Source organism: Equus caballus, chromosome 10 (assembly GCF_041296265.1).
Source record: "Equus caballus isolate H_3958 breed thoroughbred chromosome 10, TB-T2T, whole genome shotgun sequence".
NCBI lineage: Eukaryota > Metazoa > Chordata > Mammalia > Perissodactyla > Equidae > Equus > Equus caballus.
The window spans coordinates 18,468,489-18,611,006 of NC_091693.1; the positions used below are offsets into that span (position 1 = coordinate 18,468,489).

The following is a 142,518-nucleotide window of genomic DNA, read 5'->3' on the forward strand; positions in this document are numbered from 1 at the left end:
GTCATGGTCTGAATGTTTGTGTTTCTCCAAATTCTTATATTGAAACCTAATGCCCAAGGGGATGGTATTAGGAGATCGGGGCTTTTTTGAGAGGTGGTCAGGTCATGAGAGCGAAGCAAAGCCCTCATTAACGGGATTAGTGTCCTGATCAAAGAAATCTCAGAGAGCTAGCACCTCCCTTCCACCCTGTACAGATGTTAGCAGAAGTCTGCCACCCAGAAGACGGACTTCACCTGACCACGCTGACACCTGATCTCAGGCTTCCAGCCTCCAGAACTGTGAGAAACTTATAAACTTGTAAACTTCTGTGGTTTATAAGCCACTCCATCTATGGTGTTTTGTTATAGTATCCTGGACCGACTGAGACACGAGCAGTGCAAAAGAGGTTCATCTGCTTCCAGCCCTGCCAGCACTAGGTCATGTGAGTAACTTTCTTTTAGCCATTCTGATAAGTATGCACTGGTGTCGTATTGTGGCTTTAATTTTTTTATTTTCCTAAGAGCTAATGATGCTAAACATCTTCTCATATGCTTATTTGCCATCTTTATATTCTCTTAGACAAAGTGTTCAGATTAAAAAAAAATGGTTCCTTAAACAATTTCCTTAAAAAAATTGGTTGCTTTCTTACTGCAGAGTTTTGAGAGTCCTGTATGTATTCTAATATATTCTGGAACAATTGCTTTGCCACATATATTATTTTCAAATATTTTCCCCATCTGTAGTTTGTCTTTTCATTCTCATAACAGGGTCTCCACAGAGCAAAACTTTAAACATCTTTTATTGTCTGTCTCCTCAGTTTTCTTTTATGGGTCATGATTTGATGTCATGTCTAAGAACCCCGTAGTCTAACCCTGGGCCATGAAGGTTTTCTTTCATATATTTTTAAAAAGTATAGTTTTATGATTTATGTTTAATTTATGATCCATTTTGAACTAATTTGTGTATAAGATGTGAAATTTAGGTCCAAGTTCATTTGTAATATCACCATTTATGGAAAGGAATATCCTTTCTCCATTTGACTGGTTTTGCACCTTTGTACCAAACTCAATGCGTTCACCTCTTGGTGAGTGTGGAGCCAAAAAGCACAACCAAGGCAGAAGTAGGTGAAGAAGCGGATTTGTTGCTTGCACAAGCAAAGAAGAGCACCTGGGATATTTCCCAAAAGCAGCATCTCCCCAAGCTCAGTGCTGCAAGCATGTGAATTTTTTCAAGATAGCAACATCTGCAAAATGGGGACATCAGTTTCTGCAAAACAGAACATATAGTTTCTTTTTGTTCTGAAAAAGATTTGACAGATCATGTTAGTTATGGATAAAATCCTCAGGAACCCTTTCTTTGCCTGGTTCCCTGCTCACACCTTTATTCAGAATCAATAGATCACATCTGCGTGTGTCTATTTCTGTATTCTCTATTCTGTTTCATTATCTTTGTGTCACGTTGTATTGATTAGTGTAACTTGATAGTAAGTCTTAAAATTGGGGAGCATAACTCCTTCCACATTGCTCTTCTTTCTCGAAATTATTTAAGCTATTTTAGTTCCTTTACCTTTCCATACGAATTTTACAGTCAGCTTGTCTGTATCTATAAAAAGCACTATAGGGATCTTCAAAAAGTCCTGTTGGGAATTTAATTGTGGTCGGGTTAAATCTTTAGCTGAGGAAGGAGCACAAAGGATGTAAAAGACGCAGGATCCACATGGATTTCCCAGTATAGTTGTGTTCAAGATGTCTTAACACTAAATACAGGGCCTGGATTTGCTAAAGACTCTTTTAGTCTTTTAGAATGGCTTCTAGACAATTATGATGAGGATTAATCAAGGAGAGTTTCAAGGAGAACTTGACAAAGATTGAAGGCATTGATTTCAAATCCTGGCTGTGCCATCAATTATACCATTTTCCATAACTAACATTTGAATAACACATAGAGTTTTATAACATCTTCCTATATATCATCTCAGTAAACGGTACTTGACAGATCATGCTGGGAGATTATCATAAGGAAATGGGTTTTAAAAACCAGAAAGACTTTGCTTTGAATCACTGACCATCCTACAGCTGTAATGCTGAAAATGTTTCTTTATCTCATGAGCTCTCATTATGGTCTAACCAGAAAACACAACTGTAGAAATTACTTCAGTAAATGTTTGTTTTGTGGCTTGAAAGCATAGTTACAGGAAGGTACGGGAGCATGTTCTTGAGGTAGCCTAACATGTTCCAAGTGTCTTCTTGGTGAAAATGAAATTCATGTGGAGGTCATAGAGGACTGGACAAAAGTAGCCAGAGGAAGACAATGGGAAGCGTATTTCTCGGAGGCAAAAGACCGTGTTTATGTTATTTTCTCTTTTATCCAGCGTATCACTAAGAGGGAATGCTCTTCTTCCAATGGTTTAATCACTCTTATTGGTTTTGAGCACCATCTGACATCTCTTCCTGCCCATCACTGTTCAGTCTAGCACTCAGCCTTTCAGAATAATTACCCAGGCTGATTTCATGACTACACTTTTCATCTATCAGTCTTGGAGTTCAGAAAATTGCACACACTTTTGGATCCTAAGCCATTTCTACCCAGTCCCAGCTTCTTCCTCAGTCCCCTCCCACCACTAGGTTATCAGCAGCAGCATGTGTCCTACCCCTAGAAATCTTAAACCATTGCCAGTGTGAGCAATAAGACATTGTCCTCTGTCTCAATGCATGAAAAAAGACCCTTAGATGTTGTAAGATGTAACATTAGATGTAGATGCAAGATGTAAGTCCAAACATAGTGGAAAATTAATTATAAACTGAGAATTCTACTTAATTAAACAATAATTCAAGAATGAGTATAAAATGAAGACATTTTCAGGCAAAATACTGAGAAAATTTACCACCTTTGTTATGAAAGAACTATTTCAAATTATACTTTATAAATAAATAAAATAAATCCACAGACAAGAACAGCCAATGAGTCAAAGAAGATATCAAAAGGTAAATTTAAAAATAATGAAACGAACAAATTCTAAGCAGAACATATCAAAACTTATGGGATGCAGCAAAATCAGTTCTAATAGGTAGTGTTCATATCTGTAAATGACTACATTAAGAAAAAGAAGGATCTCAAATAAAAAACTGGAAGTTACACCTCAAGGAACTAGAAGGAAAAGAACAAACAAAGCCCAAAGTTAGCAGAAGGAAGGAAGTAACAAAGATTAGAGAAGGAAAAAAAATGAAATGGAGAACAGGAAAAAATAGAAAAACAAAAATGAGATTTTTTTTTTTAAAAGAGATGAACAAAATTGACACACCTTTAGCTTTACTAAGAAAAAAACCAGAATGGATTCAAAAAGTAAAAGAAATGAAAGAGGAGCTGTTATAACAGAAAAGCTGTATTTCTCTCATGACAGAGAAATACAAAAGATCATAAAAGACTACTATGAACAATTATAAGTATAGATGCAAGAATTCCCAAGAAAATATTAGCATCTTGAATTCAAAAGAACATTAAAATGATCATACACCATGGGATGCAAGCATGGTTCAACACAAGCAAATCACTAAGGTGATGGACCGCGTTAACAGAACAAGTGATAAAAATCATATGATCATTTCAGTAGATGCAGGTAAAGCATTTAACAAAATTCAACATTCTCGCGATAAGAACTTTCAACAAATTAGATATAAAAGGAATGTTCGTCATCATAATAAAGGTCATATATGAGAAGCCTACAGCTAACGCTGTACTCAATGGTGAAAAGTTAAAAGCCTTTCCTTTAACATTAGGAAAAAGACAAGGTGTCCACTCTTGTCATTTTTTTCAACATAGTTCTAGAAGTCCAAGCCACAGCTATTAGCAAGAAAATAAAGGCATTCAAATCAGAAAAGAAGAAGTAAAATTATTTTTATGTGCAGAAGATATGATCTTATATAAAAAAAATACCTAAAGACTCTGCCAAAAACCTGGTAGAACTAATAATTGAATTTAATAAAGTTCTGGCATACAAAATCAACATACAGAAGACAGTTGTGTTTCTATACACTAACAATGACTATCTGAAAGAGAAATTAAGAAACAATCCTATTTACAATTGCATCCAAAATAATAAAATACTTAGAAATAAATTTAACCAAAGATATGAAGGACTCAAAACTATAAAACGTTGATGAAAGAGACTGGGAAAACACAAATAAATGGAAAGACATCCTGTGCTCTTGGGTTGGAAGTGTTAATATTGTGAAAATGTCTGTACTACCAAAAGCAATCTAAAGATTCAATGCAATTTTTATCAAAATTCCAAAGGCATCCTTTACAGAAGTAGAAAAAAAATCCTAAAATTTGTATGAAACCACAAAAGGTCCTGAATAGACAATCTTTTTTTTTTTTAAGTTGGCACCTGAGCTAACATCTGTTTCCAATCTTTTTTTCCTTCTTCTCCCCAAAGCTCCCCAGTACATAGTTCTATATTTTAGTTGTAGGTCCTTCTGGCTGTGCTATGTGGGACGCCGCCTCAGCATGGCTTGATGAGCGGTGCTAGGTCCACGCCCAGGATCTGAACCGCCAAAACCCTAGGCCACCGAAGTGGAGCATGCGAACTTAACCAATTGGCCACGGGGCTGGCCCCAACAAAGCAGTCTTGAGGAAAAAGAACAAAGCTTAAAGCATCACGCTCCCTGATTTGTGTTGTTACAAAGCTATGGTAATCAAAACAGTATGGGCATAAAAACAGTCACATAGACTAGTGGAACAGAATAGAGTCTAGACATAAACCTGCAAATATACAGTCAAGAAATTTTTGAGAAGGGCACTAAGAACACACAATGGGAAAAAGTCTCTTCAATAAATAGTGTTGGGTAAACTGGCTATCTAGATGAAAAAGAATGAAACTGGACCCGTATCTTACACCACTCACAAAAATTTACTCACAAAATAACAAAGACTTAAATGTAAGACCTGAAACCATAAAACTCCTAGAATAAAACATAGGGAAAATTTCCTTGATTGGATTAGTGATGATTTCTTGGATAAGACATAAAAGGTACAGGCAACAAAAGCTAAAACAAACCAGTGGGACTACATAAAACTAAAAAGCTTCTGCACAGCAATGGAAACAACCAACAATTTGAATTGGCAGCCTACAGAATGGGAAAAATATTTGAAAACCAAATATCTGATAAAGGATTCATATCCAAAATATAAAGAACTCAATAGCAAAATAGCAAGTAATCCAATTAAAAAATGGGCAAGGACCTGAATAGATATTTTCAAAGAAGGCACACAAATGACCAGTAGGTATATGAAAAGGTACTCAACATCAATAATCATCAAGAAAATGCAAATCAAAGCAACAATGAGCTATCACGTCACACTTGTTAGGATGGCTATTATCAAAAAGACAAGCAAAGGGGTTGACTTGCTGGCATAGTGGTTATGTTCGCATGCTCCATTTTGGTGGCCCAGGGTTCACTGGTTCAGATTCCAGATGCAGACTTGAATACTGCACATCGGGCCATGCTGTGGTGGCATCGCACATACAAAGTAGAGGAAGACTAGCATAGATGTTGGCTCAGCTGCAATCTTCCTCAAGTGAAAAGAGGAAGATTGGCAACAGATGTTAGCTCAGGGCCAATCTTCATCACCAAAAAGAAAAAAAAAAAAGACAAGTGATAACAAACATTGGTGGGAATGTGGGGAAAAGGGAATCCTTTCTACGCTGATGGTGGGGATGTAAATTGGTGCAGACATTATGAAAAACTGTGTGGAAGTTCTTCAAATATCTCAAAATAGAAATACTATATGATCCAGCAGTCCCACACCTGGGTATATGCCTGAAAGAATTGAAATCAGTACCTTCAGGAGCTATCTGCACACCCATGTTCATTTCAGCATTATTTACAATAGTCAAGACGTGGAAACAAGCTAAATGTCCTTCAATGGATGAATTGATAAAGAAAATAGGGTCTCTCTCACTCTCTTTCTCTCTCTCTATATGGAATATATATATATATATCATATACATACGGAATACTACTCAGCTATAAAAAGGAAGGAAATCTTGCTGATTGCGACAATATGGATGGAACTAGGGGGGATGGTGCTAAGTGAAATAAATCAGACAAATACAAATACTGTATGGTATCACTTAAATACTGAATACAAATAAAGCAGATTTCATAGAAACAGAGAATAGAAAGATGGTTGTCAGGGAATGTAAGGAGAAGGAAATGGGGAGACGTAGGCGCAAGGGTAAAAATTTTCAGTCGTAAGAAGAAGTAGTTCTGAGGATCCCATATGCAGCATGGTAACAATAGTTAATAATTCAGTATTATGTACTTGAAAGTTGATGAGAATAGATCTCAAACAGTCTCACCACACACACACACACACACACACACACACACACACACACACAAAGACCCAACTGTGTGAGGTGATGGATATATTAGTTATCTTGATCTCTGTAATCATTACAAAATGTATAGGTATATCAAATAATCATGTTTAAATATATACAGTTATACTTGTCAATTATTTCTCAATAAGGATAAAACAAAACATTTTCCAATAATTGCCTTTAAAATTAAGAACAAGGCAAGATTTACACCCATCATCACTTCTATTCAACATTGACCCAGAACCCTGGTCAGTGAGATGAGAAAAGAAAAAATAAAGACAACATACTTTTATGCTACATAGAAAACGAAAGAGAACATAAAAGGTAATGAGAATTAGAAGGAAGTTCATTCACATTGGTGAATACCTGATCAATATTCAAAGTCAGTTACATCCCCAAATCAGGCACAAACAACTGGAAAATGTAATTTTAAGATGTGGTTAATCTAGAAGAAATGACCTACATCTAAAAAAGATTTGCAAGCTTTTCATAGAAAAAATGATAAAAGATCATGTAAGGTATATTAAAAGCTTTAGATAAAAGGAGGGATAAACAATGTCTATAAATGAAGAGATAAACTAACTAAAATATGCCAATTCTCCATTAATTATTCTGTAAAATTACTGTAATGACAATTATAAAAATACTGACAATAACAAGTCACTGAGGATATGGAGTAACAGAGAACATAAATTGATAGATCCACTCTGGAAAATAGTTTGATATTATCTTTTAAAATCGAAAATTCATATTCACTACGCTTTAGCAGTTCTATACTCAGGTACATAAACCAGAAAGAAAGTCACGCACACGTGCACCAGAGAAGCATTATTCTGAATAGCCTTAAATTTGAAATGCCTCATTCAAATTTGTAACTTTGGACATACAGAGTTTTGGGAGAAGCATCAGATGAAAAAACTAATTGCTTCAGTGATGCGTGCAAATAACAATCAGGGTTTATTCCTTTTGATTCTCCCCTTGGCCAAACCTAACCTATGGTTGGCCTGAGTAGACGGGACTCACAGTAGAGGACCACACAGGCCATGAAGGCATGCTGGGTGTATTTTGCATAGGATATTCTAGGGGTCAAGACTCCCAGAGCATTGGTGATGTAAGGGTTGCAAGCTCCAGGAGTCCTGTAGATTCCTTACCTTGTTAAGGAGGAAATGTGTCCAGAGTTCCCTAAGGCTTTTTTTTTTTTTTTTTTTTTTTTTAAATCATATATGATCCAGAGCTCCGCTTTAAGATTTAGGGTCCAGAGAATGGATTCTTGTTTCCTGAGTCTAAGGACACTATTTCCTGGGACTTAAATTCCGAAGGTTTTTTCATCAGTATGGGGGAGTTTGGATAGAACTTCTACAGGGCTGCAGATAGCTCAGGATATTGATATTAGTTGATAGTGATAAAGATTTTGGTGTCGGTGGTTCTTGACTGTATAAGAAAGAGGTCTATGTGTGAGTTTTAAGGCACAGATAAGCAAGATATTGGAATAGTGTTGAGGTTTACAGGATATGTCTTCATCACCCACCTCTGTTGATGGGACTTTCCTGGATTCCTGATGACAACTGAAGCACAATTTAGACTATTTTAGACACCAACTGGCAAGATCAAGTATAACATCGATGAGGGAGGTGTTCTCTTCATGTGTGGGCTTCTACCGTAGGGTTTCACTCTTGTCTTTTTCTGAAAGAATAACCTAAAGGAAAGCAAGAGAGAAGATTGATGAGTTCAGCCAGGATTAACTCAATAAGAAATACAACTGCCAGGCTTTGAAGATTGGACTTTATGCTGAGGGCAAACAATTCAGGAAATGTGAATTGTTCAATATCTAACAGATGATTGCAACATAGCCCAGAAGGGCCAAAGAGCATGAGGTGAGGACACCAATAACGAGTCTGTTATGTGAATTTATGTTTAGATGTGGCTCTGGTTAATAAAGAACCAATGGAAAGGTTGGCAAATAAATACTCATTATTTAACAAAGGTTTATTAGCTACTGTGAGGCAATCACTACTCTAGGACCTGGGGTCAAGAATGAACAACTCAAAGAGTTTACATTTTAGTGGGAAGATACACATGCAATAAACACATAAATAAAATACACACTCATTGGTGATGAGTATAAAGGAAAAAAAAGATGAGACTACAGAGATGGTGAAAGAGCTAATCTATATCATACTGGAAAGGAAGACTTCCCTGAATACAGAGACATTTTAGCAGACACCAGAAGGAAAGTGTTAATCAAGGTCACGCAACTTGGATAATAAATAGATAAAAGAAAGTGGTGAGGGACATGGGGGAGTGGCTTGGGAAATAGACGACACGTGTGAGATTTCAGAGTCATGCTAACTTTGGGAGAAGGGTGGTTTTATTTATTGAATAAGATCAACCTGTAGTGGGAGCAGTCTGAGATATGGGGCAAAATGTCTTCAAATTTGAACATATTGAATTAGAGGTGAATCTCCAGTGAAGAGGTCCATGGACTGTTAGAGGATCAAGTCTGAATCTAGCAATACATACCATAGCCGAGTTTTCAAAAAAGAAAAATCAAACAGTTTTGAGAAAAATCACAAAATTTCAAGTATCTGAGACAGACAAGAAATTTTGCATAATTAAAAGCACAGAGAATGTAGGATAATGTCTGCATTTTTGAGACAGATAGGACAAGAGGATTAAGGGAGTTTTATAAAGACACATCTAAAACATGGTGGAAAGTCAGGATTTTGTTGTCTGGGAAGCCAATGAAAAGCTGACTTTGAGAAACCCACAAATGAGATTAGAGAAGATTCCAGTGCTCTCTGTTAGAATTAGAAAGGCCCTGGAGACTCAGAACGTAGCTAGGATGGTTTATGATGGGGCAAAATGACAGGCTGGCTGGGGTTCTTTTTCTATAGGAGAGAATGTGGACTTTGAAAAATTTTGTTCCAACGGTGATGGGGCCCTATACTCCCAGGATGGTGTAATATAGAGATCTCAGCTTGGGTGTAAGACGAGGTCTGACAAAGGCCTCTGACAATCCCCCAGCTTCCATGTTTTAAGTTCACTCACCGTTTCCTTGGGTGAACCATTCAAAATATTATTCCAGTGACTCTGGCTTCTTAATAAAATTGAATATGTTCCAGAAAAAAAATAACCAGAAACGAGAACATCTCTGGGATTTCTGATGAGATAAATCACCTTAAAGAGAAAAATGCTATAGTGAAAAATTGATACAGTCATCTCCTATCCTTCCTGATTTTCAGAAAAATGGAGACAATCCAGTTCCTAGGAAATGCCAATAAACATCAATGGATTCTTTCAAAAAATTAGTTAATGTGTTCATTAACCAAATACATATTTTTAGGTTCCTATGAACCATTCACTGGAGTAATGCTAAGAATATAATAATAGAAGAGGAAAGCATTGTCCTTTCTCTCTTAGATATCATAGTCTACTCAAAATAGGAAGCAACCAAAGGTTTTAAAAGGTGAGTGCTTCTGGGGCCAGCCTGGTGGCTCAGCTGTTAGGTTCACACGTTCCACTTCAGCTGCCCGGGGTTTGCTGGTTTGGATCCCAGGTGCCGACATGGCAAGCCATGCTGTGGTAGGCGTCCCACATATAAAGTAGAGGAAGATGGGCACGGATGTTAGCTCAGGGCCAGTCTTCCTCAGCAAAAAGAGGAGGATTGGCAGCAGATGTTAGCTCAGGGCTAATCTTCGTCAAAGAAAAAAAATCATCCCAGCCTGGAGATTTCTTTTTCAGAAGGTATTGAACTATGAGTCCAATGTCTTTGTTAATTACAGGACCATTTAGGTTATCTGTTTCATCTTGGGTGACTTTTGGTAGTTTGTGTTTTTTGAGGAATTGGTCCATTTAATATAAATTGTTGAGTTTATGTACATACTTGTTCATAGCACTCCATTATTATCTTTTAAATATCTGTGGGGTCTTGTCATATCTCCTCTTACATTCCTAATTGATAACTGTCTTCTCTCTTTCTCTCAATAAGTCTTGATAGAGTTTTATCAAGTTGATTAGTTTTCAAAGTACTAGCTTTTGTTTCATTGGTTTCTCTATAGTTTTCAATTTTATTGATTTTTTGCTCTTATCTTTATTATTTCTTTCCTTCTTGCATTGTGTTCATTTTGCCCCTCTTTTTTTTTTTTTTTTTTTTTAAGATTTTATTTTTTCCCCTTTTTCTCCCCAAAGCCCCCCGGTACATAGTTGTATATTCTTTGTTGTGGGTCCTTCTAGTTGTGGCATGTGGGACGCTGCCTCAGCGTGGTCTGATGAGCTGTGCCATGTCCGCGCCCAGGATTCGAACCAACGAAACACTGGGCCGCCTGCAGCGGAGCGCGCGAACTTAACCACTCGGCCACGGGGCCAGCCCCTTTGCCCCTCTTTTTTTAACCTTTTTGAGGTAGAAGTTTTAATCACTGATTTTACGTTTTTCTTTTTCATTCTTTTTTAAAAGGGGAAAATATCTACTTATTCTTAACTAGTTAATTAATTAATTTTCTACTGTGGTATGAACGCTTAATGTGAGATCTACCGGCTACAAAATTTTAAATGCACAATATAGAATTGTTAACTATAATAGGCACAATATTGTACAGCAAATCTCTAGAACTTAGTCATCTTGTATAACTAAAACTTTATAGCCATTAAATGGCAACTCGTCATGTCTCTCTCCCCCTGATACCTGGCAACTACCATTCTACTCTCTCTTTCTATGCTTATGACTACTTTAGATACCTCATATAAGTGGAATCATGCAGTATTTGTCCTTCTCTGGCCTATTTCACTTAGCATATAGTCCTGTAGGTTCCTTCACGTGGTTGCAAATGGCAGACTTTCCTTCTTCTGTAAGGCTCAGTAATATTCCATTCTATGCATAGACCACAATTTCTCTATCCACTCATTTCTCAATGGACATTTAGGTTGTCTCCATGTCTTGGCTATTGAGAATAATGCCACATTGAATGTGGGAGTGCGGACATCTCTTTGAGATTATGATTTGACTCTTTTGGATATATATCTAGGAATGGGATTGCTGGGTCATATAGTATCATATAACAGTATATCTATCTATCTATCTATATCTATATCTATCTATCTATCTATCTAAACTATATATCATATAGTATTTTTAATTTGGGGGTAACCTCCAAACTGTTTTCTGTAATTGCTGCACCAATTTACATTCCCACCAACAGTGTACAAAGGTCCTAATTTTTCCACATCCTCACAAACATTTGTTGTATTTTAAGGGTTTTTTTGGTAATAAGTACCCTAACAGGTTTGAGGTGATAGTTTCTTGTGGTTCTGATTTGCATTTCCCTGATGATTAGTAATGTTGAGTAACTTTGGATGTACCTGTTGGATATTTCTATATCTTCTTTGCAAAAATGTCTATCCAGATCCTCTACCCATTTTTTAATCAGATTGTTTGTCTTTTTTGTTCTTGAGTTGTATGAGTTCTTTATGTATTTTGAATATTAACCCCTTATCACGTATATGATTTTCGAATATTTTCTCCCATTCTATTGGTTGCCTTTTCATTTTTTGATGGTCTTGTTTGCTGTGCATAAGATTTTAGTTTGAAATAATCTCACTTGTATATTGTTGCTTTCATTGCCTTTGCTTTTGGTGTCAAATCCAGGCAATCCTTCCCAAAACCAATATCAAAGATCTTTTCCTCTATGTTCTCTTCTAGGATTTTTATGGTTTCAGGTCTTACAGTCAAGTTTTTAGTCCGTTTTGAATTAAATTTTGTGTGTGGTGTAAGATAGGGGTCCAGTTTCATTCTGTTGCACGTGGCTGTCTAGTTTTCCCAACATCATTTGTTGAAGAGACTGTTCTTCCTTATTGTATAGTCTCAGCTACTTTGTCATAAATTAATTAACCATGTATGTGTGGGTTTATTTCTGGAGTCTCTATTTTGTTCCATTGATCTATGTGTCTTTTTTTTTATGCCAGTACCATACTGTTGTGATTACTTTGGCTTTGTAATATAGTTTGAAATCACATAGTGTGATAACCTTAGCTTTGTTCTTCTTTCTCAAGATTGCTTTGGCTATTCAGGGTCTTTTGACATTCCATACCAATTTTAGAATTGTTTTTCCTATTTCTGTGAAAAATGCTGTTCAAATTTTGATAGGGATTGCATTGAATCTGTGGATGGCTTTGGTTAGTGTGGACATTTTAACAGTATTAATTCTTCCAATCCATGAGCATGGAATAACTTTCCATTTATTTCTGTCTTCTTCAAGTCCTTTCATCAAGGTTTTATAGCTTGCAGCGTACAGATCTTTCACCTTCTTTCTTCCTAGGTATTTACTCTTTTGTGCAAATGTAAATGGGATTGTTTTCTGAATTTCTCTGACAGTTCGTTGTTAGTGTATAGAAATGCCACTGATTTTGTATATTGATCTTGTATCCTGCAACTTTACTGAATTTGTTGATTTGTTCTAAAGTTTTTTGTGGACTCTTTAGGGTTTTCTACATATAATATCATGTCATCTGCTAATAGAGACAGTTTTACTTCTTCCTTTCCAGTTTGGATGCCTTTTATTTCTTTTTCTTGTGTGATTGCTGCCACTAGGACTTTTACTACGATGTTGAATAAAAGTGGTGAGAGTGGGAATCCTTGCCTTGTTCCTGATCTTAGAGGAAATGATTTCAGCTTTTCACTGTTGAATAATGTGATGTTGGCTGTGAGCTTGTCATATATGGCTTTTATGGTATTGAACTATGTTCAATCTATATCTAGTTTGCAGAGAATTTTTATCACGAATCAATGTTGAATTTTGTGAAATGCCTTCTCTGCATCTATTGACGATCATGTGATTTTTATCCTTCATTTTGTTAATGTGATGTATCACATTGATTAATTTGTGGATGTTGAACCATCCTTGTATTCCTGGAATAAGTCACACTTGATCATGGTGTATGATCTTTGTAATGCACTGTTGAACTTGGTTTGTTAATATTTTTTTGAGGATTTTTGCATCTATGTTCATCAGGGATATTGGCCTATCATTTTCTTTTCTTGAAGAGTCTTTGTCTGATTTTGGTATCAGCATAATGCTGGCTTCATCAAATGAGCTTGGGAGTGTTGGCTACTCTTCAATTTTTTTAGAAGGGTTTGGGTAGGATTCATATTATTTTTTGAAAGTTTGGTAGATCTTACCAGTGAAGCTGTCTGTTTCTGGACTTTTGTTTGTTGGGGGATTTTGATTACTGATTTAATATCCTTACTAGTAGTTAGTCTGTTCAAATTATCTATTTCTTCATCATTCATTCTTGGTTAGGTTCTATGTTTCTAGGAATTTCCCATTTCTTCTAGGTTGTCCTGGTGGTATTTCACGCTCATAGTAGTCTCTTTGATCCTTTGTGTTTCTTTGGTATCAGTTGTAATGTATCTTCTTTCATTTGTAATTTTATTGATTTGATTCCTCTGTTTTTTTTCTTGGTGAGTCTAACTAAAGTTTTGTCTATTGTGTTTATATTTCAAAAAACTAGCTTTCAGTTTCATTGATCTTTTGTATCGTCTTTTCAGTCTCTATTTCATTTATCCGCTCTGATCTTTGTTATTTCTTTCCTTCTATTAACTTCTGGCTCAGTTTGTTCTTCTCTTTCTAGTTCCTTGAGTTGTAGATCCAGGTTAGTTGAGATCTTTCCTGTATCCCCATGTGGGCATTTATAGCTATAAACTTCTTCTTAGAACTGCTTTTGCTTCATCCCTTTAAGTTTTGATATGTTGGATTTCCATTTTAACTTGTCTCTAGATATTATTTTATTTATCTTTCAATTTCTTCTTTGACCCACTGGTTGTTGAGTAGCATGTTGTTTAATCTCCACATGTTTGTAAATTTTCTAGTTTTCCTCACTTAATTGATTTCTAGTTTCATGTCACTGTGATTGGAAAAGATACTTGATGTGATTTAAATCTCCTTAAATTTATTAAGACCTGCTTCAAAATAAATGGAAATCAAAGCAGGAGGAGCTTTAATTATATCAAACGAAATAGACTTTAAGACACATTGTCGTGAGAGACAAAAGAAGGACATTATATAATGATTGAGTCAATCCAATATAACATTTGTAAATATTTATGCATCCAACATAGGATCACATAAATATATAAAGCAAATATTAACAGACGTGAAGGGAGAAATAGACAGCAATACAATAATAATAGGGGACCTCAATAGCCTACTTTCAATAACTGATTGATCAAACAGACAGAAAAATAACAAGCAAATGTTGACCTTACGCTACATATTAGACCAGATGGACTTAACAGATATTTACAGAATATTCCATCCCCCTACAGAATATTCCATCCAAAAGCAGCAGAATACACATTTTTCTCAAGTGTGCATAGAAATTCTCCAGGAAAGATCGTATGTTGGGCCAACTCAGCGATTTAAATAGGGAAAAACTGGTCGGGAAGAAACTCACAATCACTCACAGGAGAACTGATAACTAAGTTATAACTCTCAATACTAAATACTGGACTAGCTATATAATCAAGATGGATGAAACCCAAATACAAAATGCTGAGTGGAAATGTAAGTCAATGAATGCATTATGCAGTGTGTCATTTATCTAAGTTTTAAATGCCTCCAAAAATACCATATATCATTTATAGTAAAACACCATATAGTAAGAGAAAAATATTATGTTGGGAATTATATACCTGAAGGTCAGAGTAATAATAAATTGTGAGATATAGACAACGGAAAGAAAATGAGGCTTAACTGCTTGTTAATTTTATTTCTCATTTTTATTAAAAAATTCTGACAATTTCGGGTAAAAATTATATTATTTCTGTATCATTATGTGTGAAACATTACAAACATTTTCAAAACGCTGCAGTGCACCAAAGTGAATTAGGGGTCCCATGGTAATTTTTCACAATCAAGTCCTCAAAGATACAAAGATTGGATAATTCGAGGCTCCTGGGTGAAATACAGGTTTTACACAATTACCTCCAGTCATGCACAGGTACAAGGACAGGAAAACAAATATCAAGATTCATATAAGATCCAGAAGGTTTTGAACATTATTCCCATGGGAACAGTTCTCGAGGAAGATCTGCCATCTTCTCCTGGAATATCTTATCAAAGGCTTCAGCCTGGGCCACTGTGAAGTGGTTTTTCCAGTCTCCAGTAATGCCTGACAAACATGAAATAGAGACTCAGATCAGATCTAGGGGTAGGACTCAAGACACCAACATATTTCCTCCTGGATCTATCCCTTCTGTCTACTTGACATGGAAATTGTAGCTAATAGAACAGAATGACCAATGGCTCATTGGTGGGCCTTTATATTGCCTGGAGATCATACCCATTTACACTTCCAACTGCTTGGAAACAATTTCCTATATTCTCCTCTCTCCCAACAGATTCTGTATACAATTCACCAGCAAAACTGTAGTCATATCCTCTGATACCTCCAGAATCTGGCCACTTCTCACCACCTCTATTTCTACCACCTTGGCCCAAGCCAACAGCATCTTTCACCTGGATTATTGTAGTATACTTCTGACCAGTCTCTCTGTTTTTTATCCTTCTCCATTATAAGTTATTCTCAGTGTGGCAGCCAGCTTGACTCCTTGAGAAGTTAAGCCAGATCATGTCCCTTGTAGCTCAGATTCTCCAAGGACTTCTGGTTTTACTCAGTGAAAGGGCTTATGGCTTCAGGTGGTTTGGTCCCTGTCGTGTGACTCCACTCCTATGGCCATCCACTTGCTCGCTCTACCCCCTCACACCGAGTCTCCTTAGTCTGCCTCATACATTCCCCTCATCAGTCTATGTGCATTCCCTGCTCCTTCTTCCTGGAAAGCTGTCCTCTCGGATACATCCACGTTTTCCTGGTTTCCTTCTTTGACGTCTTAGCTCCACTGCATCTTCTCAGTGAGATTGTCTCCCACTACCCTGTTTAAAACTGTAAGTCTCACCCTTGCTGTATTTTACTTCATACACTTATCACATATGGTATGCTGTATGTATTTCTTTTGTATGTGTGTATCATACGTATCTCCAATATATATATAACTTCTACAAAGTCACATGCTTTTCTTTTTAAATAGCCAATGATTTAGTGTTTCAAGGAGTCATAGACACTACATACTCAAATATTTGTTGAAAGGATGACTAAAAGAATGAAGAATATACTATTATCATCTCCATTTTACAGATGAGAAAAAACAGGATTTGGAGAGGATAGATAGTCAGAAAGTGGTGGATGTGGATTTTAAGCCAAAGATTTTATCACTAGAAGCCATACCCTTAATGATACAATTATATAATTATTTCTTTATCATATAAATTAATACTTATGTATTATATTAATATAACTAAATTAATGCATTAGTAAAATGAATATATAGCAGAATAATTATAATTTTATATACATTAATATATAGAAATATATATTATATAGAGAGAGAGTATATAAGAATTTATATATAAGAGGATATATAAATTATACTCTTAAATTATATGCATAGAAGTAATATAACAGGATGTCTTACAAAATAACTGGTGCCCTAAAAACATCCACTCTTACTAGCATGCTCCTCATTTTCTTCATTATTAGAACAATTTTCCTCGTTGTTGATTTGATAGACTCCTGTAACACACGTGATATTTGGGAAGCCGGAAAGAGCTGTTGAAGCATGAGAGTCTCTGTAAATTCAATATGGCGGCCTCCTATTAAACACCAGTCCACGTGAGAGAATCCAACGTTTCTATGCAGGGTCCTCAAGATCTATATCCTACCCATTTTCAAAATACTACCAATCCTTCTGCTGTAATTTTCTATTTATGTCTGTCCCTAGTTTTTGTTGCTTAAAAGTCTCCCCAAAGTCTTGTGTGTTAGTTTTCTGGGGCTGCTGTAACCAGGTACCACACACTGGACAGCTTAACAACAGAAATGCATTTTCTCACGGTTCTGGAGGCCGGAAGTCAGAGATCAAGGTGTTGACAGAGTTGCTTCCTTCTGAGGCTGCGAAGGAGAGAGCTGTTCCAGGCTTCCCTCCTTGGCTTATAAATGGGTGTCCTCCTATGTCCTCACATCATCTTTGCTCTGTACATGTCCAAATTTCCTCTTCCTTTAAGAACATCATTATTATTGGATTACGGCCCACTCTAATGACCTCATTTTAACCTAATTACCTCTGTAAAGACCCGTTCTCCAAATACAGCTACGTTCCGAGGTACTGGATATTAGGGCTTCAATATGTGGATTTTTATGGGCCCATAACATCTTGGTTATGAAGACACCTTTTAAACATTCTGTCAAGCACTAAATTCTGTCAATACTAATAATAATGGCTGAATGATGCGAAGTTTTAAATAAAGTTGATTAGAACTTCAGGTCATACTTACGATATTTACTGATATTTACTGATCTAGTGTTAACAGCTATACTACAACAATTTTGATAGTCTGGTGTGTAATATATTTAGATATAGCATAATTGGGTGGGCAAACAGTTTGTTGATTTTTATACTTTATCAGCTTCATATGTAGTTTATAATAAAATATATTTGTATTATATTGTAATATAGTAGTTTATAGTTTGTCATAAAAATTAAATGATCAAACAGCTTGTTGATTGTTATGGTTTAAACCAAATTTCTTTCTTCTTTCCTTTTTTGAGGAAGAATAGCCCTGAGCTAACATATGCTGCCAATCCTCCTCTTTTCTGCTGAGGAAGACTGGCCCTGAGCTAATATCCGTGCCCATCTTCCTCTACTTTCTATGTGGGATGCCTACCACAGCATGGCTTGCCAATCAGTGCCACGTCCCAACCCGGGATCTAAACTGGCGAACCCCGGGCCACCGAAGCAGAACGTGTGCACTTAACCGCTGTGCCATTGGGCTGGCCCCAAATTTCTTTAAAAAATTAATATATTATGTTTTTATTCATTCTTCCTTCTGTTTAATCAACAAAAGTTGTAGAATGTCTACTCCACACCAGAAGCTATTTTCTGAAATAAAAATCATCAAGGACAATAACAACAACAATCAGTTAAAGAAAACTATTGCTTTGATCTGAAAATCAGATAGGTCATCAGTAATGGAGACTTCAACAGCCAAGGTTCTCCTAAATGCAGTCGGTATATGTAGACCCCAAGGGACAATCAAAAATATTTTTCTTGTGTCCTGAGTGGAAAAGAGCCCCAATTATCCTGAAAGTAGCCGAACAGAACAGTCCTTGACCTACATTTGATACAGCTTTTCAGTGAATCATGATCTATATAGCTATCTAATTATAATTGATATAATTAATTTTAAAATTAATCTTGGACCTGTATGTGCCTCCCAGATGAAAGAAAGGACACAAGTCAGACCTGAGATAGAGACACAGGAGATTAATCCTTTTCATTATTCCTTTCTTTCTCTCTTGCTTTCTTTGTCACCCACCTATCTATTCTTAGTCTACTCTGTGCTAGAATAGTGAAGTTGTAAAGCATGGTGGTTATAAGTTTAGTCTCTAGCATCAGAGATCCTGTTTTCAAAGGGACTTGTGTCTTACTGGCTGCATCAGTTATCACAATTTTCTGAGGAAAATAATACCCTATGGGATTCTTGTGATGATTCAGTTACAAATTACATGTGTAGTCAGATCACCAGGTTAGCAATAATAATCACATGACGATTGTCAATTGTTATCATCCTTACTATATCTACCCTCAACCTCCCATGAAAAATTGGAAAAGGTTGAAATCCAATGTGGTTGCCTCCTGAAGGAGTCATCCTAGACAAGAAGAAACAGTGGGTGTATTCATTGAATTATGCACCAAATTCGATTGCATCCACTCTATTTTGTCCCTGCCAAAAAACCTGGGTCATTCACCCCCGTTGCCTTTCTCTTTTAAGCAATTATCCTTTGTCCTTTTAGCCATTTCACACAAGCATTGTACATAAATATGACATTTTAAACCCTGCCAAACCCTGATGCATAAAATGAAATCTAAGAATGGACAATCTCTCTATGCTAGGTATTCCCTCTACTTCTGTTTTAGTAAAGTGTCAAAAGCTAGGATTGCTGGAGGTCTTTTTTTTATAACAACAGAAATTTGCTTTCCCGTGCTCTGTAGGCTTGAAGTCCAGGATCCAGGTGTCAGAGCAGCATTGGTTTCTTCTGGAGGTTTCTCCTTTTGGTATGTAGATAGCTGACTTCACATGATCTTCTCTTGGTGTGTGCATATTTCTGTTTCCAAATTTCCTCTTCTTTTAAGTACACCCATCATATGGATTAGGATTCACCCTAATTTTGGTTAATTAACTTTTTAAGAACTTATCTCCAAATACAGTTACCTTCTGAGGTACTGGGGGTGAGGAATTCAACATATGAATTTTGGAGAGATGCAATTCAGCTTATACTCCTCCTTCTGGCCTCCCCACCCACAATTCATGTCCTTCTTGCATGCAAAATACGTTTGCCACATCCCAGCTGCCCAGATGTCTAAACCCATTCCACCATCAACTCTGAGTCCCAAATTTCATTTAAATATCATGTAAATCAAGCATAAATGAGCCTTGAGGTAGGATTAACCCTAAGGTGAGATTCCTCTCCAGCTGTGACCTGTGAAACCAAACAAGTTATCTGCTTCCAAAATATAATGGTAGGAAAGGTTTATGCCTTTCCTATTCCAAAAGGGAGAACTTAGAAAGGAGAAAAGGATCCTGGGTCCCAAGCAAATCCAAAACCTAGCAGGACAACTTCACTGAGATTTATAGGATCGAGAATGAGCATCTTGGTCTTGATCCTCTGACCTCCTGGCCTACTGGGGTGGTGGCTCTCTCTTCCTCTGTCCTGGGAGGCAGCTGCCAATTGTTTGAGGTATTTTCAACTATTTAATTTCTTCCTTTTATGGATCACCATCCTGGATATATTTGAACTATGGAATTGTGAGCAAATTAGCTCATCTTGAGCCCAAGGGACATGATTAATCATTCATCATAGATTCCTTACAATGACTGATAGAAAGACAAGCTCTCAGCTAAGTGAAAAGTCTCTCCACTCTCCTTTCCTCAGTTGAGTCCATTTTTACACATTTCTTTGTTCAGGGTCGTTCTCTTTGTGAAATCACCAGTGTGAGAGCACCAACGTTACCATCCCCCCCCAGGGTTTCATCATTTTCTGGATCAATCCCAGCTGGAAAGTTGGTAGGAGTTGTGAACTAACCTGGTCATAGTTTGTAGAATGGATATGCACCATGTCAAATTCTGAGGAGAGAGAATCTGAATGACCTCACATAAGTCAGATGACCACTGCAGACCTAATCAGCTCCCCACAAGTGCCTGCAGCCCGCATCAGCACTATGAAAAGGGACTCCTTGATAAGGCTACCTGAGAAGTTCTCTGGGTGATGAGCAACTAGAGTTGAAAAATTCAAACACTCACTACTCCCAAGTGTTAGTGCCCTACTGTGAGCACCAGAATTCCCTCCACATATTCTGATCTATTTTGTAGGCATGGCATTTTCTTTTACCTTTTCTCATAAGTGATGCATTCTTCTCAACTAAAGAATAATCATGGAGGAGGGTAAAGTTAGACATCTTGTTTTCTTTCATGGCATGGAAGGAGCTATTCTTGAGGAGTGAGTTAAGTTCTTCGGGTTCCAATTTCTTGCCCAGGAATTGGCAGATTTTCTCTACAGTGCTTCTTGTGTCCTAGAAGAAGAAAAAATAAGAGAGAAGATATGAAACAGAAAGAAATAGAAAAGTAGGTGAGAAAGAAGAAACAACACTGTGAGGAGAAGAAGGAGAGGGAGGAGGAAGAGAGAACAATGTGAGAAGCTAGAAACAATTGGCTAGATGTGCCTAGGAGGAAGAAAAGGAAAAGGTAAAAAAGAAGGAGCATGCAGGATAGAAAGGTGCAGGATCCACATGGATTTCCCAGTATAGTTGAGTTCAGGACTCCTTAACACTAAATACAGGGCTGGGTTTTCTAAAGACACTTTTAGACAGGCTTCTAGACGGTTCTGATCAGGATTAAGCAAGGAGAGTTTCATGAATAACTTGACAAAGATTGGAGGGATTGATTTCAAATCCTGGATGTGCCCTCCATTAACACTCCTTTCCATAATTAGCATTTGAATAACACACAGTTTCATAATATCTTCTTATATATTGTCTCAATAACTAGTACTTGGCACAAAATTGATTTTATAATCAGAAAGACTGCTTTGAAACATACACCTTCCTCTTAGAGCTATAATGTTTTAAAATTTTTCTTTATCCCATGAGCCCTCATTATGGCCAGAAAACACTCAACTATAGAAATTACTACAATAAATGTTCATATTGCAGCTTGAAAGCATAATTACTAGAAGGTGTAGGAGCATGTACCTGAGGTAGGTACACTTGCTACAAAAGGCTTCTTGGTAAAAAAAAAAAAATGAAATTGACATGGAGGCCATAGAGAATTAGACAGAGGAAGATGATGGGAAGTAATGCTTCTTAGAAGCAAAAGCTTGTGTTTGTGTTATTTGCTCTTTTCTCCAGGATACCACTAATAAGGAAAGTTCTTCTTCCAATGGTTTAATCACTCATACTGGTTTGAGCATCATCTTATGGCTTTTCCTGCCCATCACTTTTCAGTCTGGTACTTGGCCTGTCAGAAAAACTACACAGACTGATTTCATGATTTTATCTTTCTTCTATCAGTCAATCTGGGATGTCAGGCAGTTGGACACATTTATGGAAGCAGACATGTTTCTACCCACTCCCATCTTCTTCCTCAGTCCCCTCTCCCCACTAGATTATCAGCAGTGTCATGTGTCCTACCCCTAGAAATTTTAGAACCACTGCGAGGGTGAGCATAAGTCATTCTACTGTGTCTCATTTCATGAAAAACGACCTTTACATGTTGTAGGATGAAACAAAGAAGAGAACATGAAGAAAGAGAGCATGGAGCTTGGTCAGTGTCAATCAGAAGTAGGGAAATGAAGACCAGGGAGCTATTCTCACTCCTAATGACCCTTCACAAGGCTCAACTTTGACTGAGAAGGTGGAATAGAGACACAGAGGAAGGGAGGGAAGTTAGAGGAGTGGAGATGGTGGTGAGAGGTGTGTGCTAACCATAAGGACCACAGTTACCCGTTTCAGCTCTTCATAACTCAGTATCAGGAAGTTCTCCTTCCCTCTCATGGACATCCAGCCACGAGTGTGGTCGAACCAGGATCCATATGGCACTGCATATTGGGGAGGCAGAAAGAGGAGGTAGGTTACAAACTCTATGAAAGCAAAAATCCATCTATTATGTTCACTTTTGTGGGCACAATTAACAGCAAAATGTCTGGCACATTTAGGCCTGTCCTAACTAGTTGGGAATGAATGACAATAAAGATGGAAAACTATTATCCAACATTATGCATTTACCCTGTAAGAAGCCTTGTTCATTTGGAGCAGGCTCTGTGCCAGTTTTCAAGGGTCTCTAAGGTGATCGTGTCCAGAGAGCCAGGTGGCTTGAAGAATAGTATTCTTGCTGCCAAAAATCAGTTGAGTGTTTAGGATTTTTAGTTGGTGGGTCTTTCCCATGGACCTTGAAGATATTTTTCCGTCTTCTTGCCTTCCTTGTTGCTATTGTAATTATTGTTCCTTTGGAAATTATCTGTCTTTGCTCTGGTTTAAGGTTTTCTTTCCTTCTTTCTACCACAGCTTTCCTAGAGACTAGGTGAAGATTTATTTGTAATAATTCTTTGTGAGGCTAGGGGTGGTTCTTCAAATTGAGATTTCATCAATGCAGGAAATTCTCAGGTATGTTTCCTTGAAAACCGCCTTTCTCTACATTTAATGTTACCTCCTAGGAAGGTAAGTCTTCTCACTCCATCCTCCATATCTTAACTATATTATACTTTTGAATGGCTGTCTACTATACCCAAGTCTTTCTTAACTCCAAATATAGTGGAAAATTAGTTATCAACTAAGAATTCTACTTAAACTATCATTGAAACGTGAGCACAAAATAAAGACAATTTCAGGTCAAACAATGAGAGAATTTACCACTTTTGTTATGACAGAGCTAATCTAAGTCATTCTTTATGAATATCTAAAGTGAATCCAGGAGAAAGGAAAAACCAATGCGTCAAAGAAGGATTCCAAAGAGAAACACAAAAATATCATGAAACAAACAAAAATAGTATCACAACATATCAAAACTTATGGGGTGCAGTAAAAGCAGTTTTATTAGGTATGTTCATAGCTATAAATGACTAAATTTTGAAAAAGAAGGATCTCAAATAAACAAGCAAACTTTACACCTAAGGAACTAGAAAGAGAAGAAGAAACTAAGCCCAAAGTTAGCAGAAGGAAGGAAATAACAAAGATCAGAGCAGGGAAGAGAATGAAACAGAGACCAGAAAACAATAGAATAGATTGACAAAAATAAGAGCTTCTTTTTAAAAAGATAAATAAAATTGACACATCTTTAGCTAGAGTAAGAAAATAACAGAGCAGACTGAAATAAATAAAAGATGAAAGAGGAGAGATTATAACTTATGCCACAGAAATACAAAGGATCATAAGAAACTACTATCAACAGTTATATGCTAACAAATTGGATAACCTAGAAGAAATGGGTAAATTCCTAGAAACATGCAACCTACAAGATTAAATTATGAAGAAATAGAAAGCGAATAGTCTAATAACAAGTAATGAGATAGAATGAATGGTCCAAAATCTCCAAACCAACAAAAGCCCAGGGCCAGATGGTTTCCTGGTAAATTCTAGCAAGTATTTAAGGAAGAATTAATACCAATTCCCTCAAACTTCAAAAAAATTGAAGAGGAGGGAATACTCCCAAACTCATTCTATGAGGCCAGCATTACTCTGATACCAAAGCCAGATAAGGACACTACAAGAAAAGTACAGACCAATATTTCTGATGAATATAGATGCAACTATCCTCAACAAAATGTTAGTAATCTGAATTCAAGAGCACACTAAAATGATCATACACCATGGCATGCAAGGATGGTTCAACATATGCAAATGATTAATGTGATACACCACACTGCAGAACGAAGGATAAAAATCGTATGATCATTTCAGAAGATGCAGAAAAAGCATTTGACAAAATTCATAAAAACACAACAAATTATGTATATAGGGAATGTTTTTCATCATAATAAAAGTCATACATGACAAGCCCACAGTTAACCCTGTACTCAATGGTGAAAAGGTAAAAGCCTTTCCTCTAAGATGAGGAAAAAGACAGGGATGACCGCTCTTACCATTTCTATTCAACATAGTCCTAGAAGTCTAGCCACAGCAACTAGGCAAGAAAAATATATAAATCAGAAAGAAAGAAGTAAAATTATCTTCATTTTCAGATGACATGATCTTATATGTAAAAAAACCCCTAAAGACTATATCAAAAACCTGGTAGAACTAACAAGTGAATTTAATGAAGCCCCAGGATAGAAAATCAACATGCAAAAAACAGTTATATTTCTATACACTAACAATGAACTATTTAAAAGAGAAATTAAGAAAGCAATCTCATCTAAAAGAGCATCAAAAACCATAATATACTTAGGAATAAATTTAAACGAGGAGAAAGACCTGCATACTGAAAACTAGAAGTCATTGATGAAAGAGATTGAGAAGACACAAATAAAAGGGAAGATATTATGTGTTCTTAGGTTGCAAGTATTAATATTGCAAAAATGTCCATACTATCCAAAGAAATCTACAGATTCAATGTAATCCTTATCAAAATTCCAATGGCATCCTTCACAGAAGTAGGAAAAAAATCCTAAAATCTGTATGAAACTGCAAAAGACCCAGAATAGACAAAGCAATCTTGAGAAAGAACAAAGCTGAGGCTTCACAGTCCCTGATTTCAAGCTTTATTACAGAGCTATAGTAATCAAAACAGTATGGTACTGGCATAAAAAGAGCAGGCACATAGACCAGTGGAAGACAACAGAGAGTCCAGATATAAATCCACACATATGCAGTCAACTAATTTTTGACGAGGGCACTGAGAACACACAATGGGGAAAGAATAGCCTCTTCAATAAGTGGTGTTGGGCAAACTGGACATCCAGATGGAGAAGTGTTAAACTGGACTCGTATCTTATACCACCCATCAAAATCAACTTGAAATGGACCAATGTCTTAAATGCAAGTCCTGAAACCATAAATATCCTAGAAGCAAACATAGGCAAAATTTCCTTGATTTGATTGGAAACGATTTCTTGGATAAGACACCAAAAACACAGGCAACAACAGCTAAAATAAATATGTGGGACTGGATAAAACTAAAAAGCTTCTGCACAGCAATGGAAACAATCAATAATTCTAAAAAGCTACCTACAAAATGGGAAAATATATTTGCCAACCCTACATATGATAAGGGGTTAATATCCCAAATATAAAGAACTCATACAAATCAATAGCAAAAAAAAGCAAATAATCCAATTAAAAAATGGGCAAAGGACCTGAATAGATATTTTTCCAAAGAAAGGCACACAAATGGCCAGGAGGTATATGAAGAGGTGCTCAACAGGGCTAATCATCAAGGAAACACAAATCAAAGCCACGATGAGATATCACATCACACATGTTAGGATGGCTATTATAAAAAAGACGAGAGTTAACAAACGTTGGTGAGGATATGGAGAGAAGGAAAACCTTTATACAGTGGTGGCGGCAACGTAATCTGACACAGCCACTATGGAAAACAGAATGGTGGTTCCTGAAAAATTTAAAAATAGAACTACCATATAATCCAGCAATCCTAATCCTGGATGTATATCTTAAGGAATCACAGTCAGAATGTTGACAAGATCTCTGCACACTCATGTTCACTGAAGGATTATTTCAGCATTTTTTACAATAGCTAACACATAGAAACCACCTAAATGTCCTTCGATGGATGAATGGATGACGAAAATGTGATGTGTATATATCTATATCTATATATAGATATAGATATGTTTTTAATATTTTATATTTTTATATTTTATTTTACATTTTATATTTACATTTTGTATTTATATGTATCATATGTAATGGAATATTATTTTCTATGTATTTATATTTTATATTTATATATATATTCCATATATATTATTCAGCTATAAAAAAGAAAGGATTCTTGCTATTTGCAACAACATGGATGAACCTGGTGGGCATTATGCTAAGTAAGCAAAGACAAATACTGTATGGCATCACTTAAAGAGGAATACAAAAAAAATTAAGATTTCATAGAAACAGAAAATAGAATGGTGGTTGCCCGGGGATGTGCAGAGAAACAGTGGGGAGATATAGGTTCAAGGGTACAAAGTTTCAGTTACAAGAAGAAGTTTTGAGGATCCCACATACAGCATGGTAACTGTGGTTAATAATTTGGTATTATGTACTTGAAAATTGCTGAGAGTAGATCTTGAGAAGTCTCACCACACACACGCAACGCACACAAAGACCTAACTATGCGAGGCAGAGGATGTGTTAGTTATCTTGCTATTGGTAACCATTATACAATGTATAGGTATGTCAAATAACCAAGTTTAAATATATACAATTAATTTGTTGATTATTTCTCAATAAGGTTAAAACATAACATTTTTGAATAATTACCTTTAAAATTAAGAACAAGCAAGTATTGCCACTATCATCTCTTCTATTCAACATCGTCCCAGAGCCCTGGCCAATGAGATAAGAGAAGAAAAAATAAAGACAACATGCGTGTATTAGAAATGAAGATAATATCATTATTTAAAGGTTATATTTATACTTCATTGAAAATCAAAGAGAACCTACAGGGAAACAATGAGAATTAAGAGGAGAGTTCATTCAGATTGGTGAATATTCAATCAATATTCAAAATCAGTTCCATCCCCAAATCAGGCACAAACTACTGGAAAATGTAATTTTAGGATGTTACTCTAGAAGGAATGACATACATCTGAAAAAGAGTTGCAAGCCTTTCATAGAAAAAGTCATAAAATATCATGTAAGACATTAAAAATGCTTTAGATAAAAGGAGGGATAAACAAGGTCTATAAAAGAGGAGATAAACTAAGAAAAATATGTCAACTCTCCACTATTCTGCAAAATTACTCTAAAGACAATCATAAAAATACTGACAGTAATGAGTGTTACTGAGGAAATGGAGTATCATGAACTCTCATATGCTATTTGTGGGAAAATAAATTGATGCAACCACCCTGGAAAATAGTTCGGTATTAACTTTTAAAGTTTAAAGTTCATATTTTCTATGCCTTAGAAGTTCTACTCTCAGGTGTATAAACCAGAAAGAAGGTCACACACATGTGCACCAGAGAACCATTATACTGAATAGCCTAAAACTTGAAACACCTCATTTAATTTGTAACTTGGGATATACACAGTTTTGGGAGAAGCATTTGACCAAAACCCTAATGGCTTCAGTGATGCTTACAAACAACAATTATTGCTGATTCATTTTGATTCTCCTCTTGGCTACACCTAACCCAGCATTGCTCATGGTGCAGATATGGTCTGCCTTGGGAGGTGGGACCCAGAGTAGATGACTACACAGGCCATGAAAACATGTGTGGGTCTTTTGCATAAGAAATTCTAGGGTTCAAGGTTCCCAGAGGATGGGTGATGAAAGGGTTGCAAGCTCCAGGAATCCTACAGATTCTACCTCGCTGGGAAGGAAATGTGTCCAGAGCAGGGGACCCCCCAAGGCTTTGTTATCATGTATGATCCAGAGCTCTGCTCTAAGACCCAGGGTCCAGAGCAGGGTCTCCTGTTGCCTGTAACTGAAGACAATATTCCCTAGGACTTAAATTCCCAGGGTTTCTTCATTGGTATGGGGGAAAGCGTTTGGATTGACCTTCTACAGGGCTGCGGACAACTCAGGATTTTGATATTAGTTGATAACAATAAAGATTTTGGTGTTGGTGGTCTTTAACTAGATAAGAAAGAGGCCTGTGTGTGAGTTTTGAGGGACAGATAAGCAAGATATTGGGATAGTGGTGAGGTTTACAGGATATGTCTTCATCACCCACCACTACTGATTGCACTTTCCTGGATTCCTAGTGACACTATTTTGTGCACCAGTTGGCAAGATCTAATAAAGCATTGATGAGGGGGTGTATTCTTCATGTCTGGGCTTCCACAATAGGCTTTCACTGTTGCCTTTTCTTTCTGAAAGAGTAAACTGAAGGAAAGCAGGACAGAGGACTGAAGAGTTCAGCCAGAATCAGCTCAGTAAGAAACGTGACTGCCACGCTTTGTAGATTGAACTTTATGGTGAGGGCAAACAATTCAGGCAACCCTTTCATATGTAACAGACTACTGCAACATAGCCTAGAAGGGACAGAGAGCATGAGGTGAAGACATCAATAATGAGTCTGTTGTGTGAATCTATATGAGAACTAACACTGTCTTTGGGAAATAAAGCACCAATGGAAGGAGTGACGAGCAAATATTCATTATTTAACAAAGGTGTATTAGTGGCTACTATGTGGCAAGCACCACTCTGGGACCTGGGTCAAGAATGAACCACTCAAAGAGCTTACATTTTAGTTGGGAGACACATGCAATAAAAAAGATAAATAGAATACATACTCATTGATGATGAGTAGTAGGGTTAAAAAAAGATAAGACTATAAAGATGCAGAAGGATAGTATTCTATATGGTACAGAAAAAGAAGACTTCCCTAAGTACAGAGACATTTTAGCTGAGAGCAGAGTGAAGATATTAATCTAGGTCATGGGAATTGAATGATAAATAGATAAAGAGAAGGGCTGAGGGGCATGGGAGTGGGATGGGAAACAGATGACACTTGTCAGAATCATGCTAACCCTGGGTGAGGGGTGGTCCTATTTATTGAATAAGATCAACCCGCAGTGGAAACAGTTTGGGATATGCGGGAAATGTGTTCAACCTTAAACATATTGAAGTAGAGGTGTCTATGACTCTTTCCAGTGTAGACGTCCACGGGCTGTTAGAGAATCCGATCTGAAGCTAGGGAGACAAATCATAGCTGAGATATGGGACTGATCACAAAGTTTTGAGAAAAATTGCAAAATTTCTATATCTGAGAAAGCCTGGAAATTCTGTGTAATTAAAAGTATGGTGATCTGAGCCAGCCCTGACGGCTTGGTGGTTGAACTTTGGCGCACCCTGCTTTGGGGTCCCGGGTTCAGATCCCAGGCGTGGAACCATACTGCTTATCTGTCAGTAGCCATGTTGTGGTGTTAGCTGACAAAGAAGAACCAGAAGAACTTAAAAGTGTACGCAACTATGTACTGGCACCTTGGGAGGAGGGAAAGAAGGAAGATTGGCAATAGATGTTAGCTTAGGGCGAATCTTCCCCTACAAAAAAAAAAACGTATAGAGATCCTAAGGTAACGCATACATTTCTGAGACAGATAGCACATGAGGATTAAGGGAGTTTCGTAAGGATACATCTAAAAAGGAGTGGAAAGTCAGGGTCGTGTTGTCCTGGAAGCCAAGGAAAAGCTGACTTTCAGAAAGCCACAAATTAGAAGAGAAGAGAAGAACGCCAGTGCTCTGTGTTAGTTTAGACTGGCACTGGAGACTCAGAACGTAGCTAGGATGCTTTACAATGCAGGAAGCTGAAAGGCTGGCTGTGGTTCCACTGCTCTGCGGGAGAGAAGGTAGATTTGAAAATTTGTGTTTCCATAGTGATGAAGCCTTATACCCCTGGGATGGTGAGATGTAGAGATCTCAGGTTGGGTGTAAGATGAGGTCTGATAAAGGCCTCTGACAATCCTCCCACTTCCGTATTCTACATTCACTCACCATTTCCTTGGATGAACCATTCAAAGTATTGTTCCAGTGATTCCGGTTTTTTAGTAAAATTTGAATTACTATAGAAAAAGTAACCAGACACAAGACTATCTCTGGGATTTCTGATGAGATAGAGCACCTTAAAGAGAAAAATTTGATAACAAAACTCAATCAGTCATTTCTCATCCTTCTTGATCATATAAACATAGAAAAAGCCAATTCCTAGAAAATGCCAATAAATATCAATGGATTCTTTTAATATATTAGTTATCGCATTCATTAACCTAATATATATATATATTTTTTTTTTAAAGATTTTATTTTTTCCTTTTTCTCCCCAAAGCCCCCCAGTACATAGTTGTATATTCTTCGTTGTGGGTCCTTCTAGTTGTAGCATGTGGGACGCTGCCTCAGCGTGGTTTGATGAGCAGTGCCATGTCCGTGCCCAGGATTCGAACCAACGAAACACTGGGCCGCCTGCAGCGGAGCGCACAGACTTAACCACTCGGCCACGGGGCCAGCCCCAAACCTAATATATATTTTTAAGTTCCTATGAACCAGTCACTGGGGTAATGCTAAGGATATAACAATGGAAGAGCAAAGAATTGTCCCTTCTCTCTGGGATATCATAGTCCACTCACAATGGGAAGCAACTGAAGGTTTTAAAAGGTGAGTGGTATTATATTTGTGTAGTAAAGTATAAAGATTACTACCAGGAGAATGGATTAATAAACAGAGCTATATTCATAGATACACAGCAGACAATCATATGGTATAGGTCTATTTATATGAAGTTCAAGAACTAGCTAAACTAATCTATAGAGTGAGAATCCAGAGAAATGATCACCTGCATGAGTGGGTGTTGACTGGGGAGGCACATGAAGGAATTTTCTAGAGAAGTGGAAATGTTCTAAATCTGGAAGGTAGTTATCCAATTAGCAGACATTTGGTCCTGTGCAAAGCGTCCATAAAGACATTTGGTCCATAAGACATGAATTCATGCCAAAAGGTCCTTGATATTTGGTCATATTTGATCTTGTCCAAAATGTCGATAGAGACATTGGGTTCACACATCAAAAAGTCCTTGATATGTGGTCCTGTCCAAAAGCATTTGGCATAGAATATGCTCACGGATGTTTTGGAGGGGACAAAATGTCAAGGACCTTTGAGCATGGGCCAAATACCTTATGGACCAAATGTCCCTTGGATGTTTTGAAGAGGACCAGATATCAATAACCCTTCGTTGTGGACCAGACGTTTGTGCACATTTTGCACAGGACCAAATGTCCTGCAAGGAGTCAACCCAGCTGTCTACACATGTAATGATTCAACAAGCTGATACTAAAGATAAGTGCACACATAAAGACACGTACACGCAAGAACGCTTGGCATTTGAACATCTGATTTATGGTCTTTATTCTGCACCAACTTTCTTTGTGACATTATTCTAGGCCCCGACTCTCTCTAGGCCTCAGGTTCCCTATGCAGGCATTTAACAAACACCAATAAGACACATGGAATGAGTTTATTATAAATAAACCTGGGAGGTGATGGGTTAAAGAAAAACAAAACTTAACTGTGTTGCAGCCCATTGTGAAATTTCCAAGAGAGGAGAATATTATTCTAAGGTTCACCATCCAGCTGAAGTATAAAACATTTTTTAAACATCACAAACCAAAAAGTACCTTCCAGCAAAGCATGTTTCTAAAAACACTCTGAGATATGGTAAATCCTGTGTATCCTTGTCCCTCCTGGGGATGATCTGTCAACCCCATGAGAGATTCCTGCGGCTGCTGAGCTCAATAGACAGTTATATATAGGAAGACATAGTGGTTAGAAAAACCAGCCACGACGCCAGAGCAATCTCCCTGGATTTAGGCGTTGATTTATGAATGGGCTGCTTCCCACATGGGCAACTCTAAATCTGGTGCTTCTACCTAGCATCTGGAGGCATTCACTTAATTAAGATTGGCTGATTATTTTTTAGAGCAACAGACAGAATTTATCTAGTATATAACACAGTTATAAATTCTGACTGGGTTTAAAACATTGTTCTCTAAGGTTCTGGTGTTATCGTTTCACTTTGCCTCTGGTTTACACCTGCGTGGTGTAAGCTGTAGAGGGATCTACACCCTCGTACTCAAGTATGGACACTGTCATCACCAAATGCAGAATCTGAGGCCCATCCTAGACCTACTGGATGAGGCTGCATGTCAACCAGATCTCCAGGGGATTCCCAGGCACATTAGACTTTGGAAAGAGTTCATCAAACTTATCTTGACCGTTGAGCACTGACCTTGGCCTTGGAATTGAAGAGAGACTTGGGGATGAGCTGGATGGGGAGGTGGGAGCTGATGAGGCGGGGGCCTTCCTTATCCTTTAGTGAATTATACCCATGCTCAGCTTCTACCCAGGGTGAGCGGTCCCAAATGGGCACAGATTGGATCCACTTGGGATCCCCCTTGGAGTAAATCAGGCAGACAATTTCAATCAACCAGTTTGTTCCTGAATAAAGAAAGAAAATTACGGTCACTCATTTTAACACGACTTTTTTTAAAAAAAAATGTGATGAAACATGCATAGCATAAATATACCATCTTAAGCATTTTCAAGTGCACAGTTCAGCAGTGTTAAGTGTATTCGCATTGTTGTACAACCATCTTGCAGACTAATAGTCTGTACCCCTTAAACAACAACTCTCATTTTCCCCTCCCTCCCATACCTGACAACCCTGGGCAACCACCATTCTACTTCCTGTTTTAATGAGTTTGATTACTCTGGGTACCTCATCTAAGGGGAATCAGGCCATATTTGTCCTTTTGTGACTGGCTTATTTAGCTCAGCACAGTGTCCTCACAGTTCACCCACAGTGTGTTGTGTGTTAGAACTTCACTCCTTTTTAAGGCTGAATAATACTCCATTATGTGTATGTACTACATTTTGTCTATTCTATCATCTGTCAATGGGCATTTGGGTTGCTTCCACCCTTCGGCTATTTGTTTAAATCCTTTTAACATGTTCCCACCGCCCTTGGCTTTCTCCCACCTTGCCACTTCCCATGTCTTCAGACTCAGTCCTTGCCCAATTTGCAGTCCCTCCAGGCCCCTCCCCTAATAGAAATATGATCCACATCCTTTCAGTCCCTTGAATTTTCTCTTTTCCAATTCCTGACCATTGTCCATGCTGAGACTTTTACCTGAAAATATCCCTCTTCAGTAAATCGTTTCACATTCATTTTTTCATCTCAATTAGATACTATTTCTTCTACTTTACTTTTTGGGCTGTGGCAGTTGTGTTTATTCATCCCTCCCTAGTTTAACTGAGGTATAACAGACAAAGAAAAATTGTATCAATTTAAGGTGTACGATGCAATGAAGTGATATATGTATACACTGTGAAATGATGACCATTATCAAGCTGATTAACATATCCCTAATTTCACATAATTAACTTTTTTTCTATTTCTTCTATAAAGACCTCACTGGCCATCCTCCTCCACGCCTCCATACAAACATCTGACTCTGCCTAAGGATTTATCCCCGTAGGTTCTCCGTATTAACTCAGATTACACCCTCTGGACACTCATCTTACTGTGCAACTGCCTAAGGCCTTTTCTCTGAGTATAACTGGTATCACAGCTCTATTCCCGCACAGCACTACGCATTGTCTGGCATATAGAAAACACTCCATTCGTTTACAGAGTAACTGAGGACATGGCCACAGCCAGTCTCAGCATCTGATCCAGCTTCCTTACCTGATTTTGGGAAAGTCAGTATTAAGACATCTTCATCCTTAAACACAAAACTGTCCCGCGCTTCGCTCATGAGTTCAGGTTTGTAACCCACGGTAGGGAAAGGTATCCCTTCGAACCACACAAACCTGTCTGACATCATGATGAGCTCTCTGTTCCTGGTGTTAGAGTTTCCGCTGTAGCCACTGCTGGAGGTTGTGGCAGCCGCTGGGAGACCAGCTATAATACTAAAGATAAAACAATTATTAATCTATCTTGGTTCATTGAGGAGTTTGCCTTCTGATAAAGACAAGTGGATCTTGATAGAGGGTTCCAAGGTTGATGATATTGGGCAACCGTGAATCATTCAGAGAACATTTTGGGATCATCTGAGTTGAACTCATGAGAGGGAATCAGGAATTCAATAACAAGCCCAAGGATGTGGAAATGTGGGCAAATTTTAAAAATTATTTTTAATCAGCTTTATTTTTGGACAGTTTTAGATATACAAAAATTGTGAAGATTGTGTAGAGAGTTCCCAGAGCCCATTCTTTCTTCACATTTCCTTAGTTTTTCCCTAACATCCTTTCTCTGTTCTGGGATCCCATCCAGGACACCACATCACGTTGAGTTGTCATGTCTCCTTAGGGTCCTCTTGGCTGTGACATTTTCTCAGACTTTCTTTGTTTTTGATGATCGTGACAGTTTTGAGGGGCACCGGTCAGGTGTTTTGGAGAAGTCGCTCTATTGGGGTTTGCCACTTGTTTTTCTCATGGTTAGACAGAGCTTATGGTTTTGGGGTGGGAGATCATGGAGGTAACATACCATTCTCATCACACGTTTCGAGAGTACTTCCTATCCACTTGACTATCATTGTTGATGTTGATCTTGATCACCTGGATGAGGTAACATTTGTCAGGTCTCTCTGCTGTTAACTTACTCTCCCCCCTTTCTATGTGGAACATATCTAAAACATGAACTTTAGGCCTGAAAGCGTTCATGAGCACACATTGTATAAAATCCAGTTGAGGGATATTCTACAAAATAATTGGCTGGTACTATTCAAATTGTCAAATTGTCATGGAAACAAAGAAAACTGAGGCTATGTTCCAGGTTGAAGGAACGTGTGAACTAAATCTCAGAGTGGATCCTTGACCACAAAAAATGCTGTCATTGTTGGGACAATTGGCTACATTTAATTTGTAATGTGGATTAGATAATAATATTGCATCAATGCTAAATTCCCTGATTTCTATAATTTTACTGCGTTTATACAGTAAATGTCCTTGTTATTAGAAAATATACATAGAATTTTTGAGGGATGAAGGGGAATGATATTTGCAACTTACTCTCAAACGATTGAGAAAATTAATATTATATACGAGAGAGAAGGAAAGAAAATGATCTAGTAAATGTTACAAAATTTTACCTTTGGTGAATCTGTGTCGATTGCATATAAGAATTCTTTGTGCACTTTTGCCAGATTTCTCTGTTTGATGATAATTCAAAATAAATGTAAAACTAAATAAATAGATACAGTGATAGTAATAAGCTGAAAGGAAATTGAGAAACCAGGAACTGCTATCTCTCTTTTTGAGCCAAAGGTCAAGAACTTGCTTTAGACTCACAGACACGTGGGGCTGAATTTATATTAAATTATAACTAGACTACAGGATCCATTTCTCAGTTGCCATTTAATCATTAACATACCGAGAATTTATTAAATGCTCAGGTTTCAGGGACTGGGCTAAGAGAATTCGCATATCCACCACACGGAAGATGCAGAACAGCAATTGTTATTTCATTGGCCCTGCCCTTCTATTTCCCAGTGAAGGACCCTAAGGCCACAGCTTCACGTGTTCATGCAACAAGCAAAAGGGAGAGTGCCCACAAAATGTATGGAATATCGACTCTACGAGAACTTAAAGAGACATCTAGTTTTCTGCCATTTCCCATGGGCATCATAAGCTAAAATTAAGACCATCTAATGAATGATATAAAACCCAAATTTGAGGGCAACAAAGTTTAAATTAGAATATTTGATAATCAAGAGAAGAATCATCATCTCTTTCCTATTCATTCTTGGGCTGGATCAATAGATTGAATTGAGCACTTGTGTGTCAAATAATGTGCTGATAACCCACAGTTTTAAATCTGACTCAGTTGTTGACCTTCTTGTGCTTTTGAGGGAGAAAGACAAGAAACCAGACCGTGTTTAACAATGCGATAAGTGCTATGAAGATGAAAAGAGAAGGGACCTATGAAAATACGTGGGAGGGGCACCCCACTAAAGTTTAGGGGGCAGGTGAACTTATGAAAGGAGGTGATATTTAACCTGTTATCTCAAAATTCAGTAGAACTTAACCAGGCAAAGAGATGGAAGTGGATATGTGTTTTAGCAGAGAGAATAAAGATCAAATAGTTACATATTTTACCAAGTAGTTACTTATTTCATTATTTTTTTTCATTTTTTCTAATTTCATTCCTGTATTCCTGCCAAATACCTGTAGATACTGATAGTAATCATAATGATACTGTGAAAGGCCAATAATTATTGAGAGCTAGCACATGTCAATAATATTCTGATCACTTTACACATTCATAAGTCATACTTTAATCAAACTTTAATCATAAAACTGATTATATGAAGAAGTTACAAATTATTCTCCTACTCTACACTCCATGGAACACTAAGAAATTGGTTAAAATTGTTAACTTTATTGGAATGATACAGCTATTAAGTGGTTGGGTAAGACATCCAGCCCCTTAGACTACAGACTCTACGTTATGAACTGGACTACAGTTATTCCCAGGTCACACCTGAGTTTACACTCTGTCCTGTACTATGGTTATCACTGGGTGACATCCAAAGATGTGGAGATCTGTGATTTATTGATAAGGAATTCAAAATAGCTGCTTTAAGGAAACTCAGTGAACTACAAGAAAACAGAAAGAAAATTCAACAAAATCAGGAAAAACAATGCATGAACAAAATGAGAAGTTTAACAAAGATAGAAATCATAAAAAAGAACCAAACAGAAATCCTACAGCTGAAGAATACAGTGACCGAAATGAAAAAATTCAATAGAGAATATCAATATCATAATGGATCCAGCAGAAGAAACAATCCATGAGTTAGAAGACAGGAACTTTGAAATTAACCAGTAAGAGGCGGAAAAAAGCAAAAAGAATGAAAAGGAGTAAAGAAAGCCTACAGGATCTATCAGTCATCACAAAAATAAACAATCTACACATTATTGGAGTCCCAGAAGGAGAAAAGAGAGAGAAGGGGGCAGAAAACTTATTTAAGGAAATAATGGCTGAGAACTTCCCAAATCTGGGAGAGATTTGAATACGTAAGTTCATGAGGCTCATAGGCCCCCCAAAATCCCAACTTAAAGAGATCGTTTCCAAGACACGTTATGATAAAACTATCAAAAATCACAAAGAGAGAATCTTAAAAGCAGCAAGAGAAGAGAAGCTGGTAAGTTACAAGGGAACCCCAGTGAGGCTACCAGTGGATTTCTCAGCAGAAACGGTACAGTCCAAGAGAGAAGGGTTTGATCTATTCAAAGTGCTGAAAGAAAAAAACTGCCCACCGAAAATACTCTATCCTGCAAAATTATCCTTCAGAAGTGAAGGAGAGTTAAAGACTTTCCCCGACAAACCAAAGCTGAGGGAGTTTCTCACCCCTAAGCCTACCTACAAGAAAGGCTGAAAGGAGTTCTTCCAGCTGAAACAAAAGGATGCTAATTAGTAACATGAAAATATACAACACATTGGTAAAGGTAAGCATACAGTCAGATTCAAAACATTCTAAAACTGTGCTATGGTGGTGTGTTATTACTTAACTCTAGTATAAACGTTAAAGGACAAAAGTATTAAAAATAGCTCCAGCTACAATCATTTGTTAATGGATACACAAAATAAAAAGAGGTAAATTGTGACCCCTGGCTTAAAAAACAATCCCACGGTTCTCGGGGTACACTGGGTTCAGCTGAGTAGTTCTCACTTGGACTCTGTCACGAGGCTGCAGACAGATGACACTTGAGGGTGATGCTGTCTTAAGGCTTCTCACTCTCTCGTGCCTAGCACCTGAGTTCAGATGTCTGGAATAGCTTGTGGCTGGTTGGGTGCCTCTCTCTCAAAGATGCCTCTCCGTATGGCTAGCTTGGGCTTCCTCACAGCATGGCAGTCTCTTGGGCAATCAGACCTCTTAGATAGTGACTGACCTTACCCAGGGAGAATGTTCCAAGAGACTCAGGTGAAACTTTCAATGCTTCTTATGATCTGACCTCAGAAATCCCAAGTGTCTCTTCTGTCTTATTCTATTGGTTAAAACCCAGTCACAGGCCCAGCATGGACTCAAGGGGAAGGGACTATACGAGGGAAAAAATATCGGGATGTTTGATTCTCGGGGTACCATCTTTGGCAACAAGCTATCATTTTGCTTTTTCAGATAACTTGCTGACTTCCAGATGTTGATATTTTCATGGCCCAATGAAGATCATATGAACTCCAATAACATGGCCAGGACAGAAATATGTACCTTTACGTGATCATGATTCACATCAGAAGGTTTTATATCCCACCTTAGGCAAACAGTTTACTCCAGAAACCTGAATAGGATGTTATTGATAAAAATTCTCTTGGCTGTAAAGAGAGTGGTTATTTGATATTTTTCTGGGTCTTAATATTGAATTCCACATGAAGAGTTTATAGATATGTAGAGAAATATATATTTATTCTGGATAATATGTGTGCATTAGGGGAGGGTGTGCGAAGTCTCAGCCAGGTCTACTGGATTTGGATAACTTGTGGGTCAGCCTCAGGTCCTGGAGCAAAGATTTTCACCCCACACCTCCGTCTGCACTCTATCCCAGGTCAGGAATTCCTGACGTTTGGGGTCCAAGCTCTACAAATGGGTATGTTTGTTTTGCAGCAGGCAGTTGCACACTTGGGATTCTGTCAGATATGCTTATTTTTACTTTCCACAAACTGATAAGGACCTGCTCTCATGGCCTTCCGTTATCTAGTTCTCTTCCTGTATGCCTTTGTCCTTTCTTCCCCCATACCTGGGCAGGGCATATGGACCTGCCTCTAGAACCCAACCCTAGACATTGCTCTTTCTCTCTCTCTCTCTTCCTCTCTCTCTCTTTCTGCTCCAGATGCTTGATGATCTGGATTTTCAGGAGGAGAGAACAGAAGTTTCACATACATGTCAGGTCTAAGACTTGAGGTCTGGCATCGTTTGCCAGTGGAGTCCTACAGTTTTGGGATATTAAGTAATGGTCTTGGCATCAATGCAAGTGATGCATTTTTCATTTACTTCCTGATCCTTGCGCATGTAACTCCTTTGTACAAGAAAACAGATTCGCTGGCAGCAGTTAGAGACTGAATCCCTAATGCTTAATTCATCACCTGACATTTAGTAACCACGCAATAATGAAGAGTTGTTTTTATTGAGGACTCCTGTTTTAGTCCCCCACCCGCAGGAAGCACAACCCCTCCAACTGCCTGGGTGGCTCCTAGCCCTTCATCAGGCTCCAGGGAGGGGACCATCTGCCCTGTTTCAATCTGGGGTTCCTAATTTATGGGATTTCCTTCAAGAAATCACTAAAGTATAGACTAGGCAATGCAAACAGAATAACTCTGGTTTGTTTACCTGACTCTGACCAGTCAGCAGGTGAAGCCAAAGTTCAGGGATGCCCAGAACTCACTCCCCTCAATGTCTATTCAGTCTTCCATGTTTCTACTTAACTACTAACTGAAGTCCTTTAATTTCTGCCAGTTGACTCTGACAATGTCTGTGATGGTTAGTCTTATGTGTTAACATGGCTTGGCTATAGTATCCAGTTATTTAATCAAATGCTAGTCTTCAAATGCTGTGAGTGCATTTTGTAGGTGTGGTTAACATCTATAATCAGTTGACTTTCAGTAAAGGAGATGACCCTCAATAAGCTAGGTGGGCCTGATCTAATCAATTGAAGGCCTTAAGAGCAAAAACAAGTTCTCCAGAGAAACCTCAAGACTCAAGACTGTAGCATCAAATCCTGCCTGCGTTTCCAACCTTCCGCTCTGCCCTACAGCTTTTGGACTCGATAGCCCCCACAATTTTGTGAACCGATTCCTAAAAATCAATCAGTCTCTCATTGGTTCTGTTTCTCCAGAGAACCCTGATTGATACATTGTCCTCTCATCTTATGCCACAGATTACACCCCTAATCCTTTCATTTATTTGACAGTCAATGAATTATTTGAATACTTACTATGTGCTGGGTCCTATTTGGTCCAATAATTTCACCTCACCATTTAAGCTCAGGCTCAAGACATGCCTCAGTGTCCAGGACTCCATGGTGGATATCTAGGGTTCCAGGATATTTAAGGTGCCAAGAAGGGAAGACAAGCTCCAGAAACAGTAAGTTCTCCATACAGAATTCTGAACTTCTCTCCAGTGCTCTACCACATATATGAACACTTTTCGAGATAACATATGAGCACTTTTTGAGGTTAAGTGTTCAACCAACAGGGCCTCTGAATAATATCACGATCTCTAACCTTAATCTCTTAGTGCTTTCTTTATTTAACATTGCTAACAGGAATCATCTCCTCGATCAAAGCCATAAGGCTGTCTCTGATCTTTATCTCATGCCTAACCCAGTGATTCTTAAACTTTAGCATGCCTCAAGAGGGAAACCTTTGCGCATGGTTGGAGGGAATGTAAGTTTGTACAGACATTATGGAAAACAATATTGATGTTCTTCCAAAAATTAAAAATTGAACCACCATATGATCCAACAATCTTGCCTTTGGGTATTTATCCAAAGGAAGTGAAATCAGGATCTTGAAGGGATATTCACATCCTCATGTTCATTGCTGAATTGTTCACAATAGTCAAGACATGGAAACAACCATGGAGGGCTTGTGGAAACACAGATTCCTGGGCTCCATCTGCAGAGTTTCTGACTCAGTAGGTCCAAAGGGGGCCCCAGAGTTTGCATCTCCAATGAGTACTCCAGTGATGCTGATGCTGCTGGTCCCTTCGAGAACCACTGGCCTTTGCTATTCACTGTGGCCAACCCAAGAGGTGGCCTGTGGAAGGTAAAAAAAAAAAAAAATTATGGAGTTTGAGTAAGAGAAAAGCAGGTTGGAGTCCCAGTTGTAGAATGCCGGGTATACCAGGCAGAAGGTGATTTGAGGTCATTTGCTCTATTCTGCAGAGAGGCTAGTGCAAAAGACCTCAGAAGTTGCAATGTCAGAGGAAAATGTGTTCACTAAAGTAGAACAATGTGAAATTTCATTGGACCACGTTCAAGAAATGAATTCAAGGATGAGCCAAAATCAAATGTGCAAAGTCAGATATGAGTGAGAAAACAAATGACATGGTTTGCTGTTTTGTAAATGTTTTGATATATTAAGGAAGTATCATTATCTGTATGTTAGAGTTAGATAAATGGGAGTTCAGAGTGGTTAATATTTTACCAAGTCACGTAGCTGCGAAAGTGGTGGATCTGGGATTGGAACCCAGGTGGCTTCTTGCCAGAGTCTGTGCTTGCAGTGAGTTGAATAGTGTCCTCCCCAAAAGATGCATCCATGTCTTAACATCTTGAATCCATGAATGTGACCTTATTCAGAAAAAGGGTCTTTGCAGGTGTAATAAAGTTGAGATGAGATGAGATCATCCTGGCTTACCCCCTTAGGCCCTTAATCCAATGACAACTGTCTTTATATGAGACAGGAGAAGAGAAGACACAGACAGAGGAGAAGGCCGTGTGAAGATGGAGGCAGAGATTGATGTGATGCAGCCACAAGCCAAGGAATGCCTGAAGCCACCAAAAGCTGGAAGAGGCAAGGAGGCATCCTCCTCTAGAGCCTTTGGAGGGAGCATGTTCCTGCCAACATCTTGATTTCACACTTCTGGCTCCATAACTGAGAAAGAATACATTTCTGTTGTTTAAAGCCACCGAGTTCATGGTAATTTGTTATAGCAGCCTTGGAAACCAACACAGTGCTCTTTGATTCCATGCTATACCAGTCCTACCAGAACTACAAGTCTTCCGTATCAGCTGATGCTCATCAATTCCATTAGGCAAAAACCAAAGCTGTCTGACACCACTCAGAATCTCACATGGTTTGGGTGGAGGTCTAGGATTCTAGGCTGTTTAAGGTGCCAAGAAGGGAGAACAGACTCCAGAAACAGTAAGTTCTGAACACCGAATTCATAACTTCTCTCCTGTTCTGTGTGATCCACATATACAAAAACTAACACACAAAACTGTTGCATCTGAAAGAAATCCAGAGATATTTATATAGCTTTTCACACCAACAGCCTTGCCCCAGCCCCAGAATCTGCAGTTATTCCTACTGAGAAGTTGAGGTGAGTGCAAACGTTTGAGCAGGGAGTGGGTGGAGTGGAGACAGGGCCTGAGGCCATCCTTTGCCCTCAGGGCACCAGTGATGGGCAATTTAATTCTACTTGCAGATAGAGTCCCATCTCTGCTTTGAACAGAATGTTCAGGCATCTAAGAGATAGAACAAAGTATAAAACTCCACTCCCTACCTCATTAACCTTTATGATATTCGTGCAGCTCTCCTCAATACACAGAGTACTATAGATTCTTGAGACCCCAAAGGATATTTTGTTGTGGTTTTATCAAATTTACACAGGACCCATCTGCAGCACTGGGTAGCAGCTATGTGAATCTTTCAGTGACTAAGGACCTCTGCTTTCTCACAAGGATTTTCCCACAATCCTCTGCTGCCTGCCACAACCATATCCTGTGCCTGCATCCCATCCCTGAACCCTTTCAGTGTGCCTTCTGATGGAGTCTCTAATGTGGTTAGTGGGATCTGCACCCCCTTGATACCTCCTCTTCCAAACCCTGGAGACTGTTCTCCCAGCTGCTTTCTTTCCCCGAGTCTTGCAGCTCATGATTCAGGACTCAGGATGGGGTGAGAAAATAATAGACTTCTTTGGGAGCATCCTGCCCAGCTGGGGAAACTAGGTACTCCCTCATGTGCTCTCACTTTCCCCCTGGGAATCATCCCAAGAAGGTTTCTCTTTGGCACTGAGCTGTGCCACCTTGGAGGAGGGGTGATGTGGGGAAAGTCACACTTAGCCTCTCCAATGCGTGCAAATTCATATTTATTTTTGCTCCAACAGTGTGCTGGAATTTCCTTGCTGGACTCCTGGACTTTCTTGCATGTGGGTGGCTGCCTAAGTCACTGTTCTCCAGGAGCCCCTGAGGCCAAGGGGGGGCCCAGAACCAGTTCACCAGACACTAGGGTCCACAGCCAGGACCAAGATCTGTATGTCTATTGCCCTATGCATGTGTGGAAATTAATAAAAGAAATCTTAACTAAACTGGAATGGGGAAGGCCTGTAGGGGGAGCTCTCATACCCTATCACACATCGTCAGTTACACCAAACAGGAAGACAGATGCCTGCATCTTACAGAGGGAGTAAAACTGCTTTACTACTGAAGGAAGATTTCTCTCCTCACCTGGCAACAGCTCAGCCAATGAGAAACACTGCAGCTCAGCCAATGAGAAACACCACAGCTCAGTCAATGAGAAACACTGCAGCTCAGCCAATGAGAAACACTGCAGCTCAGCCAATGAGAAACGCCGCAGCTCAGCCAATGAGAAATGCCACAGCTCAGCCAGTGAGAAACACTGCAGCTCAGCCAATGAGAAATGCCGCAGCTCAGCCAATGAGAAATGCCGCAGCTCAGCCAATGAGAAACACCACAGCTCAGCCAATGAGAAACACCACAGCTCAGCCAATGAGAAATGCCACAGCTCAGCCAGTGAGAAACACTGCAGGTCAGCCAATGAGAAATGCCGCAGCTCAGCCAATGAGAAACGCCGCAGGTCAGCCAATGAGAAATGCCGCAGGTCAGCCAATGAGAAATGCCGCAGCTCAGCCAGTGAGAAACGCTGCAGGTCAGCCAATGAGAAATGCTGCAGCTCAGCCAATGAGAAGCCATTGCCTCCCTGAAATGTTACTTTCCCCTAAAGGACTTGCATTTAGAGCAGCCCCTCCCTCCTCCCCCTTCTTCTCTATAAAGGCAGCTCCCCTCCTTTGTTCTCTGGATTTGCCTATAGTTTGCCATAGCATGCACATCTCAAATTGCAATTCTCTTGGCCATTCCTGAATAAACTCAGCTTGAGGATGAGATGTTAGGTGAACTTGCTTTCAAGTTGACACATGGGTGGGCAAGACTCCTGCAAGGTCGCTTGGTATATGGTGCTTGGGACAGAACCAAAGTCAAAGGGGGCTGTAGCTGAGTCCTCAGGGGTATGGACCTGTTTCCATGTCTACAGTAGGGACCACAGCTGGCAGGTCAGCCTCCTGGATGTGAACCTGCCTTTTCAAAATTATCTCTTTGTCCTTGGACTGCACTGGGGTTTCACAATCTCCTACCCACATCCCACAGCTCCCACAAAAGCACTTGTCCATGGGTTTATGCCAAATCATTGTTGTTGGGGAGGATCCAAGCAAGGGAGGTCTTATTCCACCATCTTGTTGAGACCCCAGTCCATGATTCTAATTCACCTTTAACTCTAATTTAGTTCTTAAAGTGTTCACACTTTTCTTTGAAAATTTATCTCTAGTTATTGTGTGTGGCCTCAGCCAAATTCCAACTTTTTTGTTCTATCTTCCTTATATCAAGACAAAGTTGACAGTATGCCCATTTTACAGTTGACAAAACCAAGACTCACCCGCGGTTAAGCAAATTGCCAAAACCCACTAAACTTGTAAATTCAGGAACTGGGAATGCTGTCCTCTCTTAGACAGTACGGAAAGGAAATGCTGCATTAGATAAGAGTTAAGACACTAGAAGCTTTATACATAGATTTATACACCTAGATCTACTAATTATTGGCTATGTGATCATCAGCAAGTGTTAGAACCTCTTTGTGCCTAGTTTTTCTTTTTTGGAAAGTGAGAATGATATTAGTACTTATTGCACAAAGTTTTCAAGAGGATTAAATGAGGTAATCTATTTAGAATGCTTTGAACATCAGTTGCCATGTAGAAATATAAAAGTGTTAGTTACTGTTATTCAAGACTAAGCGTTTTATTGGATATGATTTCCCAGGTCCCTGTAGAGACCCTTTCATGAGGTCGATGAGGTCAACGCTATTTTCATAATAATGCTAAGCATTATTTGCCCTTTTCACTTTTGTTCCTTCGTAAGTGTACAGCAGAGTTTTCCAGAGACATGTGTGTGATGACATCATTGCTCTGATTACTAACAAGGTATGTGCCTGTGTATAAGAATGTGTTTTAGGGGCTGGCCCCATGGCTGAGTGGTTATGTTCACGTGCTCTGCTTTGGCAGCCCAGGGTTTCGCTGGTTCAGGTCCTGGGCAGGGACCTAGCACTGCTCATCAAGCTATGCTAAGGCAGCATCCCACATAACAGAGCCAGAAGGACCTACAACTAGAATGTACAACTATGTATGGGGGGACTTTGGGGAGAAGAAGAAGGAAAAAAAAAATATTGGCAACAAATGTTAGCTCAGATGCCAATCCGAAAAAAAAAACCAAAAAAAGAGTGTGTTCTAAATTTTTCTCAGTTTAAATTTATAATATGCTAAATATAAAGAGATATAATGGACATTAAAAAAAAAGGTCTTTGGGGACATCAGTAATTTTTAAGAATATAAAGGCATCCTGAGGTCAAATGTTGAGAACTGTCGCACTAGATCAATGCTAGTTTGGTTCTCTCATGTGAAGTCTTCTGACTGGAGCCCATAAACTCCTGCAGTCTCTCACTTCCCCCCATTCATGAGCATTTACCTCTTGATGTGAAGTGTCATTTGTGTGGAAGATCCTGAGAAGGGAATGGGACTTATAGAATTAATGGATACAACTTACAGAATTAACTTCAGCAAAAAAGGGAGACTTTACTGGCTCAGATGATCAAACCAAGGGAAAGGCAGAGGCAGAATTCCAGACAACTAGAGGAAAGACTGTCCCCTTCATTCTCTTCTACTGCATGCTGGCTTTTGCCTCAAGGTAGGGAACAAAGCTTCAGCATCTTCATTTGACCTCCCAACAGTTTAGCTTATACAGAGAAAAGTCTTCCCTCACCTCTAGCACTGGTTAGAAGAATCGTGACTCTGATTGGGTCACGAGTCCGTGCCCAGGGGTACAGGTTAATATGCTAAATCCTTGGTCGTCTTCCTGGTTCCATGCTCTGAGGGTTTGACGGGTCACTACTAAAGTTGGACATATTTATACCTTCTGATTCAGCAATTCTTACCTGAGTATATACATTCACAAAAGACATGCAATAGAATGTTTGTAGCCGTGCTGCCCATAATGTTCCCACATGAAGACCACACTAATGATTATCAAGAGTAACATGGATGAACGACTTGTGGTGCATTCACACGGTGGAAAATTATACATCACTGAGAAAGAAGGGTCTACATCTATACACAACAATATGGACGAATCTCACACACATAATCCTGAGTGACAGAAGCCAGACACAAGGGCATAATTCAACTTAAATGAAATACCAAAAAGAGACAAAACTAATCTATGCTGTCAGAAATCATGCTGGTGGTTAACCTTCGGGGGTGGTACTTGGAAGGAGGTATGAAGCAGCGCTGGAAAATATCAGTTTCTTAATATGGTCGTCAGTCACTTGAGTGTTTAGTTTGTGAAAATTCACTTAGCTCTACACACACAACATATGCATTTTATAAAATATACATATTAAGGGATAAACAAAATGTGGTATATCCATACAAAGGAATATTACTCAGCCATAAAAAGAAATAAAGCACTGACACACGCTACAATGTGGATGAACCTCAAAAGCGTTATGCTCAATGAAATAAGCCAGACGCAAAAGGTTGCATATTGTATGATCCCACTTACATGAAATATCTAGAATAGGCCAATCCATAGAGAAGAAAAGAAGATTAGTGGTACCCAGGGGCTGGGAAGATGAGGAATTAAAGAATGACTGATTAACGGGTACAGGGTTTCCTTTTGGGGTGATGAAAATGTTTTAGAACTAAACAGATATGGTGGTTATACAACATTGTGACTCTACTAAATGCCACTGAATTGTTTCCTTTAAAATAGATAATTGCATGTCACGTTTTTTACCTCAAAAAAATTAAAAGTGTATATTAGACTTTAGTTTAAAAATTTAAAGATTGTATAAGGGGAAACTCTAGTTTCTCTGAGAATTTAGTTAACTTGCCAAAGATTACACTGTTAGCAATCCATCAGGATTGTGATATGAATGCAAGTGCTTCCCCACAAATGTCCTACTGATTCACCACCCCACCATCATGGGGGCGATAACCACCCGTCACCACTGAACTTTGGTTGTGCTTTTTTTTCAAGAAAAGGAGTCACCCACATGGAAGAAAGATAAAATCTTTATTGATAAGAAGGATTAGGGCAAGGATATATTTTGAGAGGCAGCTGATGAATCCTATAACTCCTGTCTCTTCAAGACCACGAAGACTTATCTAAAAACTGAAAGAAAAACAGAGGTTGAGATCAGTATAGCAGTCTGTCGTCCTCCAAGACAGGATAATCCTTTCTCCTCTCTGATGGCAGTTCTGGTCTCCCCCTAAGAACTAAACAGCATGAGTAAGTGGAACAGGAAAAGGATAAAGGAGCATTAGAGATCCATCACTGGCCTAAGGAGGATGCAAGTGTGGCTCGCTCGCTCTAAAATTCAATATACCATTATTGATTTTATTATTGATTATTTTAATGTATTGATTATTTTAATATAAGTTATGTAGTCCATTATTTGAACAAATTTATTAAATTGATAATTTTCAGTGCGAAGGAAGTTGTTAAAAATGGGCGTTCTCATAACGTTGACTGAGGATAATTTGGAATCACTTAAAATTTAACACACACGCACTTAACATGTACCTACCCTTTGGCTCAGTGATTTCTCTCAGGTACTATAATAAAAATAAAAAACCTCACACATTCTGGGCTGGCCCCATGGCCTAGTGGTTAAGTTCACGCACTCTGCTTCGGAGGCCCGCGTTCCATCCCTGGGCATGGACCTACATCACTTGTCAGCAGCCACACTGTGGCAGTGTCCCACATACAAAACAGAGGAAGATGGGTACAGATGTTAGCTCAGGGCAAATTTTCCTCAAGCAAAAAGTGGAAGATTGACAACAGATGTTAGCTCAGGGTTAATCTTGCTCAGCAAAAAATTATTAAAAACCTCGCTCAAAAATCAGTGTTGAAGGTATCCATTTGGTCATGGTAGTATCAAAATATTAAAAACAATCAAATTGTACTTTAATAGGGGAATGGTATATCCATATTTTGAAATTTGGTAAAAGGATGAAGAAACGTGGGGTAGATTTGTGCATTCACATGGAAAATGTACACATAATATATACATTGAAATGAAGATCAAGTTATAGGGCAAAGGGGATAGGAGAATTCATTTATGTCTAAAAAAACTTTAAAAGTTATATTTGTGTAAATGTATAGATTAAACTTGGAAGTCTACACACTGAAGTGTTCGTTGTGTTTTCTGCTGTGAAAGAGAGAAGAAAGGGGAGAGGAAATAGTAACATTTTACTCTCTCTGTTAATGTGTTGCTTCAATGTTTAAATGAGCTTTTATTCATGTATTACTTGTGTACATCAAAATAAATATTTAAACAATAAAAGTAATGCTTGCATACAGTTGCAAATATCAGACAGTGTGTAAAGACATACTAAGAATGTGGAACTTGCCAACACTCCAGTGCACATGTGACCATTATTAACATTCCCCCATAATAACCTAGTGCCTCGTTTCTATATTTATAACAAAATATTTGCCAGTGTTTTAAAAGTTTTGTTCTTAAAGTCGCCTACCTTCTAACATAACATTATATCTTAAGCACTTTTCATGTCACTAAATATCAGCCTACACATATTTTTGTGTGTGTGTGTGAGGAAGATTGGCCCTGAGCTAACATCCATGCCAACCTTCCTCTATTTTATGTGGGGTGCAGTCACAGCATGGCTTGATGAGTGGTGCTAGGTCCACGTCTGAAATCCGAACCTGCAAACTGCGGCTGCCAAAGCAGAGTGCAAGAACTTAACCTCTATGCAACCAGGCCAGCCCCCTACACGTCTGTTTTTAATACTCTGTTGTACTGTGCCTATCCTCATTAAATTATAGCCGATGGCTATATTAACTGCTTTTGGTCACCATGATGACCATCTGTTTATATACATATTTGTGCAGCTGTCCAATGTTTTCTTTAGGATATATCTATAGAATGGAAACTGCTAGGTCAAAGGGCAGGGCTATTGACGTACAAGGAGAGTTCAAGGTTATCCAAATCCTGGGTCATCTGTGGCAGGTACAAAGGCTCTGTGTGTCTCAGGGCAGGCTCCATTCTATATCCCAAGCATCCTTTCCCATTTTTCACCTACTTCTAATTAATGTTATCTTTTATTTTGTGTGTCTATGCACTGCACCTTAAATGCAGACACATAGTATTCCACTTACTCTATATTAAGCATTGTTGTGAGTGTTTTATAAAATCTAATGGATCTGATCTTCATAATCACCCTACGAGGTAAGACCAATTAATACACCCTTCTTCTCAACCACGATAAATGGTTGTGAATGGTTGTCTATAAAATGCCCATTTTATAGATAAGAAAGCAGGCTCGGGGAGGTGAAGTAAATGATGAATTGGTAATTGACACTTCAGCCCCAGAGGTTGTATTTTCAATCTACTGCCAGGATGGCCTCTCAATACAGAAAGGTAGCAGGGGTGTAGGAAGACAGGGTGGAGGAAAGAGTTATTTTGACACATAAAACTGAACATCTCTTGTGAAGCAGAGTGATAAATCCCCTGAAAGTCTTCTCTTGACGTAGGTTTTCAATATTATGGACCATGTCATTAGTGGAACTAAACGTGTATTCCTGTTTACTTGGCTGTTAGGAAGCTCAGCTCCAATTGAACAGTCTCAGCATACAGCCCATACAGTGCTAACTTTACTGCTTGCTCTATTAATCCTTGATTTTTAATCTATTGATTTTATTATTGTAAAGCTAGTTATTTTAATTAGCTGTCTTAAACTATCTGGACAAAAGCAGTAAAAAAGAAAAGAAAGAGGGGGAGAGAGAGATGTAACATCTCTTTCTGAGAACTCAGACTGTGACAGGACTGGAAGAGGTCTAGGAAAGCAGGCATAAGATGGGAATTTGGAGCTGGATCCCTCCCTACCTGTGATGGCAAGGAGGACCCATCACTGGTGGTACGTAAAGAACACGTAGCCCCTGGTGCAAGGTGGTGGTCCACTTGCTAAAATTCTCGCTGGAGTTGAATCGGGATGGTAGCCCAGTGGAAGGGCATACACTAGCTGGTTTAGTATTTCAGCAACTTGAGAGGTCTCAGGACTGTGCGAACAATGGAGCTGGATGACTATAGCTAAGCGTCACTGATATCCTATTATAAGGTAAGAAATAGCTGCAGGTGAATAACAGGTATCTGAAATCCAAGTGTGGAAACCATCAAGCCATCATGCTCTTGATCAAGCATCAAGAATCAATCTGCAGACCAACCTAGGAATTAATAACTATTGGCTGAGCTCCAGAGAAGGTCAAGGATCAAAAAGGTCAGTTAGGGGGAAAAAATTGGACCCCTTGCATGTATAAAACAACACAATTGCTATGTCTGGGTCCCAAATAGGGCTGTGACTCTTCCAGGAGCCCAAGAAGAAAGGTCAACCCAATCACTTACTAGGGTTACAATGTGGACAGGGAAAAAGCAGTTATTCAGCCTAGATTCAAATGAAATGCTCCACCTGGGTCTTTATCTGTGTGTCTCTGGTGTTGCGGACAATAACTCCAAAAGCATTTCCAAATTAATGGTTGTATGAGTTTTGACAAATGCATAGAGCCGTGGGGTGGAAATGAATTTACCGAATTTAGCGACTACCAAGTCTGGGCTAGGTTTGGGGCTTCATCACTTACTAGCTGATTGGCGAAAACAACCAGGATCTCAATGTCCGTTTCCACATCTATAAAATGGCAATTTTGATGGGAAGGGAGAGAATGAGTGGAAAGCTCATCACAGAGCCTTAGAGTTGGGACTCATTTAATGGAACTGGTTAGTAAGTGGTCTCTGCAGGAAGCTTCGTTAAGATGATGGAATTTGACACTGGGTTTGGGTATAGCCTATCCTCCTAAAGTCTTATTTTCCTCCTTTCTCTATGGGCATATGACACCTAGAATCACTTCCTAAGGTCATCTCGAACTTTATATGTGACACGATTGTGCATTTAAAAAAATCCTTACTATAATTTGAACATAGAGGTGAATGAACTCTCCAATGTCTGTTGACCATGGTTTTCTCCTTCCCACATCTTCTTTTCAATGGAAACTAATCTCATTGCTTCCTCTAAATAGGGTCAAGGACAAACCATCTATCCAAGCCAGGGGCCAACAAACTAGAGCCCAGAAGCCAAATCCAACTTGCCATCTGTTTTTTTGCATTGCCTGTGAACTAGTGGCTTTTCCATTTTTAAATGGCTGGAAAAAACCAAAAACCCAAAGGTGATTAATATTTTGTGACACCTGAAAATTATGTTACATTCAAATTTCAGGATCTACAAATAAAGTTTTCTTGGCACAAAGCCACGTTCATTTTTTTTTTAATTGTCCATGGCTGTTTTTGTGCTACAAAGTAGAGTTGAGTATGCGAGAGACCATATGGCTTGCAAAGCCTAAAATATCCACTATCAGGCCCTTTACAGGAAACGTTTGCTGACCCCTGATCTAAGCCATCACTACATAATCTGGATCCCAAACTTTTCTTTCCATTAATCCTGAGGGTTCCTCACTTTGAGAGATCTATAAGACCCCCACTCCATCCTTCCCCAGTCAACTTACTTCTGAGGAGAGCATTGCTTCCATTTTCTATCTCTGTTGTAATTTTTTGTCAACGAACACCAACTCCTATTAAAAATATAGCCTTCCTTGGTGCAATGGTGAAAGATCTTTTGCTTGAAGAAGAAAGGGAAGGAACATTTGGGGGGATCTGCAGAGAAAAGGAGGCGCAGAAGGAGAAATATGAACATAGAAAGTTTTATGATTAACCATTGCTATACTAACAGCAAATGCTTTTTCTACCACAACAAACCGTGTTCAAAGTGGTAGTTAAAACATGTAGAAAAGTCAGGATTTTGACTCAGGTTTATCCAACCCCCCCAAATCATGTAACCAACTGCTATCAATTGCTTCTTGGATCGTAGGTACCCAAGACAGTCCATCACATGAATCCTCACCTTGCCCAGTGCAGTACCGCCACCGGCCTTGGAATTCCGTGTCAAGAGAACACCAGTCATAATCACTGTGGATGGAGATGCAGTTGTAGTGGGTCACGTCACCATACACAAACGGAAAGACACAGTCACGGTCAACAAATTCTGGGAAAGAGAAAATATGCTGAATGTGGGGCGAGGTTACAAAGGGAATTGACTTTCTCATGTCCATTGCAATGATGGACACCTGCTTGCTGATCCTACTGCTCCCCTCCCACCACCCCCCCCCCCGCCCCCGACATCCACATGTGGTTGGTCTGGCCAACCACCTTCCCTGCGTGTGGCACAAAATACAAGCGAATATCAAAAAAAGCCATGTTTCAACCCAGAGCTGGAAACAGACTGGAATTGCTGGCTTCCTTTTCACATAAGTCCTCTAGCGACTGTACACCCGATCTCCTAAGATGAGTCTTAATTCTGGAGTCTTTCTTATAGTCTCTTTTCTCCATCTCTCCTAGAAAAATAAATTTCTTCGCCTGTCAAAGTGAGTCCCTAAGTGTCTCTTAAAGTTGTGCTGTTCCCTACACCCTCTTTGTCACCACCTAGCTTTGTGCTTTTCCTTGACCAACGCAATAATTTTTTCTGGATGCTTCCAACCTATTTGTCCCATCTGTTCTTTACACCACAGGGAGAACGTTCATTCTTAAGTACTAACCTGACCCTGCCACTAACCTCTTAATATCCCACTGCTCTTAGGATAAGAAATAGCATTGAAATGGCTTATGATACTCTACCTGATTGGCTCCCAAATACACCTCCAGCCTCACCTCAGACCACTCGTCCTTGTGCTCTCTCTGCTCAAGCATTGTAAGGTGTCCTGAGGGTGCCAGCATCTTCCTCACCTTAGGATTTACAGACAAGAGCTTCTCCACTTGGCGGGATTGCCACACCCCTTGGCCTGTTTACCCTCTTCTTAAGTTCAGCCTAATGTGAATCTCCATGGAGATCACATCCAGACTATAACAGATCCGCTTGTACTGAACTCTCTTACAAATTCCCTTTCCTTATATTTATTTAATGTGCAATGGCTTGTTCAGAGCCTTTCTCATTTGTCAGACATGATCGCATGTATCCTGTTTATTGCTAGACTCTTGGCGGTACATAAAAGAAACAATAAATATTGTTTGGCCCTTCATAAAAAGTCATTTTGATGTAAGATTCGTTTATTTTTATTGTTTAGCCATTGTTCATTATTTATTATTCACATTTATTATTTAATAATAATGTTATTTTAAAACGATTGTTAGCACTTTTATTATTTAACTATATTGTTATAATATTTTATCATTTAATATTTAAAATTATTTAACAATTTTTATTACTTAGCATTATTTATTATCATGTTCATTATTAATTGGTTATTATGTAGCTTATTCTGTGCTAGACATATTAAGTACAATTTACAAACACTAGCACGTAATGATATCCTTACATCAGTCCAATGAACTGGGTATGGTCATTAGGCCTCCTTCCAAGGTCAGCTTTGGTCCTCAGCACACAATCTCGATATACAGAGAAACCGTGCTATCCACTGCTCTGCAAATAGCTTTCTTCTGACCCTAAAGCCAAGAGGGAATGATGGGCCACATTTCACTACCATGTGCTCCAGGCTATGTTCGTTCAACCACAAACAAGTAATTGGTGATTGAAATAAGTAAAAAAACAATAAACGTTTTGGTAACCAAAGTTTCTCTTTCACTGGCTTGACTACCCCACAAAGTCTTCCCACATCTTTATTTCTCTCTTGACACTCCCAATTTCATGAGAGCTAGAGGTTAAAACTGAGTACCAGCTGTCTACATGTGGATATGGTTCAACTCTTCCAAGAGTTGAGACACCAAGGCAAAGTTATGAGCCCTTATGAGTCCCATGATTATCTTTTTAACTTCTTAAAAAAAAACAGGTGCAAAAGATCACATGTATGATTCCATTTATGTGAAATGTCCAGAAAGACCAATCTATAGAGGCAGAAAGTAAACTAGTGGTTGCCTGTGCCTGGGGATGGGAATGGGGGAGTGACAACAAATGGGTACAAGGAATCTTCTTGGGGTGATGGAAAATGTTCTAGAATTGGATTGTGGTGATGTCTACACCACTCCGTCAATTTACTAAAAATCACTGAATGGTGTATTTATTTTTATTTTTTTATTTATTTTTCCTTCTCCCTAAAGTCCCCCAGTACATAGCTGTATATTTTAGTTGTGGGTCCCTCCAGTTGTGGCATGTGGGATGCCGCCCCAGCATCGCCTGATGAGCAGTGCTAGGTCCATGCCCAGGATCCGAACCGGCGAAACCCCGGCCCGCCAACGCAGAACACTCGAACTTAACCACTTGGCCACAGGGCCAGCCCCTGAATGCTATATTTAAAATGGGTGAATTTTATGGTGTGTAGATGTGTACTTCTACATATAAGGCTGTTAAAAGTAACTAATGAACAGACAATAAAACCCACAAATGCTAGTGTTAGTTCCAACGGAGAAGAGAATACTTTTCTGGAGGGACCGGAAAGAACGCTTGGAAAGCTGACTGAACTGGATGTTGAAATATATGATTTGGCTGCCATGACCTAGGAGGGCCTTTCATGCTAGCAGAATAGCAAAAGGAAGAATAAAATGTGAGGAAAGTGCAAAGAATTCAGGAATATAATATTGTCTCATGGGGGCTAAAATTTGAGATGCTAACAAATGAAGAGAAGTCTCCCCACCTGGAACTGGAGGGTGTAAATGGGCAATCAATTCTGAAAGAGAAAAAAAAATGAGTAAAATTTAGACCACCTCTTAAAACACTCCATTCCTAGACTAATGGCTGTTAAAAGTACCTTGAAGTTCATGTAGCCAACTGCTCTCGTTACAGAAAACCCTGTGCTGTCCCATGTTGGATGACTTATGATTATTTCCAATTGGGAGAGTCTCACATGTACCCAAGAAAGCCCAATAATTCACGTATGAGTTCCTATTGTGCCAAACGTCTCTCTTTGAGTAGGTCCATTCCATCCAATGTCACTCAACTTCCCCGTTGGTTGAAGTTCCGCAAGTCTGAAGATTAGAGGGAACATTCTAGCTTCTTACCCATATGTCAACGTTTTGGGAAAACAACCTTCTGTTCAGCGCTAGAGGCTGAATATTCCCAGTACCCTTGGTGATTTTACTTTGTTTTGCTTCTTAGAAAATGTGGCTCTTTTATCATCCCTGAGCCTATTTCAAGGAGTAAGGGTCTTGGTAACACCACCACCATCAAAGCCAGTTAGACCTGGTTAAAGACTAGAAAGGAAATGCAAAGACCTGTCAACCCATCGCATTAGCTAACGTTTCATTGGCCATTCCTATGTTCCAGTCATTGTCCTCAGCTGATCTTTGTAACAGCCACGTAAAGGAGAGGTCATTATGTAGAGCTCTCTTCTCCTCCCCATTCCCCAAAGGCTTACAGATGAGCAAACAGGCAACAGAGAGTGACTGGAAGTTATGTCACTACTGGGTGGGAACTAGGCTCAAACTCAAGAAGGCTGACTTCAGAGACAGTTTTACGAATGCAACGTAGATATTAACTTGGAACTGTCACCACCTTGTGCAAGTGACATAACCCAGTTGCCTCCTTTTCTTTATCTTTAATATAACAATGCTAATTCATAAGTTCACATGAGACTCTAACTCAGGGACTACTGTGTGGTGAGCACGCATTCGTGTTAGCTGATAGCAGCCCTGCTCCTGAGAAAGTAGCTAACAAAACATCAATGTTTTTGAAGTCATGGTTACATAAATGATTATTTTATATATTTTATATATAACTTCTTATACAGGTGCCTGCTTCTGTACTTAGCGCCTTGTGCTAATTATCTCACAGAAATTGATGCCTGCAATACCCCTTTAAGGTTGGTGTTGTTATATATTATATTTATAGGTGACATATTGTAAATGATGATCTCCATTTTCCAGATACAGAAACAGACGCTTTGAAAATAGACACACAGATCAATGGAATAGAATTGAAAGCTCAGAAATAAAACCACACATCTACAAACAGCTAATCTTCAACAAAGGGATGAAGAGCATACAATGGAGAAAGGAAAGTCTCTTCAATAAATGGTGTCAGGAATACTGGACAGCCACATGCAAAAGAATGAAAGTAGACCATTATCTTACACCATACACAAAAATTAACTCAAAATGGGTGAAATACTTGAAGTAAGATGTGAAACCATAAAACTCCAAGAAGAAAATATAGGCAGTACACTCTTTGACGTCTGTATTAACAGCCTCTTTCTGCATACCAGATCTACTTGGACAAGCGAAACAAAAGAAAAAATAAACAAATGGGACTTCATCAGACTAAAGAGCTGCTACAAGGCAAAGGGAACCAGGAACAAAAAGAAAAAGAACCTGCCAGCTGGGAGAAAATATTTGCAAATCATTTTTCCAACAAGGGGTTCATCTCCCAAATATATAAAGAACTCATACAACTCAACAACAAAAACACAAACAATCTGATCAAAAAATGGGCAGAGAATATGAACAGACATTTTTCCAAAGAAGATATGCACATGGCCAACAGGCACATGAAAAGATGTTCAACATCACTAATCATCAGGGAAATGCAAATCAAAACTACAATGAGGTATCACCTTACACCCGTTAGAATGGCTGAAATCACCAAGACAAAAAATAACAAATGTTGGAGAGGATGTGGAGGAAAGGGAGCCCTCACACAGTGCTGGTGGAAATGCAAACTGGTGCAGCCACTCTGGAAAACAGTATGATTTCTCAAAAAATTAAAAATAGAAATGCCATATGACACAGCAATCCCACTACTGGGTATTTACCCAAAGAACTTGAAATCAACAATTCAAACAGGCTTATGCTCCCCTATGCTCATTGTAGACTAATTCACAATAGCCAAGACATGGAAGCAACCCAAGTGCCCATCAACTGATGAATAGATAAAGATGTGGTATATATACATACAATGGAATACTAGTGGCTGCTGCTTCTTTACCAACCACATCTTTCTCCTCCTTCCAGTCTGCCTTCTTATAGAGAAGATTTATTGAGATGCCCAGCATAGAATTGCTCCTGCTTTCTGACAGCATTCGACTGAGTGAACTCCAGCTGCCTTAACCTAGCCCCCCAAAATCTCCCAACCAGAGCCCAAACCCTAGAATAAGTTCTGACACCTTCTTGTTTAGAACCCCAAGGTGCCCCATGGTACCGCAGTGGTGGTCTTCCTGGCTGCCATGAGTGATAAACCCAACTAGTTCAACTCCCGTGAGCTCCTGGTGGGCCTGGATTGAATGGAGGGTACTCACAGATCCAAGAGCTTTGCCTACCTTTTCTACTTTAATTTTTACAACAACTAGGAGAGAGAAAGATCAACTGCTCTCTAGTGAATTTAATTGTTTTCTGGGAGGCAATGCACATGGTTCAAACTTCAAAAAAGGTATAAATGAGAAATGATAAATGCCCTCCCAGCCATCCATGACCCCAGCCACCCCGTCACCCTCCCCACAGGTAACTGATGTTGTAATTCTTGTGAAACCCACAGACATATTATATTAATATTTGAGTGTTTGTATTAAAAATACGTTGGTCCTTTTTTACACAATGGATAGCCTAGCCTACCTACCATTTATTTTGAACCTTGCTCCCTTAACAAAAGATCTTGGAGAACTTTCCAAAACAACACATAATAAGCTTCCTCTTTCTCTTCTTTCTTTGTGTTTTTTTAATTATGGTAAGAACACGTTACATGAGATCTAGCTGCTTAACAAATTTTTAAGTGCACAATCCAGTACTGCTAACTACAGGCACTATGCCGTCCAGCAGATCTCTAGAACACACTCATGTTGTGTAACTGAAACTTTACGCCCACTGAACACCAGCTCCCCATTTCCCCTTCCCCCAGCCCTTGGCATCCACCATTCTACACTCTGTTTCTATGAGTTTGACTATTTTAGATACTTCATATAAGTAAAATCATGCAGCATTTGTCCTTCTGTGACTGCCTTATTTCACTTGGCATACTGTCCCTCAGGTTCATCCATGTTGTTGCACGCGGCAGGATTTCCAAGCGTCCTCTTTCTTCAAGATTATTATTACCATTCTATAGCTGAGAAGGCTGAGGCTTAAAGAGAGGCAAAGTTGCTTGCCCGTAATCACCCAACCAGTGATAGGAAGAACTAGGATTTGAGCCCAGGGCTCTCCAAATCCTCTCTTCTGCTCCAACCATTATGCTGTGTTTACAAGATATTATGAACAATGCATAGCATCTGTTTCCTGCTCATCTCACCCAAAACCACCGCCTCCTAGGTCTCCCCTTCTTCCTCTGTCACCTCCTCCTCCCCTCTCTCACACATCTTGCCATCTCACCTGCTTTCAGTCCATACACACAGAGTACCAGGGACACCCAGCTTGCCAGATTTTTCATTGCCTCCAATTACCTGCAGATGGCCTGCAGCGTAGCAAACATTGCCTCTGATTTTATACTCTCCAATTTCTGCCCCTCCTCCTCAAACTGCTCTTGTAGCACACAGACTTACTCCTTAGCATTTTCCCCCATGCTCTATATCTCAGGGTGCGTAGAAAAATTAGGAAGATCCATCTCAGAATGCTCTATAGTGGCATTCTGAAAGCGTGTTCCCCGGACAAGCTCCATCTCCCTCCCCTGCAAACTTGTTAGAAATTCAAATCCTCAGGCCCCACACCAGACCTGCCGAAACTCTGGGGATGGACCAGCCACCTGTGTTGTAACAGGATCTCCGGGGGAGTCCAGTGTTGGCTAAAGTTTGAGAAGCACTGATCCAGAGCTTGCTTAATACTTTCATTTCCATTTTAAATCATTTACTCACTGGAATATTTTTTTAAGTGAAAGTACAGTGAGAAAAGCAAAGCCAGTTTTAGTCTCCTGGATAAGTAAATCTCAGAAAGGTCAAGCATTGTGCCTCTGGTTAGCTAGCACTTGGAAAGCACAGATCTAACCCCAGCTCCTGTGCATGGCCCCAGTCCACTTTAGAATTCCTTCCCGGTCCACCATGTCTGGAGGGATCTGGGGATAGTAGAAGAAGCAAGAGCACTTTATGAGAGAGAACGGATTGAAAGAGTGAGCCCACTCATCAAGAGGCAGTGTCCCGATGGACCCCCAGGGTGAGCCAAGATAAAGAACAGACCATCGTAGCACCCAAGCATCATGAAAGTGTCAGGAAGGGAGGAAGTTAACACTCGTCCTTCAGCATCTGCCTGTGCTGGGATATTCTCAGAAAGCATCTCAATTATGCCCATATGCAAAGAAATGGGGACCAGGGACCGGTTAGAAATACATTTGCCTTTTCCATATAAAGATGAGAAAAATGGAATGCAAGAGAAGTGCAGAAACTCTGATAAAGGCAGAGAGCCTGGAGAAGCTGAGTTTCTCCTGTCTGACACATCAGCTTTTGCTTTTGGTTATGCACCATTTTCCTGAATTGATGAATCTTAACAACCTTCTGCCTCTCTGCAGATAGTGAGGTCACCTGTCAATCACGAGTAGGCAATAGGGGCTAGCGTTGGTGGTCTGCCCGCACGAGCTGGGAGAGACTTTATGATGTGGGAATCATAACCCTGGCTTGACATCTGGGGAAACTGAGGCTCAAAGAAGCAAAATCGTTTGTGAAGGTTATGTGGCTTGTGCAGAAGTGGAAGGGCGTAGATTCAATCCAGGCTCTCCGACGTCAAGACTTCTTGCTCTTCCTCACCCCGTTGTTAGCGAGGTCTTAGAGGTGAAGAGGCTTCACGGGAACCCTGGTCTCTTCAGAGCACAGGTTCACTCTTACTTTCTCCTGGTTCCAAAGACAGAACTTGCTTCATTTCTGACACTTGCTAGCTGAGTAACTCTGGAAAGTTATTTTTGCTTTCCGAGCCTACACACCAGCTCTCTAAAATGTTTGGGCTGCATGCACCCACTTTAAGAGCCCAGTGAACATTCTTTTTCTTTCTTTTTTTTTTTTTTAGTTAATTCCAGTTATTTTCCATGACATCATAGTCCCTAAATCTATAATTATCACTATCCAAGATCCACACAAACAAAATCAATGAGAACGTGAGACTAGTTTTCCACATCTCTTATTTAATAAGCTCATATCTGTGGGTGGTTTTTTGAGCTTTTGTTACTTAATAGGGAAGACAGTTGGCGCATCTTTGACTTTGGTTTGTTTCACTTATTTTTTTTTTCGTGAACTAAAAAAGTGCCCTTAATTCTCACTGTAACTTCTCCCGAGGACAATGGGAAGTTATGTTCCTAAACACTCATGAGGTTTCAGATGTGTTGATAAGTATGTGCCGAGTGGGTGAGGCACCATCTAGAGATTCACCCCACAACACACCCTAAAGACATGGTCAGGACGCTCTGAGAAGGACACAGAACACCCTACCCTCTGGAAGGGATGAAGTAGACATCAGAGAGAAACCATTATTCCTTTCTTGCTCAAGTGAATAGTCACTATGCCCCAGGGCACTCAACCAACTGTGATAAAATACTTTTCAGAAATTAAGTTGGTATCTACTCAACAGCACAGGGACGGTTAAGGTGAGGATGAAAGAAAAAACCTACCAATCTTATCATCCTACAGCGCGGTAGAGCTAGACTTGGGTTCCACGTCTAGTTCCCTGAGATGACCACTAATCTCAGGGAAATGATTCTAGCAGAGAGGGGGTTATGTGGGGTTCAGTTTTATCCTCAGAAAAAATGAAGAGATATGGAATACTGGGTTTGGATTTAGAATGTCTACTTGCAGTGCCAGCTCTGGAACCGGGGGAAACTGTACGACTACTGACATCAGACTAACTTTCAAGTTCTGGATTTCTCACTTATTTGCTGGTGACGTTAACCAAATAGCTTAACCACTATCTTGCACAGAGGTTGTTTAATATCTATGTTTCACAGAAGCACAGCACAAGATGAATAACAGGTGTTCAACCTTCGCTAGTATTTAAGTGTTGGGTAATTGTAGATAAAATCCATAAATCTTCCTAAAACCCTGTGCATTTGTCTGCTAGGGCTGCCATAAAAAAATGCCACGGACTGAGCTGCTTAAACAAGAAACGTGTATTTTCTCGCAGTTCTGCAGCCTAGAAGTCCATGATCAAGGGCCGGCAAATCTAATTTCTGGTGAAGGCTCTCTTCCTGGCTTGCCGACAGCTGTCTTCTGGCTGTGTCCTCACACAGTCTTTCCTCTGTGCTCACGTGGAGAGGAGAGAGAGAGAGAGGAAGAGAGAGATCTCTGGTGTCTCTTTGGGGGTTATGGTATCAACATATGAATTTGGGGGGGCAATACAATTCAATCCATAACACCCTGATTTATCTCTACAAAATGAGATTGTTGGTCTCAGCCTCGTTTGCACCATGGGAAAATCTGAGATCATGGACATGAATTGAGAGCCAACATAAAAAGCAAAGATGTCTCGATTCTTGGAAGAGTTGAACCAAATCCACACGTAGACAACTGGTACTTAATTTTAATCCATAGCTCTCACACAGTTGAGAGTTTCAAGAGAGAACTAAGATGTGGGAATTCACTGGCACACAGAGAGGTATTGAAGAGAAAGAGGATGAGCATTTTGTTAAGGGTCAGAAATGCCTGGGTTTAGGGGCCAGCCCTGTGGCCGAGTGGTTAAGTTCGCTTGCTCCATTTCAGCAGCTCAGGGTTTCACTGGATCGGATCCTGGGCGCGGACATGGCACTGCTCATCAGGCCATGCTTGAGGTGGCGTCCCACATAGCACAACCAGAAGGACCTACATCTAGAATATACAACTATGTACTGGGGGGCTTTGGGGATAAGAAGAAGAAGAAAAAGAAGATTGGCAACAGATGTTAGCTCAGGGGCCAATCTTTAGGAAAAAAAGAAAAAAGAAATCCCTAGGTTTAAATTTAATGTCCACCTCTTTCCCACTGTGAAACTCTGGGCAACTGGCTTAAACTATTTCAATCTTGTTTTTCTCATCCACAAAAGTGGGCTCACCAAAATACTCTTTATTTTCCCCAGTAAACCTGCTCATCCTGCTGTCCCATCTCTAAATGACACAACCATGTGCCTGGATACATGAGTCACGCTGTGGTCACCTTCATTCCCAGCTCCCACCCTATATCCAGTCTACCAGCAAATCCTATGGACTTTATCATTGAATGATATCCTGAATCCAGTCACTTCCCACTTCTGCCAAAGCCCTCTCTCTGATCTGGTTGCAATCATTTTTTCTCCCAGCATACCGCAACAGCTACCTAACCGGTCTTCCTTCTCTTTACCTCTATCTTCTCTTCATCCCCTCCATACAGTAGCCAGACCAAGATCATGTTGCTGCTATGATGGGAATTCCCAATACCTCTCCGTGACACTTAGAAAAAACACTCAAAACCCTACTTGATCAGTCCTCTGATGTTCTCCGATGTTCTCCTCTGATGTCCTACTTGATCAGACCTCTGATGTCACTCAAACCAGGTGACCTCCATGCCATTCCTTGAACGTACCAAACACAACGCTATTCCAGGGCATTTACATTTGTGTGTCTGCCTGCCAGAAACTCTATTCCTCGAAGACGTCAGGCAGGATTCCCTCCCTCTCTGTCTTCAGATCTGTGTGATTCAATGTCTCGTCTACTCAGAAAGCACTCTCAGTCACTCTCTGTAAAGTGGTGACTCTATAACTCTCTCTCCAGTGATCATCTCTACCTGACATAATTCTCCACATTTATATCCATGTCTATATCTGTATCCATATCTATGGATGTGTGTGTTTCCTTGGTTATTATCTTTCTCCCCCACTAGATGGTAGACTCTGGAGGCAAGGACTTCCTCCTGTTCAATATGTCATCTCCAGGAAGTTCATCAATGCCTGACAAATAGTACATGCTCAATGGCCACTTTTTGAATAAAAAGACTATGCCTCTCTCACAGGCTTGGTGTGAGGGTTTTATGAGATAATATGGTAAACAATTAGGCCAGAACATGGCACAAGCTAAGCCGTCATAAAGGGTGGCGATTGTCATCATCAGTCAGTCTAGCGACTATGACTTGCTTTGTAGTCATGGATGAGAAATTTCTGGTGTTCATGCCTGGTAGAGAGTAGATGGGAACGATTTTCAAAGTCTCTTCTATGGCCAGCTGAAGTAACTAAATGTTTTCTTGAGAAACTAGTATTTCTGGCTTTGAAGAGCTGAGGGCCAGTTTTGGCCGCGTTGACAGCAATACCTAAAACGTCCCATTAACCAGTCTGGTACATTGCTAAGGGCAAGGAATGCCTTGTGTGTGGGCCAAATGGCATATTTGTGAGCATGCCTAAATGTTCTCATGTTCACTACATGCATGAAAAAATTATATAAATATGTACATGCATTTTTTGGGGGGGTAGAGGCTGTTTAGTTTGTTGGAAAATACTGTGAATCCGCAAGTCTGATAAATCTGAGTTTGATGCTCCCTTCCACCTCTGAGCAAAATCATCATAAGTAATTATTAACTTTAAGAATGATGTTCCTGGGGCTGGCCCCGTGGCTGAGTGGTTAAGTTCGTGCGCTCCGCTGCAGGCGGCCCAGTGTTTCGTTGGTTCGAATCCTGGGCGTGGACATGGCACTGCTCATCAGACCACGCCGAGGCAGCATCCCACATGCCACAACTAGAAGGACCCACAATGAAGAACATACAACTATGTACCGGGGGGCTTTGGGGAGAAAAAGGAAAAATAAAATAAAATCTTTAAAAAAAAAAAAAAAAAAGAATGATGTTCCTGAGCCATCCCTGGTGGCCTAGTGGTTAAAGTACGGTGCACTCCACTTCAGCAGCCGGGGTTCTGTTCCCAGACGCAGAACCACACCACTCGTCTGTCGGTAGCCATGCTGTGGTGGCGTCCCACACAGAAGCTCTAGAAGGACCTACAACTAAGATGTACAACTATGCACTGGGGCTTTGGGGAGGGGGAAAAAAACAGAGGGAGATTGGCAGCAGATGTTAGCTCAGGGCAAATCTTTCCTGGCAAAAAGAGAAAACAATAGGGAAAGTGTTAAGGGTGATCTTCTTTTGGAAAAAAAAAAAAAAAGAATGATAGTCCTGTTGTCAAACTGTCCCAATTGAACTCGTGGCTCTTCTACTTTATGACTAGGTGGCCTAGACTGCCTTTTGCCTCACTTTCCTGATATACAAGATGGGGATAACACTAGCATCTACTTTACAAGATTGCTGTAAGACAGGGGTTGGTATGTGCAAAGCAATTAGAAGAATTCCTAGCACAGAGTAAGTGCTATATAAGTGTTTCCTTTAATCATTGCTGCTATTACTGCCACTGCTACTACAACTAATAATAATAAAATTATTATTTTAAAATTATCCTTGTATTATATAACCCAAACGAAACCTCGATGAGGTAAGCAATGGCATGACCCCAATTTGCAAATGGAGGAACCAAGCCTTAAAAAAAGTCAAGCAACTTGTCTAAAGGGTGATAGCTGGTAATATGTAGGGGGGAGGGGAGAATTCAAACCCCATGTTAATCAGTCCTAAAGTGCTCCAAGCCTCTATGCTACATGACCTTTTGGACAGGGCCTCCTAGGTTCACAAAATCATGCCATCCTCCACGCATGTGGGTTATGAGCAGTCCAGCGAGACAGAACTTTATTGTGTACAAGAAGCTTGAACCGAGATGGGTTCAAGCCTGTCCCCTAGTGGATTCCTCAAGAAGAACACGTGAGGGTTCCCTTTCCTCCATATCCTGGCCAACACATTATCTCCTTTGGCTTTTGGATGATAGCTATCCTAACAGGTGTGAGGCGACATCTCGTTGTGATTTGGGTTTGAATTTTCCACGATGATGAATGATGTCGAACACTTTTTCATATACCCCTTGGCCATCTGTATGTCTTCTTTGGAAGAATGTCTCTTTAGATCCTTTACCCATTGGGACGGCCATTGTGGAAAACAGTATGAAGGTTCCTCAAAAAATTAAAAATAGTCAATCTAGCCACTATGACTTGCTTTGTAGTCATGGATGAGTCATTTCTGATGTTCATGCCTGGCAGAGAGTAGATGGGAACGATTGGGAGGATGGATCCAGCAATCCTACTTCTGGGCATACATCCAAAGGAAATAAAGTCACTATGCTGAAGAGATATCTGCACCCCGATGTTCATTGCGGCATTATTCACGATAGCCAAAATATGGAAACAACTTAAGCGTCCATTGATGGATGAATGGATAAAGAAAATGTTATACATATGTAACGGAATATTATTTAGCCTTCACAAAGAAGGAAATCCTGTCATTTGTGACAACATGGGTGAAACTGGAGGCCATAATGCTAAGTGAAATAAGTCACACACAGAAAAACAAATAATGTGTGATCTCATCGCTATGTGGAATCTGAAAAGGTTGAACGTGTAGAAACAGAAGGTAAGAGAGTTGTTACCAGGGGACCTGGGGTGGGGAAGATGGGGAGGTGTTGGTCAAAGGGCACGCACTTTCAGTTATAAGATGAATAAGTTCTGGGGACCTAATGTCCAGCATGGCGGCTATTGTTCATGATAGTGGATTGTGTGCTTGAAATTTGCTAAGAGAGCAAGTCTTGAGGATTCTCACCACACAAAAAGGATAGTAACTATGTGAGCTGATGGAATAATAGCTGAAGGTTCCCATGGAGTTTGCAGGAGTAGGAGCTAAGGTTCTTACTACGCTTCATGCCTCAAAGACTCCTCTGCTGCTACAATGAGAAACTCAAAATAAGACCCTGTGGATAGTCCCTTCTCAGTTCTCAAAGCCCAGCCTTGTCCAAGACATCTTCTACTTCAGAATTTCCCATAGGTCTTTGCTTTCAAAGCAAGGTGTCCTCATTCATTTGCAAGGTGTGGTTTTCTCCTTCCTTTTGTGACGAGACCTGTTTCCTCTGGACCTGTCTTCCTTCTGTGTGTTTCTCCAAGAGAATCGGGCCTGTTTAATCCGAGTTCTGCTCTCAGCAGTTCCCTCTTGACGGAGACTTCTGAGATTTTTCTAGCCCTTTGTCCTAGTGGGAGGCAGAATTCGAAGATAGTTCCCCTAATTCCCACCCCCTCTTATTAGTCATCTCCTCCCTTTGAGTGTAGATGGGGCCTATGGATGTGATGGGAGATTCACTCTTGTGATTATGTTATGTTATTCGGCACAACAGACTTTAAGAAAGGGAAATTATCCTAGATGGTTCTGACCTTATCAGGTAAACCCTGAACAGGGCCTGAGCTATTCCTATAAAGCAATATTCAAAGCATGAGAGGGATTCAACATGAGGGAGATTGTCCATGGCTGGCTTTGAGGGTGGAGGGGGCCAGGTGGGCAAGAACCTGAGACCAGTCAGTAGGTGCTGAGGGCAACATCCAGCAAGAAAACAGGAGGCCCAGTCCTACAAACAAAAGTAACTGAACTCTGCCCATATCTGAATAAGCCCGGAAGCAGCTTCTTTCTTAGCTGAGGCTTCAGATGAGAACACAGCTGGCTGACACCTTGATTTCAAGATATATGAAGCAAACACTGATAGAACTGCAAGGACAAATAGATAAATATGTGATTATCATTGGAGGTCTCAATCCTTCTTTCTCAATGGTTAGAGCAAGTAGCAGAAAGTCGGCTAGGATATAGAGGCCTCCATAAATACTGTCAACCAAGTTGAGTTGATTGGCATTGATTTGTGCTGGTCTCAGCCGATCGATAGTAATACCATCAGCTAGAAATGCTTGGACGCACCCTCCGGCCAGGGGAAGTTCCCACAGACCCCTCCCCTTTCCACATCAATGCTGTGACTGGACCAGCCCTTGTGGTTCTTGTTACGATTACAAGATGCTCCATCAGCAGTAACCACCAGAAAACTTTGAAGAAAAACAGCTTAACACTTAGGATACCCGGAGTACACAGGGCACACTGTCACCGACTAATTACCCCAAGGAACCAAGGGAGGTTTCAGAAGCATTTAATTGTTTCTCCAAATTGCTTTTTTTTGTTGTTATGTAAAGAGATGCAATCACCAACCACCCTGAACCAGACCCAGCCCCATGGCAGGAGGCTCAGCAGGAGGACCACCCGTGCAAATGAGCCAAGAGTTGCCAACGGAGCCCCTGCAAGCGAATACCCACCTCTCTCTTTTGAATATTCATTCCCCATGCGAAATAAAACACCCCTGCTTTCCTGTGCTGGGGGAAGCCGCGACGTTGGAAATGATTCCACGTGGTCTCCTATTTGCTGCAAATATACCCTACTTTCTGTGACCACTACTTCTGGTGGAGAGTGATTTTAACTCGCTAGGAGGCAAACCCACCTTGGTTCAGTAACAAGGCCAGGAGGCACACAGTGAGGTCGCAGGTAGAAAGAGAGAGAGTGTGAGCACAGGCCTGAGGTTCTGCTTTTTCTTTTTTTCTTTCTTTCTTTCTTTTTTTTGCTGAGGAAGATTCTCACTGACATAACATCTGTGGCCAATCTTCCTCTTTTTTTGCTTGAGGAAGATTAGCCCTGAGTTAACATCTGTGCCAATTTTCCTCTACGTGGGTTGCTGCCACAGCGTGGCTGACAAGTGGTGTATATCTGTGCCCAGGATCTGAACCCGCAAGCCCTGGGCCACCAAAGCAGAGCACGCTGAACCCAACCACTGTGCCACAGGGCCAGCCCCCTAGGTTCCACTTTTTAAAAAAAATCATTTTGGGGGGTCATATTGGCTTAAAACTTTGTGTAAATTTCAGGTGTACATCACTATGTTTCAGTTTCCGTATATTGTGTTCACTGCCAACAGTCCAGTTATTATCAGCCACCATACACAGGTGCTCGTTTATCCTTTTTCCCCTCCCCCTACTCCCTTCTCCTCTGGTAACCACCAACTTATTTTCCTTATCTGTGTGTTTGTTTATCTTCCAGATATGAGTGAAATCATATGGTATTTGTCTCTCTCTTACCGGGGTCAAGAGTGGGGGGGTCTAGGGTTTTGTGGGCACAGTCTTTATTGGCAAATTTAGAATATAAAGGTGGGAATTAAAAGCTTGGGAACAGAGAAAAAGAAACAAGTGGCCCAAATATCCAGTTATCTAAGTCAACCAAGATCTTTAAAACAAAGGAGCTTCATGGTGGGGTGGGGATGGGCAGCCTAACTTTTTATCTGGTCCTGTGACTGGCAATGTGTTTATTCCGAGAGACAATCTTTGATGGAGCAGACGCCTCTTTGAAGTGTATGCCTCCGTGATCAAAGCTTATGTCAGGCACTTGCATTACAAAAAGAAAGGCTGACTGTCAGGATGCTACAGCCATCTTTAGAACTTTCCACAACATCAGCAGAATAGACATTCTTCTCAAGGACACATAAAACATTTACCACAATAAACCATTGTTTAGGCTATAAAGCAAGTCTCACTAGATTTAAAAGAATTCAATTCATACCAAGTAGATTCCCTGATGACAGAGGAATTAAATTAAAAGTAAAAAACCAGAAAGATACCTGGAGGAATCCCCAAATATTTGGAAACTAAATATCACACTCTAAACAATTCACTGGTTATAGAAGAGATTAAAATGGAAATTAGAAAGTATTTTGAACTGGATGAAAATGAAAACACAATATAGAAAAAAATTGTGAGATACAGCCAAGGCAATACTCAGAGGGAAAATGATAGCACTGAATTCCTCAATGAGAAAAGAAGAAAGGTCTCAAATCAATGACCTCAGCTTCCACTGTAAGAAACTAGGCAAAGAAAGGCCAAGAAAGCCTAAACAATCAAAATAAAGGAAACAATAAAGATCACAATGAAAATTATTGAAATAGAAATCAAAACTCAAAAACAAACAAATGAGAAAAAAATCCAGAAAATAAAAAAAAAGCCCAAATGCTACTTATTTGAGAAGATCAATAAAATTGAGAAACTTCTATCCAGACTGATTAGGAAAATAAGAGAAAAGACACAAATTACTAATATCAGGAATGAGAGAGCTAAAAATCACTACGAGACAGTGTATTATTGATGATATAATAAACAAATAGGTCAGTGGAACAGAATAGAGAGCCCAGAAATGGACTCATATAAATACAGTCTTTGATAAAGGAGCAAAAAATGGAGAAAAGATAGTCTTTCCAACAAGTGGTGCTAGAAGAATTGGACATTCACATGCAAAAAAAAAAAAAACGAAAAGAAAGGAATCTAAACACAGACCTTACACCTTTCACAAAAAATAACTCAAAATAGATCATTGACCTAAGTGTAAAATGCAAAACTATAAAATTCCCAAAGATAACGTAGAAAGTCTAGGTGTTCTTGAGTTTGGCAATGACTTTTTAGCTAAAAACCAAAAGCATGATCCATGAAAGAAAAAAATAATAAATTCAACTTTATAAAAATTAAAAACTTCCGCTGTGTGAGAAACACTGTTTAGAGAATGAAAAGACAAGCCACAGACAGGGAGAAAATCTTGGGAAAACTTGTATCTGCTAACAGTCTGGTATCCAAAATATACGAAGAACTCTTAAAACTCATCAATAAGAAAACAAAGGACCTAGTTAAAAAAATGGGTAAGAGATCTGAACAGACATCTTACCAAAGAAGATATACAGATGGCAAATAAGCATATGAAAAAATGGTCAACATGATATGTCACTAGGGAATTGCAAATTAAAATAATGAGATACTGCTATACACCTGTTAGAATGGCAAAAATCCAAAGCACTGACAACACCAAATGCTGGCGAGGGTGTACAGCAGCAGGAACTCTCATTTTTTGTGATGGGTATGCAAAATGGCACCCCTATTTTGAAAGCGTGGAAGCTTAGTTACTTACAGAAGTAAACATACTCTCACCATATGATCTAGTGTGACCCAAACGAGTTGAAAACTGTGTCCACACAAAAAGCTGCACACAGATGATTATAGCAGCTTCATTCACAATTGCCAAAACTTGGGAGCAACCAAGATATCCTTCAGTAGGTCAACAGATAAATAAATCGGTACATCCAGGCAATGAGCATCATTCAGAGATTAGAGGAAATGAGCTATCGGGTCACAAAAACACATGGAGGAAACTTAAAGGCTTATTGCTAAGTGAAAGAAGCCAGGCTGAAAAGGCTACATTCTGTATGATTCAAACCATATGACATTCTGATAGATCAGCGAAGAGATGCCAGGAGGGGAACTTAGAAATGCATGAGGGGCTGGCCCTGTGGCCGAGTGGTTAAGTTCATGCACTCCGCTTTGGTGGCCCAGGGTTTCGCTGGTTCGGATCCTGGGTGTGGACCTGGCACCACTCATCAAGCCATACTGAGGTGGCGTCCCACATAGCACAGCCAGAAGGACCTAGAACTAGAGTATACGACTGTGTAAGGGGGCCTTTGGGGAAAAGAAGGAAAAAAAAAAAGAAATGCATGGACTTGATGTGGCTGACTTGGAAAGGATCACTTCTATAGAAAAGGGTGCAACAGAGAGGAAAGATGTCCTTTGGAGGCCAGTTGGTGGTGAGAAAAAGAAGGAGGGGGACATTTTAGGATACCACAAAATAAAATAGAACCAAAAAAATTGAAGAAAACACAAACCTCCCCGCCACTGCGCGCACTTCCTCCCAAGGAAAAGCCATCCATGAAAGAAACTGCCCTTCGCTACGTAGATGGGAGAGGGGGCGCTCCTGAGCTATGACTCTTACAAGCCACTCAACGCATCAGCTCTGTGAAATGTGTAGAAGGCAGCAGTCTACACAAACACACACACACACACACACACCCCCCAGAAGAAAATGAAAGAAGAGGAATGAAATAATCTCAAATAAGTATTTGAAGATACGAAAAACATCTTGAATCTTAGATTCGAAAGTATTAAAATGGATTTTAAAGACAAAAAAAAAAAACAGGAAAAAAGATGGAACAATAATGAGCTCAGGCAGGAAATGGATAAAAATTTAAAAGTCTTATCTAAAGTGAAGATTAAATTAAAAAGTGGCCAAGGGAGAACAGATTTAAATGCAAACTCAAGAAGGGGTGTTTAAGAAAGACACTAAAACACGGCCGGCCCAGTGGTGCAGCGGTTAAGTTCGCACGTTCCACTTCTCAGCGGCCCGGGGTTCACCGGTTCGGATCCCGGGTGCGGACATGGCACTGCTTGGCACACCATGCTGTGGTAGGCATCCCACATATAAAGTAGAGGAAGATGGGCAGGGCCAGTCTTCCTCAGCAAAAAGAGGAGGACTGGCAGTAGTTAGCTCAGGGCTAATCTTCCTCAGGAAAAAAAAAAGACATTAAAACAGCCAGGAGAATGAAACTAAGATAAAGATATAAAAAGAATATTAGAGACCATGATGGAAATAAAAGACAGATGTAGAACGTATATATAATTCATGTAGGTGAAAAAGAATGACAAAACAAAGGAAGAAAAATCATATTTGAAACTATAATCACAAAAACGATGCAAAAAAAAAAAAAGAGAACACCTTGATCTACATATTTAAAGGACCTACCAGTTACCTGGGAAAATTTACCGGGAAATAGTAACTTCTAGATAGAGTAGTATAATTACTAGATGTTAAAGGTAAGACAATGCTTTCAGAGACACAAAGGAAAAAAAGACCAAATCATTTGAAAGGGCAGGATAAGCAGGCTCTCCTCTAACTTCTGGAAAACAGCAGCAGAGCAAGCCACCAATAATGCAGCATTTTCAAGAAACTCAAGTAAACTGTAAACAAAAAATTCTGTATCCGCCCAAGAAGTTCTTCACGTATCGAGTATAAAAATCAATGATATTTAAAAAGTAAAACCTCAGGCAATACTGTGAGAAAGAGTCCTTCTTGAAAAGTATAGTAGAGAGTAAACTTCATCCAATGTGGAGAAGTTTTGGGAAATTTTGATGCTTTTTCTGTTCAGGTTAGGAGCATGGCAAGAATGCTTACTATAGCTCCACTGTATTTAACGCTCTATCAGAGGTATGAAGCTAATGCAATTAGACAATCCAACTTAATTAGGGGCACAGAAGTTGGGAAAGAAGGAAAATTATCTTTATTTGCAATAAGCAATGTGCAAAGGAGTATATACAGTATGCCAACTTTTTATTTAAAAACGAGGAAGATAAGACAACATCTGTGAATCTGTTGACTTTTTGTGAAAAGAAAAAGAAAGGAAGGGAGGGCGGGAGGAAGGAAGAAAACTGAAATCGACGAGAGTGAAGTGAGATTGATTACCTACAGGAGGGGGTGGGAACAAGATGAAAGAAGGAAGAGGAAGAAGATCCTTCTCTGAGTCCAAGTTCTTTGCCTAATTTCGTCTTCTGGAAGCGTGTTAAAATTTTAAAGAATTAAAATGACGTGAAAATTTTACAAAAACACCAATGATGGGAAAAAAACCTCCCCAAATGAAACAAATGAAACAAAACAGAAATAAATGAACTTGACGGAACTGAATTGCAAATGAATTATATCGCCGCAATAAAAGGGGAAACAAAGAAATAACAGGAAGTTTGTAAGTGTAGTATTTGGCCATATGCACTGCTTAGAGACAAACACAACTTTAAAGAGACTTTGAACTCCAGTTAGTAACTTTGTTTCTGCAGTGGCCTAGAGTATTGATTCTGAAACCACTTCTCTCCACCCTAGAATGGAGCACATGAATAAATACGTTGAGGATGAGGGACCCAGGATTCTCACTGCTGGAGAGGGAAGTAGCATAACATAGAAAGAGGGGAAATGATAGTAAATTCTGCGGTATTGGTTTGGACTCATTGATATTGGTAAGAACTCTGGTTTTTAACAGAGAAATAGATATATGTGTATCAATAGATGTATACAAATACGTATGTATAAATGTATACACACATAGGAATAAATATACGTGTTTCCTATCCCTGTTCTCATTGTTCTCCTAGAAACAATGACACCCCAATAGTGGGTTCTAAATATCATTCTGTGTGAAAAAGAAGTGGAGATCTCCAGATGAAAGGGTGATTCCAGGATAAGGACGAGGAAAACCCAAGATGAGCCTGGAACGTTTTATTGTGGCAGAAAGTAAGGAAGTTCCTAAAAATGATGGGTACATGGTTAGAGAAGATTTTCTCTTAGGTAATGGTGGTGGGTGTGCACTTGTGTATATCCTTGTGTTTTTCTGTGGACTCTGAATAACCCCCCACACATTTTTACAAGACTGTGTGTGTGACAGATTCATGCATATGTGCTTTGCCTTTTGAATAACTTTCCGCTTAATATAATTTTCTAGTGCTTACTGAAAAAAACGCAAGTCCCTTCTAGGATCCCAATGCCCTTAGAGCTACAAAGGACAAAAAAAATTCATTAGGTTGGAAAAAAATTCCTTTATTCTGTGAGAAATGCCCACTTGTGCGAATTGCCTTTTTCCACAATCTTATTCAAAAATTCATATAGCATAGAATCAAAAAGGAGTAAATTTCAATAAGCATCGAATTGCTTTGCTCTCTGCCAAATGTTCCAAATAAACGGACATGCAATATAAAATCACAAAATATTGTCAGAATAAATTTTATTCTCGCAAATTTACAATGAAAATTTAACAATAATAAACTTGGTTAATAATATTGACTGGTTTTGTGTCTTACATATGCGATAAATTCATGAACAAAATTTGATACCTCAATTGAGCATTTGTTCTAGAATCTCAGAATCATTATTCATTCTGAACAGTGAAAGTTTAGCCTAAAATTTAACAGGAAAATATTTGACTTAGAGTCAGTCCCCGACCACCACAGCTAACATCATACACAACTGGGAAAGACTGGAAACTCTTCCTGTAAGATCAGAAACAAGACAAAGATGCCCACTTTTGCCACCTCAATTTAACCTGGTACTGGAAGTCCAAGCCAGAACAATTAGGTGAGAAAAATAAGTAAAAGTCACCCAAATTGGAAAGGAAGAAGTAAAATGATCTCTGTTCACAGACAACATGATCTTATATGTGGAAAACCCTAAAGATTACACACACACACACACACACACACAGAATGGTTAGAACTAATAAATGAATTCAGCAAAGTTGCAGGATACAAAATCAAGACACAAAATTCGGTTGCGTTTCTATATACTAACAATGGACAATCTGAAAAGGAAATTAGGAAAATGATCCCATTTACGATAGCATCAAAACATAAAATACTTAGGAATAAACTTAAGCAAGGCAGTGAAGGACTTGTGAAAGGACCGAAAACTACAAAATGAGGCTGGAATAAATAAAAGAAGACACCAATAAATGGAATGAGATGTGCGTGTTGATGGATTGAAAGACTCAATATAGTATTGCTAAGCTGTCAATAAAACCCCAAACGGTCTACAGATTCAATGCAATCCCCACCAAAATTCCAATGATATTTTTTTCAGAAATAGAAAAAAAATCCTAAAGTTCGTATTGAATCTCAATTGAATAGCCAAAACAATCTGGAAAAAGAACAAAGTTGGATGTCTCATATTTTCTGATTTCAGAACTTATTACAAAGCTACAGTAATCAAAACTGTGATGCCGGCATAAAAAGAGACATATAGACCAATGGAATGGAACTAATTGAAATTTTCTAAAGGGTAATTTGTTCAATTTCCAATTTTTATGTGGTTCAACATTCACAAGGGAATTCGTGTTCTCGGAATTGCTGATAGCTTCAGAGAATGCAACAATATCCTGCGCAAAATTTTGCAGGAATGTGTTAAACATGGGCACCGACAGAACTGGGAATGTCTTTATGGTGCCACACAGGAAATACGAAGTGTCTCGTGGAGGAAGTTAATTCTGTAGAAGGATCCTACTGCAAGATGCTCTTCCAGTCCAAGGAAGCGGAATATGTTCCAGGGGCCACGATGGAGAGCTGTTTACAGAAGTCCTTTCTTCCCTTTATCATAGTAATACAGTTGAAGCTGGTTACATGGCTGGCTTGCTACGTTATATTTACCAGCCTCTCCCCAAGTTAGATGGGGACATGTAACAAGGTTCTCTAAGTAGCTGATTACCTAGGACCAAAGTCTCCAGTTATAAGATGAATTTAGAAAAGCAGCTACAAAGGAATTCACCATTTGATTGACGTGAGAATAAATCATGGACACTTCCTTAAGCCCTAGCAGTCTTTTTGCTGTTGCATTTAGAGAAATGAATAGGGTTGTAACAACAACCTTTCAAGTCTTTTTTGGTGCCATTCATCTCTGCAGTTCCCAAGGGATATAGTGTTTCTTTGTATTACCTTTCTAGTAGGAGACCAGCTACTTTGACATCCAATGTGATTTTCCCCCCAATGTAATGGCTAATATTTCATGGGTCAGGGAACCAATGTGAGTAGGTTTTTTTCTGAAAATATTTATTCAAACTCTATTTCTCCTGGGACCAGGGGAAATAATTTTGGGAAGTATTTGGTATCACCCTGAACCAAGAGCGAAGCGAACTTAAGTCAGGATTCTATCTTGTGTTTCTAGAATCTTCCACTCTAATTACTGGATTTCGGTGGTATTCTGAGTCCCTGAAAATTAATCTCTGCTCAAAACCAATATCTGGTAGCCCCTGGAAATGTGTGTATTTCCCTTTCTCCTGTACACTGAATACTTTTGCCCCTTTGGGGAAGTCTACCAAGAAGGCTATAGTGTATACCCACTGTGTGATCAGCGTGTGGCTTCCTGGTTATCCAGCCTCCTGATCATTCAAGGGGCATTAAGTCTGTGAACAGACTCATGCCTAGAAATTAGGTAAAAGGCTACCTATGACTTTAGGCTGGTAGCTCAAGTCTGGCCCTTTGGATCTGCCACGTAATGAACAGCGAGCCATCAGTTGATTTTATTTCTGAAAAACCTCTAATCAGTTTATCACCACCAGATGTCTCTCCGTGTCAGTCATTCTCTAGGATCTGATTAGTGAGTAATCCCCGTTGCCTGGTATAATAACCACACTCACTTTGCGCCTGAAGGATTAATTGCCACCACCTGGACTCAGTCACAGGGCGTTCTTCTAGCTCCATTGAGACAAGTAAGCCCATTTCAAAGGCGATTCTTTCTACTAGCATTCCCAGACTAGAAAGACAAGTCAGAAATATTCTTTTCAGATTTCTTATTCCTCATGAAAGATGATGATGAGCCTTCTGGGTCCACAAAGACAATATTTCCAAACTGGGGGTTTTTTTGACCATGATTTGCAATAAGAATACATTTAAAAATATGATTTGGCACGCATATATGTATATCTTTCCGTAGGCATGTATATCTCTCTATAAACTTGGCTCAAAGTTTTAGAAATATCACATCAGATACACACGCTCTGTGATTTTTCTATCCAATTCTGCAGCATTTTATTTTTTTGCTTAAACAATACTGGTTGTGCCCCACTAAATCGACAGTGACCCACAGTTTGAAAAACACCACTGCTCAAAGTGTTTTCTGACTTGGTATGGATGGGTTTGAGGGTGCCAGTTTTTATTTTTATTTTGTTTTTCAAAAATGCCATTTTATGGCAGAGGAAGAGAGAATTCCTTCTGCCTGACTTGCCTTCAAGCTTGGACACTGTTTTTTTCCTACCTAAGCTGAGTCTCAAGCCTGCCGGCTTCTAGACTCGAACCACACCATCGACTCTCTTGGTTGTTCAGCGTGCTGACTATCCATCTTGGGACTTATCAGCCTCTTTAATCACACGAGCCAATTCCTTATAATAAATCTCTCTATAAATTTATATGTAAAGAGATTTCCATTTGCTTTTTACCTGGAGAACTCTGACTAGTACACTATGGATAAGCCACCACCCCTTTGACCACTCCCCAATTATAGATCATTTATATTGTTTCCAATTTGCCTATTTTAAATAATGCTAAATCCATGTTGCTGGAATGGGCTTATTTCTGTAGGAGAGATTCCCAAGAGCATAATAGCTGGGACAAAGTAGAAGCATTTGATTTTAAAAAAAAATTTTTTTTTGAGGAAGATTAGCTCTGAGCTCACATCTGCTGCCAATCCTCCTCTTTTTGCTGAGGAAGACTGGCCCTGAGCTAACATCTGTGCCCATCTTCCTCTACTTCATATGTGGGACGCCTACCACAGCATGGCTTGATAAACAGTGCATAGGTCCACACCCAGGATTGGAACCAGAGAACTCCAGAACCGTGGGCCTCCAAAGTGGACAGCACGAACTTAACCACCACACCACCAGGCCAGCCCCAAGAAACATCTTAAATTTTACCTTTTGATCAATAATGCAAATTTCCCTTCCAAAAAGGCCTCTGTAGCTTTTATTCTCACCAACAACATATCTCAGTGGCTGTCTATATCCACATGCACACTGGATATTAAAAATATTTTTAATTTGATAATCTGAAGAGTAAAAGGCTGCTGTGTCACTATTACTGCAAATTGCATTTACTTGCTTAATTTGCACTTACTGAATTACTAATGATTTTGAGTTTTTTTCTGTGTCTTCATTGGGCATTTGTATTTATTGTTCTGTGAAATACTTTACTCATTTTTCTATCAGGCAATTTGCCCTTATCCTGCCGACTGGTAGTTGTTCTTTACATATTATTGATATTAAATCTTGTATTTGTTATATAGGTTGCAAAAAGAAGCCATTTTATTGAAATACATTTGGCATGTAACATTGTGTAAATTTAAGGTACACGACACGTTAATTTGATACATTTATACATTGTAATATAATTGCCATTGCAGCAATAATTAGCACCTCTATCACATTACATAATCATCTCTTTGTAGTGGTTGGAATAATTAAGTTCCAGTCTCTTAGCAAGTTTGACGGTTATAACACAATATTGTCTCTATTCGCTATACTGTGCATTAGACCTCTAGGGTTTATTTACTACTTGTTGCAAGTTTGTACCTTAAACACCATCTTTCCTATTCACCCCGGCCCCCATCTCCTGGTAACCACCATTTTTACTCTCTGTTTTTATGAGTTTGGCATTTTCAGATTCCACATATAAGTGAGATTGTATAGTACTTTTCTTGCTCTGTCTAACTTATCTCACTTAGCATAATGTGCTCAAGGTCCATCTATGTTGTCACAAATGGCAAGATATCCTTCTTTCTCGTGGCTGAACACTATTCCATTATAGATATAGATACAAACCACATCTTCTTTATCCGTTCATCCATTGATAGGCACTTAGGTTGTTTCCATGTCTTGGCTACTGTGACTAATGATCAATAAACATGGGAGTGCAGACACCTCTTTGATATCCTGATTTCATTTCCTTTGGGTATATACCCAGAAGTAGAGTTGCTGGATCATACGGTAGATGTATTTTTAATTTTTTGAGGAACCTCCATATTGTTTTCCATTTGGTTGAACCAATTTATACTCTACCAATAGTGTACAACGGTTGAGGGTGGAGGTGTGTGGTGCCATATTGAAAATCCTACTGGAAATACTTGAATAGGTACAGGACTGTTCTACCAGAAGAAAGGATGCTAGCAAAAATAGGTTTTCCCCATCGAAAGTCTTCAGCAGTGCTCATGGGGCAGAGACTTCCCCACAAAGAGCTGATATTCTCGATATCAGTCATTCCAGGAATAGGCAGTCCTCAGAAAGGAAACTGAACCATGGAAGTGGGGGTTATCAATACTGTGGAGAGGGAAGTCCCTTTCTATCTAGGTCCTACTATAACAATAGTGACAAAAATAGCTAGTATTTGTTGATTGCTTTCTAGTGTTGGGCACTGTGCTAAACAATCTCATAGACAGACAATCTCATTCACAGATTCCATATTTGTCAATGTGCCTACTCACTAAAACATATTTGGAACCACAAAGTCAACACTCACTGTGTGTTCGCCCTCATTCATAGACACGCGCAGAGCGATGAAAAATTGGAGTTGCTCAGTGCACATCTTCCCAGTTAGATGGAACAAGGCGTTGCTCTGCCTTCTGGTTTCAGCTTTTGTCCTATAAATATGTTTCCTTTTTGGAGTCTATTTCATGCTTCATTTTTCTCTTTTTTGTGCTTTTTGTTGGTGATTTTGTAGTTTAAAATACCCCCAACTATAATATTTTGGAGCATTCTCTGGTGCTCCTAAGCACAAGGAGGCTGTGATGTGCCTTATGGAGAAAATACGGTGTGTTAAAAGAAGCTTCTTTCAGGAATGAGTGCTGTTGGCCATAAGTTCGACAATAATGAATCAACAACGTATATTAAACAAGATGTATTTGCAAATGTTGTAAAACGTTCCTTGCAGGACCTAACCCTGTATTTCCTTTAGGAGCAATGGGTCAGTATTCACTAATTCAGTGTTTACAGCCAGTTTATAGAACTACTATAAAGAATGAGAATTGAATGCCTTATCTTATTTTATATGCACAAAGAGCCATGAGACATCTATCATCCTTATTTTACAGATAAGGAAACTGAGGCTTAGAAAGGTGAAAGAGATTGCCCATCGTAAGTGACACAGCTGGATTAAAAACATATCCCATGGTGACATGCTCTTTGCAAATATGTTCTGTGGCCTGTTGTTCAAAGCATTCTTAAGGAAGCGCACAGGTGTTTAGGAAACAATTATCCTCTGCTATGTTAAAACAAAAATGTGTAGTGGAAGTTGGGCTGGGAGACTGGCCGTGGGAGAGTCACCTGAGTGTACTTTCATCTTCTTGGGTGATATAGATCGGGATGGATCAGACAGCCTCAAATTTGGATGTGTATTGAAATCATCAAAGATCGTTTAAGAAGCATGATGCCTTGGTGCTGCCTTAAGACTTTCTGAATGAATTGGTCTGGGGAGCATCCAGGCCATGGGGAATCTTCAAAAGTTCTCCAGGTGCATTGTGTAGCTCAAAGGTAAGAAGAGCTGGAAAACAGCCTGTGGCTCCAGAGACTGGCCATTTCTAGTAAGCTGCATGTTGCTCTTGACTTTTATTTTCCCTGTGGCATTCCCAGCCTGTTCTGAGGTATTGTTTGAACATTATAGCCTAGTTTCATTTCTGCTCTGAAAAATAAAGCAGCTGTGTGTGAAGGCATGGGAAGGAGGTTGAAGGGGGAGCCATTGGTCCCTGTGTCCTCCATAGTGGTAGGAACCATCATGCACACGAGGCGTCTGAAGGAAGATGCTTTTCAATGGTTGAGAGTCGGTTCTCTGATTTCCACTCTTCACTCTGCGCACAGAGATTTCCCTTCTGTTATAAATGCTGGAGGAAAATGGATTTTATTTTATTAAAATCTTGGGTTACTTTATAGCAGACCATCCTGACCTGTTAAAGAATTCAGGATTTTCAGGAAATAGATGATTACTGTTGGATGAATTTGTCATGTTTTATCTATATCAGATACCCAACAGATGCGTGCAAACCTAACCCAAAAAACAGAGAAAACTGACTCATATCCCCACCACTCTTTCTGCTCATTTATCTCATTTGACCCATATAGATGGCTCTACCCAACTCCTGTCACTTTTAGGGAATGTTTTCCATGATCTAAATCAATTATTCTAACTTTGCCAGGCCCTAGAACATCTTATCTGGTGTGTATTAAGACACTCATCTTTTATGCATATAAATTGTTTCGTTCATATATTTACTGAAACCACGTATTGAGTCTCTATCATGCAAGGCTCTATTTAAGCATTGAAGAGGCAGGCAAAATGCTTACTCCCAGGGGGCTTACACTCTGTTTAGAGAAGTTCAAAGCTAAACAAATAAACAAGAAAATGTGAAAGTGCTGTGGAAAAAAATTGAAAAACTCCATTGCAACAGAAAGTGACTGAGGGACCACGTAGGTCGGGCTGGTATAAAAATCCTCCCAGAAGCAGAGACAATTAAGAGAAGACTTTAAAGAGAAGTCATCAGCCACGTAAATAACTGGGAGACCCTGCTGAGCAGAGAGAACACCCAGCGCAAAAGTCTTGAGGCAGGGGGGGCTGGCCCCGTGGTCGAGTGGTTAAGTTCGTGCGCTCCGCTGCAGGCGGCCCAGTGTTTCGTTAGTTCAAATCCTGGGCGCGGACATGGCACTGCTCATCAGACCACGCTGAGGCAGCATCCCACATGCCACAACTAGAAGAACCCACAACGAAGAATACACAACTATGTACCGGGGGGCTTTGGGGAGAAAAAGGAAAAAATAAAATCTTTAAAAAAAAAGAAAAAAAAAAGTCTTGAGGCAGGAATAGTCCTGGAGCAGAACACAAAAGATAGGAAGAAGGTGAACATGGCTGACAAAAAGGGAGATGACGGCGTTAGCAGAGAAGATCGAAGAGGCAGGCAGGACCCAGATTTCGAAGAGCCTTGTACATCAAGATTAGAACTTTGGACTTTGTTCTAAGTTGACCTGAAGCTACTGATAGTTTTTAGAAAGCAATGATATAATGCAAGTCTTGCATTAAGAGATCGTGGTGATGGTTGTGTGGAGAGTGAGTTTTAGAAGGATTTGAGCAGAGTCAGAAAAATCAGTATTACTGTCTAGGTTGATGCTGACAGTATCTGTGCAACTGGAGATACGTAGGTGGATGTGGGATATATTTTGGAGATGGAGTTAACAAAACTTGTTAACGAATTGGATCTGGTGGGCAAGGGAGAGAGAAGAATAAAAATGAACACCTGGGTTTTGACCTGAGCAAATAGGTGGATGGTGATGAGATGGGAAGGTTGTTAAGGCTTCAGGCTTAGGGATTATGGTGTAGAACTGAGGCTCTGTTTTGTTTCCATGATTATCCAACATCCAAGTGAATATATTATTTACACAGTTGGATACATGAGTTTGGAGTTTAGGAGAGAATTTGGGACTGGAAATAGGAATTTGGGAGTCAATAACATATGGAGGAATATTGAAGTCATGAAGCTTTATGAGTTATACATTATGACCATATCATTCAGTGCCCGATCAGGAGACAGAAACTATGCTTGTAATTTAAACAGGGAATATGCAATATAAAGATATATTATAACTGGTAAAAAGGATTAACTACTAGAAGGGATAAAGATGACCCTAAAGAACACAGGAATAGCAGATGTGAGGAGATGTAGGGGAAGGCAGAGAGAGAGAAATCCAAAGAAGGAACAAATTTGGAGGAGGGCTGAGATTCAGATGTAACTGGCACAATTACCCTCCCATCTTGGTTTCCCGTGCCTTCCTCACACCACGCCCTCACCTCTTCTCCTCCCCCTATGTCCTTCCCAATCTCTAACATGCATCTTCTCCCCACTCTCCCAAGAGAGTAGACTTTATCCATTTCCCTTTTGCAAGGCAATCGGAAATGTTTTCCTTTAAAAACTCCCCATTACTGAGGGCTTACCACCTGCAGACACTGTGGTGGGCACTTCATCTGCATCAGACCATTTAGCTCTTCTGAAATAATTTTGAGATATTTTGCAAATAAGGAAACCCAAGGTCATGGAGGACTTTAACCCGTGCCCAGCCAGGTGAGTGGCAGGACTGACTTCAGCCAGGTCTTTCTGACTTTAAAACCCTTCTTTCCAATAAAATACTCAACTTCCTCCCATGAAAACCTGAAAAAATTCTACTGGGGATGGCAAACTAATATCAGGAGTCTTTAATGTGTGACCTGACTGTGCGTTTATAGGATTTACAAGGGAGGATGGCTGTGACAGATGGGGCTGTAGCCAAACTCCACTCTTCCACATTCTTGTGATCTTGAGAGAGTTGCTTGACCGCTATCGATGTTTTCCCTCATTCTGCCAGGTGATTGCAACCATCAGTTAAGACAAAGTATGTAAGTCGGTTGGCACTGGATGGAACTCATCACAAATGTTCAACAAATGATTGTTGGTATTCTTATTATTAATAGAATTTTGAAAGTCCATAAACCATAGGGCAGGTTTTCCAACTTTTCTCAGAGACTAACCCTCCTATTTGTAACCCGTTTTCAGTAGCTGAACTTTCTCTGGTTGCCCTGCTTGTTGATTATCGTGATGGTTAATTTTGAGTGTCAATTTGACTGGGGCCGCAGTGCCCAGATATTTGGTTAAGCATTATTCTGGATGTTTCTGAGGGTTTTTGTTTTCTTTTGTTTTAGGATGATTCTTTCTTATTTATTTATTTACTTTTGCATATATTTTATTTTTTCAGCTTTATTGAGATATATTTGACATACAATATTGTATAAGTTTAAGACATTCAATGCGATGATTTGATACATGTATATATTGTGAAGTTATTACCATAATAAGATTAGGTAACATCTCCATCACCCCATTTAGCTACTCTTTCTTTGTGTGCGGTGAGAACATTTAAAATCTACTCCCTTAGTAAATTTCAAGTTTAAAATACAGTATTGTTGACTATAATCACCACATTGTAGACTAGGTCCCCAGAACTTATCCATCTTATAACTGAAAGTTTGTGCCTTTGATCGACATCCCCCATTTCCCCCACCCCCTCAGGCCCTGGCTACCAACATTCTACTGTCTGTTTCTATGAACTTAGCTTTGTTAGATGACACACATAAGCGAGATCATACAGTACTTGTCATTGTCTGGTATAAAACAAAAAAAATTATTCTCTCACAGTTCTTTGTTTATATCGATATCTGCATCTGTATCTATATCTGCATCTGTATCTAATTTTGCTCATAACAAATGCTATAGGGTAGAACTCTAAAGCAGAGACCTAGAGAGGGTCAGTCACAGAGAAGGTAAATAAATACCAAATTTTCCGTGATAATTGGTAAACACTAGACTCCAACCCAATTTTAGCTCTCTGCAGGGTAAGCACCATTAACCACTATGCTACGGTTTGCAGCATCTCAAGATGACTCAGCATGAATAGAGGATTAAAAATCAGACAGCATGCTCGATTAGTCAGGGGGTCTTGATGACAAACAACAAAAATGGGCATTGGTTAATTTCGACAGAATAGCAACTTACTGGAAGGCGTATCAGGAGAGGCTTATGACTATTGCAAACTATGAGAAAACTCCAGAGCTCAAGAAAATAAAAATTGGTTCTTGGCAAGTGCAGGTCAGGGAGAGGGTCTCTGCTCCCTGCAGTGACTCAGGGCTCTAGGTCCCTCTGTGTGGGGGGCTGGAGGGGGAGGGTCTTCTTTCTTTTGACTCTAGAGTCTACTGTTTCCTCTGCATCTGCAGGTAGACAAAGTAGGGGTACCAGGCAAGGGAACTGGATGTTGGAGGTCATGGATGTTGCAGGGGTCAGGTCCAGCACATTCCATGGCCACCAGAATCTAAACTGCCCCGTGTCTGTGTCATTTGCTCTCAGATGGGAGTCACAGAGAGTCACATTCCGGAATATTGCATTCAGGCATCCCACCTGCTAGGATCCTGAGATTCATCCCACAAATATTTATTACGTATCCTCTATATACCTGTGTCTGCTTTTTGATGCCAAGGATACGGCAACGAACAAGACAAAGACTCCTGACTTTATCAGCGATAGCTTCACTTGTCAAATACGAGATAACTCTATTTCTTCACTAGAATCTGTTGTTTAGATCCAAAAATGGTGTTCAAGCTGTACTTTTTTTTTAGATTGTTACTTTTCTGTTTCTTTTTTCCCTTGAAAGCTTTAAAAGTTAAAAACCTGCAAAAACAAGAATTCAAATACTTGTTATATGGCGCTTTGCAATTTAATGGTTCAACAGGACTTATGGCATTTCCCATCCCACTAATGTCTGAAGTTCTATACTTCAGTAAGGCCACTATAAAATAAATGATAGATGAAAAGCTGACTTCTTGGGGATTAAATATTGTTCATGAGTTATGGAAACAGATTTGAAAGCATATTTTACAGCGTTAACAGCTATTTTTCCTTTGACCGCTGGAGGCAGATTACATTTCTGGAAGAATTTTGATGGTTCCTTAGGATCCTAAGAAATTCCTAAATAGGAATAGATAAAAGCAAAAACAAACAAACTTTCATAAGCTTATCTCAACAATGTCTGTTAAAATACTTGCAAAAAGTGAACAGACCTATTCTAAGGAAGTATCTGAACAGCTGATGATGATCTTAAAGTTAATGAAGAATCATTGTTTTGTATTTGAAAATATCTATTTTGCCTAAGAGGGGCAATGATTGGGAATGACAAAGCAGAAATCAGAAAATCAGCTAAGAGGTCATTGATTTCTCAGGGTGAAGGTGGGGCATTTTGTGTGTCTTTGCGGTTTGTCAGACCACAAACAGGAACAATAAGTCACACGAAAGAAAGCCCGGGAGGAGGAAGGGAAACCCTTCAAGATGTCTAATCTTCGCTTTGGTATAGCAAATGAGAAGCCGCATCATGTTAATATTTGTGCAAGGCAGTGGAAAACTGCAGTAAACAGGGCTGTTGTTCTGCTGGAGGACAATCAATAAATGTAATCATTAATAATAAATGTTATAATTAATAAATGTAATAAATGAGCACATGTCCATGATTGAGACACACCATTTTCTGATAGGTATGTTTTCTGCATCCCGGGATAGAATTCAATTTTATAACTCTTAGTACCTTTTCTTTACATTATTAATTTTTAAAAATTGTGGCTATACCACGTATCATAAAATTTGCCATTTTAACCATTTTTAAGTGTATAATTAATTCAGCGGCATTACTTACATTCACAATGTGCAGCCATCACCACCATCTATTTCCGAAGCTTTTCAATCAGCCTAAAAAGATCCTCTGTACCCGTTAAGCAACAAATCCCCATTCTCCCCTCCTCCCAGCCACTGGTAACCTCCACTCTCTGTCTCTATGAATTTGCCTATTCTAGATGGTTCCTATAAATGGAATCATACAAAACTTCTTCCTTTTGGTCTGGCTCAGTGTAATGTTGTCAGTGCATCCATGTTGTAGAATGTATCAGCTCCATTACTTTTTATGGCTGCATAATATTCCATTGTATGGATCTACTGCATTTGGTTCATCCACACCTCTGTTGACAGACACTGAGATTGTTTCCTCCTCTGGGCTACTGTGAACACCGCTGAAAAGAACATGGACATAGAAGAATTCTTTCAAGTCCCTGCTTTCCATTCGTTTGGGTATATGCCTAGGAGTGGAATTTCTGGGTCATGTGGTAATTCTACGTTTAGCTTTTTTATCTTATCATCTGTTTACATTATAAAAGTCATAGCCACATAACTCTTTGAAAATGAGTTAATCCACTGGATTCATAGTTTCTGAAGATAGTGACAATAATATTTACCTCATGGGGTTGTCATGGAGATTAATGATGATGTGTGTAAATCACACAGCATAGTATCTGTCATAAACTATAAACTATAATTGTGGAGACATAAAATTTGCTTATTTCCTGAATGGCTCTGGGAAACTCTGACCCCACCATGGAGTAAATGGCTATGTACTGTACCATGGACATGGCTTCCTTCAGCCTCCCCACCCTGGTTCCTGTGGTTCATATCTGAGCTGCTTTGAGCCTCACTGCAACACTTTCCCCCATCGATACTGTCAACTTAAAAAGCAAATTTCCCTGTTATTTTATCTCAAAAGGAGTTTATTTATGATATAGTCCAAAGAATTGCAATTCAGTAAGTGCATGCTATGGCAAACCATAGGCAAATCCAGAGAACAAAGGAGGGGAGCTGCTTTTATAGAGAAAAAGGGGGAGGGGGCGGGGCTGTTCTAAAGGAAAGTCTATTGGGGGAAAGTAACAGTTCAGGGTGGAAACGGCTTCTCATTGGCTGAGCTGTGGGGTTTCTCATTGGCTGAGCTGCAGCATTTCTCATTGGCTGAGCTGCAGTGTTTCTCATTGGCTGAGCTGCAGTGTTTCTCATTGGCTGAGCTGCGGTGTTTCTCATTGGCTGAGCTGCAGCGTTTCTCATTGGCTGAGCTGCAGCACTTCTCATTGGCTAAGCTGTTGCCAGGTGGGGAGAGAAATCTTCCTTCAGTAGTAAAGTGGTTTCACTTCTTGTCCAAGATGCAAGGGTCCTTTGGTGTAACTGACCATGTGTGATAGGGCCTGAGAGCTCCCCCTACAGGCCTTCCTGACTCCAAGTTAGTTAAGATTTCTTTGATTAATTTCCACAGCCTACCTCAGGTCCCACTTCAGTTACAACTTTTCTTTTTCTGTTTTAAAAATAATTCTTTATTAAGGCAATGCATTTTAATAGACTTTATTTTTTAGAGCAGTTTTAGGTTCACAGCAAAAGAAGATACAGAGATTTCACACATACCCACTGCCCCCACACTCAGACAGCCTCCTCCATTGTCAGCATCTCCTCCCCTCCCAGAGTGGTACATTTTTTACAGTCGACGAACTGACACTGACACATCATTATCACCCAAAGTCCGTCCACTTTTTTTTTTTTTTTTTAACAAAGGGGCCTAATTTTACACAGTTAGCGAGTAAAAATGCTGAGGCTACAGTATAGGTTTCCATATCAAAACCTCCTAAACCATAATCCATAAACAAAACCCCAAGTTATTTCCAGCCAGATCACCTTTAACTCATATCTCGGGGGGGGGGGGGGGACTCTTTTAATGAGGGTCCTACCCCCTCCTTTTCCAACAGAAGCTGAAGATTCCTTCCCATGAGAACGATTAAACCCTTCATCCCCTCTCTCAAGAAATCCCACTATCACTCACAATATTTCCAAATCTTGTCCTTATTATAATTCTGGGTCAGTGAACACCAGTATTTCCCAAACGCATCCCCATCTTCAGTACATTCCCAGTAGATCATGCGTCTGTACCAGAAGGGGAACACACATTTTGCAAAGTCTACAGAGAAGAAAGAAGCAATCAGAATAAAAGATCTTTCTATTTTGTATCTCCTCTTCACCATAGCGTGCATACATGCTTCCCGCTCAGCACCATCTGCTCTGCTCTCACCCGCCCAAAGCGTAAGGGAGGATTATTGGTGAGGGACTGAAGCTATGCTGAAAGGTTTCTTTTCAACACAGTGTGGTTGAAGCACTCAGAATATATCTTTGGTGCAATGTGATTTTCATACTCTCAGAGAACTGCACCTATTGTATTTTCACAATTTAATTGACTGGATTTCCTTTTCAGAACTCTCTTGTGGATCTCACCAAACCTCAGCCCTGGCAACCAGAATTATCACCTCGAGGTATTCAGAGGCAAAACACCCACCTTCTTCAGAACAATACTTCCAATATCCTTGGTAGGTCTCATTTAAGGAGCACCACTTGTGTTTGGCCTTGAACATGACACAGTCATAGAACTTTGCATTTCTATAGTAGAATGGAAAGACACACTTGCCATCTAGAGAGAACAAAAATTCTTCATTGTCTTTGGGAGTGTTAGTTGACATGTCACAAAATTACTTTCCTCCTCTTGGTGGTTGCGCTCTGAAATCAGAGCCACTGCCTATGGCTCCACTGAACGTTACTGAGTCACGTGATAGTGGAGCTGTTGGCCCTCTTTTAATAAAGGGATTTGGTTTTATTCCCCTTACTCCTGTCCCACTTTTTTCCTGGTATAAACAGTCTTGAAATTTTGCTTAGCATTTGCCCCCACTTCCAGAAATGTACCCTAAGCTGAGACACAGAAATGTGGGCATTTATCTATTAAACATTTTCCCCCCGTATCTCTTTTCTTCAACCTCTTCCACCATCACACACACATGCAAAAATGCATGTAGCCTGGTTTGTATCTTTCCACACTTTTCCCCATGCCCATATGGATCTATCCATCTAGATATCTATCTAGATAGATAGATAGATATGGATGTGTATATATATATATATATGTACACACACACATATCCATCAATACAACATATATAATCATACAATGTATATGTAATCATATGTATTATATATATAACATATAATACATATAAAAATATATATATGTCCCTCACAGGCACACATACACAGATTTTTGCTCCCTCCCCAAATGAATCATACTTTATAACCATAACCTTACTTTCTAACTTAACACATCATAGAAATCCTTTTAAACTTATCTTTTTAACCTTTGTCGCTCTAACTCCTCTCTACTGCTGATTCATCTTCTGTGACATGGATTTTGTCATAATTTATTCGATACTTCCCATATTCGGATATTTTCCCTCTGTAAATCAAGCTGCAGCAAACATTCCATGCATGTAAATCCTAATGGAAGCAACTGTTCGTACAGAATAGAATCCCAAAAGCAAGGGTCTTGGGTTAAAGTATACATGAATTTTTAACATTGATGGGTATTGCTTTCTCAAGAAAATGGCAATTCATTTTTTCCACCAATATGTTCTTTTACCTGGATTTTCACCAGCATGAAGCATTTATGCACTTTTTAAATGTTTACCTTTATAACAGATGATGCCAGTCCTGCTTTAAAAGACATCCTGGTCCTTAGAGCGTAACTGTATTTTCCTCTTAAATTAAATGATTTTATTTCTTTTGTATTTAAAGTTTGATTCAACAGGCATTTAGTTTTGTATATGACGCAAGAGGGGAGTGCAACTTTATTATCTTCCAAGTAGATTTTCAATAATGACAAATTGAAGATAAAAGAAACCACTTGTGCATTTAAACACCCATACACTTAAAACCATGTATTAGATTCTAATATATCCTGGGATCCATTCTATATTATCTATCAGGTTTCTTGAAATTATTAGAGAAGTAGGATATCATAGTGGTAAAATGAGCAGAGTCTGGAGCCAGCAAGCATCCAAAAAGATTACTTATTATTATTTGACTCTTTCTAGGCTGATATCATGCTGTTTATATTACTATATTCATGTTTTGTCTAAATATCTGATAATATAAGGCGCTTCTCCACCTAAGCACTGTTTTTGTTCATAATATTCCTAATTACTAATGGACGTTTTTTCTATATGAATTTTAAAATCAGTTACTCTCTATCAGATTGGCAGAAATTAAAAAGTAGAAGAATTTAGTGCCAGTCAAAGTTCAGGGTGACTTCTAATTCTCATTTTTCTTTATCTGTTTACAAGATATTTCTATTAAATTTTATGAAAGGAAGAAAAAGAATGTCTTTGCCAGAAAAAAACTTCACTGATCCCCCCATTTTTACAAAATGAAAAGAAACTGTACTTTAACAGTGAAAGTTATCTGATCAACTTACCTTTGATTTCTGGAAAGTGAGTTATAGTTTCTGAAAAATAAAATTTGAAGATGACGTTTATTTCACTATTCTTGTGTCTTCCCATGAAGAACATGGCACGATCTTCTATTTTTTTTAGAAGTTGCTTTACGTTCTTCACTAGGGTTTTATCATGTACTTTAAGTCCTGCACATTTCTTGCTGATTGAACTCCAAAGTGTACCGTTGATGTAAACTAGAAAGATTTCCTTTTCCATCATTGTCTAGTGGTTCTTACCATTATAGAGAAACTATTGACCAGCCACATAGCCAGATTCTCTCATTAAAACTTATAATCTTTACGATTTTTCCTGGGAGTTTTAAAATATTCAGTCATAAAATAATTGTGCCTGGGGGCCGGCCTGGTGGCGCAGCAGTTAAGTGCGCACGTTCCGCTTCGGCGGCCCGGGGTTCGCTGGTTCGGATCCCGGGTGCAGACATGGCACTGCTTGTCAAGCCATGCTGTGGCAGGCGTCCCACATAGAAAGCAGAGGAAGATGGGCATGAATGTTAGCTCAGAGCCAGTCTTCCTCAGCAAAAAGAGGAGGATTGGCAGCAGTTAGCTCAGGGCTAATCTTCCTCAAAAAAAAAAAAAAAGTGCCTGTTATTTTCCATAGGCTTATGGGTTATTTCCTTTTGGTGATATCACAGAAGTTAGAGCCCCCACCCCCTGATCATGTTAACTAGTATTGGTCACAATAGATACCTCTGTGCTTTCCTGGTTTTAGTTGGAATGACATTCAAGTTAAGGATGTTCATTTCAACCCATGGTTAATAGCGGTCCAAAAAAATAGAAATCAACCATTAAGGGAATTTTAAAATAAAATACAGCTTTATAATATCATGCAGGCATTAACAAAGATGAGCACATAAATAGATATGAAAACATTTTTACTTCACTTTTAGGTGACAAAAGGCACTTTCTATTTCATTATGTTCTGTAAGACTCTATTTTTGCAAAAACAAATCACTTATGAAGTTGCATGTAATATTTGATCACACAAAAATATTAATAATAAAATTGACGGTAAAATTATGATTTCTCTCTTCTTTTTCCTTAAGTATTTTTAACATGGAACATACTTTATCTAATATACAAGGACATAAAATAGTAGTTTTTCATTTAAAAGTATGATTTCTTACCAGGAAAAGAAGTATAGTATTCAATGATTTAACATTTTATTGAAAAATTTAAAAAGAAATTCTAATAAAAGAATTTTGATCAACTCACCTACATATGAGGAGTCTTCATCTGAAAAACACAATTTTAAACAAATATTTATTTCACTAGATTTAGCCTTTAAAACAAAATAAAAGTAAAATATTTTACCAAATTCTGTTCTAGTAAGAATAATAATATTTTGAAGGCAATGGATCAAAATTTACATGGAGCTTATTTTCAGTAGCGTGATTGTGGGTGATTTCTAATTTTTCCTTTTGCTTTACCTGTCTTTTCCAAATATTGTTAATGAATAGAAACAATTAAAATTATTTTTAAAATGAAAACAGTTCAACAGGCAAAATCAAATGATTTACTTTTTCCACACTTTGCCACAAAATAAACCATATTATAGCAGGATAAATATGTTTTTTCATTTCACCATCCTTTTCTGTTTTATTTTGTTTTATTCTATTTCTTTTTCATACTATCTGGAAGGTAAGATTTGAAGCAACACTTTCTTAACCATCCTAGGCTTTTAAAATGAGATCAAATTTATTTTAGAAATTTAGAAATCTGTTAAAGAAAGGTTTGTGCAGTTCAGCTTCCTAGGTTTGTTGTGAAGATTAAAGGAAAACTTGTGTCAGACTCTGCACAGTACACAACAGAGAGAAAATACTTGGTACATGGTAGCAATTTTATTGCAATGATAAGATTCTTCTTCTAACAATTATCATTATTATTTTCTCCCCTACCAAATTGAAGACTCATTCAAGTTTGCAACAGATTTTCACAAACCATAGAAAACTTATATCCGCTAAAAATGGCTTCAGAATTCAAGTTTAGGAGCCTTTGGTATCCAGCAAATATTGAAGTTACAAGAAATGTCAAAGAAAGTGCTAAGGCATCTCATGATAAATGGATTGTCCGTCGTTCACGGATCTCCAACTGCTCTTCTCAAAGATCAGAACACAGGGAGGTGTATATTTGCCTGTAAATTTTGAACAGGCAACCTGTAAAAAACACGAAACTTGTTTTTTCTAGGAGGGGGAAAAATGACAAAGAGGGCAGTGAAAGAATCATTACAAGAATGAAGGATGCCAGTAGGAGGACACATTCAGAATATAAATTGACAGTCAGAGACATGGCTAAAGAAATACGGTTTCTCAGAATCTTTATCTTAAATCTCAGTTGTCACTAGTTAGCTGGGTGACTTTGGGCGCATGACTCAGCCTCTCTGTGCCTCAGATTCTGTTCTATAAAATGAGGGCAATAATTGCACCTACCTCATGCGATTGTAATGAGAAACAGATGTATTATGCATGTATAGTACTTAGAACAGTGCTTGGAACAAAGAAAGCACGTAAGAACTTATAGCTGCTATTGCTATCAACAACGTTATAACTACTGAAATATCATCCACACCTTCATCCTCATCATTATGGTTAACCATCGCATCATTTCATCACATGGTGTGTCACTAGTAAGATTTAGGTCAGTCTTCGGGAAAGACTTAGTGGTGTTTCCAACAGAGAACCCCATATATTTTTAAGTTTTGTCATCTCTTCTCACTGACACCTGAATTCTACTATTAGAAATTCATGCCTTTGGAGTTACCACCTTCCAAATGGAAATCTCTTTCTCTAGGAGAGAAAAATAAAGATGATACCACTGGTCTGTGTAGGAAATGCAAATACACGGAGCATCTGCTATGGATTGAGCGCTGTGTTGTATTTAATGTATCAGAATAGCTTTGCGAGGCAAGCATTATTTCCATCATCTTACAGACAAAAGGACTAAAGTTCAGAAGAGTTAACTAAGCTCTGTAATATTGCTGAGTGGGTCTGGCAATTCAATTTGAGTTCCCCCTCAGAGGAGAAGTTTCAGCGGAATAGAATAGCGCAAACCCCGGCACGGGCTCAACCACTTAGCAACCAGCTGCCCTCAGTTTGCTCAGCTGTAAAATGGGGAGAAAACTTTAGGACGTCAAGTCCACCCCAGATCGAATATTTTAACATTCCTGGAACGAGAGAAACTGCCTGATGACTTTACTCTTTTCCTTAAAGCAGCATTTCTCAACCATTTTCCCTTTATAAGCCACTAAAACTGTAATACTTACTTCTCCACCCTTAATCTTTAAGCATTCATTCTTTTAAACATTTTTTCCTAAAACAAAACAAAACAAAACAAAATCCTGACATAATCATAATAGCAAAGAACTGTAGAATGCTCATGGTGCGTGGTGGGAATGTAAAATGGTCCAACCACCACGGAAAACAGTATGGAGGTTCCTCAAAAAATTAAAAATAGAACTACCATATGATCCAGCAATTCCACTTCTGGGTGTATATTCAAAAGCATTGAAATCAGGAGCTCAGAGAGACATCAGCACCCCCCTGTTCATTGCAGCATTATTCACAATAGCCAGGATATAGAGACAACCTAAATGTCCGTCGATGGATGAATGGATAAAGCAAATGTGGTATGTGCATACAATGGAATATTATTCAGCCTTAAAAGAGAAGGAAATCCCGCCATAGGCGACAGTATGGACAAACCTCGAGGACACTATGCTAAGTGAAATGAGCCAGACACAGAAGGATGAAAACCACATGATTCTACCTTAGGTGAGGTGCCTGAAACAGTCGACCTCCCTCTGTGAATATTAACTACTAAATCCAAACCTGCAGGCTGCGTCTCCAATAACTGGAATAGTACCTGTAAGAGAACATGCAATACAGTGCTAGAAATAGTCATGAGATGAGGATGACAGCCCCGTTCCGAACTTAATGCATGCCAACACAATCCCAGCAATCCTGGGTGGGGGCGGCAAGAATTACTCCCCTCCTGGGGCCGGCCCGGTGGCACAGCAGTTAAGTTCACACATTCTGCTTCGGCAGACCAGGGTTCACTGATTCGGATCCTGGGTGTGGACCTACACACCGCTTGGCAAGCCATGCTGTGGCAGGCATCCCACATGTAAAGTAGAGGAAGACGGGCACGGATGTTAGCTCAGGGCCAGTCTTCCTCAGCAAAAAAAAAAAAAAAAAAAAAAAGAGGAGGATTGGCAGCAGATCTTAGCTCAGGCCTAATCTTCCTCAAAAAAAAAAAAAAAAAAAGAAAAGAATTACTCCCCTCCTGTTTCAGATGTGGGAACTCAGAGCATCTGAGGCCCAGATCCTTGCCTGAGGTCACAGATGAAGCTTGTGTTGGAGGCGAGAGAGAGGCTGAGAGGCCTCAAAGGGAGCTGGACTTCTGAGCCCTTGTCTGGAGGCGAGGCGAGGAGAACTCTCAGCCCTCGGCAGGCGGGGATGCGTGGGAGCTCCGGGCTATCATTCCCTCTCGCCTCCAGAAAATAAAAGAGGCTCTTGCAGTGCAAAATTCACATTTTAGCACAACCCTTTGCTAAAATTTAACCATTGGCCAATGGGCCGTCCCATCCCACAGGAGCCTGAGATGGTAACAGGCGACAGATGACAACCCCAGAACTCTGGATTCACACTGCCTGTCAGGGTCTGCCCACCTGGATAGTCTTCGGTGCAAGGGACCCCCCTCGTGATCCCCGAGTATGCCCCAGTAGCTTTGTAACAGTGGCTACATTCCATCTTGTGCAGGGCAAATTTCTAGTGCTGGAACGAGATCACTCGGCTGAACCCTCTGTGAAGTTTTGCCAGGTCCATCACGTCTCGGGCCCCAGGCCGGGAGTGCAGTCGATTTAGCACGCACGCGCATCGTCTGTTTCCTCTTCTCTTCGCACCAGCCTGTGAACTCACTGAGCCGACAGCCTCATGCATTTCATCTCTGCATCCTGTGCGTCTGGCCGGATCAAAACCTACCATCTTAACTGTTTCTCAAATGCTAAAATGTAATGCTCTTCATGTTCTACTGTCTGCAAAGTCAGAATACCCCTTATGCTTGATGGCATCTTATTATCTGCGGGCCGGGTTGCTATGCGGGCCGTCGTGCTTACTCCCTGCCCTGAATAGGACGATATTCAAAAGGCCGGCGTCAAGACCTGTAGTATGCATGTCGGTGGCTCCAAAGAAACTCTCAGAGACAACAACGCGACCCTCTTAACCTCTGGGAAGCAGATGCTTATAAGAGGAGAGGGAGATAGACAAGAAGCTATACTTTAGAAGACTCGAAAGCAGACCGACACCACAGCATTGTAAAGACCAGCTAACGCGCCCAGGACCAATGGGTTTTAGTTTTTAGTTCTTTTATGCATTGTTTCAAGAAATGCTGCAATCACTAAGATTCCCCACAGCACTGAGTTAATGCTATGTGGAAAAATGTGACGTCAGGAATTCAGGAGGCCGGATACTGAAACTGGAGAAGTTTCAGGATCACCTTAACCAGCTTCTTTCACTTATATTTCCTTTTTTATGTGTGTCCAAAAGTGGTATCTCATTAAAAATAATGTATGTCCAAGTTAAAAGTTGTTATTTTTCAGTAAGTGTGAAATAAAAATTCTAACTGATAAGAAATCAGTGGTCATAGTGACACGGAGAGTATCTTCTTCTTTTTTAAAAAAAATATTTATCAGAACTGTGTTTGATTTATATGTTTCATGCAAAGATGGCCTGACGAACGCTTAGAAGTACTACGTGCAAGATTATTATTTTTGCCGTTCCATAAAAACATTGTTTTCATGACGATGTGTAATCCTCATCAAACATAGGAGAAATGCATCCATAAGGAAATTCCTTCTTAGATTGTCACTTTCTAATTGTGGAAGGCAACACAATTTTGGTAAAGGAATAAAATAGACTTTCCAAAAATTAATTTCATTTTCAACATGTCTACCTAAGGCATTTAAAATATATTAGAGTGAATGGAGACACGTTATCCAGTAACATGACTTCTGCCAATAGAATTTTCCAGTTTACATTCTTATTCTCTCATTTTTACTAGTTGAACCTTCTTATTTTTTTTAAAGGCCTGTCAGTGGATCATGTCTATTAAATGGAAATACTTGAAAAATGGAGAGAATATCTTTCTCTTTCTTAGGGTACATGTAATAAGGGTGATTCTTACCCTCTGCAGCATCTCAGATTTGGTTACATATGGCAGGAGATGTGCAAAACTCAAATTTTTAAATGCCCAACCCCAGACACAGTCACGCTGCTCCTCACCGTCAAATCCAGTACCGGCCATCCTGTGAAGCTGGCAGACCCAAACCAACAGAAGCCCCACGTGCAGGGTCATGCTCCTGCCTCCAGGGACTGGTGGTCAGCTGGCTCATCCTCAGGATTTTATGGCCACAACCACTGTCTCCTCCCTGTCCCCTCCTCCCTGTCCCCTCCTCCCTGTCCCCTCCTCTGTCTTTCTTCTAATTCCCTGTCTCCTCCTCCGTCCTTGCCCTTTCTCTCTCGTCTTCAGTCTCTTCCTTCTCTTCTCCCCTTCCTGTGTCTACCGTCCTTTTTCCTTCTCATCTCCCTTCTCCTCCTTCGTCTCCATCTCCTCCTCTTCCTCCCGCTTCCCTCCCTCTCTCTCCTCTTCATTCTCCTTTATCCTTCCCCCCCCACCCCCGTCCCAAAGCTGGACCACCTGCCTCCCATAAGAAGACATACTTAGTCAACTGGCATTAAATACAGACAGGGAGTAGAAGAGTTGTGATGAGGAATTTCAGGCTGTTTGCACAACAACAATTATCAAGGACCCCTGAGCAGTCATAGATTTATCCACGTCTTGGACCTTAAGGGTCTTTGAAAGCCAGAGCTGAAGGTCCCCTGGGGAGGCTCAGGGAGGCTGCTTGGAGGAGATTTGCTTCCCCGATACAAGCATCTTTGTGTATCCTCCATGAACCTTCAGTTCGGGCCACTGTGCTCTGGTGGCCCTTGAAGATTTAGCTAATGGGCTGCAGGTGGCTGTGCAGTTCTGAGGAATAGGCAATGCAACACTGATGGTCACTCACATTTCACAACTCTGGAAAGTGAGATTAATCGTGACTCCGGAAACATACCCTATTGTATTCTTAATATTCTTAGAGTTGAAAGGATGTCCGCCATTTTGACTCCATTATTTTTATGAGTAAGGTGCGAATTTCTTTTGGAAATAACGGCCAATGAAAGCCCTGACTCCAAATTACAACTGTCAAAATGTCAACAGCTCTCAAATCAGACGCCCTCAACTGCGTTACTTCTGCTGCCCTTGCACAATGTTTTTTTTTTTTCCTTTAATGAAATAAAAGCCTAGTCAAGAATTTTAAATAGCTAACCTATCTCTGGGGACAAGTAATTGGAGACCGTTGTTGCTTTCACTTATTTCTAACGTTTCTGCATGCGTGCGCTGCTCCCTACAATCACTTGAGAAAGTTTGTCCCTAAATCTTGGATCTACAGATGTGCCAATAATGCAGTTGGCTTTTAAGGGAAAGTCATTTGAGAATTCCTGTCAGCCTCGCAGCGTTCATTTCTTGTGACCCACTTCAACTGCCTCCCAGGAGTTGGATCTTCACAGCGAGGATCAGGTAAGAAACACTTCCTTCGTCACCCACAGAATTTCTTCACTTCTTCACCACATCTGAACACAAACTACTCTTCTGTAAGACGAGGGCAACCCTGAGAAATCTTCCTCAGTGATCCGGTGAGCCAGGAGGTGCCCTATTGGACATCTTTATTGTTCAAGCAGCCTTCGAACATATAATAGCTGCTCTCCCTTCTTATTTGAAGATCTTTCACCAAACCCAATCAGGCAGTTCTAGAATATGTTCCACAACGTAACAGTTGGGATTTGGCTCACTATCTTTTTGCTATTTTAATTGATTCTTCATGGACACAAAACAAAAGCATGTTGACGTCATACATTTGCAACTCCAAAATCACTCATCTTTGCCTCCACCATCTTTGTTCTACATCAATCACAGTTGTAAGGGTTGTCACCAATTTCCCATTCTGTAAATATTTCCTCAATCAGATTCACTTTGTTATTAGCTGTATGAGAACCAAGAGCCCCTTAGAAAGTGAATGAAGTAGAAGAGAGATTAACTTCTCGTTAGCCCCTCTTGCTGTCAATTTTTACTTTCTTTTCTGTTATTTCTGCATGCCCGAGTGTTGATAAATGAGCTAAGAATTAGCACATCTGATATTGTCAATAAACGTGTTGTATGCTTAGCAGAATCTAATTCAGGGAAAATTTTTGAATCACATATTTTCTAGAACAATGTATCTAAGATTTGCTTGAGCAAATCTCAAAAATCTTCAGCTACTCAAATTTGTTGGCCATTTATAGCAATAATGTAAAAAAATTGTTTAAATTCTTAGCTTCCATAGACTCAAAGGAATATTTTTCTCAAAATATTTTTGTAAAATCTGGCATTTTGAGGTTTGATTAGTGAGAACAACCTGTGTTACAGCATCTCATTTTTCTCTGCCACATTCTTTTCCTTATGTGCTTTATATTTTTTATCATACTTGGAAAAAAGACAGTTTCACTTGGTTAACACTGAGTGGCAAAATTGTCATTATGCCTTTAATTTATGCTCACACCATTGGAAGAATTCTAAAATGGGATTTTTTTTAAAGACTGTTGGCCTAAATGGAATAGGCATAATTCCTAAGGATTTTGTTTAATAGCATGAGTTTGGAATATCAAACAATTATGTAGATACAGATGCAGACATAAACACTTAATCTCTACTATTCTGCCTTGTTTATGATAATTGAAATTTGAAATCAATTTTACTCTGAAGGGATATAATATTCTTCTGAAAGTTAACTAGCTAATTAACTTTAATAATTTTCATATAAATAAAATTCCCTTATTCTATATTTCTTCTTGGAAGTTCTTAACAATTGACTCTTTTCATATGGAATTAATGGCTTTCACAATCACGTTGATTATTGTTGCATTTTGCGTTTGCCTTAACAAATTAGACATCTGGTGTCACTGACATAATTTCTACATATAAAGTACGTAAGATTCACTTGCCGATTATACATAGAATGCATACTCAGATTTAAAGGTGACTATTAACATATTAAAGACGAATTTTAAAGCATGCCTTGTTGCCATTACTGATGTTGTGCATATTAAAATGCATTTTATGCATATTAAAAACAAAAACAGCCTAGATGATCACCAAAAGTCATGGATCAAACAAGTGTTCTGGGATTCCAGAAAACATATTGAATGAGGCAATTGAACTGTCTGGCCAAATGCCAAGGTCAAAGCTGAACACAGATTTTAGTCCAATAACAAGACCAAAACTTCACATTGGCTTCAACTGTCATTTATCTGAACATGAATGCACCTGAGCATTTCTCCTTTTGTTGTTAAATTAAGCCATTCTGCTTTCGCCATCAGCTCCTTTCCTTTGCCTGTGTTTCTACTCTGTTCCTTGCCTTTTTCTTATGATTTGCAGGAATTCCTTGATGATTCTGCAGGTGAGTGCCAAGTCAGTTTTGCATATTGCAAATGCCCGCTCTCCTCTGGTCCTCAGAGCATCTATCTTCTCACTCCTGCTCAGGGAGATGTGAGACGGAGTTGAACTCAGAACCTCCAGGCTTATAGCTCAGCTCTGTCAGTTACCAGTTGGGTGAGCCTGGACAAGTCACTCTGCTCTCTGAACCCTAACTTCCTCTTTCTAAAATAGAAACAGTTTGGCTTATAGGGCTTGTTGGGGAGATTAAATGAGTTAGAGTGGATAAAGGGCTGGCCAGGTGCCAGATCAGTGTCTTTTCCTCTGTGCCACACGAGACAAGGGATTTAGGAAAATTCTATTACATCAAAGGAGGCAGAAAACGTCTCAGGGAAGGTGCTTTGCCTCCGCCTCCTTGGGACCCCACAAGTCCTCTGTCTTGCCTTAGATGTGCCAGCGGCATCCACCGTTGCCCCCGCCAGAGTGTCAAGCGCGTCATTCCCTGGATAACCCTGTCACGTCTCAGCGTATGGGAAACTTGAGGACAAGAGAGTCAGGCCTGTCCTCCCGGAGGTTCCACCCTAAGCAGGAATGGATGGTATCAGGATAGGTGTTTTGGAGTAAAAACCCCAGTTTGAGTTCTAGCAGAGAGGATGGCAGCTCGCTGTGTCTGTGTGTAAACGCGTGGTGCCGGAGGAGACGCCCTGGGAGGACTCATCGCTCCCTTTACAGTGGTGGTTCTAAGGCAGAGGTCGGGGTGCTGAAGTTGTTCAACGTGGACACAGCTTCAGTCATGCAAGACGAATACGTTCTAGAGATCTGCTGTGCAACTTAGAGCCCATAGTTAACCATCCTGTTCATTATACTCGAAAATTTGTTCAGAGGGGAGACCACATGTTGTGTGTTCTTAACACATACACACACACCAAAAGCAAATACACAAACAAAAACCAAGGGACGGGAGGTGAAGGATATGTTTATTTCCATGATTGTGGTGATGGTTTGTCGGGTGTATGCATATCTCCAAACTCATCAAAATGTATACAGTAAACATGTCCGGTTATACCTCAATAAAGCTGTTTAAAAAGATATAAGTGCCAATACGTCCAGGCTGGAGTCTGGGAGTCTATTCTTAAAAGTTCTCCGGTGATTTCAATATACATTCCTGTTTTAAAATAAGGAGTGAGAAAGAAAGAGAGAGCCTGATGGACTAAGAGAGAGAAACAGTGGGAGAGAGGGACAAATGTGTATGCATACATTTATGCACATGTGTGTGTATATGCATCCATATACACGCAAATGTATATACACATATCCATAAACGTGTGTGTATATAGCGAGACATTCAAGTCAGAATGAGACACAGAGAGAGACTGAACACAGCCCAGAGACGGAGAAAGAGAGACGAAGAGGAGGGAAAAGGAGGCGGGACAGAGAGAAAAAGGGAGAGGGGAGAAGGAAGACAGCGCAAGAGAGACTGAGAGAGTGAATCACTAAGATACAGAGAAAGAAGTAGAGACAGAGATAGAGATGAAGAAGACAGGGGAAAGGAGGCTGCCATGTGAGAAAACTAAAACCTCCAAGCCTCTTATTTAAAAACACCCAAGACTGTGAAATGAGAATGTGGCACCAAAGTGACAATAAAACGAGATCCCAAACGCACGGCTTCAAGTCCCACTTTCCCCACCAATATGATGGACAGTTTTTCACAAGCCCCTGAATACGTGCATGCCTCAATTTCCTCATCTGAAAAACTGCAGAGTCCTATTTGGGATCAACCATCATATCTGGGAAATCTCTGTGGTGTCAATCTTGAAAGACACCAAGAGAGGGCTTATGGACTTCTTCAAAAAACTCCATTCTTCAAATGGTGGAATACAATTTAAGAACCAGGAAAAATCAGAGCATGTGCTTCAGAGAGCCGCTTTCAATTCTCCCATGCTTCCCTTCTCACTAGACAGTTATAGGGCTCTTGGTCTTTCATTATTCAACTGAAACCTTCCCACTTTCTTGCTGAACATCCAGCAGCATTTCTCCTCTGTTCGTTGATGTTTTTGTCCATGACCCCAGCCCCCGCAAGGCCCCATTAATATACACATGATTGAATTTTATGGGCCTCATGAATATGCATGAACTCATTTGAGCATATCATTAACCTTGGGGCTCTCCCATCCAAACTGCCCTTATTTGTAATCACTTACAGAAAAACCCTTCTTTGGAGAGCTGCAGTCTCGTGCTACAGACAGATTGAGTCCAAAACAGTTGGCTAATCTCCAGATAATCCAGAGATCTTGGGAGCAGACCTTAAAGAGGGCCTGTGGAAACCACTAGGGCCAAGAAGGACCCTCTCAAAGGTACACCTCAACCTGGAGACCTGGGAGGGTGCGAGAAGCTGGGCCCCGGGGCCCCCAGAGCAAAAAAGGAGGGTCTAGAGCTGTGCTGTCCACTCGAGGAAATGCAACACGAGTCCTATATATAATTGTAAGTTTTATAGTAGCTGCTTAAAAAAATTAAGAAGAAATGGGTACAATTTGTTTTAATATATGTTTTGTTGAATCATCATATCCAAAATATTATTCTTTCAACATGTAAGCAAAACCAAAAAGTTATTGAAACACTTACATTCTTTTTTATTCATACTTTACCTTCAGAGTCCCGTAGTATTTTGCATTGCAACCTTTGGCAATTAAAACTCACCGCATTTCAAGTGCTGAAGAGCCGTAAGTGGCTGGTGGCCGCCATATTGGACAGTGTAGCTCTAGAGGTCTGGGAAGGAAAATCCAGAGAAAGTAGGGAAAGGAGTCTTGGGGGGGGGGGGTGATTCCTTTCTCTGTTAAAAAACTCAAAAGAGTGGGTGAAGTCAGATTATACGAGATTGTAATGCTAAGGAAGGCTGCCTGTATCCCAAGTTTGGGGAAAAGAGATGGAAGAAAAGGGACTAGCCTAGACAAACTGCCTTATTAGGTTCCTGACAGTGGACTATTACCTTCACGGTTCCATGAATCTTTGCACCATCCCCTTAAGGTAAGCTCACTCTCCCTGTTTTATGAAGGAGAAAGTTGAGATTCAGAGAGATCTGCCTGCAGTCCTGTCACTTCTCCCTCCAAAGGCAGTCTTAATACATAATAGAAGAGGGATGTGTGTGTGTGTGTGTGTGTGTGTGTGTATAAGGGTTTCTTACATTGAGGTTTTGTTTCAAATATGGAGTCACTTGCTGCTGAGGAGCAGAAGGACTCAGTATTTTGAAGACACACTATACCCCAGTGAACTTATGCCCATGAGCTCCTGTAATTCTCACAATAATTTCCATAGCTGGATCACTTACCAGATGAGAACAAGAGAAAACTGGAGATCAGAGAGGTGAAATGACCTCCCCAGGGCCGTTCAATAGGTAAATGGGAGAGGTGGGCTTTGGACTCTGGTTGGTTGGGTGCCATTCTCTTCTCACTGCTCCATTGTGACAATTTTGGTTCATGAGAACCAGAGAGCAGAGTCTGTAGCCTAGGCTGCCCTCTGGTCACCCTCTCAACACCTTAATACTACCTGCTGTGACTGTTCTCATTTTCCATGTTGGTTGCAGGTATCAGGGCCCATGTCTTATCTGACTGTTGAGGCCAGAAATCATGTCCTGTTCCTCTTGGTATTTGCCACGGTTCCATATAGATGGTAGGGTTCTGGAATACTTATTGGATGGATGGATAAGAAGGTAGGTGATGGAAGGATAGATGGATGGATGGATGAGAGGATGGGAGGAGGGATGGATGGATGGAAGAATGGATGGATGGATGATGGATGGATGGATAGATGGGTGGATGGAAGGAAGGATGGATGGATGGATGATGGATGGATGGATATTAACAGTAAAGTATATCATTAAGCAGGGAAACCATTTCCTAGAAGGCAACATTTTCAGAAAAGTTTGCAAGACAATAAATAACAAGAAGTAAAAAAGAGAGGAAAATCATAGGACTTTCCCAAAATAAGTTTGCTTAATTAATTAATTACTGCAGCCTAGCAGGGTGACGAGAAGACTGGATGTTGTCATCGTCACTGTTATCATTAATGGCCAACACTTATTGTGAACTCCCTCTGTAGCAGACACTGGGCTAAGTATTTTATATCTTTTATCTAATTTAATCTTCCCAAGAACTCTGTGAAGTAGACGTGATTATTAACATTCCCATTTTATAGATGGGTAAGCTGTTAAGTGACACTGCTCAGGGTCACCCTGCCAGTGGCCAGTGAAGCATCCACACAGGCTCATAATTGCTATGAAATGCTGCCACAGGACAGGGGGAGCCACTAGCCACCAGCTATTTCATAAAATTAATCCACTCCTAAGCCAGCCACCTATGTAGATTTTTAACTTTGTAATTTTAAATTGCTTCATATTGTTTTAAAATTTACCTCATATCGCTTCTATCTTTTCTTTGCAAATTTGAACTGTTTTCATGCTCATATGTGACTGTGTGTGTGCATATATCTGTATATATGCATATACAATGTGTGCGTATTTTTGTGTATGTGGATGTATATACATCTATCACATACGCATGTGTGTCCATGCTTATGTATATATACACGTTACATATGTGCATAGATACACATACATCATTATTGTTTTCAATTATGAAAGTCATAGGGTAAAAGAATTTAAATGGAAAGAGCCTCACGTTTCCTTTTGGTTGCTCCTTTTCAGTTCTCAGAGGTGACCAATCTTAACTGCTTCTCGTGTTTCCACTCAGGAAAATTTTCTGTGCGTGCACATGTAGAATACAATTGCAGTGTCTCATCATGAACTCCAAGGCTGCTTGTGACCCAGATGCCCCAGTCTTATGGTCTTGTCCTTCCCTGGCACTCACCACGGCCCAGCCACATGGACCTCTCTTCTGCTCCTCAGGCTATCCCTTCCTGTCGTCCACCTCCAGAATTTGCCCTCCCCACTCCCTCTGCCTGGAATGCTCATTCCCAAAACTTTGTGTGGCTGACTCTTGGTTTGGGCTCAAACCTTCCCTTCTCAGAGACTTCCCTGACCACCCAAAGGAGACACTTGTCGGGCACCACTTACCACATCACCCTGATTATTTTCTGTGTCTCACTCATCACATACTGAAATCATTTTGATTATTTTTTATTGTGGTAAAATACACATAACCTAAATTTTACATTTTAACTGTTTTAAAGAGTGCAATTCAGTGGCATTAAGTACATTGACAGTCTTGTGCAATCACTACTTCTATCTAGTTCCAGGACCTTCTCGTCACCCCAGATGGAAGCCCTATTTCTTTTCTCTGTCTTCCCCACCCTAGGAAAATATTAGCTTCATACGAGCAGGAATTTCTCTTGTCTGGGTCACTGACAACATCGCATAGTAAGCGTACAACAAATATTTAGCAAATGAGTGAATGAATATTTTAACGAATGCAAAATAGATATAGATATTTTTACATATAGCTGAAATCACCTATGCATTCTCTTCTAGAGCTTGGATTTTGCCCTTCATACTATCTTTATTTTTATAGCAGAACACACACATCTAACTCACTCTGTTTGAAGGCGTCACGCTGTTAGTTCACGTGGGCGAACCAGAAACTTATTGTACCAATCCGCCACTGGTCACCATTGAGTTTGTTTCCAGTTATTGCACCCGTAAACACCTTTGTCCAGCTATTTTTTTAACATTGTGGTCTCCCACAATTGACACATGTTTAGAAAACTTAATGAAACATGCCTCTCGTTTCAGAGGCAAGAGACACAGGGAATTGTTGCGGATGGTGGGGTTGAGGGAGCCGACAATCTTTCAGTGTTTGCGGTGTGTTGGTATGACAGTCAATAAGGCTGCGATAAAAGGATGCTAGAGGAAGCGAGGTGAAGGCTAATGACAAACAGCTCCACAAGTGATTGAAATATCAGCTTTGAAGTCAGACTTTGAAGTGCCTAGAGAAAGTCGTCAAACTTAGATCGGTCACTTCTTTTCATTCTTACTTCTTCAACCAACCTAAGGGTGGATACTCCATTCTCATACTCAGTTCATTTCATGTCAAAGCTGGGCAATACTTCTGGGCTGAAGGGAGTGTGGTTAGTAACAATCACAAGGTGTGGTATTCTATACTTAAGAGAGTCTTAAAAGTCCACGGTCGCATTTCGTTCTCTCAAGAGCCTTGCTCTGTAGAAACGTGTCCCCACAGCGATGCTGAGGTTTGGTGTAATGGTTGAGAGTGTCGGCTCTTCATACCACCTGGTTTGAGTTATGGTTCTCCATTTATGGACTAATACTTTACCTATCCATGCCTCATTTTTCTATAACACGCGCTAATAATAGTTCCTGCCTCATAGGGTTTTGTGATAATGGCTAATTACACAAGGTGCTCAAAGTTAAACCTTGCACACGGCAAGTGCTCAGTAAATGCTCATCACTATGATGTATCGAGCAGCCACCATGTTCCAAGAATTCTGCACATTTAATTCTCAAAATGATCCTATGGGATAAATTTCAGGAGTCCCATACATAGATGAGGAAATTAAGAGTCAAACATATTCCATAACACACCCAGGGCCACCTGGTTGAGTTGGAATTCATGTCTGGACTGTCCTTTGCCAAAGCCACACCACCAATATATCCAACAGTTACGGAATGGGAGAATCTCAGTGGCCAAACACCTTGCTCAGAGCCACATAGCCAGCTTGGGGGGTGGTCTAGGGTTTGAAACAATCTTTCCTGGACATCTTCCAGGGTGGTTGACTCCAGTGGAGGCAGTGATAATGAAAACAATAATTACTAGTATTTATTAAGCACCTTTGTTGGGCCAGGTGGTACTCTAAGCCCTTTGTGTCTGTGTTAATTTTCTACGGCTCTGTAACAGATTACCCCACATCTAACTGGCTGAAAACAACACGAATTTATTCTCCTACACTCTGAAGGTCAGAAGACTCACTGGGCTAAAATTAAGGGTGCAGGCAAGGCTGGTGGCTTCTGGAGGTTCCAGAGGAGAATGCATTTCCCAGCTTTTCCGGCTTCTAAAGATTATCTGCGTTCCCAAGCTCATGGCCCCTTCCTTGCATCACTCCAACCCCTGCTTCCATCATTAAATCTCATTTTCTGACCCTTCTACCTCCCTCTTATAGGGACTCTAGCAATTACGTTGAGCCCACCAAATAATCCAGGGTGATCCCCCCATCGCAAGATCCTTAACTTAATCAAAATCCCCTTCACCATGTAATATAACATTCATAGGTTCCAGGGGTTAGGGCATGGACATTTTTCCGGTGGTGATGGGCATTCTTTTGCCTACCACAGTATCTACTAACTCCCTCACGCTAATTTTCTGGGGCAGCTGCAATGACTGTTACCACCTCCATTTTACAGATGAAACCAAGACCCAGAGCAGGGGGTAACTGTCTTGAGGGCGTAAAGGTGGTAAGAGGTGAAGCATTCAAACCCAGCTCAGGCACTTTTAAGCATTATGATAGTCTTCCTTTTTAGATCTTAGTATAGAGGCAAAAAAATATTAATTGAATTTTAATCTTGGGAAGAGGGGTAGAAATGAAAGCCCGAGGTTGATGAATGAAGTCAGGTGTAGATATTGGGGGTTTCGGTGAGGCAGGGATAGAAGCATAAAACTGTAGGTAGGGAAGGGTTTAGAGGAAGCGTCAAAATGCGTCTCTCTCCCATCTCCATAAATAGTCGTTAATATCTGGCTTGTACGCTCTCTGCTATTTGCAAAGTACTTTCCAGCATCTGTGCATTTATAACAAGAGCTGGAGGTAGGTTTTACCCTCCCTCATTTGATGACTGGGGAAACGGCACCCACATCTCATTGCAGGTTGACTCCAAGGCCAAGGCATCTCCTTGTCCTACCAGCCAACAATATGGTGACGCTGGCGGGAGGCCAGCCCCAGCTGCCCCCGCAGCCCAGGACAGAGGGTGCTCCAAAGCGTTTGCATGTGCCGGTGCTCGAGGATTAACTTGGTCCTGACCTGAATGTTCCAGACGTGGGTGTCTGGCTATTAAGGCTCGCTTTACAGTTCAATCATTGTCTTGAACCACCCCCAAAATATTTTCTATTAATACCCATGGCTTGATCCAAGTAGACTCATTAACATTCCAGAACGTCAGTTCATATCAATTCCTTGGGATTGCACAAAATCCTTTACGGCACAAAGAAGCAAGCCATACAAATATCAGGGGCAGGGGGCAGCATCCTAGGTGGAGAGAGGAGCACGTGCAAAGGCCCTGGGGTGTAAGCAAGCTTGGCTTGTGCAAGAAAGGCTAGTGTAGCTGAGGCAGATCAAGGGAGGGGAAGAGTGATGAGGAATGAGCTCCAAGGGGAAGGGCATGGTATGAACTGTGGATCTTATTATAAACGTGACGGAGAACTTTGGATTAATGAATGCCACTTCTCCCCACTTTAATCCCTCCAGGGACTTCCAGTTACATTTAGGATCTAAGTAAGGCTCTGTGTGGTTCAGCCCCGTCCACCTCATCATGCATCTCTCTGACCTCATTCCTCCTTGCTCATAGTCCCAGACATGCTGGTTCCACTTGTTCCTCAAAACCATCTAGCTCTTTTCTATCTTAAGCCCTTCTCACATCCACTTCTTCTGCCTAGATGAGCCCCCCCCACACACCCTGGCTCCCCTCATGTCTACTCAACCTTCTCTTCCTCCAGGTCACAGTTCACATGTCCTTTTCTCAGAAAGCGTCCACTGACTTCCCAACCAAAAGTCACCATCCCCAGCTAGACCTTATCGCAGCCTCTGTTTTCCTCCTTCATTAGCGATGATCACAACTAAGAGGTATATGCTCGTCTCTGGTTTATTCCCTCCGTGTCTGTCTCCTTCATAGACTGCCAGCCCTGTGAAAGCAGGGACCGTGCTGGTTTCTCACCAGGCTGAATACCCATCATCTAGCCCTGCACCCCACACGTGGTAAATGCTCAAGAAATATTTGATTCCGAATGAATGCGTAAATGCATTCAAGAGAGATCCTCTCAGCAGCATTGTGAGAACAGACTGGACAGGCAGAGACTGGAGGCCAGGATATCCATGAGGGGCACATGACAACCATTTAGGGGAGAGATGGAAAGAGCTAGACTTGGTCAATTATAGGAGAGACAAAGGAGTGGATTCAAGAGGCTTCAGAACGTAGTTTCAACTGGATTTGACAACTCATGGACACAGGGAGGAGACAGGGAGAGCAAAGTTTTACTCTTGGGGTAATAACTTGAGAGATTGGGGAGAAAATTGCCTTTGTCCATTTGGGCTGCTATAATAGAAATACCACAGACTGAGTGGCTTATAAATAGCAGAAATTTGTTCCTCATGGTTCTGGATGATGGGAAGTCCAAGATCAAGGTGCCAGCAGATTCAATGTCTGGTGAGAGCCCGCTTCCTCACAGACTGCCTTCGTCTCGCTGTGTCCACACATAGCAGAAGGGGCAAGGAAACTCTGTGGGGTCTCATCTATAAGGGCACTAATCTCACTCAGGAGGGCTCCACCCTCATGATCTAATCGTTTCTCAAAGGCCCCACCTCCTAATACCATCACTTTGGAGGTTAGGATTTCAGCATGTGTATTTTGGGGGGATGCAAACATTCAGACCACAGCAAATATAGTACAATTAAATTAAGTAATGTGTGTGTGTGTGTGTGTGTGTGTGTGTGTGTGTGTGTGGCGAGGGGGAGATAAGATACTTTGGGCTGCATCTCAAAAGCCAAATCTGGAATTTGAGGTGCTTGAGGGGCATCAAGATGGACAGTCCAGGAGGCAGGTGAAAATACAATTCTGACACTCAGAAGTACAGTTTGGCTGGAGAGATCTATTATGACCAATGATACTATTTTGGCTCATATTTATAGAATTCTCAGCACACATTAGATCCCATGCTAAGCCTAGAAGCAGGATCATATGGCAGCTAAGAGCCCAGTTTCTGGAGTTGGATTGTCCAGGTTCAGCTGGGAGCTCAACCACTTACAAGGTTTGTGATCCTCAGCAAGGTGCCTAAGCTTCCTGTGCCTCAGCTTCCCCATCTGTGCAATGGGGGTAATGATAGTATCTGCCACTCTGGGCTAATATCAGGATTATAATAACTTAGAATAATAGTGTATAGCACTCAATGAGTATTTGTTATTTTTTATGATCACCGTTAATCATCATAACAAACCTAAATGGTCGATAGGATTAGTATCCTCATCTTTTTCAGATGATGAAGCTGAGGCTTGGAGAGTTTAAGTAATTTCTCCAAGGTTACCCAGGCGGTAAATGGTGGAGCCAAGTTTTGAACCCGGACCCGCCAGCCTCCACAGTCAAATGCAGGTCCAGCTCCAGAGTCTGAACCACCAGCCAGCGTTACAGTCCAACACAGGTGGGCGGAGAATGAGACGTCATTCAGGAAAAGCATGTCTGAGGCATGGTGCTGTGGTTGAGAATAACAAGAAAAGTAAAAAAGATGCTCCCATATGTAGCAGGAGAGCCGAGTGCTGAAAGGTGTGTTTCTGAGACTCAGGTGCTCAGGGGTGCCACCTACCTGTTGGAAGAGCTGAATCAATGGCTTTGCAATTTTGATGCCCAACCCATTATCTGGGTTGGGATTGTTATCTAAGAGTCGTGCCATCTGATCTCTCCCTTGAGCTGCCCTGACCTTTGCTCTAATTATTCGTAAACACAACCAACAATTTACAACTGAAAAACACTCTTCCCTCAGGATCTGATTGGATCCTCATGGCCACCCTGAGAGGCAGGCATTATTAGCCTATACTCTGCAGATAAGGAAAGAAAGGCACATAGAGGGGAAGTGGTTCATGGAGCTGAAGAACTCTGACACTGATGTAGACAGGTCTGCAGTTGAATCTGAGATCTGTCACTTACCATCTGTGGTCCTCGGGAAAGTTACTCAACCTCCCAGATCTCAGTTTCCCTCTTCTGCAGAATGGGGATGATCACGCCTGTTCCTTAGGTTGTTGGAAGGAGGTAATTGGATTGTGGACACAAAATTTAGAACATCTGGCATACAGGAGGTACTCAATAACTGGCAGCTAGTAGCAGAAGGGGTAATAGGAGCTGAACCTCAAGCAAACCCAGGCCACCAATTCTAACCCCTGGGTTGTTCCTGCTGAGAAGGTGTATGTAGGTGTCATTGAGGAAATGGCATGGAGGTAGACAGAGCCCCTAGAAATTATGGTTGATGAGGATAGTAAACGCTGATTGTCAGAGTACTTTATATCCAGCCAAGGAGATGGGTGTAATCCATGAGGAGGGTTTAAGGCTATAGGTCAGGTTCTCATGATGAGTAGAGCCTTGGAGCCATTTATATGGTTTAGAATCCTGCCATTTCCCTGTGTCACCAACTCAGGCAGGTTACTTGGCTTCTCTGAGCCTCAATTTCCTCATCTGCAAAATGGGGATTAAAAATATGTACACTTGCTTTGTGGGAACTAAATGGTGTCTTAGTGTCTTGCGCATTTAGCCTGGAATATGGTAATACTCGACAAATGCTATGTCTCTCTTTTCCATCACACCTTCCACTCCATAAGGATAGTATATATTTTTTACTTTCTGCAAGAATAAGTTATTCCTTATTACCCTCTGGGGATAGAAAGAAAAATGGGAGGCATGACATCAAACATGGGAGTTAGTGGAAGAGGAAGGGGACCGCAGAAGCAAAATTTTTGTCTTCCTTCGATCCAGAAAGAAGAGGACCAGCCAAGATGAACCAATGGTCCCGTTACCTGTTGGGATGGATGACCTTCCTCCTCTGCTCCTATGAGACCAGTGGAAGTGAGTAGACTGGAAAATGATGGGGAGGATTTGGAAACTGGAAAGAACGAATAGGCCAAAGTAAATATTCCTGGATCCATGCAGAGAGGAGATGGCTTGGTAGAAATCTCAAACAGACCTGGGGTTTGGACCCTGGATCTGCCATTTTTTCTCTGTGTGACCTTGGTCAAGCAATGTAACCTCGCTGAAGTCAGTTCTCAACCTATGAAAGGTGAATAACAGCATTTACCTCATGGCGGTATTTTGAAGATAAAATAATGGACACAAGCTTCTGTCATAATGCTCGGCACATGGTGGGGGGAATGTAAATATGTTAATTAAAAAGGGGGGCTCTATAATTCCAATGGACTGAATCCTCAGACCCCCAATTTGGACACTCCCTTTACAATCTTTTTTTAAAAATTGTGGCAAAATACACAGAACATAAAATTTACCATCTTAACCATTTTTAAGTGTAGAGTTCAGGAGTGTTAACTACATTTCACATTGTTGTGCAACCAATCTCCAGCACTCTTTTCATTTTGCAAAATTAAAACTCTGTATCCATTAAACAATGGCCACCCCCACCCCTCCCTCTGGCCCCTGGCAATCACCATTCTACTTCCTGTTTCCATGACTGATCTAAGAAGAATTATATAGTATCTGTCTTTTTGTGACTGGCTTATTTCACTTAGGTCCTCCAGTTTCATCCATGTTTATCCTGCATCATAATTTTCCTATGTTTTAAGGCTGGATAATCTTCCATTGTATGGATATACCACATTTTGTTTATCCATTCATCCATTGATGGACACACGGACTGTTTCCACCTTTTGGCTATTGTGAATAATGCTGCTATGAAAATGGGTGTTACAAATCTCTCTTTGAGAATCTGATTTCAATTCTTTTGGCTATGTCCCCAGAAGTGGAATTTCTGGGTCATGTGGTAATTCTATTTTTAATTTTTTGAGAAACTGCCATACTATTTTCCATAGCAGCTGTATCATTTTACATTCTCATCAACAGTAAACATGAATTCCAATTTCTCCTCATCCTTGCCAACACTTGTTACTTTCTGCTTTTTCTAAATAGTAGGCATTCTAGGGGAGGTGAGGTTATATTCCTAATGTATCTAGGAATCTAAATTAATCATCCAAAGATTGTATGGTAAGCACGGAAGCAGAACAAAGAGAGAACTTGATCATATATAGTTCACTCAAGCTGTGGGGAAACATTCTCCACAATTAGAATCCTTTCTGCCTGACAAGTCCTTCTCCTTGTATAAGGCTCAAGAAACACTCCCATATTCATGCACTTTGATTTCATGAAGTCCCTTTCAATGATCTTATTCTATATTCCAGAGATTCCTACCTTAGGGTCACTGGGCATGGCCTAAAGTCCATGAAACCCTGGATTTATATTTTAAAAAGGTGTATATTTATCAGGATAGTAGAATAACTATTGTAACATACAAAATCTAAACTACCAGCAGCTTAACACAATAGTACTTTATTTCTTGCTCCTACAAAGTCCAGTTGTACCTGTACAAAACTGGGGTTCTCCTCCCTGATGGGCAATTTAAAAAGGCAATTATGATGGCATCAGTCTTTGGGAAAAGAAAAAAGCTTTATTGCTATGTTGATCTGCAAGGAGACAGGGGGAATATGCCCTCATGTCTGTCTCCCTGACGTGGGGCTTGGGGCAAAATTTATGGGATGAGGGACAGGACCGTCTAAAGTGTGGAGATAGATGATTGGAGGTAAGGAGAAGTGAGCCCATTGATGATGTGCACAGGTGTAGTCAAGCTTCCTGGCTCTTCATAGGATTCATGTTCACAAGATGGTGGTGTTAGTATGATCTGAGGGTGGAGTTTTCAGCCCTTTGACATGAAAAACGTCACACCAGGCATTCGTGCAGGCCTAGTTGATGGGCTGGTGGTCTCAACTGGTCTGAAATACACAAGGGGTCTCAGTTCCTGAAAAACCACCCTTAATTACTCTGTCACACACCTGGGTCATGCAGTGAGGGTGCACCTGGTCAGCAGGGATTCAAGCCCCTTTCATTTTGTGGCTCAGCCATCCCTTGGGGCATCAGAGAACTCACTGCATTCTTTGCTTTTAGCTGATAGACAAGAATCAAGAGAGTCTGGAAGATCTTGGAGGAGAGTTTTTTTAGTCAGGTCAGGAAGTGACATACATCACTTCCTCCCACTTCCACTGGCCAGAATGCACGTGATGGTCAACTACAAGGGAGTCTGGGAAATGTAGTTTAGCAGTGCACTTGGGAGAAAACGAAGCTGGTTCTGGTGGCCACACAGCAGTCTCTACCACAAAGACAAATAACCGTTTTCCTACAGAGAAGATCTGGGTTCTCAAAAGAACTGGCAAGTCTCTCACAGGTTAAGAACTCACTGTTTATTCAGACAGGGCACAATGTACTTGCCTGAGCATCAACTTTTCTAGTTATCATCTCAGTCCCATCATGCCTTCCTGAGACCACCCACCACAGTCTTGTGTGAAACACGGTGTACCCCCAAGTCCCCTCCACACGTATCTACAGACAAGTTTATTCAATACACATTTATTGAGTGATTCTTAAGTGCCAGGCACTGTGTTATGGGCCAGAAACAACAATAAGTAAAACCCAGACCCTACTCAGAGATCTCACAGTGAATGGGAGAGATAGATCTATAAAAAGATAATTACATTCTTTTAAAAATTGGTAAATACATTTATAGAGATCAACTCAGAGTATTATAAGAGTGAGAAAGAGTATGAATCCTGACTGAACCAAGTCTTCATGGGTGTGTAGCAGGGGGTAAAGCTAGGAAGAGAGCAAAGGCATCTGGGACAGGATGAAGGCAACGAGCAAAACCCCAGAGACAAGAAAGAACATAGAGTAAGGTCAAGGAAATGTTAATCAGGCAGTGAGAACAGAGAGGTCAGCAGGGCACCGATTACGGAGGATTTTAACCTAGTTAAGAAGCTTAGACCATCTGCTGAATTACTTTGCAGATGGCTAATAGCATCTATTATGTGTTGATTCTTACTAACAACTCCCAAGGATAACCTTAATTCTATGTTCAGGGGCATCTGCCTGCCCTCCTGCTCAACACCAGCATCCCATATACCCAACGGTGTCCACGACTGAGGAGAATCGATGATGATGATGATGATGATGATGATGATGGTACCTAACATTCATTGAGTAGTAGCCAGGCTCCAGGTTTCCTTCTAAGCAGTTTCCAGATATTAACTGGTTTAAACTTTACAAAACTGAGACCAAACGATTCTGAGACCCAGAGGTGGAAATGTAACATTATTTAAGGATTCCTAACGGCATCAACCCTTTGGTGAGGCTCAAAGATGGAGGTCTGCCTTTTCCGCTCTCTCCCAACCCGTCTCCCAACCCTATCATAGCCTTTGACAGATTACACAGGGTCAGAATCTGATCCAGAACAAGGATTGGGCTACTAGGTTACAGGCCTTGGAGACAGAGACTGTGTCTTACCCATCTACGTTAGTAATGGATGATCTATTGTAACAAACGACTCCCAAATGTCAGTGGCTGAACTCAACAGAGGTTCGCGTCAAATTTGTCTAACACTTCAGTGTGGATGATTGGCAGGAAGCCTTTTTGTTGTGTGTTAGAGACACAGGGTTCTTCTGTTTTGTGCTTTCACCATCCTCCAGACCTCATCCTTCTCTGCAGGGTCTTTACCAGAATCTCTCAACCTTGGTACCTGGGGCCGGATGACTCTTTGTTCTGGAGGGCTGTCCTGCATGTGGAAGACATCTAGCAACATTCTGGACCTCTCCCCAGTAGATACCAGTGGCACAGCTACCAGTTCCCAACCCTCCCAGTTTTAACAACCAAAAGTGTCTCCAAACATTGTCTAATGTCCCCTAGGGGATCATAATGGCCCTTTCTCCACTGAGAACCACTGCTTTATATCCAGTTGGCAGAGAAAGGAAGAAAGGAGTATGGAGGATTGCTTGAGACTCTTTTTTTGAGCCAGGAAATGGTGAACATCAATTCCACCGACATTCTATGAGCCTTAATTTGGTCACATGGCTCCACCTAACTATGAGAGAGACTGAAAGGCGGATTCTAGCTGTGAGCCCAGAACAAAAAGGAAACTGGGTTTGGTGAATACATGGAAGCTTTGCCTCACCATCTTTGTAACATGAGCAAACACACGGGTACATACTACACACACGAACAACCTATCAGAGGATCTTACTCATAATAATCCATCATTATATTTTTGAGGGATGGAGTGAGGGTGGGAAGGAGGAACATGGAGGAGATGGCAAGATGAAGGCAAGGAGGGAAGCTGTGACCCCGGACGAGTAGATGAAAAATCCAGATTCTCATCGTAGTTCTGCTCCAAAAAGGTATTCACTTTAAACGATTCCTTACCTTACGTGGGTCTTCGTTTTCTTCTCCGCGAAATGAAGAATTGGGCTAGAACAGCATTTCTTAAGATGTGTTTCAGGGACCATTAGTCTTTAGTGCCATTGAGTAGTGAGGAGAGAAAAGGACCACTTAACATACTCCATACCACTCTTGCTAATTCAATTCTTATTTGCATATTGGTCCTTCTGATGAGTCCTTCATTAGAGAAACCTGTTTAACTTTATTTTACACGGCATTTTCCAAACTTATTTTATTCCGTCAGTTATTTCTTAAGCATCTTCTATGAGAAAGTCACTTTTCTGAGTTCCGATGATACGTCGTATAAAAGATAAAGTCTTTGTCCTCAAACAGAAGAATAAAAAGGTCAAGGGTTGTGTTTCCTAAACTTTAGTCATCCAAGTACCACCTCCTCAATATTCGCCACATCTGCATCCCCCAGCACTGAACATTTCTCTTTAACTGTGCTCACTTTTCTTCACTTTAATGCGCTTATTTTAAAAGAATGGTTAACATCAGCTCTGTCATCTATAAAAGCAGTACCACTTGCCATAAATAGGAAGTGCAAATAAAAATAAATAGTCTGAAAACAAAATCCTATTATTAAATTCTACTAGACACCATTGTCTGAATAAGGCTTTGAGCCTGAGTCCTGCCCTCTTTTTGGTTAAAAAGGGAGATTATTAAGTATTAGAGATATGGTAGACAAATACTAGCATTAAATTGAAGCTTTCTCTTCTGTGTAATCAGAAGGATTTAAAAAAGCACTGAAAAAGGAAATTGTTTTTCAGTCTGTGCTTCGAAATTATTTAACGTGTGTCCCTACATTACATAACGTGAACTTGTGATGCACCAAATTTATCTTGTGCGACATTAGTGGTTCCCACTCTGAGAAACGCTGGTCTGGAGGAACAGTATATCTTGGTTGCCTTCATTGTTTATGAAATTCTTCCCCGAATACTCTTGATCCAAACCTAAACTTGACTCACCCTGAGAGTCGTTAGGAAGCCGGATGCTAAGACTACACGTGTAGCCTTCAGAGTACCATGAGAACCGAACCAAGACTCGTCCTGGGCTCATTCATTGTGACTAATCCCCTCCTGCTTTGTCTCTCTGTCCTTCAGATAATAAAGATGCTTGTGTCTTTCCCTTCGTCTACAAGGGGTCTACTTACTTCTCTTGCACCAAGACCAATAGCTTCTTCCCTTGGTGTGCGACCCGAGCCATTTATGACAGGCAGTGGAAGAACTGCCTGACGGAAGGTGAGCGGCGCCATATTGTCCCACCAGCAAGTTTCTTAAAAGGATGGGTTACAAAAGAGAATGCGTGAATGTGTATAATATGATCATATTTTTGCAGACAAGTTATAATATGTGTACGTGCATAGAAAATGCTCAAGGAGGTCAAACACTGAATCTTAATAATGGGTAATAGTGGTAACAATGATGGTGTTAAAAATGGTGCTACTTGGGGCTGGCCTGGTGGCGTAGTGGTTAAGTTCCTGCATGCCGCTTTGGCGGCCCGGGGTTCACGGGTTCGGATCCAAACGGGTGAACCCCAGGTGCAGACCTACACACCGCTCATCAAGCTATGCTGCGGTGGCATCCCGTATACAAAACACAGAGAAAGATTGGCACGGATGTTAGCTTAGGAACAATCTTCCTCACCAAAAACAAAAAAACAAAAAAAAAATGGTGCTATCTGAATGAAGATCTTATGATATTGTAAGACCATTAACCAGAGGGAACCATTGTATTCTTTGTCTCTTTCTTAATTTCCTAAATTAATATGGAAAAAAGAAACAAAGTATAAAAGAAAAGAGATTTTCTTTTCTCAAAGCCCAAGAGATTTTTGACAATTATATGATTTCTATTTTTTTGTGCACAGTACAAAAGACACTTAATTTGTTTTAACCAATATCCTATTGTTGGACATTTAAATTGTTCCTACGTATCCAGCTTTTGAATATTTAGGATTTGCTTTTTCCCTGGTATCACTGTTCTTGACTCTCTTCCATCAAAGGCCCCCCTTCTATAATAAATACAAGATCCCTTTTACTATCCTGAAATGAAATTTATAAATAACATTACCTATGTTCATAATTTCAAAATAAATCAACATTATTCCTTGACTGCAATGTAAGACATAAATAAAACGAAAGAAATTGAGAATAAAGTAACAAGCATGCATGACCATAACTAACCTAAAAGACATTAAAAAGTAGCCAGAGGCTTGTACATCTAGGCAGAATCTCTTTGATCACAAGAGCTAAAAATGACTATTTTAAAAATGCCCCCACAGCCTGGTGGCCCAGCAGTTAAGTTCACATCCTCCGCTTTTGTGGCTGGGGGTTTGCTGGTTCAGATCCCGGGTATGGACCTACACATCACTGGTCAAGCCATGCTGTGGCAGCATCCCACATATAAAGTAGAGGAAGATGGGCATGGATGTTAGCTCAGGGCCAATCTTCCTCAGCAAAAACAGGAGGATTGGTGGCAGATGTTAGTTCGGGGCTAATCTTCCTCAAAAAAAAATAAATAAATAACCCCCTACATCGAAAAAAACAAAGCAAAACCTGGAAGCAATATCACCTTTGTTGAAAACTTCCACTCCAGTTCAAGCAATGCAAATCAGGATCAACTGGTTGAAATTGAATTAGAAAATCAGAAACGGACATTTTCCTTTTTTTTTTTAATTGTGCAAAAGAGGTCCCCAAACATTCTTAACACGTACAAAAGGGAGCAAAACTGTGCAGAAGCTGTATAGATAGACACAATCGGGACCTAGAGATATTTATTTCCACTATATCATTGTTTAGAACAAATGAAAGAATTCCACAACCCGCTTTTGATGAAGGCTCTTTCAGCCAAACCATCTAGGGCTCGTGTTCAGATGCCTTTTGAGTCCCCTCCCTCGGCTCTGGTTTCTGAACCAAGTACTTCTCTTTGGACTCAGAACTGGCAGCTTTCTCACCACCTCTGAACAGCTTTCCCATCTTAGCCTTCGACCACAAAAGTGGGTGAGTGGTGTCCCACGGGCATTCCCAAATAATGCCTTGCAGGATGTTCCTTCTCAGTCTTACCTCATGAGCAGAATAGTGAAATCGAAAACAGGTGTGTCTATGACAATTCCCAGAGATGTTAGCTTAAGATACTTATATCATTAGAAGTATACTGCTGTGCAGAGGGGTTTTTGTTTGTTTGTTTGTTTTTTGCTAATTTGCAGGCTTCCTCAGCAAGCAGGAGAGGCCACCACTGCACAAACCAGAAGAGTCAGAGTCATTCCTGATTCTTCTTTCCCTCTCACTTCAAATCTAAGCCATCAACTAGCCAATTAGCTCTGCCTTCGAAATAGATGCCAACTTCAGCTTCGTCCTATCTTTCCATTGCTTCCACCCTTCTCCAAATCACCATCCGCTCTTTTGCCCGAAAAAGTTGCTAACTGGCCTCCCCAAATCCCCTTGCCTCCCTCCAATCTATCTCCCACACATTAGACAGAGGAATCTTTTTACAATGTGAAGTCAAGTAATGCCTCTCCTCTGCTCATGCCCGTCTATGGCTCACAAACACACTTAGAAGGATACCCCTATCCCCAACAGCCAAAGCAATCTCGTAAAAGAAAAACAAAGCTGGGGGCATCACATTTCCTGATTGCAAACTATATAACAAAATAATAGTAATCAAAACACTATAGTACTGGTGTAAAAACAGACACACAGATCAATGGAACCGAATAGAGAGGCCAGAAATAAACCCACACATATAGGGTCAATTGATTTATGACAAAGGGGCCAAGACTATATAATGGGGAAAGGATAGTCTCCTCAGAAATGATGATGGGAAAACTGGACAGCCACATGCGAAAGAATGAAACTGGACCCCGATCTTACACCACACACAAAAACCTACTGAAAATGATTAAAGACTTGAACTGAAGTCCTGAAACCATTAAAAATTCTAAAAGAAAACATAGGAGGTAAGCTCCTTGACATCAGTCTTGGTGATGATTTTTTGGATTTGATACTAAAAGCAAAGGCAAAAAATCAAAAATAAACAAGTGAGATGACATCAAACTTAAAAGCTTACACACAGCAAAGGAAACCATCAACAAAACGAAAAGGCAACCTATGCAGTGGGAGAAAATGTTTGCAAAACATATATCTGATAAGGGGTTAATATTCAAAATATATAAAGAACTCACACAAGTCAATAGAAAAAAAAAAGGAAAAGAAACCCTGTCACTGGGTCTGCAAAGCTCTGTGTGACCCGCCCCATCTCTGTCCTCATCTTCGACCACTCTCCTCCTTGCCTGCTGAGCTCCAGTTCCATTGGCCACCATGTTTCTCAAATATCCGGAACTCCTTCCCGTCCTTGAACGCCTCAGACTTTTATTCCCTCGACTCAGAACTCACTCCCCCCAGATTTTTGCACGTCTGGCTTCTCCACAGCGTGCAGATCTCTTCTCAAATGTCACCTGCTGGAGGAAGCCTTCACCTCTGACACCCCTTCACCTATGAGAGGCCCTCCATCGCTCCCAAATGACCCTGATTCCCTCTGTGCATGTGAAGTCAGTGCACCCGCTATAAACGTAACGTCAGAAGCTATATTTGCTGTATTAAATTTGTGGTGGGAAATTCAGTCTGTTTATGGAAGTTGCAACAAGGCACGAGCACCCAGATAACTTTCCTGTGTTTGACTTCTCTGACATTTGATGTTTTTCTGTAATCTCAACTTTTTTTTTTTTTGGTATCTCAAGATCTTCATCTGTTGGTCATAAGCCATCAAAATTCTTTGTCTTGACTTTGTTCCTACAGGTCTTTTGGGGATTGTGACAGATTTGTTTTTAAGACGCTTTGTGAAGCATGTTAAGTTTGTTTGTTCAACAGGTGGTGGCGCCATGGGTTGAGATGGGGAACCTATTGGAGAAGCTTTGAGAGTGAAAGTAGTTGGTGTAGGCTTTCTTTACTAAGTGCTTGATGAAAGGAATGTACCAAGTCTCTTCCAGACCGGATGTTTGTCCTATCCTTTGGCAGTTGATTGATTGGCTGGTTGATGATTAAATGACTGTCCTGTGATTGACTATAGAGAGCCAAACCCCTCATGGTCTGCTTTCTGTACAGATTACCCACGCTGCATCTTCCCTTTCATCTATCGAGGAAAGTCCCATGACAACTGCATCACGGAAGGCAGCTTCTTCGGAAAGCTGTGGTGCTCAGTAACCTCCAGCTTTGACGAGAAGCAGCAGTGGAAATACTGTGAAATAAATGGTGAGGCATTGTAGCAAGGATGGGGTGTTTAGTGGGGAGGAGGGTAGGCAGCCATGATCCTCCTGAGAGGATGGTGGCAGAGTGGAGAGCAGGGCAACTAGGAGAAATACTTCTTGGGACCAAGTGTCTTCTCAGAGTATGCTATGACAACCACGAGAGACAGGAATGTCCTGAGGCCATGTTCCCCCAGGTCCCCAGTGCCAGCCTTGAAAAATCCATTGTTCTGAAAACTGACAACATGGGCTTTAGTCCTGATATTGGTTTTCAAGTATTTCTGTTCCTAGAATTGACAATAGCCAGATTCATCCAATGCCGGTCCTTAACTGTATTTCAATGCAGTTAACATCTAATCTTAATTCTGGGTCTACTCTTAATTTAATAGTGACCTCCATTTGTTCTAGTGCCTTCTCTGTATTAGACCCTGATCCAGCAGCTCTATACACAATATCCTTTGAATCTTCCCATGAAAGCTCCATGAGATGCTGGTTTTTTGCCCATTCAATAAATGGTCCCAGTAAAATTAAGTCAAGCCTAAGGTCACACTCTTAGGTGAAGGCAGAATTAGAATTTGGATTCAAGTCCAAATGGCTCAAAGCCCATGATTTCTCTCTGAGCACTGTTGTCTCCATAGAAATGAAAATATGTGCAAGACACGTATCCAAGGGCACACTTATTCCCGTATAAAATCCTACTTATATTTTCCCTTATCACTCAAAAAATCCTAATCCCATATTAAACCTTAATTTTTTCCCTAACTCTAGCCATCCATCACTTGTGTCCTTAACCCTAAACCAACTTTATCCTTAAATCTCACCATAACTCTGCCCTATTGCTTAACCCAATTTTTCACCCAAGTCCAACTCTATCTCCATCTCCGTGCTTGACTCTAAATTCTATCATTAACACACCCATCATCTTAGGCATTTACAAATCCTAGACCAAACAGATGGATTAGGATATCAATTTTACGATAATATCATAACACTGTGTATAGTTCTAAATCCATCTCAAATCTTATTGCAACTTAACTCTAACCTTAATATCTACACTTCTGTTTATCCTTCCTGCCAGTCAAGCTCCTCAGAGCCAATTCTGATGGGGTGACAGATTATAATTTGTCTAAATCACCAAACAGATGCCCAAGAAAAGATACTGGAAGAAAAGGGACCCGTTGGCTCTGGCTTCCCCCACTACAGTGGGAAAGATATTAAATCTCTTGGTCAGTTTTGTTACCTGCAAAATGAGAACTGACTTCAAGGGTTGTGTAAAGATTAGAGTTCACTTTCATCAAGGATCTAACATGGCGTCTTGGATATTCCGGGTGCCTAAGAAATGTGAGTTCTCCTCCTTCCCTATCATCTGAGCCAGGAGTCAAAACATGAGCTTTGAAAAGTGAGACCTGAGTTAGAATTCTGCTGTCGCCATTTGCCAGCTGGGAGACGGGGCTCAAATGATAAAGATCATAATACGCTGAACTTTTAGTAAGCATTGGCTAAGTTCCGGGCATGGTTCGAAGTGCTTCACATGCAAGAACTCATTTATCGGTTGCAACCACACCTATGAGGTAAATCTGATTATTAGCCTCATTTTACAGATGGGAAAACTGAGGCTCACAGGGTTTCAGTTGCTAAGGGGCGGAACTGTGATTTGATCCCAGGAAGTCTAATCGTTAGAAATCGTGCTCTTAATCACTGGTTGGTACCTCCTCTAACCCCTCATCCCCTGCATCAAATTCTGTCTCCTCCTCCAACGCCATCGAAGCCACCTGTCTAATTAGATAACACTGAGTTTTTTGCTTACCAAAGTAAGGGAGATTACTACCTTGCCAGAGTCTTAATAGCGTCTCGGAGGGAGGAGGGCAAAGTCGGGATATTAATGAGGTCTTGGGGTCTGTCAGTGTGGGGATGTGATTAGGACTGGGTAAGGATCATAAGAGAATAGTTTAGAACTGATGGTCATGTCAAGGTGAAATTTCTGAGGATTCAAAGAATCTTGAAGAGCAAGCAGTGTTTTGATGCAATCTATTGAAAAGTTTAAAGGTCTGACATTTATTTAAACAATTTTTCAAGAAATTCCTGAGATGAACAATAAAGTTATTTGCAACTGTCATGTTCCTGGGCAAGAATTTTGTAGATTAGTAGAGTGGTGTTGATGAAGCCCGTGGAACAGGAAAGCTTTGTTAACGTAGAGAGTAAACTGTGTGGGTGTTGATGGCTTAGGTTCTCACTTATCTGTAAAATGTAAGTCATAGTATCACCAAGAAGTTGTTTGGGAATGTTCAATACTATATTTCCTTTCATGAGGTGAAGCATGGTACACAGTTTGTGTGTGAAAACTGGAAGCCTTTTTCGTCATCTCTTCTCAACCTATAATCTTTCCATGCTTATTTTCAGAGTACGGGGGAAATTCTTTCAGCCAACCCTGCATCTTCCCCTCCACCTACAGAAATAATGTGATCTCTGAATGCATTGAGAATGAAAGCAACAAGCTCTGGTGCCCAACCACAGAGAACATGGATAAGGACGGAAAGTGGAGTCTCTGCGCCGACACCAGTAATCTGGGGAAGGGGACTGGGTGGACGTGGGTGGATTCCTTCCTTCGTTTACTCCAGCCCTACTGTGCGCCCCTGTGCTGGGCACTGGGATATGGCGATGAATAAGGCCGAGTCCTGTCCTCATGGATCTGATGGACAAACAGCGTAAACAATGTGGTACTACGACAGGAAAAATGCGGGCTGCTTAAGATCCAAGAGGAAGGGGTCAAAAGGAAATTTCCAAAATGTTAAACACCTAACACTTATACTAATACAGAGTAAGTACATGCTAAGGTTTTTAAGAATCTATGAATAAGGAAACTTTAAGGATAGTAAAACGAATTCAAAGGACGTTACAAGAAATATATATGGTCAGTGAAGAAAAGAATTCTGAGCTGAAGCAGTTGCTAAATTACATACAAAATCTGTGAACATTTAAAGGGCAAGCAAACCTTTGGGGTTATCTCATCTACCAGAGGGGATTATTGGCATCTCTATTGAACAAAAGTTATTCACAACATATCAACCTTTGGAAAGACCTGGCCACCCACCTCTGAATAAATTGGCATGAATAGCAGCGGAGCATTGTCTGATAGAGCGCCAGAAGGGGAGAGGATGGCGCAAAAAGACCTGGCAGGGTTCCGCTCTGCTGTCCAGAGGGTTGATAGGAGTCAGCATCAACTCATTGGCCCTAAAAACCAAAACTCAATCTTCTACAGGTTACACCTAATTGTCACAGAGTCAGGGCCTCCAGCTGGTAGCAGAGAGTAAGACAAAGCTCTATTTCCCTAGATCAGGGGTCTGCAAACTCCGTCCCACATGTGCCCTCTTTGTGTGCAGCCCCCAACCTACGAATAGCTTTTACATTTTTATATGGTTGTAAAAGATCAAAAGAAGAACAATATTTTGTGACAGGTGAAAATTACATGAAATTCAAATTTCAGGGTCTATTATACAAAGTTTTATTGGAACACGGCTACACCCATTCATTTATGGATGGTCCGTGGTTGTTTTCCGGCTACAGCAGCAGAGTTAAGCAATGCGACAGAGACAGTGTGATGCACAAAGACGAAAACACCTTCTATCAGGCCCTTTACAGAACAAGTTCGCTGACGCTGAGCTAGAGAATCAGGTGACCCTTAGCGGCTTAACTCTTGTCTAACAGACAATGGTCTAGGATGACATGAAAATGTCATGTGGCAATCTTTTGCCCTATTTCAAGGTTTGGATAATTTTTGTTAACAAAGGATAGCAAATGTAGATTTGGTGGGTGATCAGGGAAGAAACCCTCACTGAAGGAAGATATAACCCTGGCAGTGTGTCTTCCCCATTCTCCGCTTGGGCGATGGTCGGTAGATTGTGTTTTGGTATCATTTTGTCCTCGGACAAGGCTCTCCTTCACACCTCCATTTCCTTATGAGTGATCCAAATCTCCAACCTCTGTTCAGGGTCCTCCGCGTGTCTGGGGCCGTCGGATGGAGTGTGGTCCACAGGGATGTCAGAGAGAAGCAGGAGTGGCTCACACTGGGAGATACAGTCCATTCTCCTTATTGGTGGGAGGTGTGCTCTATAAAGTTGCCTCAAACACCGAATTGGCAAATACTGAGCCATTGCTTGTAGTGGAAGTTAGGTTTCTGGGAGCCTCTGGTCACAATATTTCGTCAAGCAATCCATGCATCACCTTGTTCTATGTGTGTTTCTGTTTTAAAAAAACCACCTTATTTAATATATACTGTTGGTTCATTCCCATTGAAATCGCAGCCCACAGCACCGTGACTCATGCCTGCGTGAAGCTCACGCAGCACACGTATTTCCTCTGTAAGGCACAGCACAGCCCTCTTGCTTAGAAACGCTAGCCAGCAGTCTGCCTGAGGCCATTTTGAACAGTGAAATCACCAACAAAAGAAGGGACCACCTGGGCCGCCACAAGGACTCCTTGTTTACTGTAGGAGAGCTGAAATGGGAAGGCAGAACGTTGCCCTGTTGGACTTTAGCGAGGAAAGTGGTGACTTGCGTGTTGAACGACTCACATTTTTCATGGCTGGGCTTCTGTGGTCCTTTGTGGACATGCAGAGCGTCGAAAGATTTGAGTCTCCCGACGCCACTCCCTCGTTCTATCCTCCACTCTTTCCCAAGTCCTAAACTCAAATCACTTCCGAGGGAAGAAAATTCCTCTGACATTTAGGTTTAGGTCCGACTTTCATCCCTCCAAGGGGAGCCTCTGAGCAGCGCCCAAATAGCACGATCACACCCAATGTTGACCCAATTTTGGTTTTAGGGCGGGTTCTGAAGCCCAAGCCTTCACCTTAGTGTATAGTTTGGGAGTAACCACTGTCTTCTCCCTTCTTCTCCCTAGGAATTTCCTCATTGGTTCCCGGCTTTCCCTGCCACTTCCCGTTCAACTATAAAAACAAGAATTATTTTAACTGCACTAACAAAGGATCAAAGGAGGACCTTCTATGGTGCGCTACCTCTTACAACTATGACAAGGACCACACCTGGGTGTACTGCTAATGCAGAGGTGAGAACAGGGACCAAATCTGGGTGCATCACTGATGCAAAGGTGAGAGCAGGGGCCACACCTGGGGGGATTGCTGATGCAAAGGTGAGATCAGGGGCCACACCTGGGGGCACTGCTGATGCAAAGGTGAGAGCAGGGGCCACACCTGGGGGCACTGCTGATGCAAAGGTGAGAGCAGGGGCCACACCTGGGGGCACTGCTGATGTGAAGTTAAGATATGTTCCTGCCACCATGTCTGCTCCGCTGAGGTTCCCAGCAAGGTGAGCTCCGTTTCCCAGACATAAAGTGGAGCTGAGGGGGAGGCTGCCACAACTTTCCAAATTAGAAGGCTGGAAGAAATTGGGATGCCTCTGTAGAACAGGAGAGCAGGGGGAGGAGGTGGGCAAACTTTTTCAGACCCAGAAAGGTATCATTCCAAGTTTTAAGTCTGGGAGGCTTTGGGTATGAAAGATTAGGAAAGTAGAATTTCTCAAATTGGAGCATGAGCTGAGAAGACAACCTCGAAAGCAGATAACCGAGACTTCTCTGGTCCCCAGAAGCCATGGCACTGATGCAGGCTCCCCAAGCCCAGGAGTTGAAAGAAAGATTTCTTGGACTCTCAAGGTCTGGGATTAGTACTCTTTTATTCATAAAATAGCATGGGGACAGGACCCACGGGCAGTGAAGAGGTGCAAGGGGCTGAAGGTAGGGCTAAATTTATAAGGCATAGGTATGTGAGTTATCTATTTACAAGACAAAGGAAAAATCATGTAAAAAAGTTGATAAAATGGTGTCAGTCCGGATGGGGTCTGGTTATCGGGTGGTCATATAATTTTGGAGACGAATCAGGTTGAATCAGGTCAGGACGTCCTGTGTTTCCCGGAGGATGATATAGATCAGAATGTGGGCCAGGACGCCCTGGGCTCCTCCCCGTGGGGCAGCCTTGATGCTCATCAACACCGTGTTGTGACTCCATTCCCCCATCACTGAGTGGCTAACCGAGGAAAAGGCGGGGTTCACTTCTCTTCCTCATCATTTGGGCCCCCTCCCCAACTTCAGCCCCTAAATCATCATCTCCACAGGACCAGCTTCATCCTTCCTTTTTTCTAGTCTTTTCCTTCTGGCTTCAGTATTCCAAAGCCTATAGAAATTCTCTCTGGACCTCCTGCATGGATCGACTGACCTACTCACTCTGTAATTCTGGAATTTAGAAGCAAACAGAATCCCTTTCCTCAGATATGTGGACAACTCCGGTGGTTTAAGTAGTATTTACTCTTAGGATGCATGTGGCTTATGGATGACAACAAAATTAGTGACTTTTCCTGAAATTTGGCTTGGCAGTGAAAAATGCTGGGGAAAATCATTTTCCCTGAACAGAAGTAGGTTTGGGAGTCTGGCTACCTTCTTAACAGGGTGGATGTTAGAAAAAACCCACAGAGGTCCCCAGTCTGTAGCTAGGACTAAGACCACTTTTAATACCTAGCCTCCAACTTCTATCCATCAGAGCAGAACTATCTTCTTGAGATCTCCTTCTCCCAAATCTATTACAACAGAGGCGAGGTTGAAATGCTCATTGGTCATTGACTTACTTGCTCCCATGAGCCAGGTGAGGGGCGACGGGTTGCCCAACTACTCTAGGCTCAGCCGCTTCCTCTTACTTCTGAGCCTTGAAAATCAATACTGTCCCTTTTTCATTCACATTATTGCATACCTATTACCTGAATGGTGGCTTTTGATTCTATTTTCAAAGGGAAGAAAGACATCTTCAGAGGAAGACTGACATATTGAGTCTGGAACCTGCTTCGTCTTTTTCATCGTATCTTTCAACCTTAGATGATCACCTTTAGAAATACCCTGTCCGCCGTCTTGCTTAATCAGTTGGTCCTTTGTGAAGAACAGAGTGAAAATGTGGCATAACCACCAATAAAGGACAACCCAAACTAACTCTGCGGCTGTCTTTTCTGCCTCCTAGAATAAGAGATCTGAGGGATCCGAAGGCATGGTAAAGGAAACGTTGGTTATTGGGTTGGTGACTGAGTTGGCGAATCTCATGGTGGGGAGATCAAATTCTCAGCCCAGTGACCCTTTCTGGGTCTCTTTCTGGGAAGTCACAGATTTGGGTGGAGCATTTGTAGGTACTTATTAAATCATCAATGAATAAATTAGTAAGGAAGTGGAGGGTAGAAAATTCATTGCAAAACTGCCTTAACTATTCCTCCCCCATGCCCATGGCAGACATCAATAACTGATTGCAGAATCTGTCTCCCTGTGAGCCCAGATGCAACCTCATGGTGTTGTTCTCCTTGTCTTTCTTCTTCTTCCTCTTCCCCTTCCTCCTCCTTCTAAATTAAATACTCTGAACAACTGCTGCCATGATCCCCCACTAGGCTCAGACATCAGGCATTGATTTTAGCTGTTCAGACTCATTCAATGACAATCTGATTGTCAAATTAAAATGATGTCGCAGAGATGTGCAAGAAGCCTGAAGATTTAACAGTAGATCTTTCTCAGTTTAGCTCAAGAACCACCAGAGGAGAGCTCCCCACTCAGTCACGTACAAAAATGCCATGGTAAGCGTAGTTCTGCTGTCCCCAGACCCGACGTCTCCTCCCCTTGTTTAGAGCCTTCCTTCATCTCATTTTCTACCTCCCCCCACTGCCTCGCTCATTACACTCAAGCCGCTGCTCTGTTCCTTGAGCCCACCAAGCTCACTCCAGCCTCTGTGCCTTGTTGGGCTGGAGTCCTCCTCTTCCTTGTCCTCCTGTAGCTTCCTCCTCACGTCATTCCGTCCCTCTTGAAATGCCCTGTGATGGAGACGGTGATGCGCCTCCAGATCGCCCTTCCACAAAGGACTTGCCCAGTCCCGGCAAGTGCTGTCCGCAGGCAGCCTTCAGCGGTCAGCCCCAAATCAGAGATGTCCTCAGCTGCAGAGTGGCCTCCCTCACCCAAGGTCATGACCTTCCCAGGGCAGCCCATGACCTGGCCATTTCAACCCAAGTGAGATAACACAGAAGAACTACGTCAACAGCTCCCGTGGGTTTGGCCGCGGTTGTTGAGCTTACACAGCAATTCAGCTTCTCCCTCTGCCTGATGCCAGTTCCCACTCCAGGTATTGATCCCAAGGACACTCGTTGATAAACATCTTGCATGCTCATCTCCACTCAGACAGAGGAGGAACCCTGGGAACCCAACCTGAGACAGCCTGTCTTTAAGAAATACCCTTTCTGACCATTCTGGCTAATTCTGCCCCTTCGCCCAATTCTCTTGGTAGCTCACCACCTCGTGTTTTCTTCCTTAAAGTATTCATCCCACATGAGCTTCTCTTAAGTGATTATTTTTTTCTGCTCCCCTCACACTGGACTATAAGCTCCAAGAAAGCAAAGATCTTATCACCGGGCTGTTTCCAGGACCCAGAATAATCCCAGGCTCATAGCACAAACCTTCACCGTCCAAGACAGTGGCCACATGGGACTATTTAAATTTAAGTAATTCATAAAATTGTTCACTTCTTAATAAAATGTTACTGACAAAAAGAAAAGAAAATTCAGTCTCTGAAGCCTCACTCACCACATTTAATACTCAATAGCCAGCCACATGGCTCATCTAAAACATTTCCGTCATCGCAGAAGATCCTATCGAATTGCATGGCTCTAGAATATAAGCTCCTCGAGGTCAAGTAACTCCTCATAGCTCTATTTCCATCCCCTGGATCAATGCCAGGCCTATAGCAGGGATTCAGCCATCGTTATATTGAATAGGTACGTGAACGAGTGGCTGGGTGGGTGGGTGAGTGTATAGATGGAACGGGATGGAGCCGACACAGGAGGCTGAAGTCATCTTTTAAAGGGTGACCTGGGTTGTGTCACTCCTCTGCTGAAAACCCTCCAAGGTCCTCATAATGACCTCCAAAAACACACTTACATGATTTCACCCCTGATCCACCCTGACCCCTTACCACGTACCCCTCACCAGCCACTCTCATCTCCTTGCTATTCCTCCAACACTCCAGGGACATTCCTGCCTCAGGGGCTTTGCATCTGCCCTACACTGTGTCTGAAATGCTCTTCCCCAGGTATGCCCCTGGGGCTCAGTAAACTCCCTGATGACCCTACATAGAATGTCAACTCCTCCCCATCCACAGACCCCCTTAAACCCCCTTCCTGCTCCATCTCTCTCATCACCTTCTAACATTCTAAATAGGATTATATTTACTCATTTATTTTGTCCCGTGTCTATCTCCTCCTCTTACAATGTAAGCTCCTGGGGTCTGGGGTTTGGGTCTATTTTATTTACTGCGATGGCCACATGCTTGAAAGAGCGCCTCCCACATAGCAAGCACTTCATAGACTGCTGATGAGTAAATGAAGGGTGGAAGGAGAGTAGGAAGGAAGGAAGGGTATGAAGCTTAAAAACAAGACGGTCTCGGGATAATGCCGAATGGCGCAAAGGGAGCGGCCGCAGTAAGAGGCTAGGAAATACATTATTCTGGTTCCACTTTTTAAAATTTTTTGAAATGAGACTATTGAATCAGATGACCCATTCTATATACCTTCTTGGTGGATTTCAAAAGCGAGAAAACCTTGGAGGAAGGCGTGAAACGAATTCTTTATTTTGAGGACCTTGGCGGGACTGAGCTGTGCTGGTCACAGGCGGAGGTGAGGAGGAAGATGTCTTTCCAGTTTCACAGCACAGATCAATGTCAGGATGTGAAGGATGGAATCGACTTCCCACGGGACAGAGGGAAGCAGCCCAGGGCAGACGACACAGAGGCAGGGGGCTTCCAGGAACGGCTTGGCGGCAACCTGGCCCAGCTGAGGATTTGGAAGATCCTGTCCTCTCTCTCTTTGCATGATGACATTTTGCAGGGGATTAATTCCCCAGGGATCAGCTTGCCCTAAACCTTGATAATCCAGATTTGTGATTTAATTCAGTGGCCTGAGTATCTTACACCAGGAGAAGAAAGTAGGAGACCAGAGGGGAAAAAACAAACTTGTGTTTCCAGGAAATCAAGAAAAGTGGGTGAACTCACTCCGATGTCTCTTTAATTAACCATTTCCACTCCCAGCCTTGTCAAGAACCCTATTTCTAGCCTCGTGATTAGCATCCTTCTCTTTCTCACCCAGAGAAAGAAACTGAGCGGATTTGAAGCAGTTGAAGCAGGAAGCTCGAAGGGTAGACTACGAGCTGAACTTTTTTGACCGTCTAACAGCAGAAAAGACTATTTTAACCCAAGAGGAAGCTGGGGAAGAGACTCAGGCCAGTCAGAGGGAATCAGAATGACGTGAAGTCAGAAGATGTCACTAATCTTTGGGATTCTTAGGGTGGCAACTAGACCCTGGTCCTATTCACGTTCCCACGCATAGACTCTCCCTTCTTAATCTAGTTCTAGAAATGTACTCCCCGCTCAACCTCATCCGGGCAAAGCCATCACTTCCAGTCTAACCTCCATCCATGCCTCTGCAAGGCCAGTCCCGACACCCCCCACCCTCTGTCCTTTAAGGGGCCGTGGGGATTTGGGCCTCAAGTGCTTGATCCATGTCGGCCAGGTGGAGAGTGACCGGGGTTTCCAGCAGCACCTCAGCGAGACATCATCTTCACAAACTCTGCAAAGAGAAGTCCCTGGTGAGGCGCCTACTTCTAGGAGCAGCTGACATTATTTTTTGGGCCCTTAGTACATGTCAGGAACCGCAGATGACCTTTGGGAAGTTACTTGACCTCTCCAGGCCCCAGTTTCTTCATCTTCAAAATGGGAATCCGAAGGGCGACTTACCTCAGATGGTTTTGAAGATGGTTAAACAATATAACGTTTACAAGACACAGGAAGTGTTCGATAAATAGTAATTATGCGTATCTTATTTCATCTTTTCAACCAATCCTGGAGGGGTAAATGCCATTTTACAGATGAGCAAACTGAGGCCAGCGAGGTTGACCAACATGCCTGAGGTCATGTGGATGGTGAGAGGCAAAGCCTGCAAGGAACGCAGGTTGTATCTGATTTGCTGTGACTCAGAGCCAGATGAATTTACTGGCCCGACCCAAGTCTGGAGGTCAGTCTGTCCTTCCCTTGCGTGTGGTTGGCCTGAGGAGGCGTCTCCTCAAAGATCTCTCTCCTACCTCTTCCAGATCTTCACTGACGCCCACTGCACACCTGAGCCTGGCTAGATCCAGCAGCCATACAACAAACATCTGCCGAGTTTCCGTACTGGGGATTGTAGAGCGGAGATGGTTTAGAGAAGATCCCCCATGGACGCCCACCCCAGGATTTCACAGCCTAGGAGGCAGACACAACCCCATCCTTCAAGGTCCACAGGCATAACTTCCTTTGGAGGGGAGTAGAAAAACGGTAAGACTTCACAGCTGGGAGTAATACACGCTGAGAAGATGAAGCGAAGCTTCTTAGCAGAGGTTGTAATGGCGCCGACCCCTGAGGGACAGATAATATTTGGGGAGACATTGATGAAAGGGAAAGGCTGTGATAAGTGGAAGAAGCATCAGGGAGAAAGGAACAGAAGTTGGAGAACACAGAACAAGTACTGAGTGTGCACCAGAGCATAAGAATCCAGAGAGTGGTTGTAGAAGATACAGCTGGGCGGGGTGGGGGATGGGAGGTGGGGTCAGTTCCTGGACGCACTTGAATATCACACTAAGCATTTTGGACTTTGGCATCTAGGCAGCAGTTGGATGCTGAGATTTTTGAACCAGAGAGTGTCACATTTGGAACTTGACGTGCCCTATTGACGTCTCCCGCAAAAATGATCTCCACTCCCATCCGCTCAGGACTCGGATCTTTTTCATTTATCCAATTACTCAATACACACGTGTTGAGCTCTGTGCTAGGAACTGGGGTCATAGTGATGAGAGGTTTAGTCTGTGGCCTCAGAAGGAAACAGGCAATGAACTATCACAGGCTATCGTGATGTCATGGACCAGGATGACCGCAGAGGCACGCACGGGCGTTGGGGCCCCACAGAAAAGGGACGCAGAGCCTGGTGAGAGAGGCGGGGGGCACCTTCCAGAAGCATAATTAAGAGTTATCCAGCGGAAAGAAGAAAGGGTATTCTAGACGGGAAGACCGACACGAGCAATGACAGGGGTTGGGGGCACGTAGGGTGTCATTTCTTTACTTTTCTCTAAAACTTCGAGTGAAAGGCATCACCATTATCCCCATTTTGCAGATGTGAGAACTGACACTTAAAGTGAGGAAGTGACTAGGATAAGACCACATAGTTCGTAAGAGATGATCCTGAACCTGAACCCATGAATCTGACCCCAGAGGCCAGCTATGAGCCAGTCCACTGTCCTCCTGACGGGACATTTTGTTCCTGTGACAAAGATGCCCAGGGAACACGGAAGGGATGGGAGAGGCGGAAGTGAGTCCGGACCGAGCATGAGAAGAAACAGGTCACTGGACAAGGAGTAGCCAGGTGCAAATATAAGGAGAGGTGGGAGAGGCTGAGCTCTTTGTAATGACACGAGCAGAAAGGGATGGAATAAATGCTTCAGAAACCTGCCGCCCCCGCCCCCCAGCCCCAAAACAGAGGGAAGAGTGAGAAGGAACGGCCGACTTGGAAAATCACACGCGCGGTCGGAGGTGGATTCCTGCCCTCATCCAACGTCACCTTCAAAGTCGACGGTGCCATCTCCATTAACATCGGCTTCCTGGACAACCTCGGCGATCTCCCGGGGGGTGAGCTTCTCTCCCAGGAGTCTCTGCAGGGCCTGCTGCAGCTCCCCCAGGGTGATCTTCCCATCTCCATTGGTGTCAAACTGAAGAGGAGCAGAAGGGGATGATATTAGCGACGACAACGACGACGACAATAATAATAACAGCCGTGTTTATCAATCACTTACTGTGAGTCAAGAACTAAGCTAAGAGCTTTGGCACATTATCCACTAGAAGTTCAGCTCCTTGGCGGCCAGTAACTTTGACCGTCTTGTTCCCTGGTCCATGCTTCAGTTCCAAAGCAGTGCCTTCCGCATGGTAGGCGCTGGACAAATATTTGTTGGATAATCCAGGTCAAGCCACAATTTAGCTCTTGCCTGGATTGTCGCGACAGACCCTAACTGGTCTTCTGGCTCCCGTCCTGGTCCTGTGTGGTCTGTGGTCCACACAGCAGGACCTCACCTTCACGTTCATTTAAAGCATAAGTCAGATCTTGTCACTCCTATCCCGCTCGGAATGAAATCCTGACACGGATCCCCAACACACAAACTCACACGTGACGGGCCCTGCCCTCGGCGACTCTGAGACCTCATCTATTTCGTTCTACTCTCTCTCCCGCTCAGGCCGCTCCAAGAACCCCAGGCTTCTGGCTCTTCCTCACATACACCTTTCCACCTTCCAGCGCTTGTACATGCTGCCTCCTCAGCCCGGAATAGCATTCCCCGAGAGCAGCACCCTCCCAAAGAAATACAGTGCGAGCCCCGGGGAGTAATTTTAAATTTTCAAGTAGCTGCATTACAAAAAAAAATTAAAAGGAACGAGTAAAATTAATTTTTAAGAATTGATTTTATCTAACCCAGTATTTCCCAAATATTATCATTTCAGCATGTCATCAATTTAAAAATTATGAATGAGCCGGGCTGCATTCTTTTTACGCACATCAGATTTCACAAGACTGAGCATACTGCCTTACTTAGCATGTACTTAAGATGGTTTTCCAACGTACTCAGCATATAAGGATACCTACGCTAAGGATACTCAATCTGAATCCAGGGTGTATCTTACACTTACAGCACTTCTCAATTCAGACGCTAAATTTTATCAGAAATACTTGATCTGTATTTAGGTTTCATAAAATTCTTAGATGAAAAGTAAGCTTCACATACCCAAGTTTTTCCAATTGAATGTTTCCCAATAATTGAGTCAAGTATTTGTTTTTAAATTTAAACGAATTGGACTTATGTTCAATTGAAGGTAAATGGAAATTAAATAACTAACAATTGAAATTAATCAAAATTCGACAAAATTAAAAACTTGGTTCCCCGATCACACTCGTCATACTGCCAAGGGCTCAAGAGCCACAAGTGGCCAGTGGCTACCGTCTTGGATGGAGCATTTCCATAATCACAGAAAGTTCCACCAGACGATGCAGCTCCAGATCTTTATATGAAGCTGGGAGACAAAATCACACAGCCAGCGGGTGGAGACCTCCCTAGGGTTTGGACCCGTGTTTACTTGGCTCCAAAGTCTTTCATTCCAAACCCTATCCTATTCTTTCCTTCTTTCTTTTTTTCTTTTTAAAGATTGGCACCTGAGCTAACATCTGTTCCCAATCTTCTTTTTTTTTCTTCTTCTTCTCCCCAAAGCCCCCCAGTACATAGTTGTATATTTTTAGTTGTGGGTCCTTCTACTTGTGGCATGTGGGACGCCACCTCAGCGTGGCCTGATGAGCAGTGCCATGTCCGCACCCAGGATCCGAACCGGTGAAACCCTGGGCCGCCGATGCGGAGAGCGAGAACTTAACCACTCAGCCACGTGGCCGGACCCTATTCTTTCTTTTTGCCTCATGGAGTTAAAAGCTCTCTGAGCGAGGAAAGCACTTTATCAGGGGATATAAGCGAATTTCAGCAAGCCCTTCCCCTCCCTCGTTCTCGTCTCTGAAGCCGCTCTACAAGTGGGTCAAACCAGATGATCTCTTTGGGTTCCTTTCTGGGATCTCAAATTCTTGGATTCCTTCTTGCTATGACAGGCATGAAGATTAGAGGTCCTAACGTGTGTTTTTGGAGTTTGCAGGATCTTGGATAAAATTTGTAATTTCTCTGAGCCTCAGTTTCCTCGTATGTATGATTGGGATAAACGACTACTTCCTCCTAATGTTATTTGTGAGGATTAAATTAGATAAAATACGTCAAGGACCTCGTCCATTGCAAGTGCTTGGAATATGTTATTTTCCTTCCCTATAAATCCCACCATAGCCAGAAAAAAATTGGTTTGAGTGGGTTCTGTCCATGGTTAAAGACTAACCATAGACCTCCGGGGTGTCCTTCAGCCACCTCCAATATTATGAAACCGTTAACTCACTTCCTTGAAGGCATCTCGCATCTCTTGAACACCGATCATCCCAGCCGTTTCCGCCAGCAACTTGGGGGTCATCAGCTCCACAAAGTCCTCAAAGTCTACACGGCCACCCACTGAGGACAGAAGACGTAGGTCTGGTGAGACGCCATATGCCCAACCCTCCATGACCTCACTTTGCCCTTCAAGGCTGCTCAAGAAATAGATCTGCTCCAATCTCTCTGCCTTCTAAGAGCTTTCTCTCTCAGCCAACTCGAGCCTTCAGAGCCCTCTGATCTGAACAGGGTGGACGGAGCGTGCTACGGTGGAAGTAACTGTCCGTGTGACCTGGAGCAAATCTGTCCATTGGTTCAGATCCATGTTCTCTCATCTGTCGATCTGTCGGAGGGAGAGTATGAACTAAAGGACCACCAAATCTCTTCCTGATATGAATACCATTGTGTCCTGGAATTCAACCTGGTTTACTCAGAAACACGCCCAGAAGCAAACCCAATAGCTTTTTTTTTTTTTTTTTTTTTTTGGTGAGGAAGATTGTCACTGAGCTATCATTGGTGCCGATTTTCCTCTATTGTTTGTATGTGGGATGCCGACGGCTTGATGAGAAGTGTGTAGGTCTGTGCCCGGGATCCGAACCTGTGAACCCTGGGCCACCAAAGTGGAGCGTGCAAACTTAACCACTATGCCACCAGAATAGCCCCCAAACCCAATAGTGTTTTTATCCCAGCTTCCATCTCAAAATCAGCTCAGGTCGCCACCTAAAAATCCATCCTTTCAGCAACACTTCATCAACATCAGCTCCAACTGCAAGTTTGTTTCCAGCATCAAATACAGTTTCAATCCTGCGCTCCACCATCTTTGTGGCGATAGTGATAACCTACATTTAATAAGCATTTACCAGAGGCTAAGCCTTTACCTGCATTAGCATCTTTATCCCTTCCTTCTCACAAAGCCACAAGGTAAGGAGTGATATCATGTTCACTGGACAGATGGGGAAACTGAGACTTCAAGACTAGGGGTTAACTCCACTTTTCAAAATAACCACAATTAGTAAATAATAGAACAGGGACTTGAACCCAGATTTCTAAAAGTCACCCTTTTTACCACTTCATATGCTGCTTCCCTAAGTATAGTCTGAGCTGCTTCCTTCTGGATTTCTATCCCCCTTACCCACCTCCTTATCTCAAACTCTATTCTTAACCTCCGTGTCCTTCCCCATTCCACCCTTAGCCCTCCCCTAAACTCAGTCATGCCTCCCGCCCCCCAGCCTCACAGTTCATGCGGATTTGCTGGCCCAGTTCAGTCAGTTCCATCTCCGTGGGCATGTAACCCATTGTCCTCATGAGATTCCCCAGATCCTTACAAGAGATGAACCCATCTCGATCCTTGTCAAACTCAAGAAATGCTTCCCGGAGCTCTGAAAATTAAGAGAGAAGATCTTTGGGGGAACTTGAAACATCAGTGGGGAAGAGTGGCATCTCTCGAAACCATCAATGAGGCACCGACTAGAGACTCCTCAAAGAAAAACACATTTTAAAAAAACCCAAAAATTTGAAGAGCAGTGATATAGGAAACGTGTTAACAAGAGGAATGATTCCCGAAACCCCTAAAATGATAGCCCTGAAGTCCTTCAAATTCTTGGGTTAATTCATGGGACACTTCAAAAGAAAAAAACAACAATTTTCCATTCATCTTAAAACTCATGTGTCACTCCCGGGTGTCTGAGACCCTTGGGGATGGGTGTACCTTCTAAGTACTTCGGGAGGTACTTAAATTGCCATGAGAGAGAGTTCCACGAAAGCACAGTTGAGTGGAAGGAGAGAGGGATGTGAACATTTCAAGGGAAGGGACTTGCACTGGAGTGCACAAAGGGACAGAGAGCAGGGACGGGCAGGGATGGACGTGGGGGCGTGTAGGGGAGAGGATGTTACCTTCGATCTCATCTTGTCCCAGTGGTCTTTCCTGGAAAGGAACGCAGGGGAGAGGGAATTTGGAGGGAGGCTCAGGGATCCAACATCCACTTCTCCAGTCATGTTCCCTCACTCTCCCAACCTACTCCTCACCCTTTCTCTGCGCCATCTTACTCCCTCCCCTCGACCCCTCTCATCTTCGTCCTCCCGTCCTGCCTCCCGCTCCATGGCTATTTGCTTCTTGCCTTCTTCCGCACCCCCTTCTCATCATTTCCTCTCTCCCATCCTTGAATCTTGATCTCCCTCCTTCTGCCTTTCCCATATAGACATCCATCCCATCTTGGCAAAAGGGGTCTTAGAGGACGTGCAATCCAATCTCCCTTCTTCTCCAGATGAGGAAAGCAAGACTCAGAATCCCAGCTACCATGTTCGGAGTGCTGACTCTGTGCCAGGCGGCTTCCACCATCGTTTCACTGAAACCTCAGAACAGCTCTGTAAGGTAGATCCAAATATCGTGCCCATCTTATTTAAGAGGAAGCCGAGGGACAGAGAGGTTAAGGAATCTGCCTGGGGTCACACAGCTCTTAAGCGGCAGATCTCCTCTCAAGGCAGGGAGACATTAAATCGAGCCCTTGAGGTCACGCAGCAAGGCGGGGGCAGCGCTGGGATCTGAATTCAGGGCTGCTGACTCCCAGATCAGAATTTTTTCCACTACACCCCATTGATTCTTTCTTTACCCACCTCCATCCTTTCTCCCAAGGGTCAGAATCCCTTCCCATGGGACCAGTGTTCAGTGGCATCCAGGCAGATGATCGGTGCCAGTGTCGCCAATTCCTGAGACCTCTAAGACCTTCCGATCATTGTTGCCGCCACCCACTCCTGGACACACCTGAAGGGTCAGGCTGAGACACCTGGCACACCATCCAGGCAATTCCACCAACCTCTGGCCTCTAACACCCCCTTATCTCCCTTTATCCTTGGAGCCTTTCCCCCAGATTCTCTTTATTTTCCCTTTCTCGCTTAGTTCCCTCCACCCCCCCCCTTTTTTTTTGTTTATCTTAAATCCTAACAATTAAAACCAAGCCATTGCAATCAAACAGACCTGCCCTACCACTATCTGTGTAAGTTTAAAGCAAAGGACTTCATGACTCAGAACCTCAGTTTCCTCATCCGTAAAATGGCCATGAAAATATTTTCGCCTTCACGAGGCGTTCTGAGGATTCAATGACATCAGGAAGGCAAAGCCCTGTGCACGAGGCTGTGCACATAGCAATGACTTCGTAAGTGGCAGCTATCGCCAGCTTCCTCATCATCACCGCCATCGCTATGGGTGTCCATAAAAAAAAGAACAATGATAGCATCAATGGTGACATCATCCCAGTTCCCCTTGTATTTTTTTTCTCCTCCTTGATCTCCCCTCTTTTGCTCCTGAGTTCTGATTCCATCCTCACCCATGTCACTGACCCTCATGACCCCGCATGCTCCCCTGGAATTCTTCTGCCTTCTCAGTTCATGCTCCCTCCGACCCCTTTGGTCCATGGCACCCAGCAAGCCCCCTCTTTCCCCACATCCCAGCTCACTCTGCCCTGCCCGCCATCCAGTGTCCCCCACCTCACCCGCTGTTTCTCAGCGATGCCTTTTCTCAAGAAGATGCAGGCAGGGCCCATGGGAAGCTGCATGGAGGGGCCAGGGCAGGGTTCACCAGGCACGGATCTCAAGAAGGCTCCCCCTCCTTCCCGTCCCGCCTGGTGCCTCAGCCTCCTTATCTTCTCTATCTCGCCTCTGCCAACTCTTCCTGCCTCTCCTGGCCTCACCTTCTGTCCCTGTGTCTTAGAGCTGTGACAGCTGGGTCAGAAATCTCTACTTGGGTTTGGAGGGATCAGAGCTGTTCCTGCCTCCCCATCTGGCTCGAGTGAGACGGGAGGGGGAGCCAGTCCCAGGCTCTGACCTTTTGTCCCCAGAATGGAAATGGAAAGATAGTCTCGAAAATGAGGATTAGAGCAGAGGGCATCCGTTCATTCAATGTTCCAACAGGCCTATCGAGTGCTCTCTCTAAGCCTGGCCTCTGCTGGCCCTTGGGCTCGTGAAGATGGAGAGGACATGGCCCCCGGCCTCAAGGAGCTTTCTGGTAAGTCAGGAATGTGTGCCAATGAGCAGGAGGCATGAACTGCATGACTTCAGGAAGCAGGCATGCACAGTAACTAAGAGGATGGGATTTGCTCTTTCTCTGCTCATGTCTTCATTTCTTCCTGAATAATTCAAGGATAAGACGCAAGGTGGGCATCCATGCTGGTGGTGGGGGCTGGGGAGGGTGAGAAATCATGGTGGTGTCAGAGCCCAAGGAGGTGATGCAGGTGTCTGCACTGGATGGGGAGGGGAGAGGGGGCCATCGGTGTCGGGGGCCAGAGTTCATGCCGGGCAGAGGAGTGAGGACGGCATCCCCACAGAGGGGCAGCACAGCCCGGAGCATCAGGGCCTGGGAAGGTGAGGATGGACCCACGGAAGTGCACCCTGGTGGGGAAGGCTGGAGCATGAGCTGGGGGAGGAGGATGTCTCCACATGCGGGTATCACATCGCCCAGGGCGGGTGTTTGTACTGAGGGTGTCCACTCGCACAGGCAGCCTATCCTAGGGTGTCAAAGCCAGATCAGGGTGAGAAAGGCATCCCCATAGGGGTGGGGTGGCAGTGGAGAAGGGAGATGGGTCACACACATGGATTATATTAAGGCTAATGGGAATCAGATTTCTTATTGTTGGAAAAGGGAGTTACTAATATAGAAAGGGGGAAAAGCAGAGTGAGTCCCGTGGGGTTGGGTTGGAATTGGAGAAATTGGTATGTCCTCAAGGGTTTCAGTTTAGAGAGGGGTACACAAATAAACAGACGTCACTGTGTGTGGGGACATGAGCTTATCTTCTCCAGCCAAGAGGACACAGAAGCGGTGACACCCTGATATTAATGAGCACCTCTAGCATCCAAATCTTGGCTTCTAAAGACCCTTCTCCACTAAAAGGAACCAAGACACCTAGGAGACACGGCTGCATCCATGTCTGGAGCAGGACAAGTGTAAGAGGAACCTAACCCATCTTCTTGTGCCATAAAGCAAGATGGTGCTCAGAGCTATGGGGACACGTCAGAAGAACAGACGTCAGCATGAAGAAGCTCCTCTGGCCATGGCAGGCGAAACTTGAAAATCAAAATAGGGGCTGGCCCCACGGCCACGTGGTTAAGTTCACGTGCTCTGCTTTGGCAGCCTGGGGTTCATCAATTGGGATCCTGGGCACAGACTTATACACCGCTCATCAAGCCATGCTGTGGCAGCATTCCACACAGAAGTACTAGAAGGACTTACAACTAGGACACACAACTATGTACCGGGGTTTTGGGGAGGGGAAAAAAAAAAGGAAGATTGTCAAGAGATGTTAGCTCGAGGCCAATCTTCCTCACCAAAAAAAAAAAAAGAGAGAGAAAGAAAACAAAATCAAAATAAATAACAAATTATATAGGAGAACACTGGAAACCAGGAGTCCATACAGATACAAATCAAAAGATAAGTGGAAAATTTGGTAATATTTACAGAGCTCAAAGTACCTCCTGACAAAATACTAATTCCAAAGGAGAGTCTTTATAGTGGGGAAACCTGGCAGACACCCTCTTAATCAAATGATTAAAATGACAATCATCAGTAATGTGACAAATTAAAAATATGCCTTTGACTCATGTGCAATTATGAACTACTGCTCCTGGAAACCTCCCCTGCTGCAGGCTCTTCCCAGAGCCCGGCTCCAGGCCCCATCTCCCCTTGACGGGTTTCGACAATTTTTAGATCAGGATTTCACCAGGAGGAGGATGGTCCCCGCTGAGCCCCCACTTCCAGGCTCATCTCTTCAGGGTGCGCACACTCCAGTCATCGGCATGATCTTCTCACTCCGAGACCTTACCATGTCACCTCCCTGCCGGGGATAAGGTTTCCTAGAGAGTGGACCGAGGGCAGTAACTTACGTCCTTGTGCCTCAGTGTCCTCATCTGTCAGATGGGGATAGTGAGGTTGCCATGAGGGTCACTGTGGAGTGAGGACATCCCTGCCCAGCCTGGGCAGATGGGTGGGGAGTGTTCACAGGGGCCCTACAGGAGTGTGGGGAGGAAGAGCATGTGCCTGGCCCGGCTTTCCTCAGGGAGACCCGGTTCCACGCCTAAGGGAACCATGGGGATCCGTGTGGAGCCAGACAGACGTGGGGATTCCCAGATACACGATACTTAACTCCTAATCAAATCCTATTTAGCCATAAACATTTTATTTGAACTTGATAAATATGAGTGCACGTTAATTTGCCAGTCCTTTAAGGTAGGGCTCTATCAGTTAGGAACTCTTTTAGACGTGAGAAACAAAAACTATTTTTACAGTGGCGTAATCACAGTGGGATTTAGTTATTTGCTACCCCCTCCACCCACCCCCAGGACAAGGAG

The 142,518-nt window shown here is 41.2% G+C and overlaps 5 protein-coding genes across 13 annotated transcripts; 1 reads left to right on the plus strand and 4 right to left on the minus strand.

Moving 5' to 3' along the window:
- Positions 1–14,330: 14,330 nt before the first annotated feature.
- On the minus strand, positions 14,331–35,448 carry LOC100050557 (sulfotransferase 2A1). 2 transcript variants are annotated; one of them, XM_070223104.1, is made up of 8 exons: positions 35,283–35,448; positions 34,679–34,749; positions 33,878–34,101; positions 32,420–32,628; positions 30,136–30,262; positions 22,467–22,561; positions 20,858–21,038; positions 14,331–15,526 (listed from the first exon to the last, which is right to left on the minus strand). In XM_070223104.1, exons 3-8 carry the CDS (start codon positions 34,014–34,016, stop codon positions 15,414–15,416), a joined length of 864 nt encoding a protein of 287 aa, XP_070079205.1. In that variant the 5' UTR covers positions 34,017–34,101; positions 34,679–34,749; positions 35,283–35,448; the 3' UTR covers positions 14,331–15,413. The 2 variants fall into 2 exon arrangements, with proteins under 2 accessions (XP_070079205.1, XP_001917522.4); XM_001917487.4 differs by lacking the exons at positions 34,679–34,749; positions 35,283–35,448 and having other exon boundaries at positions 33,878–34,200.
- Positions 35,449–47,246: 11,798 nt separating this feature from the next.
- LOC106781464 (binder of sperm protein homolog 2) lies at positions 47,247–59,031 on the minus strand. Of its 6 annotated transcripts, none has more exons than XM_070223107.1 (5): positions 58,896–59,031; positions 54,901–54,933; positions 52,161–52,225; positions 51,766–51,913; positions 47,247–47,364 (listed from the first exon to the last, which is right to left on the minus strand). In XM_070223107.1, exons 1-4 carry the CDS (start codon positions 59,014–59,016, stop codon positions 51,815–51,817), a joined length of 318 nt encoding a protein of 105 aa, XP_070079208.1. In that variant the 5' UTR covers positions 59,017–59,031; the 3' UTR covers positions 47,247–47,364; positions 51,766–51,814. The 6 variants fall into 6 exon arrangements, with proteins under 6 accessions (XP_070079208.1, XP_070079206.1, XP_070079210.1 ...); XM_070223105.1 differs by having other exon boundaries at positions 52,161–52,301; XM_070223109.1 differs by lacking the exon at positions 58,896–59,031 and adding an exon at positions 58,726–58,854.
- A 28,134-nt stretch (positions 59,032–87,165) lies between these two features.
- LOC100629393 (binder of sperm protein homolog 1) lies at positions 87,166–96,554 on the minus strand. 2 transcript variants are annotated; one of them, XM_070223110.1, is made up of 5 exons: positions 96,434–96,554; positions 91,371–91,391; positions 90,123–90,152; positions 88,161–88,292; positions 87,166–87,788 (listed from the first exon to the last, which is right to left on the minus strand). In XM_070223110.1, the coding sequence occupies exons 1-5, from the start codon at positions 96,504–96,506 to the stop codon at positions 87,646–87,648; spliced, it is 399 nt and encodes a 132-aa protein (XP_070079211.1). In that variant the 5' UTR covers positions 96,507–96,554; the 3' UTR covers positions 87,166–87,645. The 2 variants fall into 2 exon arrangements, with proteins under 2 accessions (XP_070079211.1, XP_003362329.4); XM_003362281.5 differs by lacking the exon at positions 96,434–96,554 and adding an exon at positions 93,921–94,310 and having other exon boundaries at positions 91,371–91,437.
- Positions 96,555–101,838: 5,284 nt separating this feature from the next.
- On the plus strand, positions 101,839–128,073 carry ELSPBP1 (epididymal sperm binding protein 1). Of its 2 annotated transcripts, none has more exons than XM_023651564.2 (7): positions 101,839–102,013; positions 111,346–111,435; positions 116,955–117,092; positions 120,950–121,096; positions 123,490–123,648; positions 125,986–126,150; positions 127,880–128,073. In XM_023651564.2, the coding sequence occupies exons 2-6, from the start codon at positions 111,366–111,368 to the stop codon at positions 126,141–126,143; spliced, it is 672 nt and encodes a 223-aa protein (XP_023507332.1). In that variant the 5' UTR covers positions 101,839–102,013; positions 111,346–111,365; the 3' UTR covers positions 126,144–126,150; positions 127,880–128,073. The 2 variants fall into 2 exon arrangements, with proteins under 2 accessions (XP_023507332.1, XP_070079212.1); XM_070223111.1 differs by lacking the exon at positions 101,839–102,013 and adding an exon at positions 102,021–102,140.
- A 3,076-nt stretch (positions 128,074–131,149) lies between these two features.
- On the minus strand, positions 131,150–140,136 carry CABP5 (calcium binding protein 5). The gene is made up of 6 exons (XM_023650011.2): positions 139,671–140,136; positions 138,076–138,106; positions 137,418–137,561; positions 136,154–136,263; positions 133,749–133,896; positions 131,150–131,732 (listed from the first exon to the last, which is right to left on the minus strand). Exons 1-6 carry the CDS (start codon positions 139,731–139,733, stop codon positions 131,707–131,709), a joined length of 522 nt encoding a protein of 173 aa, XP_023505779.2. The 5' UTR covers positions 139,734–140,136; the 3' UTR covers positions 131,150–131,706.
- Between the last annotated feature and the right edge of the window lie 2,382 nt (positions 140,137–142,518).

What these genes read in the sequence shown, in the direction of transcription:
- ELSPBP1 (XM_023651564.2), top strand. Translation starts at nt 111,366, where the DNA reads ATGAACCAATGGTCCCGTTACCTGTTGGGATGGATGACCTTCCTCCTC. An exon ending in CTCCTATGAGACCAGTGGAA is followed by an intron (nt 111,436 to 116,954) that starts GTGAGTAGACTG and finishes TCTGTCCTTCAG; the next exon opens with ATAATAAAGATGCTTGTGTC. An exon ending in GAAGAACTGCCTGACGGAAG is followed by an intron (nt 117,093 to 120,949) that starts GTGAGCGGCGCC and finishes CTTTCTGTACAG; the next exon opens with ATTACCCACGCTGCATCTTC.
- CABP5 (XM_023650011.2), bottom strand. Translation starts at nt 139,733, where the DNA reads ATGCAGCTTCCCATGGGCCCTGCCTGCATCTTCTTGAGAAAAGGCATC. An exon ending in GCATCGCTGAGAAACAGCGG is followed by an intron (nt 138,107 to 139,670) that starts GTGAGGTGGGGG and finishes GTTCCTTTCCAG; the next exon opens with GAAAGACCACTGGGACAAGA. An exon ending in CCAGCAAATCCGCATGAACT is followed by an intron (nt 136,264 to 137,417) that starts GTGAGGCTGGGG and finishes TTCTGTCCTCAG; the next exon opens with TGGGTGGCCGTGTAGACTTT.
- LOC100050557 (XM_070223104.1), bottom strand. Translation starts at nt 34,016, where the DNA reads ATGATGTCAGACAGGTTTGTGTGGTTCGAAGGGATACCTTTCCCTACC. An exon ending in ATGGTTCATCCAAGGAAATG is followed by an intron (nt 22,562 to 30,135) that starts GTGAGTGAATGT and finishes CCCAATATGCAG; the next exon opens with TGCCATATGGATCCTGGTTC. An exon ending in GTTATGAAGAGCTGAAACGG is followed by an intron (nt 21,039 to 22,466) that starts GTAACTGTGGTC and finishes TTCTTCTTCTAG; the next exon opens with GACACAAGAAGCACTGTAGA.
- LOC106781464 (XM_070223105.1), bottom strand. Translation starts at nt 59,016, where the DNA reads ATGGAAATGAAAGTATTAAGCAAGCTCTGGATCAGTGCTTCTCAAACT. An exon ending in TTTACACCCTCCAGTTCCAG is followed by an intron (nt 52,302 to 54,900) that starts GTGGGGAGACTT and finishes TCTCTTTCCCAG; the next exon opens with AATTTGTTGACCGTGACTGT. An exon ending in GCGGTACTGCACTGGGCAAG is followed by an intron (nt 51,914 to 52,160) that starts GTGAGGATTCAT and finishes TTTTCTCTGCAG; the next exon opens with ATCCCCCCAAATGTTCCTTC.
- LOC100629393 (XM_003362281.5), bottom strand. Translation starts at nt 94,277, where the DNA reads ATGTGGGATGCCTGCCACAGCATGGCTTGCCAAGCGGTGTGTAGGTCC. An exon ending in TTTCAGGCACCTCACCTAAG is followed by an intron (nt 91,438 to 93,920) that starts GTAGAATCATGT and finishes TTTGTTTTAAAG; the next exon opens with GCTAAATCTAGTGAAATAAA. An exon ending in TCACTTTCCAGAAATCAAAG is followed by an intron (nt 88,293 to 90,122) that starts GTAAGTTGATCA and finishes TGTTCTCTCTAG; the next exon opens with ATGGCAAGTGTGTCTTTCCA.